General features: G+C 44.5%; 1 protein-coding gene across 11 annotated transcripts; it reads right to left on the reverse strand.

Moving 5' to 3' along the window:
- Positions 1 to 31,221: 31,221 nt before the first annotated feature.
- NUTF2 (nuclear transport factor 2) lies at positions 31,222 to 89,132 on the reverse strand. 11 transcript variants are annotated; one of them, XM_078785380.1, is made up of 8 exons: positions 88,846 to 88,947; positions 86,927 to 87,005; positions 78,607 to 78,665; positions 75,815 to 75,886; positions 75,637 to 75,735; positions 69,028 to 69,093; positions 33,992 to 34,107; positions 31,225 to 32,611 (listed from the first exon to the last, which is right to left on the reverse strand). In XM_078785380.1, exons 3-8 carry the CDS (start codon positions 78,631 to 78,633, stop codon positions 32,467 to 32,469), a joined length of 525 nt encoding a protein of 174 aa, XP_078641506.1. In that variant the 5' UTR covers positions 78,634 to 78,665; positions 86,927 to 87,005; positions 88,846 to 88,947; the 3' UTR covers positions 31,225 to 32,466. The 11 variants fall into 11 exon arrangements, with proteins under 11 accessions (XP_078641509.1, XP_078641512.1, XP_078641506.1 ...); XM_078785383.1 differs by lacking the exon at positions 86,927 to 87,005 and having other exon boundaries at positions 31,222 to 32,611; positions 33,884 to 34,016; positions 78,535 to 78,665; positions 88,846 to 89,132; XM_078785386.1 differs by lacking the exon at positions 86,927 to 87,005 and having other exon boundaries at positions 31,222 to 32,611; positions 33,884 to 34,016; positions 88,846 to 88,963.
- Positions 89,133 to 144,179: the final 55,047 nt, after the last annotated feature.

A 144,179-nucleotide genomic window follows, 5' to 3' on the forward strand; every position in this document is an offset into this window, starting at 1 on the left:
CCTAAGTGTCACATTAATTTAAAAGATAGCCCTTTTGTTTCAGCTCGGTGAACCCTGGAAAAAGGGGGGGGGGGGGTGGGGGTGCAGTGTTGCGGTTTTAGAACCCACACTTGTGTAAATATGACATTATTAAATGGTTAAAGGTAGCACCCCTAGTTAGGCCACAAGCAACACGTAGGCCACCAAAGGACTTCAGTTATTTCATTAGTATGTGTTTTAGATAAGGCCGTGTTTCCAATAGTTGAATCTGCGTTGTGTCAATTTAATAAGGAGTAGGCCCCATTCCGTCCATTTTGCGACCTCCCTCTCCAAGCGACGCCATTACACGCCCTACAGTCGGTGCCTCATGGCTCTCCCAATTTGTTACGCGCCTTTGTTAGCGGCGTTCGCTGCCTTAGTGATTGCCCCAGCCGCCATACGCCACGAGGTTAGGCCCGAGAAAGGAGGCGGAGCGCCAAGAAGAAGGTGTGGCCACGTCATCCAGTCGTCAAAGGCGTGGCCGTTAAGCCCTCACCAGCCAACCAGGGCTGAGGGGACATCGCCGACAGGCGTGGCTTTTTGGCTCGCGGAGTGATCGCTGGTCGCGTTATATAAGCGCGAACGCAAAGCCCTTTCGGAGGGCTGCGTGAGAGAGCTCGCCTACAAAGGACTTGTGGGAGGCGCGCGCGTTGTAACAGGACTCACTCGCTGGCGCTGTTAAGAGAACTACTTGGAGGACTTGTCGGAGGCGCGCTTGTTGGAGAGATACGGCAGCGCTTGTTAAGGACTCGCTGGGAAATGCGCGTTGCATTGGACAATTGGGAGAGCGCACCTTTATCAAAGGGGGACTTTAGATAGAGGGCGTTTAGCACAAGTGTGCACGTATTACGTACGCAGGACACCAGCTTCCCCCCGCTATATAAAACTGTCCGGTCATGCTCAACTACACGTGGAGCTGCCTGCCGGGTTTCACCGCTGGAGCCAACTGGAGCCTGGACAAGCCGGTGACCATCTACAATCCCCATGTGAGTGTGTATGTTTGTCCTGGGGTATTAGAATATGACTGTTTTAAGACTGCCCTGTGTGCTGCTTCTTCCTCTTCCTACCCTGTACATTCTTTCGTTTCCTCTTCTTCTTTCTTGTATATAATTAATAAACCCATCTTTGTTCTTCCTATACTCTGGTTTCCTCTTGTCCGATCGCAGCCGTCCTTTCTTCCATTGGGTAAACTTGGCACGATAGCAACCGCTATAATCGGGTCTTGTCATTCATTGTTAACGGCCAGAGTTGCGGCTCGCTTCGCTCTGCGTATCCACTAACGCTGCGGCTTGGGTGGGAGGTTATCTCCTTGCTTCACGGTCGGTGTTGGTAATTAGGTAACAGGACCAAATTGACCAGCAACCCTACCTAATACCGACCGGAAGGAACGGGGTAACTTCAGGATCACATCGGTCAGTAACAGACAAGGGGATTAACCCCCTCTTGGTAAGGGGAAAAGGCCGACGTTTGAGATCCGTAACAATATTATATATATTGCTATGGTTTTGAGGTTTGTAAAGTGAGCCTAATAAAGGTTAAAGTTTGCCCCCCATAGATAGTCACACAAGCAACATGTAGGCCCATTTGTAGTATAGTTATGTCTTAGTATATGTGAGAATAGGCCATTTCCTCTGTTAGTTCTGCATTGTGTAAAGACAGGAGAATAGGCCCTACTTCTGCAAACCATTCGACCTATGTAGGCGCAATCCATTTTGGACCGACCACACGTTTTTTTATAAAAGGCACCGACCACACAGGCTTTTTCAAACACGCTTTCTGCTTCACTTGAGAATGGACTACTATGCCGAAATGGAATGGGATAACTTTGCTATTCCTTGGAGTCCTACTACCTGTGTAGAACTCAACCTTCAGATTGATGAACTGGACTCGAACCTCTTATCAATGGAGGTAAGTTTGTTTATTTATTTATTTATTTATTTATTTATTTATTTATTTATGTAATTATTTATTTTAATTTTTTTTTTTTTTAGATGAGACTCGTGTAAGAGTTAACAAAGTTTATTTTAATATTCATAGAGCTTGATTTATACAAATAAAAATATTGTATTAAATTAATACATTGTTATTTTCTTTCACAGGAAATTGTATCTGAGATACGAAATGAAAATTCTGCTTTTAACACAACTTGGGATGAAGTTATTTTTTTGTTTGAAGACATTTTGAACAACCAAGACCCCCAGAACGAGTTCTACCTTGATGACCCAGCCAAAGAGTTATACCTTGGAGATCCACAAAATCCTGAAAAAGAGTTTTACCATGATGATACTTGTTGTGAGTTATCAAAACAAAACCCACTGAACAAGTTCTACCTTGATGAGCCAGAATACAAGTCATACATTGGAGACCCACAAATTTCTGAAAATTGGGAAAGGGGAGTTCTCCCTGATGGTTCGCAGTTATACTATGTGAGACACATCATAGAAACCCTAAAAAATTGTGAAATGGGAATTCTCCCTGATGGTCCGCAGTTATACTATGTGAGACACATCATAGAAACCCTAAAAAATTGGGCAAGGAGAGTTCTCCCTGATGGTCCGCAGTTATACTATGTGAGACACATCATAGAAACCCTAAAAAATTGGGCAAGGAGAGTTCTCCCTGATGGTCCGCAGTTATACTATGTGAGACACATCATAGAAACCCTAAAAAATTGGGAAAGGGAAGTTTTCCCTGATGGTCCGCAGTTATACTATGTGAGACTTATCACGGAAACCCCCAATATTTCTGAAAATTGTGGTTCTACCTTGGGGACTTGGAAAGATGGTTATATTTTTGGAGACTCGGAATGGGGGTTTTGTTTTGATGACTCGGAATGTGATACCTATCTTGGAGGCTCAACAGAAATGTGGTTATACCTTGGGAACTTGGAAAGTTGGTTTTATTTTGGAGACTCTACCTGTGGGGTTCCTCTTGGAGACTCTTTGGATTCTAAAGCAATGAACAATGTTCTTTATTTAATGACGCTTGATTTAAGCAATATCAAGAAAGTTCGAGGAAGAAAATGCTGGAAAATTCTTTCTTCCCATTTCTTCTTCAAACTTGAAAGCCTTGAAAGACAGAATTGGAGGAAGAGGAAAAAAAAAAAAAGAAATACGTATTTAAAAAAAGAAGAAAAGAAAGATTATGTTAGGGTTTGGGTGGGATTTTGAATGTGAGGGTTAGGGATGGGGTTGGGTTAGGGTTGGGATTTTGAATGTGAGGGTTAGGGATGGGTTGGGTTAGGGATGGGGTTGGGTTAGGGTTGGGTTAGGGATGGGGTTGGGTTAGGGATGGGATTGGGTTAGGGATGGGGTTGGGTTAGGGATGGGGTTGGGTTAGGGTTGGGATTTTGAATGTGAGGGTTAGGGTTGGGGTTGGGTTAGGGATGGGGTTGGGTTAGGGATGGGGTTGGGTTAGGGATGGGGTTGGGTTAGGGATGGGTTGGGTTAGGGATGGGGTTGGGTTAGGGATGGGTTTGGGTTAGGGATGGGGTTGGGGTTGGGTTAGGGTTTGTATATTATTATGACTCACTCACACAAACACACACACACAAAAGTTAAGCCCCAACTAAAAAGTTGTGGGATTCTGTGTTTGGGGTTCACAGATTTAAAAACGTATCCCCATTATACACACACAAAAGTTAAGCCCCAACTGGAAAGTTGAGGGATTCTGTGTTTGGGGTTCACAGATTTAAAAACGTATCCCCATTATACACACACAAAAGTTAAGCCCCAACTAAAAAGTTGTGGGATTCTGTGTTTGGGGTTCACAGATTTAAAAACGTATCCCCATTATACACACACAAAAGTTAAGCCCCAACTAAAAAGTTGTGGGATTCTGTGTTTGGGGTTCACAGATTTAAAAACGTATCCCCATTACATTTTATTTATTTATTTATTATTTTCAAGGGTATTATCTGCTTACTTGTGTTTTTTGTAATTCTTGCGAGTAAAATGAACCCAAGATTTCTTCTCCATTTAAATCATATAATTTGTAGGTCCAAGGGACTGTATCCATTACATCAATGATTTTAAATAATTCACGAGTCCATTTTTGTGTATAACCTTTCTCAAAATGACTTTTCCATTTGTATATTCTTACAATATCACCAACTTTAAACTTGGGCTTTCTCAAATTAATCTCCTTTTCATATTCTAATTTTGTAAATGTTTCTGATGGTTTTGATTTTGTTGATGAATGAACTGTATTATTGTAATTATCTACAATATCCTGAATTAAATACACCCATTTTTGAGAACCGAGTTGTGTGAATTTTTTATATAATTTCTCTTTTAAAGTACGATTAAAACGCTCAATAACAACTGCCTTTCCTTCATTAAAGGTGCTGTATAATTTAATACCCTTCCCCTTAAGAAATTTCATGAATATTTTGTTATAGAACTCTGTTCCCTCATCAGTCCATAACTTCTTTGGTTTCCTTTTATCCCGATCAAATATTAGCTTAAAGGCTAACATTAAAGTATCACCCCTTTTATTTTTTAAAGGGACAACCCAGGCAAATCTACTCCTCAAATCAATAACGGTTAAAGCATACCTGTATCCCCTGTCATTATTCAATTCAATTAAATCAGCGGACCATATGTGGTCGGTGTATTTAGAATAAACCTTCCTTCTTTTAAACTTTGTGATTATAGGTTTGTGTAATTCTTCAGCCAAAAGCTCCTCAGTCTTGATGACCTCATTAGAGCCTAATAGTTTTTTGAGGAATAACCAAGACCAAGTTTCAATTTAGCATTTATCAAATTTCTCACAATAAACCTATCAACTTTCTCTCTCAACGTTGGATTTTTTATCAAAGACAAATTATACAACATTTCGCTGTCGGCTTTATGTTTTTCAGTCAACGTAGTGGTTTTCCCATAAGCAATATCATGCTTCATACACACTTCGTCAACCCTATTTGTAGGTTCAGACCAAGGTTTAGGATTGTCAGCCTCATCTAATCTTTTATCCAAGTTTGTTCCTGGACCACAGAAAGAATACCCTGGAAGGTGTAATTCCCCTGGAATTCCAGTTGTTGTAAATTTACTTCCTGACAGAAACTTTTGTATGTCTCCTCCTCTTTTAGGAGAGATGAATTGGCACTTTTTAGAGCCACACACTTGACATATTCCTTTTTGATAAACTCTATTATTTTTAGCTTTAACATAAGAGATATTTTTAGATTTAGTTTTCTTTTTACATTTGAGACAATAACTCATATTTATTTATCAGAAAAATTCCGACAGAGTATCAAAACCTTTTTGGTTTTCAACATATACATTTCAATCTTTATTTTTAAAACATAAAGAATCCTAAGGAATGCCTTCACTCTCTCCTCCATTTATTTACAAATAAAAACTAACTAAAGTCAATGACACCAACATCATCAACCACTTAATCTTTTCCTTCTTCTTCTTCTTCTTCACCACTTTCTCGTTTAAATCTCCTCCCTGAAATTGAAGACATTGACGTTGTTATTTTTGAAACCATTATCTTCATAAGAGTTGTTAATTCTTTAATTTCCTCTTCGGTGCGTTGAGATTGATTTATTTGCTCTAATACACTCAATCTTTTACGAATCTCACTGATTTCCATCTTTTTATATTTTTCCTCCCTCTCTCTTTGCTCCCTTTCCTCCCTCTCCTCCTTCTCCTTTTTCTCCCTCTCCTCCTCCTTTTTCTCCCTTTCCTCCTTCTCCTTTTTCTCTCTTTCCTCCTTCTCTTCTTTAACTCCTTCCTCATTTATCTTAGCAATTTTTGATATCAATATTTTCACAGCATTCATTCTTTCTTTATTTTCCTCTTCGGTGAGTTGAGATTGATCTTCTTGCTGTAATACATCCACTCTTTTTTGAATCGCTCTGATTTCCATCTCCCTCTCCTCCTTCTCTCTTTTCTCTCTTTTCTCCTTCTCTTCTTCAACTCCTTCCTCATCCCTTGCTACCCTTGAGTTTAAACCCCAAAGAATATTATACATATACTCATCTGGATTTTGAGATATTCTTTGTTCTATAATTATTTTTCTCATAATAGGATACCAATAAGATTTGTTGACGATTTCTAAAAGAGTTTTATATTTCATAACTTTGAGAAGTTCATTTTTATTTAATACTTTAAACAAGTCTCTATTTGTGGGTTTAACAATATCAGTATAAGGCCAGTTTTTAATGACAAAATTCCCATGTATATGCTCCAAATCATAAGGTATGTAATACCGAGCACCCTTTTCTTGTAGGTATCCTTGAATACAAAAATTATAATTCTCTTGTAGTCTTCTTCCTGCCATTTATGTATCAGAAATATATGTGAGATTAATATTATGACAGGTAATACCACCCCATCTTCCCACTACCAAATCGGTTTGTATTCCTCGGCTTTCTATCCTTATCTCATGACCTTCCTTCTTTGTCATGCTAACCATCGCTATACTATCATATATTTTTCTTTTCTTAAAACCATGTATTTGTTGTTTATTAATTGTACTTCCACATAAATCCATATCCTCACCAAGTGGATAATATTCTTCTTTACGAGACTGATTCAAATCATGTAGGTCTTCTATGTTTATTGAAAAAGACCAATTATACCCTAAATCAGGCATATCATACCCCCATTTATTAATTCGCATATTAACTATATGTCCTTCTTTATAAAATTCAATTGTAAGCAGGTAGTTAAATTCAATGAGGAAAGGTGTATGGGCAGTATAACCAGGTGTTGTGGTTGTAAATTTTACTTGTTTAACAAAACGTGCTGTTTTCTTTAAAAATATATATTGTGATAAATCACTAAATCTAATTAAGTCATTTGCATCTGTAGGGTTTGGATAATTGATTAATTTATAAGTATTCTTCATATTAATATTTTTACTTACACTATATTTTTGTCGTTCAGCCTGTGCCTTTGTATAATAATTTGATAAATCAATATCCTGAGAGGATTTTCCAAAGATAGAACCATCTTTTCCAACATAAGTCATTTATATTAGATTAAAAATGATATCATAAAAATTTTCATTATTGTTGAGTTGAAATAATACATATAAACATAATTGACCACAACATTTAGAATTAATTTCTTGAACTTGAAATGTTTGATAAACACCATTCTGTAAGAATTGTATTACTTCAACAGGTGGTGGCATACCATAACTATCAAAATAATATTTATCCTGACTATTATGAATACAAACCCAATGAGAACCATTCTGTGTGTCTAAATTCATAATAATATTCTTTGTATTCTTATTTATATGTATTAATTCATCTCTCATACAAATAACCACATTATCAATTTTTAGTGTTTTACAATACTTAGTAAGTTCTATATTTGACGTTGTATTCTTTCCAAATTGTTTAAACCATTTATCCATTTATTTATGAGAAAGATACAATCCATTACCCCGTTTAGTTAGTTTAACACCCGCTTGAGCGATAGAGGAAAGCATATCTCTAACCAACAATCTAGCTTTATCAGGTAGACTTTCAAGTTTTTGAGCAAAATCTACAATTACACCACTTCCACTAATTTGTTTCTCCAACTCCTTGTTATGTCTTTCCAATTCTTTTTGAGCTTTTAGTTGTGCCTTCCTTTCGTTAGCAGTTTTTACCGCTGCTGAAATACCACCAGTCAATGCTCCCGCCGCACTTAAACCAGCAAATAAAGGAATTAGAAACGGGAGAAATCCTCCTCTTGACTCGTCTATTGAATATTTCTTTAACATAGGTTTCGTCATTTTAATTTTAAGAGATCCAACATCATTTAGTGTTTTTACTTGTGTGTGTGTGAGTAAAACATCAATTCTTACAGCTCCTTTTCTTTGAATTGTATTAACATTAATAATACAAGGCTTTTGATTTTGAATACAAGATGTTAATTTATTAAGATTGATTTGATTAACATATACCCCAACCATTTATTTATGAGAAAAAACCTATGTGATATTAATCATAACACCATTATCTGTATTAATCTGTAATTCTGTTTCCTCCAAAAGCAAACAATATGCATTAACCTCTTCACTCTCCCCTCTTTCAATGTATAGAGAAGTATCCACTCGATTAGACTTTATAGTTTCCTTTTGAGAACTCAGGTCAATTGCGTAGATTGTATAAAGTTTTTGAAACGCAACCATATCCAAAATAGGATCATTATTACCGTTGCTTTCACACACCTTTTGGTAAGACTTGTAGGCCTCCGCATAATCATTTTTTTCCCAATCAATTTCCAATCTATCTCGCGGATAAAATGTGCCATCAAGAGAAACCCGAAGTTGTTTCACCTTAGCATTATCACTCAGCGCATTATTCTTATTAGTACCGTCCTCTCCATCTGGTTTTTTAATAATGAGCCAGAGGTATCGTGGCTTTCCTTGAAGAACACCCAAATTCCAATTGTAGGTAGTGTGTTCCAGTTTAACGTGTTGACATCTTCTTTTAAGGTATGATACATTTAGCGGTTTCTTTGAGTTAAGTCTTCTATTTAACATCTCTTCCGTTTTAAGATTAGGAGTATATTCACTGATATACCAACACAAATCATTAATAACAAATTTATTGTTGTCTCCAAAAGCATTTTCAACCCCAAAAAGCAACCTATTTACATTATCATTCCTTTGTAGTTGAAATCTAATTTTAAGACCATACAAAACTTTGTCATAATCACAAAATCCAAATATACCTTTCAGAGGTACTGCTACGGTAAAACTATTCTCTGGTTTTGTGTCATCATTATACATTGCCTTCCTTTGACTATAACCAGGGTCTGTGTTTGTACCCGTTGACATATCAGGAATAAAACCTTCAACAGCTCCCTTACCCATTCTATCACCAAACGAATATAGTGTAAATTTCATCATTTCAGATGTAGCAGAGACATAATCAACCGCTTCAACCTCTTGTGTTCCAATATACAGGCGAACACTATCAAACATTTTCCAGAAGAAATCATTTACAAGTGTAGCATTAGTATTATTCGCAGCCTTAGTGAATTTAAATTTACACAGCAAGAAACTATCAGCTATATTCAAGTAAGTTTGTTGATTATTTATTTCAAAACTTTTTGTTCCGTTTGAATTCCAGTCTGTTCCTGTTATAGCATTTACCTTAAAATAGTCTTCCTTTTTCGTGGAGTTTGAAATGATAATTGTATCATCCAAATCATAGATACTATCAATCGCTTCCATACTTGTATTTATATAGTATTAAAATCGTTGAAACCCTGACCCAAGTATTTTAATGATTTTTTGTCGTTCTTGTGAAGATAGTTGAGTTTTACCTTTTTTAATTTCTTTGATTGCTTGTAATTTATGAGACTCCTTTTGAGCATCTTTTATACTCTTTATAGCACCCGCAACGGAGCCCACGGCAGAAGCAGTTGAACCAATTAGGTCTTTATGTTTAAGGATGGTTGAACCAATACCCATTAGAGTATCAATTATCCCATCTCCTTTATTTCGAAATTGATGACCCACACCCCGTTGTCTCTTTGGTTTATAGTATCCTCTACCCACATACCTTGTATAGTATGGTGAAAGGTACATGCCCTCCCCTGTAATTATTTTATATTTTCCCAACTCGTGTTTTCTCACAATAACCATTATTTATTTATTGAAAAACTTCACGTAGGTGAATTCTGATGGATATAATTTCATCATTAAAGGATATCATACGATTATCTTGGTCGGTTATCCTAAAATTTACTCTGTATATGGTTTTTCCTGACACAGGTAAATAGACAAGATTTTTTGGTTCCATATTAAATTTATAACCAATCGGGGTTGAGTATGCACTGAATGAAAATATTGTATTTGTTCTTATTCCATCGTTATAAGCACCATCAATCAAATCACAATGAATTAATACTGAATTTATACCGGAGGATATTTGGATAACATTATCACTGTAAAACGTCCCGTTATTTTCAATCTTTTTTGAAGAGAAACCCAATAGCTCTCTAAACGAATTTTCAATCGTGAAATCAACTTTATAATTATTTTTAAGTTTAATAGTTGATTTTGAAGTGTGTTTTTGAATATCTATTACAATATTTTTTGGTTCATCACCTTTTTCTTTCATAAGGCGAGAGACTTCTGAAGATATTTGAGAAATCTCGTAAGCTCCAGGTGAAACGGTTATAGTTTTATATCCACTTCCTGGATTATAACTAAACTTGTTGTTTTTCTCTGTGATATTAAACAAGGTATTATAAGTTTCCATCGACAATAAAGATGCCTCATATGAGGTAAGGGGGTCAAGTTGTAGTGGGTAAGGGAATGAAGCTGTGTAATCACTCGTTGTGAAATTAAAACTAAGAATTGTGCTTCTCATCTTATTTAATATCTAATAAAATATCTTTGTATTGACATTTATTAATTATTTTCATATTCATCAACTGATCTAAAATGGCTGAGGATTCATTAAAACAATTGTTGTTTCCAGTCTTCTTACTACCTAACAACAATAATAGCCTATTAACTAATTGTGATGGGTCATTTGGAAGAAAACTAACACCTTCTTACTTTTACCAGCAACAGAAACTCCATAATCAAGTGCATTTAGCAACTCAATATATACCCTATCTTCCTCTCTTTCCATATCAAGTGGTTCCTCAAAATATTTTGAACCGCTGAATCCGGGGTTTGTTAGAAGAAACATTAATCTTGGAGTTAATTTAACATTTGGTTGAGTAGAACTCAAGAACATCAATTCATCATTAAATATCGATACCTTTTCTTTCACAAGATGGAACACTGCTGGTTCTTCTGTTGGAATGAGACCTGCTCTGGTTTTTGAATCTGCCAAATATTCATTGTTTTGAAGAGCTTCCACTACATAATTAGGGGGTTGATTTACCTCCTCAAGTTTCTGAAATAATTCTTCATCATTATATTCTAATTTTCCAAGTTCTTGTTTTGTTATCTGACTAAAATCTTTGAGCATTTGAAGTTTTTTCGGAGTAAATTCTACCGTGGGAACTGTAGGGTGTTGAGTTTTTAAAAGCGGTTTAAAAATTTTCTCTTGTTTTCTTTCAAAGGCTTCTTCACCAGTTAGTTTCTGTCTCCGTTTCTTCTTTAGCTCTTCCTGTTGCTTTACAACTTTTGAAACCAACTCTTGATGTTCTTTAAACTTTCTTGCTCTTTCTTCGGTATTCATTTAGTATTGAAAAACATCATTTAATGAATTGTAAAGGTCAATGGGAAAATTTACCTTTTCTTCATCATTATAGTAAATGTGTTGAAATAAATCCTTTTCTTTAAATATTTCATCAAATTCTTTATTGGTATTAATACGAGTTGTTATTTCTTCTTCACTAATACTTGTATCTCTGCTTTTCATACGTTTGCGTTGAGTCTCCTCATCGATATCAAAACCGAATGATAAAATCTTAACTCCATCACCACACAATTGTTTAATAATTTGTCTCATTCCTTCAGGATTAGTTTCTAAAATCCCAAGACCATTAGATTTTACTTTATTTAACTCACTCTTACAATGTGAATATTTTGTAGAACCAAGAGAGACCTCCTCAAATATTTGACCTTCGTTCCTCAATCGCATATGTTCCTCCATTGAAATGTAGTAATAATCTTTCCCTTCTACTTCTCCTGGTCGCTTTGCTCTGGTTGTAGTACTCACAAAACGAATCATAGGGTGTTTTTAAAAAAAACTTACAATCTTTTCATTTTTACTATTCAAGAGTTTAGATTTATGAAAGTTCTTTCCTGAAGCAGATTTACCCACAAGATTAATAATAATAGTTATCATTTATATATGTAATTATGTTTAAAATAAAAATACATCCTTTAATATCTCATCTTGTTTCACAACAATATATTTATATTTTTCAATCGTGTGTTTCATATAATTTTCAAATTCTTTTTTACTACATAACGTAGAGCAATTATCTCTCCAAAAATTATTTACATCTATTGAATTTAACTTAAATAAAATAAAAGTATTGGCATTGTTTCTTATTGAGCGTCGAGGGAGTTGAAAATATGATTGACTAAGTTATATACAATTACAAGAAGAATGTCTCCCTCTTGTATAGTAGCTATCCATTACTGTTTGGTTTCTCTCATTAACACAATCATCAAAGATGACGAGGTTCTTTTTTGATTTATCTAAATCTTGAGGTGAAGGTATATCATCCGTATTTTTACTGAGAATACAAGTTATGGGTTTTGGTTTAGGTTTCTGTGTATCACAAAATAGTTGTATTATATCTTCAATATTATAATCATTTAGTTTGTTTTGAAGTTTAAATAAACCGATAATGTCTTCCTTTTTAAGACCTGCATTAAAACCCTGTGAGAGTAGTTGATACTCGGGTTGAAAACTAGACTTTGTAAAAATTATTAAATTATCATAATCTAAAAAATTAGGACCAAGGAGCATCTTTAAAAGTAAACAGGTTTTTCCACATCCGCTTGAACCAACTATTAGACATCTCAATGAATTTGGAATGTTTTTATGGTTATTAAATTTTATCTTATTTTCCCAAACGGGTAAAAAATCATTCATTTATATATTTGGAAAACAAGTCATCTAACTTTTTTTGAGCTATTTTAGAAACTCTATATTTTATCCTGAGTTCGGGTTTAATTTCAAAATAATTCATTATTTTATTTATATAGTATCTTGTATTAACATTTCCATTAAAATTATTTTGAATAATAAATATCATTAAACCCTTATACATCTATCTATAATTCCAGTAATCTCTGTATGTCTGTGTGTATGTCTGTGTGTCTGTGACCGCTGTTTCTCGACAACCACGGGTCCGATATACTTTAAACTTGCCAGGTATATTGCTGGGGACCTGAGGATGTGCCTTTTCAAGGTTTCATATTAATCGGAGAAGTAGTTACCGAGCTATGTCCAAAAAACGATTCAACCAATCAGAGAGCAGCGAGCTATCACGTGTGCCGAACGTGCCGAACAGACTCTGCCTCGGACGGCACATTTGAGAGCGTATTCATTTATTTCACGTTGGCAAACTATGTTGGCGTTAAACTATGTTTTAAAACTAATTAAAACTAATTTGCGATTCATCGTAACTGCGATATGCGACCTTCCGGACAGTCAAATGAGGACGTCACTTCCGGACTTACGGATAGTCATAGTGACGACGTACTGATGCTGAACGTGGCGAGCAGACGCTGTAAGGTACGATCGATTGTAGTACACGGTTATAATAACTCTGCCGATACAGGCCCGATTAACTGCAGCGCCATCCGAGCTGCGGCGTCGGGACGATACATTCATTGTACGGTCACATCACGCACTTACGGGCACGCCCATGGGCCCATGGGCACGCCCATGCATGCATGGGCGAAGACATTTTTTTTTTTTTTTTTGGCAAGGAACGGGCACCCACGTACGGGCACGTCCTAGTTTCCTCAATACAAATAGTCTCTTCCCTTGAAAGAAATGGTGTATTATCATCACAATACTTAACATTCATCTCTCTTATTAATCTTGTAAAGTAATTCATTTTTGGTTCTAATTTAAAAGAGTTATATATATTTTTATATTTTTTATTATCATTAATTAAAATTAAATCACAGAAAATACATTGTTTATATGAACCCTCATTATTAAGCCCTATTCTATCACAAGCCGGACAATTCTCTAATTTATCATATGGAGAGTCTGGAAATTCTAAATATCCTTCAGAACTTATCATATTTATATGGTAAATTTTTACTTAAACTAAACGCAAGTTTATTCATTAATAAATACAATGTTTCAAAGCACAAAAGACAAATTTCAATCAATCTCTACTTCGGTGAAAGATATAGAAAAATATGTCAAAGATGTTAAATTGAACAAAGATAAATATGGAAATTTTTGGGTAAAACCAGTTATGGAAAATAACATGAGCCCCTCTATTTCATTTAAAGGAAGAGCTCTAACTATACCTGGAAAGACATCCATTAAAGTAAATCTAACAAAAGTTTCTCCTCTACTCCTGGCAATTTATTCAAAGCTTGAAAAAGTGATTGACCACGATACTTTGAAAAAGAATGATAAGACCATCAACAATACTCGTGGAGAAATTTGTATTTACTTTAATAATCCAAAGGGTGTAGATCTAAGTAAAATGAATGATGTTAATATTTCTGGTGAAATGTCATTTCGTTCTATGATAGTTAGAGATTATTTAAAGATAACTTTTGATATTAAAAATGTAGAGATTGAATCCGTTAATGAAAGAAAGTATATAGATATTGATGGGAATATTTTTCCTGCTAATTAAATATGAGTCATTACAGCAGTGAAGATTTTACTATTTTATTGAACTCGGACGATAGTGATGATAGTATTTCATTGAACTCGGACGATGGTGATGATAGTATTTCATTGAACTCAGATGATAGTTATGATACTAATAGTTTGTGCTCAAATGATAGTTATGAGAGTAGCTTTATTGATGACTCTGAGTATGATTCTGAGTATTCATGTGATAGTTATGACTTAGATGATTCTGAGTGAAAAAGTGTTTTAGTTTAAGCACAGCGATATATATAAAACGGAGCTGAAAAGCTCAAAAGTGTTTTATTTTAAGCACAGCGATATATATAAAACGGAGCTGTAAAGCTCAAAAGTGTTTTATTTTAAGCACAGTGATATATATATAAAACACCACGTTTTCTCACGCTATAAATATGGTTTATTGTGATACTTGCGAGAAGGAAGTAAAATATTATAAACAACATATTCTCACCGCAAAACATACATACAACATTCTTAACAAACTTTCCCCTCTTCCACCTAAAACAAAACATTGTAAGGTCTGTAAAACAACCATCCTCAAGAAGGGGTTTAAAGCCCATCTTAAAACTAACAAGCACTTGTCAAAATTGTTTACTATTAAAAATACTGATGGTGCTTTCAAAAGACATATCAGGATTCGAATCTTTAACTTCAAACCTCCCGAACCAAAGTCTATAGTTGATGCTGTAGAAATAGTCAAACCTGCTGTTCAAACATTGATTGAAAAAACACTAAAAGAAATGAAACCACTTAAATTTTATATGGGGGTAAAATTAGAAATGACAAAGGATAAAGGAGTTATAGATACACCATACATGAGAACTGAGCCACACTTTATATCTTCATATCAAGATTTTAAAACATCAGGAGTCTATGATGAACTTATTAAACAAGAGCAAGATGTGGATAATTCAATCGTAGGAAGTGGATTCAATATAGGAAAAATTATTTACATAGACATTCATATTCTTAAATCAGATCCTCTAAAAGCTTCTTCTTACATTGATTTACCCAGTGTTATCAAAAATAGAAAAGCAGTTATCAATATCAAAAATAAAGACAATAAATGTTTTCTCTGGTCTATTTTAGCACACTTACATCCTCCACATTTTCATGATGAAAGAGTATCTCATTATAAAAAATATGAGAATACATTAAATACGAAAGATCTAAAGTTTCCGATGACTTTAAATGATATTCCTAAATTTGAAAAGATGAATAATTTATCAGTTAATGTTTATGGTCTAACAGAAACAAACAACATTCAGGTTTTAAAGCTTTCTGACAATTGTAAACAAACTCATATTAATCTTCTATATTTTAATTCAGAGGAAACTTCACATTATACATACATCAAAGATATTGCTAAATTAATAAAACCACAAGTATGTAAAAGAACAAATAAAATATATATTTGTATGCGTTGTCTTAACTTCTTCCATACACAAGAAAGATTAGATAAACATTCAAATTATTGTGGTGAACATAAATCAACGGTAATCAACATGCCTAAAAAAGACTCAAAGATCACATTCAAAGATGAAAAGAAAACAATAAAACATCCATTTGTTATATATGCTGATTTTGAAAGTATTTTAGAAAAAATTGATACTGCTTCTCCAGATCCAAAAGAATCATACACAAATAAATATCAAAAACATACTCCTTGTGGTTTTTGTTATTATATCAAATCATCCGTTGGTGATAAATATAACAAGTTAGAGATGTATAGAGGCTCAAATACCCCAGAGGAGTTTGTGAAACGACTAGAAAAAGACTGTGTTCGATTAACCAAGATAATGAGAGAAACCAATAAACCAATGTCCTTAACAAGTAAAGAAAAAAGAGAATTTATAAAAAACAATGTCTGTCATATTTGTGAGGAGAAAATTGGTAAAGGTCTAAAGGTTAGAGACCATTGTCATCTCACTGGTAAATATAGAGGTCCGGCTCATCAAAGTTGTAATATTAATTATCAACTCCCCTCTTTCATTCCTGTCTTTCTTCATAACAACGCTCATTATGATACACATCTATTTATCAAGGAACTCTCAAAGACTTCTGGAAGTATCTCAGCAATTCCAAACATGGATCAGAAATACATTTCATTCACAAAAACAATTCACACATCTCCTATTACTCATATCAGATTTCTTGATACATTTAAATTCATGGCAAGTCCATTGGCTAACTTGGTTCAAAATCTAAAAGAGTTTCCATGTCTTTCAGAGTATTTTTTAGATAAAGATTTTCTAACACAAAAGGGAATTTACCCCTATGACTATATGGACTCATTTGAGAGATTCAATGAAACACAACTTCCTTCAAAAGAATATTTCTATAACAAATTAAACAACAGTAAAATATCTGATAAAGATTATGTACATGCACAAAATGTTTGGGAAAAATATAACATCAAGAATCTTGGCGAGTATCACGATTTGTATCTCAAAACTGATGTGCTTTTATTGGCCGATGTATTTGAAGCCTTTAGATCTGTTTGTCGCACTGGATATGGATTGGATCCTGCTCACTACTACACAGCACCTGGATTGGCCTGGAGTGCGATGTTGAAAATGACAAAACAAGCTTTGGATTTGATAACCGATGTTGATATGCTTTTGATGATTGAAAAGGCAAAAAGAGGTGGAATTTCACAAGTCTGCTCGAGTAGATACGCAAAAGCAAATAACAAATATCTTCCAAATTATGATCCAACGAAAGAGAGTTCTTACTTGATGTAATATGACGCGAACAACCTGTATGGCTGGGCAATGTCTCAGGCTCTTCCTTATGGAAAACTTAGATGGGTAAAGGAAAAAGACTACAAAAACGTTTTACAAGATGTATGTATCTCTACACAAAAAGAATTGGATGAAGAAAAAGTTGGTTATTATTTTGAAATTGATTTAAAATATCCAGAGGAACTCCATAACCTACACAAAGATCTCCCATTTGCTTGTGAGAAAGAAAGTCCAAAGAAAGAATGGTTGAGTGATTATCAACGATCGTTTGATATAGGTGAATCAACAGAAAAATTACTTACTAGATTATATAACAAGAAAAATTATGTTCTACACCAAAGAAATTTGCGACAATATTTATCAAAAGGTCTAAGAGTAGAGAAGATCCATAGGGTTCTAAAGTTCAATCAAAGTCATTAGTTAAAGGGGTACATTGATTTTAATACACAAAGAAGAACAGAGTCAAAAACAGATTTTGAGAAAGACTTTTATAAATTGATGAATAATGCGGTCTTTGGTAAGACTATGGAGAATGTGAGGAAAAGACAAAATATCAGACTATCAACATCTTGGGAACAAGCATCAAAATTAATTAATAGACCGAGTTTTACTCGAGCTGAGGTCTTTACTGAGAACTTTTGTGCGATCCATTTGATTAAAGAGAGTATTAAAATGGACAAACCTATTTATATTGGAACATCAATTCTTGATTTATCAAAGTCATTAATGTATGATTACTTTTATAATAACTTGAGGAAGAAATATCAAAATGATGTTCATCTACTTTATATGGATACAGATAGTTTTATTTTGCAAATTAATACTGATGATGTTTATTCAGACATGAAAAAGGACATTAATATCTATGACACTAGTAATTACAGTCCAGAGAGTGAGTTGTTCTCTTCTAAAAATAAAAAGGTGATTGGAAAGTTTAAGGATGAATTAGGAGGAAATGTCATGAGTGAATTTGTGGGATTGAGGTCTAAGGCTTATGCTTATAAATACATTGTGAATAACGTTGAAAAAACTGATAAGAAGTTAAAAGGCATAAAGAAAAATGTCATTAAAGAAACAATAAATTTTAAGGATTATTATAACTGTTTAACAACAAAGAAAGAAGAGTTTAGAAAGATTAATGGAATAAGAAGTTATAAACATAAATTATATTCAGAAGAGGTGAATAAGAAAGCATTGGGGGCTTTTGATGATAAGAGGTTTATTTTAGAAAATGGAATTGATAGTCTCCCTTATGGTTATATAAGTATATAAGTGATAAGTTAAAAAGGGGGGTTAGGGATTTTAACGGGCTACCGCCGCCTTTTTACTATTATATAAATGATAGAACCAAGTACCAACCAGACTAAAGAGTGGAGGTGTAATCAACCTTGGTATATAAATGGTAAACATAACGAATGTGAAAAATATCAAATAGGTATAATTGAAAAGACAACTGGTAAAAAAATTTACAAAACAAATAAGAGAATTAATTTAAATACCGGTGAATTGGGTAAAAAAGATGGAAATATTTTTGAGTGGACGGAAAACTTTGATGGTTGCCAGGAAAATATATACTTTAATTTTAAAATGGTATGTGGCACTGGAGGCGCTCAAACAAGAACATTGAGGGAGGTTTACCATTTTATCTTAGCTCAGTTAAAATATCTTAATAAAGAACCAAACTCAAACATCTTTTTTGTTAATATATTAGATGGTGAAGGGAGTGGCAAGAGAATTAAATTATTTCCCACGCATAAACAAATATTTGTAGGGTCGTTGTTTGAGTGGGCCAAAGATGATTCACCAGATGATATTAAGAGTAAAAGGTTAAAAGGTCCATAAGGTCAGAAGGATCACAGGTTCACACAGAAGGACCATTGTTTAAGTGGTCTAATGAATAAGGATAACATGTCAAAAGGTTAGAAGGTTCGTAAAGAACAGGGTGAGAGAAATAGAGGTGTTTAGGGGCAATGAGGGAGGGGAAAAATTAACATGTAAGTCAATGGGAAAATGAGTGTCCCAGAAGCAACATATATACACTACTCACCTCGTCGCCCATTGTTGAGCTCCTCCTCTGCATCGTTCAGTCGTTGATCTTGGCTCTGAAAACCCTGTGCAAATTATGTATCTAGTGGGACATTCGTTGGTGTCTACACCTGTACCCAGCTCAGCTTGTGGTTATTACAACTTGGGCTGCTGTGATTTTATGTTCCAGCTCAGCCTAGTCAGCCTTTGTTTTAGTTGTCAACTCAGCCTTGATGGCTTTTATACTTCACCCAGGCGAGCAATTATCTTTGCCTGGCCTGTTTGTAATCAGCCTTCAGATCGGCCTTGAGCTCAGCCCAGCTTGTTTCTGTTTTCGGGCTTAGACTTCACTCTGTTTTAACCTGGCATGTGAGAACCTGTGCCAACATACCAAATATTGAACGTTCATCTCTTAATTGCTGGAACATACATTGTCCCACCCTGTTGTGCTGCTTGCGCTATTACTCCCCATTCCGTCTCCCAATTGAGAAAGAGCAACATTATAACAAAGCTAAGGATATGAAACTTCCACTCCAAGGCCTGGCTCATTTACAGTCAAATATAGCTCATCAAACCATGCACCTTGGCCTGAAGACAAAAGTCCACAGAGACGGAATGCATGTTCACACCATAAATGATAGGGCACCACTACACAAAGTTGATTCCATTTTGAGAGCACCTTTATTGCATGAAAAAGGTAAAAAGTGTGTAATACCAAACGTGTGTGCAACAACAGTTTACATAGCATCCATTTCCAACATGCCGACCACTCACATTCGATCATCTCCTGAGTATCAATCAGTCAAAAATTTCACTTTGTGGTGTAAGAAGTTAATGGTCTCTTTACACTGGTTTATATACAGATGATGCAAATTTTGTGCACATCCTGATCTGCACCTGAATTTACCTTGCACATATTCAGATGAATAGCACCAAGGTCTGTATATGGTTTGGATCGTGTGCACAAACCATGGTGGCATGGTAATCATCACGTTATAAGGATAATGGAGTAACTGTAGATAGAATATCAATTCAAAATTTAAAAATGGATTAATTTGTCATTCGTGGAAATTGTGTAATGTTTAATAAGTAAGCACAATATATTTATATCATGTTTCTTTTGATGCTTCCTTCAGTTCCATTATGATTTTGGAATGGCAGTGGCAGCAGAAACAGTAGATAGGTTGAAATTTGCATTAAATAGTTAAAGAGAAGAATTAGGGATAGAAGGGTACACGGATATTGGCAGCAGGTAGGACAGGTAGGTAGGTCGTTTAGGCATAAATTTGAAGAAAAAAAGGTAGGTAGTTGAGGTATGGATGAGTGATTGTGTACCTGTGTTCTGATTGTGATGTCTATTCGATGGTTTAGTCAAATTGTGAATGTACTCGCTGGCTGTATTTGATAATTTGATAAACTGTTACAGTGAATATACTAGCGGGCACTCCGCCCTTACGGCGGGATATATTTTACTGCCCACTTACAGCGACAATGTGCTACGGCACAGTCTTTGAAATGCACTTTATCGTTTTAAAAATACATTTCATTGAACAAAACATATCATACTCGATATAAAAATTTTGATGTGCACTAAGCTAATTTTTTCCTTCCAATAGTATGTCTTTATGCGTTGGGGTGGGAAACACAGGTCCTCCACCCAGGCAGTGCATGCAGGTTCAAAAGCACACCGACCATGTGCATGCTCAAATTTACCTGTCGCGCTGGAGTCCACGTGATGAAGCGACACTCCACCAATCAGGGCCTGAGGAACTTCAGGGGCGCTTGAGGGGGCAAGGTGACGGGCTCCACCAATTGGGAACCCAGACACCCTCGAACAGCAGCCCCACGCCTTGCCAGGGCCCTGACAAAAGGCCTTGCATACGTGTTTTTGCTCTCTCTCTGCCAGGGTGACCTAACATGTGCCTGCATTGTTATCACTCTTGGTTTTTGGACATTGTTCACTTAGCACGTGCCTGCATTATTCTCACTCTCTTTGTTTTTTGACATTGTTGACCGAGCACGTGTCTGCATTATTCTTGCTCTTGGTTTTTGGACATTGTTCACTTAGCACGTGCATGCATGACTCTCTCCCTCTGCACGTGATTGACGCTCTTGGCCGGTCTCTCCCTGCTCCCTCTCGCTGCACGTGGACACAACAAAGAGGCCTTGGACTTTGCTAGTTTTGCACGTGTTCATTGTTCTCTGTTGGCTGCCGAAAGGCACGTGTGCATGACTTGGACTCTTTATGCACGTGCCTGCCTGACCTGCTCGTGTTCGTGCTGATGATCGACCTCACCTGCTCAAGTCCGTGCTGATGATTGGCCTCACCTGCCCAAGTCCGTGCTGACGATCGACCTTCACCTGCCTATCCGTGCTGGGATCGCCATTACCTGCTCGTCTTGGGGACTGCCGTTTGCCAGCCAGTTGCTAGTTGGAGAGGAGAGGGGGTCGAGACAAAGGCCGTCGTGAGGAGAGGCATCTGGAACATCGTGGCCTTTGTGCTAACAGGTTTCCAACATTCGTTTTCCACTGTCCCTCCCCTGTGAATGTGTGCTGGGCCCATGTAGTGTTTATTTGTTGTAATCGTAATAAGGCGTAGGATAAGCTAAGTTCCTGCTTCTCATCCTTTTTCTTTCCTATTGAATAATTACACTGTAAATATTTGTAAATATATCAAATCGTTAAATGTTTCCTTTTCTCTCTGTCCGTGAATATCTCTTCCTCCATTGAACCACCATTCTTCGCCCACTGATTAACGATCAGCCGTAACAGAATCAGCATTGCCCCGGTGGTTGCCAATGGTTTTTCGGTCGTATAAATTTAGTACACGGGAGGGTACGTATGGTACGTTCCCCGATTGAGAACATCACGTGGTACAGGTAAGCTATCACGCGACAGACCAATTGGTGTTCGTAGTTGCTGGTTCGCAACCTGCCGAGGTACGAAGTTATTCGTGCGTGGCAGCCGCAGGTCCGGTAAGTTCGGGAGGGAACGGAGGCTAACCCCCACGTAGTAGACCTAAACCCCGGGCCGTAACAATATATATATATATATATATATATATATATATATATATATATATATATATATACTCGTATATCCCAATGTTACACACACCCTCATCCGCCAGACCAGTTTGATCACTTATTGCCGAGTGGTTAGCGACAGCGTAGACAGAAATGCGCGTTGATAGAAATCCGCACCATAATGGCTCCCAAGCATGTATCACACCCAATGTCAATAGCAGTCTACATATATATATGAATACAAGACCAAATCACGTCTCTCACCTGAAATTAGAGGGAATAACCAATGAACTCTCACCTAGTCATTTACCCCCAGGTGGCTAGGATTATAAATAAATTGACTCATCCTAGGATTATAAATAAATTGATTATAAATAAACTTAACTCTTATAGCCCAAGAAAGCTGTGTAAAGCAACCACAACTGTATATAAATATCCCGATTGTTTGAGAGTTTGTATAGTATCGATACAGATGAAAAGCTACACAAGGTAAGCCTTTTGCTGTTTGTTTCAAACCCTACCCAAGTTCCTCGACAACTGCAAAGCATTTACAAGTTATATAGGTTTTCCCTGTATCGTGAACTCCAACCCCTACCCTCCTTTTTCTTTACAGTTTATAAGGTCTGCAGGAGAGCAATCACGCACGCATACACACACTACCAGGGGTAAAGGTATGTCGAGGGACCTTCCAGAGAGACAGCCTGGACCAAAAAAAAACCTCCATTTAATCCGTTTTAAATTCAGGCTGCAACACAACAAAATTTGAAAAAGTCAAGGAGTGTGAATACTTTCTGAAGGTACTGCAGTCGAGGCTCATATAATAGCTAGCACATTGAACGGATCAGGAGAGAACAGACAAAAACAAGATGCAAAAATTCAAAACACGCATGCTTGGAGAAGGATCGCCTCACTACAAGGAGGAAAAATCGGAAAATTAGGAGGAATTTGGATGGAGGTCAACGAGAGTAGAATTGTACCGATCAGGAAAAAAAACTTACTATGTATATTTCGTTTCGTTCTGGGTAAAGTCATTCGAGTATATAAGGAACACTTCCCATGACATTAAAAAATACTTTATCAAAGCAATAAACCATCTGTTAATGATTTCCGCAAAAAATGCATTTTTGGCTTCTACAAAATGCATGATTCGACAGGATCAGAATTTAATCATAATGATGGTCTGAGTTCCCCAACTATAAATACATTTCCATACTACGTTTGACACGTGGTTCCACTTTCTATGAAAAATGATGATTATGACAAATGACAACAGAACTTGGTAAAGACAAAATCTCACCTAGGGGGAATATTGGGGACATTATACATATTATGTGGGGATGTCAGCCAGAATGGAATGCAAAGACAATTCCACCAATTTCGCTTAAGTCATATGTTGTTGAAACGAACGTGCATTTCGTTGGTAACGCTCAGCATCATTATTTGTACTTTTATACAAGGCATGTATCAGATTTTCCATGAAATACTGCGTTTGCATGAGCACTGTGTAACTGTTTGAAACCAGTTCCATCCAATTCTATACATTTAATTGAAGGATGAGGGCGAGTTATTGAACCAGTTTGGTGTGAGAGCAAGTTATTGAACCAGTTTGGTGTGAGAGCGAGTTATTGAACCAGTTCTGTGTGAGAGCGAGTTATTGAACCGGTTCAGTGTGAGAACAAGTTATTGAACCAGTTTGGTGTGAGAGCAAGTTATTGAACCAGTTTGGTGTGAGCGAGTTATTGAACCAGTTCTGTGTGAGAGCGAGTTATTGAACCGGTTCGGTTTGAGAGCGAGTTATTGAACCGGTTCGGTGTGAGGGCGAGTTATTGGACCAGTTCGGTGTGAGAGCGAGTTATTGAACCGGTTCAGTGTGAGAACAAGTTATTGAACCAGTTTGGTGTGAGCAAGTTATTGAACCGGTTCGGTGTGAGACCGAGTTATTGGACCAGTTCGGTGTGAGAGCGAGTTATTGAACCGGTTCGGTGTGAGAGTGAGTTATTGGACCAGTTCGGTGTGAGAGTGAGTTATTGAACCCGTTCAGTGTGAGAACAAGTTATTGAACCAGTTTGGTGTGAGAGCGAGTTCTTGAACTGGTTCAGTGTGAGAGCAAGTTATTGAACCGGATCAGTGTGAGAGCAAGTTATTGAACCAGTTTGGTGTGAGAGCAGGATATTGAACCAGTTTGATGTGAGAGCAAGTTATTGAACCAGTTTGGTGTGAGAGCAGGAATTTGAACCAGTTTGGTGTGAGAGCAAGTTATTGAACCAGTTTGGTGTGAGAGCAGGTTATTGAACCAGTTTGGTGTGAGAGCAAGTTATTGAACCGGATCAGTGTGAGTGCAAGTTATTGAACCAGTTTGGTGTGAGAGCAGGTTATTGAACCAGTTTGGTGTGAGAGCAAGTTATTGAACCGGATCAGTGTGAGTGCAAGTTATTGAACCAGTTTGGTGTGAGAGCAGGTTATTGAACCGGATCAGTGTGAGAGCAAGTTATTGAACCAGTTTGGTGTGAGAGCAAGTTATTGAACCAGTTTGGTGTGAGAGCGAGTTATTGAACCAGTTTGGTGTGAGAGTGAGTTATTGAACCAGTTTGGTGTGAGAGCAAGTTATTGAACCGGATCAGTGTGAGTGCAAGTTATTGAACCAGTTTGGTGTGAGAGCAAGTTATTGAACCGGATCAGTGTGAGAGCAAGTTATTGAACCAGTTTGGTGTTAGAGCCGGTTATTTAACCAGTTTGGTGTGAGATCGAATTTTTGAACCGGATCAGTGTGAGAGCAAGTTATTGAACCAGTTTGGTGTGAGAGCAGGTTATTGAACCAGTTTGGTGTGAGAGCGAGTTATTGAACCGGATCAGTGTGAGAACAAGTTATTGAACCAGTTTGGTGTGAGAGCAGGTTATTGAACCAGTTTGGTGTGAGAGCGAGTTATTGAACCGGTTCGGTGTGAGAGCAAGTTATTGAACCAGTTTGGTGTGAGAGCAGGTTATTGAACCAGTTTGGTGTGAGAGCGAGTTATTGAACCAGTTCGGTGTGAGAGCAAGTTATTGAACCAGTTCGGTGTGAAAGCGAGTTACTGAACCAGTTCGGTTTGAGAGCGAGTTATTGAACCAGTTTGTTGTGAGAGCAAGTTATTGAACCAGTTTGGTGTGAGAGCAGGTTATTGAACCAGTTTGGTGTGAGAGCGAGTTATTGAACCAGTTCGGTGTGAAAGCGAGTTATTGAACCGGTTCGGTGTGAGAGCAAGTTATTGAACCAGTTTGGTGTGAGAGCGAGTTATTGAACCAGTTTGGTGTGAGAGCGAGTTATTGAACCAGTTCGGTGTGAGAGCGAGTTATTGAACCGGTTTGGTGTGAGAGCAAGTTATTGAACCGGTTTGGTGTGAGAGCAGGTTATTGAACCAGTTTGGTGTGAGAGTGAGTTATTGAACCGGTTCGGTGTGAGAGCAAGTTATTGAACCAGTTTGGTGTGAGAGCGAGTTATTGAACCAGTTCGGTGTGAAAGCGAGTTACTGAACCAGTTCGGTTTGAGAGCGAGTTACTGAACCAGTTCGGTGTGAGAGCAAGTTATTGAACCAGTTCGGTGTGAAAGCGAGTTATTGAACCAGTTTGGTGTGAGAGCAAGTTATTGAACCAGTTTGGTGTGAGAGCGAGTTATTGAACCAGTTCGGTGTGAAAGCGAGTTACTGAACCAGTTCGGTGTGAGAGCAAGTTATTGAACCAGTTCGGTGTGAAAGCGAGTTATTGAACCAGTTTGGTGTGAGAGCGAGTTATTGAACCAGTTTGGTGTGAGAGCGAGTTATTGAACCAGTTTGGTGTGAGAGCGAGTTATTGAACCAGTTTGGTGTGAGAGCGAGTTACTGAACCAGTTCGGTGTGAGAGCAAGTTATTGAACCAGTTCGGTGTGAAAGCGAGTTATTGAACCAGTTTGGTGTGAGAGCGAGTTATTGAACCAGTTCGGTGTGAAAGCGAGTTATTGAACCAGTTTGGTGTGAGAGCGAGTTATTGAACCAGTTCGGTGTGAAAGCGAGTTACTGAACCAGTTCGGTGTGAGAGCAAGTTATTGAACCAGTTTGGTGTGAGAGTGAGTAATTGAACCAGTTCGGTGTGAAAGCGAGTTACTGAACCAGTTTGATGTGAGAGCAAGTTATTGAACCAGTTTGGTGTGAGAGCGAGTAATTGAACCAGTTCGGTGTGAAAGCGAGTTACTGAACCAGTTCGGTTTGAGAGCAAGTTATTGAACCAGTTTGTTGTGAGAGCAAGTTATTGAACCAGTTCGGTGTGAGAGCGAGTTATTGAACCAGTTCGGTGTGAAAGCGAGTTATTGAACCAGTTCGGTGTGAAAGCGAGTTACTGAACCAGTTCGGTGTGAGAGCAAGTTATTGAACCAGTTCGGTGTGAAAGCGAGTTATTGAACCAGTTTGGTGTGAGAGCGAGTTATTGAACCAGTTTGGTGTGAGAGCGAGTTATTGAACCAGTTTGGTGTGAGAGCAAGTTATTGAACCAGTTCGGTGTGAGCGAGTTACTGAACCAGTTCGGTGTGAGAGCAAGTTATTGAACCAGTTTGGTGTGAGAGCGAGTTATTGAACCAGTTCGGTGTGAAAGCGAGTTATTGAACCAGTTTGTTGTGAGAGCGAGTTAGTGAACCAGTTCGGTGTGAGAGCAAGTTATTGAACCAGTTCGGTGTGAAAGCGAGTTACTGAACCAGTTCGGTTTGAGAGCGAGTTATTGAACCAGTTTGTTGTGAGAGCGAGTTATTGAACCAGTTTGTTGTGAGAGTGAGTTATTGAACCAGTTCGGTGTGAAAGCGAGTTATTGAACCAGTTTGTTGTGAGAGCGAGTTAGTGAACCAGTTCGGTGTGAGAGCAAGTTATTGAACCAGTTCGGTGTGAAAGCGAGTTATTGAACCAGTTCGGTGTGAAAGCGAGTTATTGAACCAGTTTGTTGTGAGAGCGAGTTATTGAACCAGTTTGTTGTGAGAGTGAGTTATTGAACCAGTTTGGTGTGAGAGCGAGTTATTGAACCAGTTCGGTGTGAAAGCGAGTTATTGAACCAGTTTGGTGTGAGAGCGAGTTATTGAACCAGTTTGGTGTGAAAGCGAGTTATTGAACCAGTTTGGTGTGAGAGCGAGTTATTGAACCAGTTCGGTTTGAGAGCGAGTTATTGAACCGGTTCGGTGTGAGAGCGAGTTATTGAACCAGTTCGGTGTGAGAGCGAGTTATTGAACCGGTTCGGTGTGAGAGCGAGTTATTGAACCGGTTCGGTGTGAGAGCAGGTTATTGAACCAGTTTGTTGTGAGAGCGAGTTATTGAACCAGTTCAATGTGAGATATATATATATGTTTATGTATTTATTTATTTACTTTTTTTTTTGGGTGGGAGCTTATATCAAACATTTCGACATAATATTCACAAAGGTTTTTTTTTCTTCAAAGTGATAAATTAATCTGTCAGTTGTTCCCACTCAAAAATATAGCGTTTGCGTGTTTGGTTTACAAAATACATGCATGATTCAGTCATCAAAGTTTGACGTATTCCAATGACTTCAGCATGATTTCACCCACGATAAATATATTTCTATCAATTGTAATCGGTGACACGGTATGAAGTTCCACATTTTACAGGAAACAATTACCTTTACTAAAGCAGAGAAAAGAAAACTTTGCTACGTCACAATCTCCCATTTGGGAATATAAGAAGTCATACATATTGTGTCAGCAAGGGAGCCAGGTGGGGATGTAGGAGGGGGAGAGGAATGCCAATTTTGCTTGTGTCAAAAATACACGACTTTTAAAGTTGTACATCATGGAATGTTCAGTTGTATTTATTATTTGTAGCTTTACATTGTCAGATTGCAGATCTTCTATCATATATCCCATTTTATAGGAGCACTAATGTAACAGTTTCAAACCAGTTCCACCCCATTCTGTACTTTTATATTCATTGTGAGAGGAAGCTTGGTATTGGCTTCACGGTTAAGGTAGCTGGCTTGGGATATTTGGGTTCTGAGTTTCAAGCCCCTGTCAAGCCATTGAATAACAGTGCCTTCAGAAAGTGTTCACACACTTTGACTTCTTTCACATTTTGTTGTGTTACAGCCTGAATTTAAAATGGGTTAAAAATGAGATTTTTTTGTCACTGATCGACAGATAATAACCCATTAACCCATAATGTCAAAGTATAAAAAAAAAATCGACATTTTTACAAATTTACTGAAAATGAAATACAAACATTTCGAATTTACATAAGTATTCAACCCCCTGAGTCGACACTTCATAGAAGCGCGTTTGCCAGTGATTACAACTTCGAGTCCTCTTGGGTTTTGGTCTTGGTCCTCTTGGTCTGTATCAGCTTTGTACATCTGGATTTGGGGAGTTTCTCCCATTCTTCCTTGCAGATTTGCTCAAGATCTGTCAAGTTGGATGGGGAGCGTCAGTGAACAGCAATCTTCAAATCTTCCTACAGATCCTCAATGGGATTGAAGTCTGAGCTTTGGCTGGACAACTCAAGGACTTTCACGTTGTTCTGAAACCATTCTGGTGTTGCTTTAGCTGTATGCTTGGGGTCATTATCCTGTTTAAACATTAATGTTCACCGTAGTCTAAGGTCTTTTGCCCTCTGAAGCAGGTTCTCCTAGAGAGGCGCTTTGAGTTGAGTCCAAGAGAAGTCCAGAGTTGAGCTGCAGCTCGAGCCACCGAAACTGCCTCTACAGCAGCTTGAGCCACCGAAACTGCAGCCACAGCAGCTTGGGGCCTGGATGGCAGTTTGGAGCAGGGCCGCAAAGGAACGGCGGCTGCCCAACACCAGCCGATCGTGCTGCAGGACCCGTTGGACCTCCCTCTCCCTCCAGCCATCCACCTCCTGCCATTCCTATCATCATCCCCCGTGTAAGTGTGTTCGTAGTCTGTCTTTTGTCTTGTCCCTGGGAATAAGTTAAGCCTGTTAGATAAGCTAGTATTTTCACTGTGTCCTTAATATCTTCTGTAAATTATTTTCTTATCTTTCCTTCTTCCTTGGTTATTTTGAGCATGTAAATAATAGGAATAAATTTAGTAGTATTGCCAACCTTTTTGTCTGCTTCTTCTTCACATCTGTGTCGCCTTAGTCTTTTCCCTATTGAATATCTGTGGCGCGATCTGGCCAACGCTCGGGAATCGGGTTAGTCGGGGTAACTGTACGACCGCGGGGCCTCCGCTCGGCAAAACGAACATCTGGTTCTGGTTAATCATCTGGTACACCATCGAGTCTGGTTAATGTGATTCCTGGGATTTTAAAATTGTACCCAGGCTAAACGGTGTGCGAGTGTGCGAACCTCGCCATCCATCCTCTCCTACCATGGTATTGATAGTCGGAGGGTTTCAACTATGTGTGTACGTGTATGTGTGCACCTGCAGACGCAAACACCAGTAAATCAATAATTCAAGATTCCCCTTCCAGGGACTCTGCTCTGTCATGGGAAATGAATATTTTATTAACGACTTTCCCCCCTAACCCCCAACAGGTTGGTTTGTTGCGACGTGAAACGCTGGATGGAGGGGTCCGTTGAGGGGAGCTTTGCTCTGTTTATATATTTTTTCGCAGACCCTGAGTTGAAAAACGTTCATGTTCACTGTACATACAACTACACGGATATACCATGATTGGTGTACCTGCACGGACACACAATGGTCGATATACACCTGTGCGGATACACGATGATCGATATACAGCATGTTAAGTATTTAAATTTGTGCAAGTCATGTTATTGGCGAACTCAGATTAATAAGTCATAACGCATGTTGTTGCCGAAGTCTGAATATTACGTCATAACGCGTCATTGTCGAACTCTCAATAATACGTAATAACGCATGTTGTTGCCGAACTCTGAATAATACGTAATAATGCATATCATTGTCGAACTCTGAATAATATGTCATAACGCATGTCGTTGCCAAACTCTGAATAATACGTCATAACGCATGTTGTTGCGCTTTTAAGAATCAGTTTCTGAAAGATCAATATTGATTGCTCGGGATTATGACGTCACACTCGGGGTTTGTTCTGCGTCATAATGACGATGGGTTGTTGACGCTAGTGGAAAAACCGATAAGGAAGGGACACCTCTCCAGAATGAGGGCACTAAACGCCATTCGTACATGTCGGATTGCAAACAAATCGGGTACACTAAATTCGTACATGTCGGATTGCAAACAAATTGTGTACACTCAATTCGTACATGAGTTACGGATCCGTCACTTCTGCCTTTGTTGTTATTATATACTTGTAGGATTTTTAGTTTCAGGTGATATTGTTGGTAACATTTCTGTGGGAAATGGAGATTACTTCAGTAAAAGGTAAAAATAAAGGTTTGTGAAGGAAAAAGGAAAAACGGGGCCAAGAAGGAAGGGAGAAGATGAGAGAGGAGGATACGGCCATGAATCGCATCGAAGCTACGAGGGGACTTTTTTGATATTGGTCACGAATGAGTTGAGGCTTTCCGGGAAAGGGATTGCCCATGACATCGTCCTATATTGCGATTGCAATTAAACCTGCGTCTCAGGTTTTATTACCAAGAGCCTCCATTACAGGCCGATCTGCCATTTTGTCCTCGAAGAGGCCATCCGCTTGGTGCTTCGTGTTTGTCGTTGGGATTCCCATATCGACATCATTGTGTTGATCGCCGTTGGTTTTCATATCGGCTTAATTCCCATATCGACATCATCGTGTGGATTGCCGTTGGTTCCCATATCGGCTCAATTCCCATATCGACCTCTCACCTTGTAACCCCTTGTTCACCTCCGTGCCGATACCTGCCTGTTCTTGTCGTTCTGCATGATTTCAACCTTCACCCCGTGTGGGGATTTGTGCATGGACTTTGGGGAATGTTACATTCCACTCACGTTTGTCGTATCGTGAGTTCCTTTCTTGGAGAGCATTGGGGAATGATGGTACCATCATAGGTATTTTTCATGACATGCAAGTGATATTTTCATGGTACTTTCTTTAAGAGTGTTATTATTGTGTATGTGAGAGTTCTTAATACAATTACTTGTTTTGTTCTACAAGTAATGAACTTACTAGTAATGCCGAGCTAGCTCGACGCAGTAGTAGTGAAAGTAGTAGTAGTAGTAGTGGTAGTAGTAGTTCTACAAGTGCATTGGTGTGGTTTTACCATGGTTTATTAGAACACTCAAAAATACAAATCCTTCTGCCATTTTCCCGCTCCAGACTCTGAGGGGTACCGTAACCGGGGTTTGGGGAGGTAACACGTAATACATGTCGAAAGACATTCGTACATGTTGGATTGAAAATAGATGGCATACACTCAATTCGTACATGTCGAAAGGCATTCGTACATGTCGCATTGCAAACAAATCGGGTACACTCAATTTGGACATGTCAAAAGGCATTCGTGCATGTCAAATTGTAAACAAATCGGGTACACTCAATTCGTACATGTCGAAAGGCATTCGAACATGTCGGCTTGTAAAAATATCGTATACACTCAATTTGGACATGTCAAAAGGCATTCGTACATGTCGCATTGCAAACAAATCGGGTACACTCAATTCGGACATGTCAAAAAGCATTCGTACATGTCGCAATGCAAACAAATCGGGTACACTCAATTCGTACATGTCGAAAGGCATTCGTACATGTCGCATTGCAAACAAATCTTGTACACTCAATTCAGACATGTCAAAAGGCATTCGTAGATGTCACATTGCAAACAAATCGGGTACACTCAATTTGGACATGCCAAAAGGCATTCGTACATGTCGCATTGCAAACAAATCGGGTACACTCAATTCGTACATGTCGAAAGGCATTCGTGCATGTCAAATTGTAAACAAATCAGGTACACTCAATTCGTACATGTCGAAAGGAATTCGTACATGTCGGCTTGTAAAAATATCGTATACACAATTCGGACATGTCAAAAGGCATTCGTACATGTCGCATTGCAAACAAATCGGGTACACTCAATTCGGACATGTCAAAAAGCATTCGTACATGTCGCATTGCAAACAAATCGGGTACACTCAATTCGTACATGTCGAAAGGCATTCGTACATGTCGCATTGCAAACAAATCGGGTACACTCAATTCGGACATGTCAAAGGGCATTCATACATGTCGCGTTGCAAACAAATCTGGTACACTCAATTCGGACATGTCGAAAGGAATTCGAACATGTCAAATTGTAAACAAATCGGGTACACTCAATTCGTACATGTCCAAAAGTATTCGTACATGTTGGATTGCAAATAGATCGCATACACTCTTGTGGAAATTCGCAACCCATTTATATCCAAGAGGCAGCATTTCCACCCCATCAGTTTGCATTGATGAGACGTCATCACGACAGGGTCAGTGGGAATTCCTGGATCAGATTGATCTCAACATTTTGCAATCTTCACGTGTGTGTGCTCTGGTGTCATGGCCTGGTAGTCAAGCGATGCTCGTCCACATCGATCTGTTTCCTTGCAGTGGGACGAGGAAGGCAAGTCGTTGTGTGTCATCGACGCAGCATTTACGCCTGAACTGAAGACACAACCCGAGGTGTTCGGAAGTCTTTAGAACATGCGCTCAATGTCAGAAATGCATCGCATGCTCGACGTGTATGGGTTCTGCAAGATCGCGAGCAGGCAAGCCATTCGTTCATAAATCCATGCATTCGTTCATTGCCATTCATAACATTGACGTATATAACCTCATTGATCAATCATAACCTGGAACGGTACTCGGTAAAGAGCCTCCGACACGTTGAACAGTTTACGTGTTGTATCCACTGATAGGTCAGATGTGGTTCGGACCTGAACCAAAATCTAATCGGCTTGTTCTTGTCACTTACCCAACTCATCCACCATGTTTTGTCATAATCCGTCCATAACGTTTTGCGATATCCTATTCACAGACAAATAGACAGGGGTGAAAACATAACCTCCATCCACCTACGGTAGGTGACAAGGTCAACATAGGCCAAAGGTCAACCACTATTTCTCAGATTTCTAAAATCCTCAATTTTCATCCGATTGACTTGATATTTGAATCGTATTTTCATAACAGTGAACTGAAATCAACCGCCAACTATTTTTGAGGTCAACATAGGCCAAAAGACCAACATAGGCGAAATTTCTAAAATTATCAATTTTCATCCGATTAACTTAATTTGAAGACGATTTGCAAATCAGGTCACATAATTCAACCACCAATTATTTGTGAGGTCAAGAGGATGCTCTACCGAGTGCCTCTTTTGGTCTACCGTGGTCTACCGAGTGCCTCTTTTGGTCTACCGAATGCCTTTTACTTTGTTCTCTTTTGCCAAGTGTCACTCCATGAGCGATTTTTCATCTGTTTGTTTGTGAACAGGATATCTCAAAAAATTGTGGACAGATTCGGACGAAATTTGGTGGACAGGTTGAGTGTGTGACAAGGATGATTCGAAATCGACTTTGGTGATGATTCGGATCCAGATACGAGAATTTAAAATATATTTAAGTGATTCTTCACCATTGAATGGATGGGTGAAAACGATATGCAGCACGATATTTCAAAAGGTTGTGAATGACTAATGACAAAACTTGGTGGATGAGTTGGGTGAGTGACAAGAACAAGCCGATTTGATTTTGGTTTAGGTCCGAATCCAGAGCTGGCCTATTAGTGGGATACAAAATAAACTTCATCCTGGCGGAGGTATGCTCTCTACCTAGTCTCGTTCGAGCTAATTCATGCACTCATGATTCAATAATCCATCAATCACAGTCATGCACTAATTAGATAGTTGATGAGTTAATGAAATAATATTTTTCTTACTAGCACAGTGCTGCGGTGTAACCTATATAAATGTGAACATGTGTGCAGCCATCAAAGCGGGATGCACAAGTACTGCCACGACGACCTCGTTCGTCATCGCGATCCTACCAATGAGGCTGCAGATGCTGGTGTCCTGCGAGAGGGCAGGACCAGGAGCAGGACCTCAGCAAAGCACAACCGTGGTCCAAAAGCAAAACACAGTCCCAGAAAAAGTCTGCAGTCAGCTGGAAATGGAACAAGTGCCGATATAAAACCACCGTGCATTTTTAAGCTGGAAGATGGTGAGGCCCCCTGTGCATGATACGAGCAGTAATTATAAAATAAAGTAATAAAATATTCATGGAGCTTATACTACATGAGTAAAGAGATATGATTTTATACCATATATTGTAGGATCTCATGTAAACATCCGATTATCTTCAGCGAAAGGCTTGTTGTGACATCTAACCGCTAATCCATCAATTTGTTTGTAAACCCTCTGCTGTTCAAAGCGACAAAACCTCAATTTTTCTGCCGTTATGTATTGTATCGGATTTCATGTTATTTCTCATTGAATGCCGTGGTTACAAAGATAAACTAGAACGAGACCGAGGGGGAAAGTTTACTTTCAATGTGTCAAGTTTTTATGGCTTAGCCCATCGGGCAGAGCCGTCTAGAACAGTGTTTGTCCGTCTGTATGTATGTATGTATGTATGTATGTCCCCTCAAACGTATACCAATCAGAGCTGAAGACCTGGTCACATGACAGGGTGATGTGATTATGTCTGACGTCATTACGGCAGTGCAGCGGCTGACTCTCCACACACCGCCATTTTGATTTATATGCCGTTCATGCCGAACATATTGTCGAACCTGTCATATATCACAATCGCCATGCTCTACCTTTACGTTTTCATTCAGTGTCAAACACAAACAAACCGATTGTTTAAATTACCATGAAATATCGAAAGCATAGACGTTACGTCTCTTCAAACAATAGGGTACGTATAGGCCTTAGGCGTTATGACTCACCGTCGGCTTCAGACAAATTAATCCCAGGTTTCCTAATACAGTGGTATCGCTTCAGTAGGATCGTTTTCGTAATAATAATAACAATATCCTTCTTAGTGAGCGCACCTGTTTGTAGAGGATGCTAACACGGCGAAATCACTTCCACCAGGAGGGACTGGAGGTTGATGGAGTTTGAAACCCCCAGCTTGGTGATTGCTATTACTTTTAATTCGGTACAAATGGATCCAGAATACATACTTACACACATCCATTAACAGCAACAGAAATACAGTAACTTGAATTCGTGCTCCATGTGTTTTCATAAGCAGTGTGTGCTTTATTCTGTAAGTTTACGTACTTGATGAATGGAGGAAATGAATGCTGTGCATTTCCGATGAGCGGTAATGCATGTTTACCGCTTGTTATTCATTCCTCCTTGAATGAATAATTATTCATTCCTCCTTGAATGAATAACAAGCGTTACACCTAGGTCCCCCGTCGGGGAAGTGATGTGAGTTGACAAAGTGGAAGACGCAGAAAACTTGCTATGATATGATATTTCGCTCACAAGGTTCAGACATACATGGAGGCGGCCATCTTGGATTTTGACGTGGTGACCCAATTTTCAATAACGTTCTTCCTTATGCGTAGATACACCCACACACCAGATTAGAAGTTAGTAGTTCGTTTATTTTTCAAGATATTTCGCTCACAAGGTTCAGGCATATATATGGTGGCGGCCATCTTGGATTTTGACGTGGCAACCCAATTTTCAATAGGGTCCTTCCTTATGCCTAGATACACCCACACACCAGATTAGAAGTTGGTACTTCGCTTATTTTTCAAGATATTCCGCTCACAAGGTTCAGACATACATGGCATCAGACATACATGGCGGTGGCCATCTTGGATTTTGACGTGGGTTGCACCCACACACCAAATTCGAATGCGGTCCTTCGCTTACGCACGCACGTACGCACGCACGGACAGGAAAACCATAGTCCCCCTTTCGCTCCGCGGTGCGACGGGGGGCAATTATTCATTCCACGTCTATTATTGACACGGTTGCCTTTAGATTGTTTAGTGGGGCAGGTCTTGATGAATGCTGAACACTTGTAATGATGTATGTTCCTATACCAAGGGAGTCACGTGACATGACTGCGTTCATGTTTTTCCATCAACGTAATGAAGGATTTAAAGTTTTTGTGACGTCGACCTTCCTTCCGCACGTGAAAACAAGAAAGAGCAATCGGATATTTGAGGCCCTCGCCAGGACGTGTTTGTTTGGTGTTTATTAGCTGCTGTTTGTTTGGTCTATTTTGACGACAAAGATTTATGTTCAATCCAGTGTGACTGCCGAAACACGTGACCGAAGACGTCATCAATTTAGTTCTCCCATACAATTTTTTGCATAGATCATGCTCAATACATTTCAAACTAATTGGATCAAGCTTTATACTCGTCCAATTAGGATGTCTTAATGAAGGCACTGATTGACAAATGAGCCACGTTTCGATTTTTTTCATGCAGCGGTTTCGGAGATATCGTGGTGCAAAGTTTTTGGGGTTTTCCAAGATGGCGCCCATACCACGTGACGTGTGATGTCATAATTATTTTAAAATTCTACAGGAGGATGTGCTCCAATGGTGAAAACCTCTTGGCAATCAGACCAACAGAGAAAAGCAGTCTCACATGCAGAAACAGACACACGGACAAACAGGCTCCTCTGGCGAGTGTAATAATTCGCTACAACAAATTTCACTGATTGTGAGAGCTTTCCTCATAAGTAGTGTAGACTCAAAATACCCCAAAGATTGTCATGACTTAGCTCAAAAAGCTGAGTTCCCAGTGAAAGACTCATTTTCTAATGCCACTGTAAACAATTTTGACCAAAGGAAGAGGAGTTTCCTGAATTTGCGTTGTCAATAAAAAGTTTTATATGATTGAAAATGAAATTCCCATGAAATTCCCAATCGTAACTTTTTTTAGTACTACCATGGAATTTCTCCTCATTAACCTTAAATACCATGTTAAATCTGTAATAATCGATACGATAAAAAAAAAAATAGGGGCAATACCCCTAGTAAAAGAAAGCAGTATACACTGACTAAAGGTATTTTAAACAGTATCGCAGTATTTGAAACCAATTTCATTGGTTGCTAGAAGACAGGGCAGCATGTAGAATCATACTAACATAATCATAAGACTTTAAACAAACAAAAAATACCTATTTTTGGTATCCTACAAAAAAAAAAAATACAACTCCCCCCCCCCCCCCCCCCCCCCAACCAAAATTCTGGTTTCCCTTCCTCCTTTGTATACCTCCTTGGACCCCGATTTTTGTAATGCCATGTACAAACTTTGGTACATGGGTGGTGAAGATTGTGGTCAAGTTTCATCGAAATCATGTGTGTAGTTTCAGAGAAGAAAGCAAATACCTAATTTGGGGGACATCGGGAAGGGAGGGGGGGGGGGGGAGGCCAAGCCTGGACCCACTTTGACCCCTGGTAGACCCCCTTAGACTCCGATTTTTTTCAATGCTGTGAACAAACTTGAGTTGCAACATACGAAAGTTCATTTGTGCCAAGTTTGGTCACAATCCCATCAGCGGTTTCAGTGAAGAAGTTGCAAGTGTTATGGACTGCATAAGCTCTCCGGAACTACATTCCAGGTGAGCTAAAAATGAATTTATATATTTGTTTGTATATGCTTCAAAAAAAACAAAAAAAAAACTACTCAACCAAACTTTGACATGTTGCCTAAACCTTGAAGATACCTCAAGTGTGGTTTATATCTTTGTGGTATATCTGGGGAAGGGGTTTAGGGTTGGGGGAACACTATAATTCTCTCTATGTAAATGTGTATTGCATAGCGCCACCCGGTGGCATAACAAATAATCTATAATTCTATATATAAAAATAAATAAAACCGAAAAACATGGTCAGTCCATGAAGCCGGCCGTGAAGCAGAGCGACTGTATGTCTATTAATTGCGTACTGTTTGAATGTCAGTTGCATCGTATCTATTAATTACTTACGTCTATTAATTATGTACTGTTGGAATATACCTTTCGACCCTTCAGACTGCTGAAAACCCGAAGACTGTTTACCTCCCACAAGACCCAGGAGACCCAATTGACCCAGAAGACCCAAAATACCCTAAAGAACCTTAAAGACCCCGATGACCCAAAAGATCCCGAAGACCTAAAGAACCTTAAAGACCCCGATGACCCAAAAGATCCCGAAGACCCAAAATACCCAAAAAACCCTTAGACACTAAAGACCCCAAAATATCCCGAAGACCCAAAATATCCTGAAGACCCGTAACACACCAAAGACCCAATAGACCCCGAAGATCCAGAAGACCCAAAAGACACTTAAAGACCCAGGATTTCATTAAAGACCATGAAGAGTTAAGACCCCAAAAATACTTCGATCCTGAAGACCATTAAATACCCAAAGATCCTTAATAGCCCCAAGATCCTTCAGACCAGCTTGGACCCTTGACCATTTCGAGTTTTAGACCATTTGTACCTTTTTAGATTACAAATAAATAATATCACCAATATTACAAATAAATTTGTACAAAAGAAATGTTTGTGTTATGATTGGTGTAAATCATGAAAACACAACAACTCAAGTTCAGTCAGGTCATTATCCTCAGTAAAAACAAGCCCGTGCCTCTGCAGCAATCCACACATCTTTTTATAACAAGAGAAAAATGACCACAGTGTGGTCACCAGCTGCAACATGTAGAATCATGAGGATATCCGTTGCAATATGCGCTACCAAATTCGACCAGTCATTAAATTATACGCATGCACTGGCGTCTTTTTGTCTTTCAGCTAAATTTATTCTGGTTTCTTTAAAACAAATCGCGATTTTAGTCCGCGATGTTCTTACCTCATACCAACGCAAATCCGAGTGTATGCGCATGCGCTATTCAATAATTACACCTAATTTGTGTCAAGTTCTGTGAAACGATATTGATATGAAAACATTCATGTTGTCTTTGTTGCTAAATTTATTCTGGTTTCTTCAAACAAATCGCGATTTTAGTCCGCGATGTTCTTACCTCACACCAACACACGTCCGAGTGTCTGCGCATGCGCTATTCAAAAAGGCACCCCAACAACAAGAACAACAACGCGGTCCTTTCATAGAGCTGCTCGTCGCAGCTAAAAAGAAGGTTCAAATAACTTGATAGTATGCATTATGGTGATGTTGACATCTGAATGAGAATAATTCAAAATTCAAAAAATTTCATTTTCACCCATTTGAAGCAGAGGTTCAAACCAAAGTATCCAACACCGAGCTTCGCAGCGAAGCAGAAGTAATTTTTGCTCACGCCATATATATATATATATATATATATATATATATATATATATATATATATATATATATATATATATATTGTTACAGACGCGGTTTAGATGTTATGATGGGCCGAGCGGATGGTCCAACCGCGACCGAACAGTTACTCCCCGATTAGAACCCGATGTTGACCAGATCGCACCACAGATATTCAATCGGGAAACCTCTAAAGCGACCGAAAGAGAAGGAAAAGAGAAGAAGAAGACAGAGTACGGAGGAAGAACAGATTTATTATACACACACAAGCAATGGATGGAAGAAGCAGTCACACAGTGAATCGTTAACTTACACTATTCAATTTACTTAACCCCAGGACAACGATTAGGACAGACGACGTTCACACTTACACGGGGGAAATTGCAGGCAGGGATGGCGGAGGTGGGTTGCTGGAGAGGGAGGCAGGGTCAGGTCCCTGCAACCGGCAGGGCTGGAGGTAGCAGCTCTGAATCCTTCGCGTTTTTGGCGGGAAAACCCTCGGTCGCGTCGACGCTGCTGATACTGTAGACGTCACGCGCTGGCTCGGTCACACCTGCTCCTCTCCTTCTGGTGGAGCCGTCTCCCTCCTCTCATCGCGTCTCTCCAAAGCTGGTTTCCTCTCCGAGTACCTCTCCTCTTTGGCTTGGAGCGTCTCGCATCTCACCGCTCACAGCTCACAGCTCCTCTCGTATGTCACCTCTTCGCTCATCTCCCATCTGTCTTGAAGCAGTCCCTTCCAGTCGCTTTTATCACTCGGGGCGGAATCAAGCCGCCGGCTGCGAGGGCACGCCTACCGGGTCGCTAACCGCGGTGCTGGTTGGCTGTTAGGGCTGTCCGATTCCTCCTTTGCTCATGGCGACGTGCCACGCCTGTGAGTTGGCGGCTCCTACCCCCCTCTTCTCCGAGATGAGCACATGGGCAATGGCGGCTTGCGGGATTGAACACCACTCGCACCCCTTTTGAAAGGACTTTTGGAGAGCGGAGATGTTTGGGGAAATTGAAAGGGCCTACGCTTATTTTGTTTGATACAATGCAAAGTCAATCTAGTGGGAAACACATATTTAACCTAAATGGAATAAGGAAATACACTATTTAAAAAGATATATCGTGGCCTGTGTGTAAGTTTCATGGAATTAACTAGGAGGACGGCTGCGACCATTATTTACATTACGAGGGTGTTACACACAACAAAACCATACTTTTCACATTCGTTACACTTCCTCCAAAATTGTTACACTTCTCAAAAACCGTTACACTTCTCAAATTCGTTACACTTCTCAAAACCGTTACACTGCACCCTCCTTTCTTCAGGCCCGTTCTCGGGTTACAAAACTTTAACTTAGTGTGACACGTAGGTGTAATTCCCTCTACAATTAACCTGACCCTGAGTGTGACAATCTTAAAACACAAATAAGTATGTCCCCCTATTGCATTGCACCCTGTCTAACAGACTCAAGCCCACAGCTAACCGAATTACGGAATTATTCTCAAACTATACATTTACGGTGGGGAGCATTATTTACAGTAACGTTATTTCTTATTTACAACGCAACCCAGGACCTGTGTTTTTTTTTTTCTTTTTAGGGAACAAGAAAAAGAAATTCCTGTTGGGAGGGAGGAGACAGCACGCATTGCATCGATGCACCAGTACCAATACCACCAAAGCACCCAAAAGCACCAAAAGCACCACTCGGTGCACAGTCACCACGGTTCATAATAAACACAACAAAACAACTGGTGGTGGTCTTCTCTTTCTCTGCTGGGCCGATGTTCTTCCCGACGTCTTCTGGCTTCATGCGGCCTAGTTGGAAATAATAAAAAGCACAACTTGTGTTCGTTTTTATTTAGGGCCTCAGGGGCCAACTAAGGGTGGTCCACCTGTTTGGTATAGGTGCCACCTTACCGAGGTCCGCAAGCAAAATTCCCTGGCCACTATGGCCGGTCTCCAACAGAGGTGCCCTGCCCCAGAACCTGGGGTCCATCAAGTGGTACTTGGCCGCAGAACAGCGGTCCATAAAGTGGTACATCAACGCAATGCATGCTGGTTCTGGGAATCTCGTGCGCACAATGGCCACGCACGCTCCCCTCGGCCCCCAATGGCGCACAGGTCATGTGGGAGACAAAAGAGACAATTGAGCGAGGGGTAAGGTCACAAGGGTACACATCAATAAGGCAATGCAAGGCGAAATGCGTACGGAGGGCGAAGTGAGAAAGCTCGTCCCTACCGTACGTCACCCCCCTGTCACCTACACTACCCTTGCCCTTACCCCATATGTACAAAAATCTACCCATTTACAAATTCGTCACTACTGTCACGTCTTCCCCATATTTCTCCTATACCAAATTCGTCTCCACAATCCCTCTAACCAAAATTTGCCATCACCCAATTCATCATCAATCCTCATAAGGAGGAAGAGATGGAACAACAAAGCACAATGTCACACCCACGTCATGATGCGTCTCACAATCCAAACATTTGCATCATAAAAAAATAATCAAACCATGGCATGGTGTGGAGTACCTGTCACCTCAGGTGAGTGGATGCGGATGGTGCGAGGAGACTTCATCCTAACTACTTTCTAAATGACATTAACACACTTTACACTACCCGGGGTCTTTCCCTGCCAATCCATTGGCCACTTCCACTATAGGTTCTAACAACCAATTCCCATTGACCAAACTGTGGTGCTTCTCAATTTGGGGTCTCACTCCCCCGATTCAGCTCCCGGTGCCCTTGCACAATTTCTGGGCTGTGACGTGTAGCTCTCCCAGCAGGTCTACCCACCTGCACACCTCCACCACTGCAGTTGCCACCCGAGCTTACCTAGCTCCTCACCCTAACCTAACTAACTGGGGACAGCCCCTCCTGGCTCTGTCACCCCACTCGGTGCCCTCTGGCACTGGGCTACCCGGGTCCGTCCTCCGGATCCTCGGGCCCCATTCACAACAACTACTACCGGCTCCCAGAGCCCACCTGCGGCCTCACCTGGCCGACATCCTCACAGTGGTGGAGCGCCCAACCAACTACACACACTAACAGGCTACACGCCCAGCCATTTCCACAACACTAATGCACCCATCCAAAGACCATTCTTTCACCCGCACCACAGATGCCAATATCCAACCACAATTTACCTATACCCTCTACCTAACACTTACACTACCTGCCCCGGGTATCCGTGATGGTGGTCCACTCTTCCCCCATTCACACCTTCGCACCATCCACTCCACTCCACAATTTCCACCATACTCACTCCACGACCATCCATTCCAATACTCCAGATATTCCACACTACCATTTATTCCACATAGCCACATACACCTGTTGTTGCACACCTGTGCCCTCACACCTGGTGCCACCTGCACCCTCCTTTCTTCCTGGACCATTTGGTCATGACAATACACAATCACCACTACTATCACTCAAACACTGCTCCACACACCTGTTCAGTTGCACACCTGTGCAATCACACCTGTTCAATTCTCAAACACACGGCATCATCTCAGCTAACTACTCCCCTCTGAAACTTGCGCTTCCCAGTCGTCCCTTTAAACTATTGCGCTCCCTCGTCATTATCATCCACACTAATCTACCTGCGTCCCCACTACAGGTATCCTTGTCACTAACTAACCTTAACGTTACCTAATGTCATCTTCGCTAGATCCCTACACATGATATATCCTAACCCACCCGGGCTAGTTTTCACTGCCATCAACCCCATAAGCTATAGCGCATTTGCCCCACCCTTCGTGGTGAGGGATGGTGGATTTGCCATCCCACCACATTGGGGAGGTCCTACTATCAATTTGGCCCACCAAATTTCAGCCAATCAAAAATTTTGCCAATCTGCCAATCACCGTACCAATCATCAAATTTTGCTTTTTTCTAATTTTGGGTCCAAAACACTAACCTCATCACTCGTCTACTTATTACATCCTCTCGGTGCGCCAATTCACGTCTACAGCCCGGCTTCGTACAGCCGAGCAATGAACGCGGGTTGTTTTGTGCCAGCGGCTGGATACGTCCCGCATTCGGTGCAGGGACGGGGGCTTACCCGTGCCGAGATCCCACGCACCACCTCGGCGCGGAGCCATCCAATTGCCCGATCTCGACCTGCCGGAACGTCTCAATAGAAAGTGGTCGCCATGACGACCCTTCCTATCGGGCTGCCCGCTCCGCCTAGTGGAGCCCGGACGCGGCCGTTCCAAGCGAGGCCCAGCGTGGATCGCGTACGGCGGTCTTTTCGAACCCGCCGTGGCTCGGATCCCCGCTGGTTCTCGCGGCACGCGAAGCCCGGCACGCACCGAGGGCCCGATTCGGCTATAAGTCGTTCTAACCTCTAACCCGGTTACCGTCGATGCCTCACCTGCATGCTTACATGCATACGCTACCCCTTTCTTGCTCATACCTCCAGCCGTTCCCATGCTCCTCGTACCTTTCCTTACACACCTCGGTACACTCATTCCGCTCACCGACTTGGTCACACACCTGACCACCGAACACCTTGGCACACATTCGTCGCTCGCACACCTCACCAACACACCTCTTCGCGCCCCTTCCTCGGTCACCTCCTCTGTGACCATCACAGGTGTGCTTTCACTCGCACACCCAACCACGTGCCTCACGACCAACTCAAGTGTGCATTCCCACACACGCTCTACCATTCCAGATGTGCATCCTTCCATTCCAGGTGTACATCCTCGCTCACCTGTCATAACCAACTCACGCTCCGTGTCACTCTCACTACTCTCACCTCCACTCTTGACAGCGCACTCTTTCCTCATGCACCTGTCCGTTACACACCTTTCTCGCGCACACTCTCCCGTTACATCCTCTGTAACACTCACCACAGGCGTGCATTCTCCCTTACTCTTGACAGCATGCGCTTTCCCCATGCACCCGTCCGTTACACACCTTTCTCGCGCATCCTCTTGCGCACACTCTTTCGTTACTTCCTCCGTAACACTTACCACACCGCGCTTCCATGTACCCCCTCGCACACGCGCTTCGACCAACTCACTCTTGACGGCACACTCACTCCTCGGCGTGCACTTTTTCCTCACACACCCCATGGTCGGACATTCTCGCACACCTCTTTTTTCGCACACCTGACCTGTCACACACTTCACCAACGGCCTCTCACGAACACCCGGATCCAAACCAATCCCCAAGCCGACTGAAGCTTTCCTCACATCATGTACATTTCCGATTATATCGCCACTCACCTTTGCACCTCGTCTCCGCACCTCCTTTGCCACCTGCAAACTTTTTATTTGGTTAGTGAGCACCTCATCATGATTTGAACACAGACCTTGTACATATTCCATGACTTCCTCCTTTATCTCCCTCTTAGTTTCCCTCCGTCTCTTCTTAATTTCACTCACCCCCTCTTCCACCTCCTCTAATTTTTCCTTTACCTCCTTCATCTCCCGGTGCGCCCCCTCTATCTCTTCCTCTAACGCCACCTTAATCGTTTCTATGTGCATCCTCACCTGCCGGTCCTTTGTCTCCATTATCTCTGTCACCTCGTCCACCCTCATTGTCAGTTCCTCACGTACCATCTGACATTGCCTCTGTGTCGCTATTAATTCGTTTTTAATTTCTTTTTGTGTCGCCTTTAACCCTCCGAGTACTGCAGTGTTCTTTTGAACCTGCTCCACTAGTTCTTTTTGTCCCTCCGTCAGCTGTTCCACCTCCTTCGTCAGACCCTCTATTCCCCCCTGTAACCTAGCCGTATTATTCCTCACCTCTTTCTCCATACGCTTCTCACCTCGCTTTACCTCCTCGCGTAGCCCCGAGACCTCCTCACTCACACCTCGTCGTATCTCCTCCTTCATCTCCTCCATCTCCTTTGTAGATGCCACCCTCATCTGTCCCAATTCATCCCTCTGAGCATCCAATTTGGTTTCTACCCCGATTTTTACCTCCTCTATCTGCTCTCCCATTTGTTTAATTTCTCGGGCGGATTGCTCCCCTATCTCCCGCAATTTGCCTTCCATCCTGTTTTCTAACCCCTCTAACCCCTTTTTCATCCCTTCCATTTGATTCTCTTGAGCGGCCATTCTGTTTTCTACCCCGGTTAACCCATTCTTTACCTCTTTTATCCCATTGTCTAACCCCTCACCGGTACCCCTCGCTTCGTCCCTCATTACCCCCATTTGGTTTCCCATTACCCCCATTTGGCCCTCCAATCGCTCACCCTGAGCATCCATCCGGTTCCCCATTACCCCCATTATTCTGCTTTCCATTTGTTCCATACTGTCGTTTTTTTTCTGCATTTCCACCATGAATTGGGCCATGAAGGCTTGTATTTGGGCCGCGCTCATTGGTTCCGCGACCGTGGCCCCCTCAACCACGTGCGCGAGAGCGCCATTTTGTGCGTCTGAAACCTCCGCAACCACATTGCTATTTTTCTCCTCCTCCCTTTCCTCCACATACATTTCCCTGAGGTCCTGGGTCGATTCCACCCTGTCTATCTCTCCCACCGACATCCGATCGCCTTGATTGTCCATGGCGCGATCTCAAAATTCGGGTTTTGCTTTAAAACAAAACAAATTTCGTCAGCTCGTAATTTTGACCAAAAAATTTTTTCTACACGTTTTAAAAATTTGGTTCGGGCCTCGAATCCCACTCCCAGACACCAATTGTTACGGGTGCGGTTTAGATGTTATGATGGGCCGAGCGGATGGTCCAACCGCGACCGAACAGTTACTCCCCGATTAGAACCAGATTCCACCCGACGTTGACCAGATCGCACCACAGATATTCAATCGGGAAACCTCTAAAGCGACCGAAAGAGAAGGAAAAGAGAAGAAGAAGACAGAGTACGGAGGAAGAACAGATTTATTATACACACACAAGCAATGGATGAAAGAAGCAGTCACACAGTGAATCGTTAACTTACACTATTCAATTTACTTAACCCCAGGACAACGATTAGGACAGACGACGTTCACACTTACACGGGGGAAATTGCAGGCAGGGATGGCGGAGGTGGGTTGCTGGAGAGGGAGGCAGGGTCAGGTCCCTGCAACCGGCAGGGCTGGAGGTAGCAGCTCTCAATCCTTCGCGTTTTTGGCGGGAAAACCCTCGGTCGCGTCGACGCTGCTGATACTGTAGACGTCACGCGCTGGCTCGGTCACACCTGCTCCTCTCCTTCTGGTGGAGCCGTCTCCCTCCTCTCATCGCGTCTCTCCAAAGCTGGTTTCCTCTCCGAGTACCTCTCCTCTTTGGCTTGGAGCGTCTCGCATCTCACCGCTCACAGCTCCTCTCGTATGTCACCTCTTCGCTCATCTCCCATCTGTCTTGAAGCAGTCCCTTCCAGTCGCTTTTATCACTCGGGGCGGAATCAAGCCGCCGGCTGCGAGGGCACGCCTACCGGGTCGCTAACCGCGGTGCTGGTTGGCTGTTAGGGCTGTCCGATTCCTCCTTTGCTCATGGCGACGTGCCACGCCTGTGAGTTGGCGGCTCCTACCCCCCTCTTCTCCGAGATGAGCACATGGGCAATGGCGGCTTGCGGGATTGAACACCACTCGCACCCCTTTTGAAAGGACTTTTGGAGAGCGGAGATGTTTGGGGAAATTGAAAGGGCCTACGCTTATTTTGTTTGATACAATGCAAAGTCAATCTAGTGGGAAACACATATTTAACCTACATGGAATAAGGAAATACACTATTTAAAAAGATATATCGTGGCCTGTGTGTAAGTTTCATGGAATTAACTAGGAGGACGGCTGCGACCATTATTTACATTACGAGGGTGTTACACACAACAAAACCATACTTTTCACATTCGTTACACTTCCTCCAAAATTGTTACACTTCTCAAAAACCGTTACACTTCTCAAATTCGTTACACTTCTCAAAACCGTTACAATATATATATATATATATATATATATATATATAGTTATGGTTCTCTACGCCGCCCTTCTTCCCCTTACCAAGGGGGGATTAATCCCCTTGTCTTTGATGGGCTTGGTGGAACCGAGGCTTGCGACGTCCCTTCCGGACAAACGCGGAGTAGGGTCTCGGGACCACTTCTCGCTCGTACCTAATTCCCCGCGCTGCCCTGGAAGCGAGGAAACAAGCCTCGCACGAGCCACGTGTGGTTTGAGTACACCGAGCGGATTGAGTACCACGTGGTCCATGCAGTCTTAATTAGTGGAACCCGATTTGAGCGATCCTATCCGTGCCACGCTTAGCCAATCGAAGAAACCACAGAAACGATCGAATGGAAGAAAGGAAGAACACTGGTTTCATTATTCCCACATGTATGTACAATGATCAGGGACGCAGAGACACAAAGCAGCCTAAGACAATCTTAACATATCCAGACAACGGCCCGTCTCACACTCGCACAGGGAATTGCAGATGGGTAGATGTTCCCCAACGCGTCAACGTGGTCGTCCAGAGAGGTCCCCGTCCAGCTCTCCACGGCCCCGGCACGTCCCACGAAGATGGTGGCAGGCGATGGCAGGAACTCGTAGCGCGTCTCCCAAACAAGGCAGATGACAATGTGGAACGGCAAAGGGCGGGACTTTTAGCGCAGCTGGCGATTACTCAGCCGTTCTCACTCGCGCGTCTCAAATGCACTGTATATCGGTTCATGCGCGTCTGGCTGCGCCCGCGTGTCTTTACAGTTCTCACACGCTGCCAACTCCTCTTCCTCGATCCTCTAAGCTGGTTAGTGCGCGTGAGTTCATTGACGCTCTCCACTTGCGAGTCCTCTGTTCAACAGCGTTTCCGCGTGAGTCCTTCACCGAGCAGCTTCAGGACTCACGTCGGTCAGTCACAAACAAGGGGATTAATCCCCCCTTCTTAAGGGGAAAAGGGGCCGACGTTGAGATCCGCAACAATTGGTGTTAGGAGCGAGATTCGGACCTGAAGTGCGCTTAGCGCACTCAAAATTACGAGTGGCCCAAAATTTTATTTTATAACTCCACTAAATTTTAAAATCGTGCCATGGATAGTCAAGGCGATCGGATGCTGGTGGGTGAGTTAGAGGGGTTAGAATCAACCCAGGACCCCAGGGAGGAGGTGGGAGTAATAATGGAGGAGGAGAGCAATGAAGATGTGGTTGCGGGGGTATCAGGTACACAAAATGGCGCCCTCGCGCACGTGGTTGCAGCGGCACCAAATGTCGCCGCGCCCGTGACCGTTGCAGCGCCGCCGATGGACTGGGGCCTATTTATGGAACAAATAAAGGCCTTTATGGTTAAGTCTGGTGAAGAAATGGAAGACAGAAGGAGGGCTGATAGTGAGAAAATGGAAAGCAGAATGATCAGAGAAATTAGGGACGAAGCAAGGGGTACCAGTGAACGGTTAGACAATAAATTTGAAGGGTTAGACAACAGGTTGGAAGGGCTAGAAGGTAAATTAGGGGGACAACTGGAGGACATGGGTAATCAAATGGGGGAAATGAAGGAGGGGTTAACGGGGTTGGAAAATAGAATGGCTGCCCAGGAGAACCAGATGGAAGGGGTGAAGAATGGGTTAGGGGGGTTAGAAAACACTATGGAAGGCAAATTGAGGGAAATAGGGGAGCAATCTGCCCGGGAAATTAAACAGATGGGAGATCAGATAGAGGAGGTGAAAATCGGGTTGGAAACTAAATTGGATGCCCAGAGGAATGATTTGGAACAGATGAGGGCAGCATCTACCAAAGAGATGGGAGAAATGGGGGAGGAGATCAGACGAGGTGTGGGCGAGGAGGTCGCGGGGGTACGCGAGGTGAGGAGCGTATGGAGAGAGGTGAGAAATAGTACGGCTAGGTTACAGGGGGGCATAGAAGATCTGACGAGGGGAGTAGAGCAGCTGACGGTGGGACAAAAGGAATTAGGGGAGCAAGTGGAGAAGAACACGGTGGTAATCGGGGGGTTAAAGGCGACACAGAAAGAAATAAAAAAGGAACTGATAGTGACAAAGAGGGAATGTCAGATGGTACATGAGGGGTTGACAAAGAGGTTGGACGAGGTAACAGAAGCAATGGAGACGAAAGAACGGGAGGTGAGGACGCACATAGAAACGATCAAGGTGGCCTTAGAGGACGAAATTGAGGGGTGCACCGGGTAATGAAAGAGGTGAAGCAATAATTAGAGGATGTGGAAGAGGGGGTAAGTGAAATTAAGAGACGGAGGGAAACTAAGAGAGAGATAAAGGAGGAGGTGATGGAATTGGTACAAGGTCTGTGCTCAAATCGTGATGTGCTAACTGACCAAATAAAGAGTTTGCAGGTGGCGGAGGAGGAGCGAAGACGAGGTGCCGAGGTGAGTGGCGATATACTCGGAAATGTATATGGTGTGAGGGGAGATTCAGTCGGCTTGGGTGTTGGTTTAGACCCGGGTGTTCGTGAGAGGCCGCTGGTAAAATGTGCGACAGGTACAGAGTGTGAAGGAGGAGGTGTGCGAGGATGTCCGACTATGGGGTGTGTGAGGAAAAAGTGCGCGCCGAGGAGCGAGTGTGCTGTCGAGAGTGAGTTGGTCGTGGCGCGTGTGCGGGGGGGGGCACATGGAAGCGCGTGATGGGGTGTGTCACAGGGGATGTAACGGAAGAATGCACACCTGTGGTGAGTGTTACGGAGGGCGTAACGGGAGAGTGTGCGCAAGAGGATGCACGAGAAAGGTGTGTAATGGACGGGTGCATGATAACAGAATGCGCTGTCGAGAGTAAGGGTGAATGCGCGACCGAGTGTGGTGGTGAGAGTAGTGAGAGTGACACGGAGCATGAGTTGGTTGTAGCAGGTGAGAGAGGATGCACACCTGGAATGGAAGGATGCACACCTGGAATGGACGAGCGCATGTGGGAATGCAGACTTGAGTTGGTAGTGAGGCACGTGATTGGGTGTGCAGGTGAGTGCACACCCGTGGTTGTCACAGAGGATGTGACCGAGGAGTGGGCACGAGGAGGTTTTGATGAGGTGTGCGAACGACGAGTGTGTGCCAAGGTGTGCGGTGGTCAGGTGTGTGACGAGGTCTGTGGGCGTAATGAGTGTACCCGGGGGGTGTGTAAGAGAAGGTGCAATGACGGAGAGTATGGAGACACCTGGATGTGTGAAAGAGGAACGGAACGCGTGGTGTGAGCATGCAAGTGAAGCATCGACGTTAAACGGAGCAGTGGTTCGATCGACTTTTAGCCGAAAGCGAGCCCACGGTTCGTGCCGGGCTTTGTGTGCAGCGGGAATCGTAACCACGGCGGTTTCAAAAGAACCGCCGTGCGGGATCCACGCCGGGCCTCGCTCTAAACGGTCGCGTCCGTGCTCCGCTAAGCGGAGCGGGCGGCCCGGTAGGAAGGGTCGGCACGGCGACCCCTTGTGGTTGAGGCGTTCCGGCAGGGCGAGATCGGGCCATCGGACGGCTCCGTGCCGAGATGGTGCGTGGAATCTCGGCCCGAGTAAGCCCCCTTCCATGCACCGAATGCCGGACGAATCCAACCGCCGGCAACAAACCACCCGCATTCATTGCTCGGCTCCGCGAAGCCGGGCTTTGAAAATGTAAAGACGCACCGAGGCTCAAGTTAAAGGACATTTGGTAGGGATAGGGAATTTGTGATTGGCAAAAATTTGATTGGCAGATTGATGATTGGTAGAATGATTGGCAGTGATTGGCAAATTTTGATTGGTTGGAATTTGATGGCGAAACTGGTAGTGAGAGATGTCCGATGTGGAGGGATGGCAAATCTGCCATCCCTCACACAGGGGGGCACATGAGCAATAGTTTTATGGGGTTTGGCAGTGAAAACTAGCCCGGGAGGGTTAGGATAATGGATTAGGGACCGAGAGATTGACCACAGGTAACTGGAGATTTAAGTAGCGACATTCCACCTGTAGTGGGGACGTAGGTAGATTAGTTTGGGTTATAATGACAAGGGAGCGCAATAATATAAGGGCTGACTGGGAAGCGCGAGTTTCAGAGGGGAGTAGGTAGATCAGATGATGCCGTGTGTGTGTGTGAGAGTCTTGATATCGAGCAAATGAGGAATTGCTAGGCAATGCTCGTGAATGGTGCCGTGTGTTTGTATCGAAAGTGTATGGAGCAGTGTATGAGTGAGTAATGGTGATTGAGTGTTGTGTTGAGCAAATGGTCCTGGAGGAAGGAGGGTGCAGGAAGCACCAGGTGTAGGAGTGATGGCACAGGTGTGCAAATACAGGTGTATGGAGAATGGTTGTGTGGAATACATGGAGTATGGAATATATGGAGTATGGAATGGATGGTGTGGAGTGAGTATGGTGAAAACTGTGGAGTGGAGTGGATGGTGCGAAGGTGTGTATGGGGAGGATGGACCCCATCACGAATACCCGGGGAGGGTAGTTTAAGAGTTAGGTAGAGGGTATAGGTAAATTGTGGTTGGATATTGGCATCTGTGGTGCATGTGGAAGAATGGTGTTTGGATGGGTGCATTAGTGTCGTGGAAATGGCTGGGCGTGTGGCCTGTTAGTGTGTGTAGTTAAATGGGCACTCCGCCACTGTTAGGATGTCGGCCAGGTGCAGCCGCAGGTGGGCTCTGGGAGCCGGTAGAGTTGTGGATGTGGCCCGAGGATCCGGAGGACGGACCCGGGTAGCCCAGTGCCAGAGAGGGCACCGAGTGGGGAGAGCACCAGAGGGCCTTCCCCAGGTAGATACGTTAGGGCAAGGAGCAGGTAAGCTCGGAGGCAACTGCAGTGGTGGAGGTGTGCATGTGGGTAGACCTGCTGGGAGAGCCACACGACCCAGTCCTGAAATTGTGCAAAGGCACAGGGAGTTGAATCGGGGGAGTGAGACCCCAAATTGATGAAGCACCACAGTTTGGTCAATGGGAATTGGTTCTTAAAACCACGTAGAGTGTAAGATTGCCAATGGGTTGGCAGGGAAATACCCCGGGTAGTGTAAAGTATGTTAATGTCATTTAGAAGGTAGATAGGATGGAAATCTCCTTGCACCATCTACATCCACTCACCTGAGGTAACGACGGTGCTCCACACCGTGCCATGGTTTGTTGGTTTTGATTTTTCTGTGCAAATGTTTGGATTGTGAGACGCATCATGACGTGGGTGTGACATTGTGTTGTTGTTCCATCTCTCCCTCCTTATGAGGATTGATGATGAATTGGTGATGGCAAATTTTGGATTAGAGGGATTGTGGTGACGAATTTGGTATTAGGGGAAATATGGGGAAGACGAGACAGTAGTGACGAATTGGTAAGGGTGTAGATTTTTGTACATACGGGGGTAAGGGGCAAGGGTAGAACAGGTAACAGGGGGGGGTGACGTACGGTAGTGACGAGCTCTTCTCCGCTCAGTCTCCAGACGCACCTCACCTTGCATTGCCTTTATTGATGTGTACCCTTGTGACCTTACCCCTCGCTAACCTGCCCTCTCTGTCTTCCTTCCCCGACCCATGGATCGTGCTCTCTGGGCACCGAGGGAAGCGTGCGGGAGTCCGCCATTGTGTGCCCGAACCCCCGCAACCAGCTGCTTGCATCGATGCATCACTTATGGACCACATGTCTGTGGCTGAGCACCACTCATGGACCCCACAGGTTGGGGCATGGCCCCTCTGCTGGAACCGGCCAGGTTGGCCAGAGGAAGATCTTGCTTGCGGACCTCGGGAACGTGGCACCTATGCCACACAGATGAACCACCCATAGTCGGCCCCTGTGGGCCATAAATAAAAAGTGGACACGTTTTGTGCTTTTTATTATGTCTAAATAGGCCGCCAGCCAGAAGATGAAGTTGACAACATCAGGAAGAACAATGGCCAGCAGAGGGAGCCGAAGAGCAAGACCACCAGCAGGGTTTGTTTTGTTTGTATTTGAATTGTGGTGACTGTGCACTCTGGTGCGTTTTGGTGCTTTTTGGTGCTTTGTTGGTGCTGGTGCGTCGATGCAGCGCAGGCTGTTTCCTCCCCCCCCCCAAAAGAACAATCGCAGGTCCTGGGTTGCGTTTTGTAAATACAATTCACGTCACTTGTAAATAATGCTCCCCACCGTACATGTTTAGTTTGAAAACCATTCCGCAATTCGGTTAGCTGTGGGCGTAAATCTGTTAGGTAGGGTGCAATGCAGCAGAGGGAAATACTTATTTGTGTTTTAAAACTGTCGCACTCAGGGTCAGGTTAATTTTAGAGGGAATTACACCTACGTGCCACACTAAGTAAAGTTTTATAGGCCCGGGACGTGTCTAGAGGATGAGGGTGCAGTGTTGCGGATTTGAGAATCCTGTGTTTTTTTTTTGTTGGAAATATCACCCTCTGTAAAGTGTAATGATTCCTTGTAAATACCTCCGTCGTGTAAAGGTCAAAGGTCGTCCTCTTAGTTAGTCCATATGCATGCACGTAGGCCACCATATACCCTTCTAAATAGTTATTTCCTTATTATGTGTATTAGTTTAAGGCTGTGTTTCCCATTAGTTGACTCTGCATTGCACCGAATTGAAATAAGATAGATCCCCTTTCAATTCCCTCAAAGCCTCTATTGCCAACTGCATCGCCGCCATTGCCATGTGCTCTAACTCGGGGAAGAAGGGCATGGCCGCCCATCGTCATCAGGAGGAGGAGTCAGCCAGCCCCGATCAACCAACCCAATAATGAGTGCGTTTGGCTTGAGAGGGTGGAGGGAGAACGATCAAGAGGTGCGCGAAGATTCGAGGGTGTGGCCTATATAACCCGTCACGCGACGCCCCCACCAGAGATGCGTCAGGGAGTTGGAGTCGAGTTCAGTGGAGGAGGAGCAGTCCACCGGGTTGGAAGTTGAGTTCAGTGGAGGAGGAGCAGCAGAGTTCAGTTCAGTGGAGGAGTCAGAAACGTCAAACGCACCGTTCGCGCACCAAACGCGCCTTGCCGTCGGTCACTCCGGGACAGCTCGCCCGGCGTGGCCCTCTGGTGGTCACGGCACGTATGCAGGGAAATGCAGGCAGGAGGAGATCATGCGTCTGTGGCCCGGAACGGGTCGTCTTCACAAGCGCGATTAATACAGCCGCAGAGCGCAGGGCACGGGGAATGTCCGTGTACAACAAGACTATTGCAAGCAGTTCAAGCAGTTACAAGCACTCCGACTCATTCAGGAGCTGGGCGATTCTGACGCGTTCTTGTCTGTTGTGGTTCTCTCTCCGACATCTCTGATACCCCGACTCAACTCTCGTCTTCGTGCATTCTCACGCAGGGGGCTAGTGGCAGGGTTTTATGGCCCCGCCCTAGAGTCTTACTCGAATGTTCCAAGCCCCACCTCTCCTCGCCGTGGTGAGCCACTCCCCTCGAGCTCCGATTGGCGGCTCGCGGCTTACCGGCCACTCCCCCCTGCAGCTCCTCCCTTCGGCCTTGCCAGACTTGTTCAGGCCGAGCACATGGCATGCTAGCCCAATTGAGGCCTACTCACTGGCCTGCTCAACGCAAAACGAACACAGGAAAGGAGACTACGCTTACATTTACTAAGATAACTATACGACAGCGAGGCTACATGTTATGGTGCGTCTACCTACGAGGGGGGTCATCCTTTATTTTCAAAACCGCAACACTACACCCCTCTCTCACCAGACTCGTCCCGAGTCGACCCCAACAGTGGAACGACCGGTAGAGCCTGGCATGCAAAATTACCATTACTTTTAAATGTGACACATAGGTGTAATTCCCTCTAGCATTTACTCTGACCCATGTGTGCGACATTTTTAGCACTAGATATGCCCTCCTATTGCGTTGAGCAGCGATCTAACAGTTTCACACCCACAACTACCTGAGTATTTTTGGAATTTCAAACTAAACTCATAGCCGGTGGGCACATTCTTATATTTGCATGCACGTATATTTACAATTCTATGACCCAGGACCTGTACTTTTGGAAGAGAAGATTGGAGGGGAGAAAAACAACAACACACTCAAAGTGGCACTTGCTGCTTGCATCTTGCATCTTCTGTGTGCGGCGAACAAAACCGCTCGCCTCACAAAGCGTCGTTACTGAGGAACGGGCTTATTTTAGCTGAGGCTAATGACTGTACCTGAGTTGCTGTGTTGTCATGATTTACACCAATCATAATATAAACAAGTACAGATACATTCAAAGTACACCGCCCCCATGCCAAATAATTAAATATCCTACAGCGCGGCATTGCCGGTGCGCCTCCGGCGCCCGGTAATACCGCAGTGCAGCTCATAGAGGCTGCATTGGGAGAGAAAGGTGCACACTAATTGATTGATTAATTGTGTAATTAAAATCAATTAAAAGATTATCACAAAATATTTTCTTAATCAATTGGCTAATAGCATAACTAAACCACTAGTGCTTCATCCGAAGATGTATCTTTTAGAAATTTAATTAAATAAGTCATTAATAAAAAATTAAATAATTAATTGATTAATCAATAAATAATTAATCAATTAATCAATAAATAATTAATCGATTAAAAGATTAATCAAAAAATCAAAAATACCCTTGATAGCCACATCACTTGATAGCCACATCAATGAGAAAGAAAATAAATAAATGATTAATAATGAAAATAAATAAATAATAATGATTAAAAATTTTAATCAATTCGGTCACAGAACACATAAACCACCACCATTTCATCAGAATCTGTAACTGAATTTTATTTTATTTTTTAGTAATTAATCGAATAATTAAATAATTAATCGATCAATTGATTAATCAATAAATCAAAAATATCCTTGATAGCCACATCACTTGGTCACTCATGTCCAAATATTAGCTTCCGAGCTCAAAAGGTGCCTGAGATATTGGCCAAATGAGAAAGAAAATAAATAAATGATTAATAATGAAAATAAATAAATAATAATCATTAAAAAGTTAAATTATATATTAATCAATTCGGTCATAGACCACATAAACCACCACCATTTCATCAGAATCTGTAAGTTAAAAAAAAAATTGTGGTCATTAATCGAATAATTGATTAATTCATAAATCAAAAATAGCCCTTGCAGCCAAATCACCTGGTCATTGGCATGTCCAAATATCAGCTTCCTAACTCAAAAGGTGCCTGAGTTAATGGTCAGAAGAGAAAGGAAATTTGATTAATTAAATAAGTACTTAATTAATCGCTAATAATTAAATAACTCCTCAATTAATTGATTAATAAAAAAACAAAGAATACCGTTTTTGACAAAGGACTTGCTCACTATTGTGCCGAAATTTCAGCTTCCTAGCTCAAAGGATGGCTGAGATATCACCCGGACAAACAAGAAAACAAGAAAGCAAGAAAACAACCAGAGTGTAAACTGAGTTCTCTCTTTCAGCATGCGTCACTGCCGAGCCCCCTTCGGTGCCCGGCAATGACGATTTGCAATGCCTGGAGATGGCATAGGAAAGGTGCGGTGTACAACAATTACTTTGCACAAATGTATTTGTTGTGTTTGTGATATTACATTTTTATAGGCAATTTAGGTTGAAGATCGAGGTTGAATGTTTTTGTTTTTTTCAAGAAAGAACCCCTCAGCACACACATAGGGGAGGGGTTGGTGCAGACTGGAAGTTTGGGACGATTACACCTCACCACCACGTAATTCAAAACACCTCACCACCAAGTAATTCAAAACACCTCACCATTTATAGGCAATTTAGGTTGAAGATCGAGGTTGAATGTTTTTGTTTTTTTCAAGAAAGAACCCCTCAGCACACACATAGGGGAGGGGTTGGTGCAGACTGGAAGTTTGGGACGATTACACCTCACCACCACGTAATTCAAAACACCTCACCACCAAGTAATTCAAAACACCTCACCACCACGTAATTCAAAACACCTCACCACCACGAAATTGAAAACACCTCACAGCCATCAAACACGTAATAAAAACACCTCACAGCCATAAACACATCATAAAAATACCTCACCACCACAAAATAAAAAACACCTCACAGCCATTAAAAAAAAAAAAAAAAAAAACTCACAGCCATAAAACACGCAATAAAAACACCTCACAGCCATGAAACACGTAATAAAAACACACCACCACAAAATTAAAAACACCTCACAGCCATAAAACACATAGTAAAAACACCTCACCACCACAAAATTAAAAACACCTCAGCCATAAAACACGTAATATAAACACCTCACCACCCACGAAATTAAAAACACCTCACAGCCATAAAACACGTAATAAAAACACCTCACAGCCACGAAATTAAAAACACCTCACCACCACGTCATTTAAAAACACCTCACCACCACATAATTAAAAACAACTCACCACCACGTAATTATAAATACCTCACCACCACGTAATTCAAAACACCTCACCACCATGTGATTTAAAAACACCTCACCACCATGTGATTTAAAAACACCTCACCACCACGTCATTTAAAAACACCTCACCACCACATAATTCAAAATACCTCACAACCACGTGATTCAAAACCACCACAACGTTATTAAAAACACTTCACAACCATGGAAACAAAAGTTTGAGGGAGTCGTTAAGTGACAACACAGACACTGCCCAGATGTGTAGATATAAAGATAAATGACTGTCCCCGAGTTGCCGTTTTGTCATGGTTTAAACCAATCATAATTCAAACAATTATTTTGCACAAATGTATTTGTAATATACGTGATATCACATTTTATAAACAATTGAAGTTGAAAACTTAAGTTGAAAAAAAAGAAATTCCCTAAAAAAAAATTTTTTAAATGGGAAATTTTTTCAAAACAAATACCCTTAGGACATACCGACGGGAGAGATATGTGCATACCAGAAGTTTGGTACGATTTCACAAAAGTTTGAGAAAGTAGTTCAGTGACAAGACAACACAACACAAGACGTCTTCCCATTCACTGCACCATAAAAGAGTTGTGGTGAATACACTCGTAAAAAGGGCAAGGAATATGCCATCCACCTTGAAGGGCAAAAGGAGAGAGATCAAGCATCTCAAATGGGTATTGAAAGCCAATGGCTACCCAGACCACCTCTGCCCGAAAAATGAAATGGTACTGGCAGCTCCAAGAATCCAGGACGTGCCACAGGAACCACCTAAGGGCTTCTGCGTGCTACCATTTGTGCCACGGGTATCTCAAAGGATTGGCAGGATTTTGAGACCGGTCGGGTTGAGGGTTAACTACCAACCTATATACACCTTGCGACGTGCACTGACCAAGGTCAAAGACAAAAGACTAAAGAATGATTGCACAGGTGTGGTATACACCATTCCATGTGACTGTGGTGGAGAATACATAGGCGAGACTGGAAGAACCTTAGGCCAGCGCATTAATGAACACCACAAGGCCTTGGAGTGTAATCACCCAAAAAGATCTGCTATCGCCAAGCATGGAATAAGGGCGGGCCATATTCCTCTAAGGGACAATGTGAACGTGCTGGCGGCATCCCCGAACCGGGCCAGGAGGCGAATACTGGAGGCCTGGCACACTGGCCAAACGAGGGCACCATTGACAGAGGAGACTGTGGCGTTACCACAGGCATACGGACCTCTCATGCATAAATACACCAGAGAGACACCGATCTTACCGACCATATGCTGGGAGGAGGACAAAGACAAAGTGGGACATAGCCGACACAGGCAACACGGACAACAAAACACAATACACCGCTCAAACACACACAAAACACTTGCAACATAAGCCGAGCATGGGTCTATGGTCACGAGGTCTCGCAACACAGCTTTGTGATTGGTTGATTGAATAGGCCCACCCCTCCCCCCAGGTATATCTGGGAGGAGGTGAACAAGGGAACTTCTCTTGATGAAGGCTAGTGGAGGCTCAGCGCACGCTGGGTTGCTGGCTGAAACGTTGAGTTTTTTTAAAGACAAAGCTATAGGTTGGAGAACGGAAAAATGGATATCGTGGATATATATATATATATATATATATATATATATATATATATATATAAGTGTATACTGTATATATATATATATTGTCGCGGATCCAGGGTACGGCACTCCCGTTACCAAGGGGGGGTTAGTCCCCTTGTCCTTTAAGCTGGCCGTCTCCGATCCTGGAAACTATGACGTCACTTCCGGTCGGTAGTAGCCAGGGTCATTGGTCAATGAAGTCCCAAATACCTGCTTACTAGTACCGACCGTAAGCGAGGAGATAATTTCCACCCAAGCCGCAGCGTTAATGGATACGCCGAGCGAAGCGAGCTGCAACTCGGGCTGTTAACAAAAAGACTAACCCGATTCTGAGCGGTTCTAATCATGCCACAGGTACTCAATGGATAAAACACGAAGACGGCTGAGAGGCTCGGCTGAGATCGGCTGAGAGGAAACCAAAAGGTAAGGAAGAACAAATATAATTTATTAACTACGTACAAAAACCCGAAGAGGAAACGAAAGGAGGGCATGTACAAGACGAGCAAAAGGACACTGGGGCAAGCTTATACAGTCTTACTTATCACGCCCAGGACAACACAAACGGACTTACACGAAAGGGTAGTGGTAGGAAGGAAGAGAAGGTCCAGGCAGATGGCAGGCGTCGAGGTCCGGCTCCAGGTTCACTCGAGTCCGGCTCTGGGTGTTGACTCGTACCGCGGCAAAGAACGGCCGGCAGCTTCGCGTGGCGTTGGCGCACGCCCGGACCTTTTAGATATAGCAGGGGACTGGGATGCTGCGTACGTAATGTGCGCCTGCTGCCTCTCTCTCTCAATGTTCATACGCGCCTTCAGCCATCCCCTCGCGCAGTCCTTTCACATGAGCGCTGTTGCGTAAGTCCTTTCAATAGTCGAGCTCCCTCGCGGTCCTTCAGAGGGCTTTTCGTCCGCGTTTATATGGGCAACCCAGCGAACCCCCTGGAAGCTCCAGCCACGCCCTTACCAGGCCATTAGGGCGGGTCATACTCAGGTGCCAAAATGAATCTGAAGGAAATCCTAACATGAGGGGTGTCTATATTATGTTTTTTTATGGGGAATTCAAATATGAGTTTATTTTTTGGATAGGATAACTCTAACCTACATCAATTTGTATTTCTAAATTGCCAATTTTACCCTTTCGAACCCCTTTATAAGATATTAAAAGATATAAGGGAAATAATTCATATTGACACTGACACAGCCAAATCAAATGTACATATTTATTAACAGGTGAACTGCATGTATATCACTGGATACAATTACAAAGATCAATCTCCTTACTTCTTGAACTTTACCAGGTTGCACAAGTCCTGCTTTGACTCATTCTTGGACATCAGCCTCCTGCTGGTCTCCTGAGCCCTGATGCCTCCATCCCTCTTTTCCTGTGAGAAATACTTAGCAGTCACCCCAGTCACCATTTTAACAACCCTCTCAATGCTTTGTGTGTGGCAAGGCCAGTTGAGCACCTCCATGGGGGTGTTGATGAAGTTCTTCACCTCCGAGGTGCTTAGGGAGCAGGTGAGAGGTGGCTCTGACACACCTTCTGACCAGCTGATCAAGTTACCAATGCTGGAAGCATCACAGTTGATGTCAGGTGTCTTTATGGTCCTGACAGAGGAGTCCCCCAGCTGAGTGTCTGGGTCCCCCTCTCCCCTGATGGCCAGGATTCTCTCCACCCCCTCAGTCCTCTCCTTCTGATCCTCAGAGCACAGCAGTGTTTGGAGGATGGCTTCACTGTGGGCATACCAAGCAGATCTTCTCACAGTCGGCATCACAAGGTCCAACACCTCCTTCCTCTGGGACTTGAGGCAGTCCAGCTGAAAAAAGATGTGCCTAGGCCCTTCGATCCTGGAGTGCTTGACTTTCACGTTGAACCAACATGGATAATACACTCCAATGATGAATTCCACAATTAATTGCAGATTCTTCCGGTTCTTTCCTTTCAGTCCATGCTTTGACACCCAGAGCCTGAGAAGTCTGTTCGCTGTGGTGAGCCAGCGGCTGTGGTTTACTGGTCCAATCTCCACTAGAGCCAGCCTTGCAGGAAGCACTCCATCACTGATTGCACAGACAATTTTATAGCCATAGTGTTGATCAGTTGAGAGATCTTCAATGGCCTTGTCAGACAGCTTTATCAGTGGAGGGCCAACAAAGATCCGGGTGAAGTTTGGATTGATATCCAAGTCTGTAGCAGAAGCAAGGAGCTTTCCTATTGGCCCGGGAAAATGTGTTGTCTGACAGAGTAGGGCCATCAAGGTGAACAATGAGATGGTGCAGGGGAAGTTCACCAGTGTGCAGGTTGCACACCAACCAGACCAGCTTTCTCCCCAGGTGCAGCTCCAGCTTCCGCATTACTCCAGCTTTCACACCAGTGTTGACATTTGTTGAGTCTCCTCCAATGGCCCACAAGGTCTTATCAAAACCCCTCTCTTTCAGCCAGGCAAACAGGACCTTAGCAATCTGCTCCGCATGTGACTCCTCTTTAGTTGCTTTCTCTGGGGTAAAGTGGAACAGATAGTAGCTACCAGGCTCACTAACAACACTATAGTGTTCTTCCTTGATCTTTGCAGGAAAAGATTGGTCACTGCCCTCAGCTTCCATCATCACATTGGTCAGGTCAATTCGCCCATCAAAGAGGATGCAGGAGATCCCCCCCTCCTCCCTGCACTTCTCATCAAACTCTTCCCCCAGCTCTGTCATCAACTTCTCCTGTGCTCTATTGACCTTGTTCTTATCAATCACTTTACTTGTATTGTCTTGTGATGATTCCTGCATCAATCAGAGCTGCAGTTGCTATCGCTGCAGTTGGCCTCAGCCCTATGCCATACCTTACACTAGCAAGGGCAATGCTTGGAATCTCATCATAGTTTTTCTGGACCTTTGCTGAAGCTGCAGGCTCAGTGTCAGTTTCAGGGAAGAGCTCAACTTCAGTGACAAACTCATCTTCAGCACCACTTCTCTCCAATTCCAGATCCTCATCACCATCTGACAAAAATCTCTCAACATCCTTCCTGGCTGCCTTCTCTGCTGCTCCAGCATTTTCCTCCTTGCTCCTTTTCTCTGCATTCTTTTTCTTTTCCTGCCTTTCCAATGTCCTCACCTGTCTCTTGTGCTCTGGCAGATCAGGGCTCCCCATTTGGTGGGGTCCTTTACTTCCAACCTTCTCTTTCTGTCCCTTGATGTAGGCAAGATCTTTCACAGGAATCATTTTCTCTCTGCTGCAGGAACAGTTAATGTGGGCTTGGATCACACAACCCTCACCGGCCTCACAGCCTCCCCCCTCACAACTGGTAATCTGACACTTGCAAGTCAAAATATCAAATAACTTGTCTAACTTGACAATGAACCTCTCTTTGGCATCAAGTTTGCCCTTCCCAAGAGAAAACTTCACTGCCTGATTCCAGACCTCCTTGAGCTTGGACATGATGGTCACCTTTTCATTGATAACAGGAGGCTTGAAAAGAGCATTAGCTTTGCTCCACTGACAAATCAGACCAGGGTAGATGTCAGACACGAGATGGTCCACTGGGTAGTTCCTCCTGTCATCTTCACTTTGCTCCCTCAAGTAAATGCCATACCTCAGGATATCCCTCACAGTTGGCAGTTCAGACACCAACAGCTCCTGCCCAGTGCCAACAAGATTACTTAAATGAGAACTTGCTTTCATCCTTGTTCTGACTTGAGCCATTTTTAGTAGTTCACACTGAAATAAAAACAATAATACACAGGTAAGTATCCACTACAGACAGATATTAAGGTATTACACAGGTATTACAGAAAACCATCAAAATATTCACTTCACAGGTCACTATTTTCCTTCACATGTAACTCAGGCTAGCAATAGGTAAGTACACAAATCAATTAACAAATATAATATAAAACAAGGTAATTTACATCTAAAATTATTATCTATTTGTTCCTCAGGTTCCTAATCAAAAACGTACTTACTGGCAATGCCATAAGAAAAGAGAAGACGGATGGATAAGGATTGCCAACCTCCTCAACATCGAGCTTTCAGCAACAAGATGGCTACAACTGCCGTCCCAACAGGAAGTTACCAAAATAAAAGCCCCAACTTCAAAATAAAAAACGTCTCTTTTTTCCAGAAGAATAGCAAAATAATCAAAAATGTAATAATAATCAACTGCAAATTGATGTAGGTTAGGGTTATCAGAATTTTTAAAAACCTCAGATTTGTGTTCGACACACCAAAATACGTAATATGAACACCCCTCTCGATTGATTTCCAAAAAAAAAAGAAGTATGGCCCGCCCTACCAGGCCATCCCACCTCACCCCTGATAGGTTTGCGAGGGCTCACCGGTCCCGCCCTCGATGGCTCGTGGACGAGGCCACACCTCTTCTCGTGGCTCTGCCCCATCTTTCCTCGAGCCGACCGCGTGTTCAATGGCGGCGCTTGGGCGGAAGCTCAGCGAGGCAGCGAACGCTGCTAACAAAAGGCGCGTAATAGAATTGGGAGGGACAAGCCCCGACTGTAGGGGCGCATACTGGCGTAGCTTGGAGAGAGCGGCTGGCAAAGAGGCGAATAGGGCCTATCTTATTAAATTAATGCAACGCATAGTCACACTATTGGAAACAGATCCTTACCTGAAACACATACTAATGAGATAACTGAAGAAGGTTCTATGGTGTCCTACGTGTTGCAAAATGGACGAGCTAGGGTGCGACCTTTGACCTTTGGAAGATGGGGATATTTACAGGGAATTATTTACAAGGCTTATTATTTTACAAGTGAAGGTTCTAAAAATCGTAACAATATATATATATATATATATATTTGTGAAGTACAACATGTCTTTTGATTAAATCGGTCAGCAAAGCGACAGGTAAAAATACTGAGTAATCATTGAAGTAAAAAGACATTACCTCTCCTCCCTCATCAAGGTACTGAAGCTTCCTGATCCAAGCCCCTCTACCAGTACATCAATTACAATTCTGAGCAGAATCTGTGCCCTCGTAAGGTAAGAATGATGTCAGGATACCTTTGTTCAAGTTTATTTGAACTGCTAAACTAAATGCAAGTGTCGTTTTGATGCTGGTCCTACCCAATTTATTAGCCTTGGTGCTGCAAACTTTCCGAAGATGCCTCGATCATCCTATTCGTCATCAACACGCTGCTGAAAGTAGGGATAGCTCACTCTCCTTTGGGCTTCATGGTCTGGGTTTCATTCCCATTTTAAACATAAAAACGATAATCATGGCCATGCTTCGCACGTAGCACGTTGGGTCCGAGTACACCGTCCTTCAGAGGGGACATCAATCTGGCCGTCTCATGTACTAGTGTTTCCTGGTGGACCCTGAAGACCTTTTTTAAAGGCTGGGACCCCAGCCCAATTCTAAATTCCTGCTCTAATCTACAGTGGGCACACATCTGTGGCATAGCCATATCCCATAAATGAGGCAGACAAGCAACTAGGTAGTGCATACATACTGACGGATGAACCAACCCTGCTAGATGTCCTCTGTAGCTTTACACATAGGCAAGTGTTTACCCCTTAATTTATTTGAAATCATTCAAAGCGCCACTGAATAATCACCTGAGAGAAAAGAGCTCGACTACATTTCAATTTACAACTTATTACCTCTGCCACCCAAGGTTGATGGAGGTTATGCCTAAGTCACACATAGGCGGATTTGTCGGCGACTACTGGCGACTGGAAAAATCGCCACCACCCGCCGACAATCGTAATGAAACCGTAATGGACGGTCGCCTGTAGTCGTGGTTATCCTCCCCAGGTCGGCTGCAGTCGGCAAGAGCCGCAAAGGGGCCAAATATATTTTTAAATGTTTTAAAATGGCGCGCTCAGTCGCATTCGAAAAAAATCCGCCATTCTGTCATGATGGAACCGCCATGCTGTCGTCGGTATCCGTAATAAGAGCGTAAAGCGGCCGCAACCCAGTCGCTCATAGTCTTCCGCAATCGCCCCACCAGCTAGCACGGCAGAGATGCGAATGCCATACGGCCTTCCTGCGGCATCTTCCCGACTACGGGCCGACACTGTTGCGGCTGCATATCGACTACAGAAGAACTACCACGTCTCCCCTGCGGCTATGGGAGACTGACGACGACAGCAGTAGGACTAGTGGCGGCCGAGTTACGGCCATTAGCGACAAAGATACGACTGCCTGGCGACTGCATTACGACATACCACGATTTTCAGGCCAGGTATAAATAGGGGTGGACATTTCAGCTCACTGCAGTATGGTCAAGGTCTACCAAGGGTCTCTCTACCAACATCTATCATGGATGATGAACATAGGATGAAGCTGGTTCTTCTGAATGACTTGGCAGCACTGGACCAAGATATTGCTGCGAATGACCTACTGCTGGCTCACGCTGAGGAGCAGCATCAAGAAAGAGGACAACGGGGGGAGCGAAGACATTGGGTGAGGCCGTGGCTCCTGCGACGACCAGCTCTAGGGCAGTATGAGCAGCTCATGGTAGAGCTCAGGGGCGAAGACGTGCAGGGCTACAAGAACTTCACCAGGATGGAGCCAGCCCTGTTTGATGAGCTGCTAGAGCGTCTCGGTCCTCGAATCGCCAAGCAGCTCACATTTTGGCGTGAACCAATAGAACCAGGTCTGAGACTGGCAATCACCCTGAGGTACTTTGCGACAGGGGATAGCTACATGTCCCTGCAGTACAACTTCCGAGTGGCCCACAACACCATCGGCCTCATTGTACGGGATGTCTGCCAGGCCATCGTCGATGAATACCTGGAGGAGGTCGTCAACACTCCCTCTACACCAGAAGAGTGGAAAACAGTAGCTGAGCAATTTGGACTGAGGTGGCAGATGCACCATGCCCTAGGAGCACTCGATGGCAAACACATCCGCATCAAAGCACCAAAGCACCAAAGAAGTCTGGGTCCGTTTTTTTCAACTACAAGAAGTTCTACTCCATAATCCTGATGGGGCTGGTTGATGCCAACTACCAGTTCATCTGGGTGAACATGGGAGTGAACGGATCATCATCAGATGCCCAGATCTGGAATCAGTGCGATCTGAAGTTGGCTGTTGAAGATCACGCCATCGGCTTGCCAGAACCAGACCCTCTGCCTCATGATGCCCGAGACATGCCGTACTTCATAATCAGCGATGCGGCCTTTGCGCTGAAGACCTGGATGATGACGCCATATGGCAGGAGGAACTTGGACCACCAGGAAAGGATCTTCAACTACCGCTTGTCTAGAGCAAGGCGCATCGTGGAAAACGCTTTTGGGATCCTATCCAACCGGTTCCGCTGTATACTCACAAGCATGGCCCAGACACCAGAGACAATCGATACTATCATCCTGGCCACCGTTTGTCTCCACAACCTTATGCGCCTGCATTATCCAGCTCAGCAGAACGAGGTGATGGACCATGAAGACAATGATCACAACGTCATCCCAGGCTCCTGGAGGGAAGGTACGCAGCTGGCCGACATTGAAGAAGGGGGGGTTAGAGGGAACGTGCACACCCGTGTAGCCAAGGACCAGAGGAACTACCTCAAGACCTACTACAACTCCCCTGCCGGCTCCATTCCATGACAAGACAGTATGGTGTGAGGGTCCCCGTGGAGTGAGGTCATGTGGTGCCGACAAGGATATGGCTTTATTGTTTGGACTTGGGACCAGTGGAAATAATGTGTTGGACTTTCTTTTCATTCTCTCTCCCTGCAGAAAAGTTTGATTATTACATTACAATGATACATCTTTGTTATTTGTTATTGCACATCAAACATCTTTATGCTTCATGTCATACATCATTGAAATGAATAAAGTGAAATGTAAAATAGAGAAATAAAGATTTAAAAAGTTGTGTGAATCGTCTCCAATCGCCGGCGGTCTTATTGCAGTCTTGCGGACGTCGGAGTAAACCGCCACCCGGCCCCAATGCAGTCGCCGTGATCCGCCATCGGTCGTAATCTAGCCGCCAGACTGTCGCCACGCTGCCGCCGTGCATCCGCAATGCAGTCGTCGTCGATCTTCAACAGTCGCCATCCCACTCGGGGCGTCGTCGCAATGCAGTCGCAATGTGGCCGCCTGCAGTCGCCATACTGCCGCCTGACCATATTTGACCGCCCGAAATCGCCAGTCGTCGCCGAAAAATCTTGATCGCCGGCAGTCGCCAGTAGTCGCCAAAATATCCGCCTATGTGTGACTTAGGCATTATGTTTTCACCCCTGTCTGTCTGTGAACAGGATATCTCAAAAAGTTGGAGATGGATTCGGATGAAGTTCAGTGGGCAGGTTGTGTGTGCGCGACAAGGATGAAATGATTAGATTTTGGTGAAGATCCGAATCCATTAATTTTTAAAGTGATTCTTCACCATTGAGAGAGATAGGGCAAAAAAAAAAGATATTTTGCACAATATCTCAAATATTTATGGACGGATTTGGACGCAAACTTGGTGGACAGGTTGTGTACGTGACAAGGAAGAATTGATTCAATTTGGTGAAGATTGGAATTTGGATCCGGACATGAGACTTTTTGAAATTTTAAAGTGATTCTTCACCATTGAGTAATAGGGCTAAAAATAAAATATAGCATGATATTTCAAAAAGTTGTGAACGACTTGTGACAAAACTTGGTGGATGAGTTGGGTAAGTGACACAAACAAGCCGATTATCTTTTGGTTCAGGTCAAGATCCAATTCTGACCTATCAGTGGGATATAAACAAACTGTTCAGTCTGGCGGAGGTATACTCTCTACCAAACACCGTTCTAGTTTACTTCACATGTTCCCACTCACTTTGCAATGGTTTTTGAGAGGAATTAAGTTTCTTTTTAAACCCCAAAACGGGCGAAGAGTCTCAAATGACTCCGATTATGCAAGATGGAAAGTGGTTTGAAGAATAGCGTGCTGAAGGCTCTCCGATTCACTGACTCTGAAAACAAAAGGTTATCTTGACCACAAAGCACGAAAGCACAAACAAGCCAACAAGCAATCACAAGCAGACCCCGGTCTATTTTGAGCAACAAACAAAATAACTCAAGAGTGAGAATAAAGCCTGTATTGAATATCCCACTGCAAGCGATTTCATCATCATCTAAACACAAAGCCTGCACGTCAATTGGTTTCCTGGCTCCATTGCTTAAAATGAGCGCACATTTTGTAAACACTCCATCTCCTCCCAGCAGAATATTGAGGCGAGTGGAAAAGTGTGGTTAAACTGGCCACAACAATCCTGGAGCTCAGCAGTAAATCCAAAACACCAACGACAGAGGTTTATGGTCATATGTCGAGACGAAATCCAACAAGAAAGTAAAATGGAAAATGGTCTCCAAAAGCAAAAAAAAAAAATGAAACAAAACTATTAACCGAACATGTCCTCAATGTGTGTCGATTACGCCTTCATGGTTCAATTAACTGGATCAAAACGCAGGCCCAAGTGTCTTCTAGTTACAGAGGGATAACCACAAACTGTATTCCAAACCACCCTCTGGACATGCACAGCCTACAAACAAGCAAAGTGGTGCTAGAGGAAACTGCATCAGCCAAGCCTTCCACAAAATAGCATGCAAGGTCGAGTTCCCGAACACTGCGTTTCAAAGCATCTTCATACACCCATCGCCAATATGTTAAACAGTTTTATCTGGCAAAAAAATCTGGCAAAAATACTGAATCTTGTATACCTTGCACTTGTTTTTCCATTTTTAAACTGCCACAAACAATTTATTGTCTTTCATGTGTACTGTAGGAGTGAATAACTGGTCTAGACAAAGATTATTTGGGGTGAAAGAAGATGGCAACCTGAGCGAGGAGGAGGAGGTGGAGGAAGTATGAGGGACGATACAGCACAAAAATGAAGGTGAAAATGTGAACCTTAATGTACCGCTGCAGTTAGAGAGGGATGTTGAAGTGTTAAAGCGAGTGTCATTTTCCTCGGTAATGGGTATGAGTAGCACGAGGAGAGGCGAGACGGGAACACCATGGTAGTTGGCACTGCAACACTTCAACTGAAGTTATAAAGAGCCAGCCTGAAGATATCGTTTGTACAAACCCAGGATTCATCGATGCTTTTAAGAATAAATGTCTGGTGAAATCCAATAATTTGATCGTCGTCGGCCTTGAAAGGGTAGGGGGGAGTGGAAGGAATAAAGTAAAGAGTCAGATGAGCTTCAATTCACTGACGTGCTTAACATAAAGCAGCATCATGATGTGATGTTATTTCAGTGGTAAACTGTTCAATAGAAAAGCCACTCTCGATGTGCTCCTCACCTTTACAAGCACAACAGCATTAAAAACAAGCTGATGAAAACATTACAGTTTTAAATCAATTGTTCTCTTGTCATTATGAACCTCAATCTCAAGCTTTCCCGTCATTCTACACCAAAGCAAATCAGAGTTTGGCACAAAGGCAGACACACGATAGGCGGATAATTATGTACATTTTGCAACAACACGACAAAAAGCCCACAGTGCAAGGTGCTACCCATCAATGATAAGTGTTGTAAGCGAAGGGTCACATGGCTCTGTCGGTGTCCCCGAGGGATCCCCAATCGTTGGGTAATGCAGAAATCATTAACAATTTGATAAGCCTGTCCACGTGGGAAACAGAGTTGTGTGTGTCACAGTGTGTATGTATGTATGTATGTATGTATGTATGTATGTATGTATGTGTGTGTATGTGTGTATGTATGCATGCATGCATGTGGTAAACGGGATTGTGTGTGCCACAGTGTGTATGTATGTATGCATGCATGGATGTGGTAAACGGGGTTGTGTGTGTCACAGTGTGTATGTATGTATGTATTGTTATGTTTGTGGGGGGTAGGGATACCTTTGTTCAGGTAGTGTATAGATTAGTGTGTATAGATTAGTGAGCTCCGACTGTCGTGAAGAAGAAGAACCCTCGATGTATCATAAGTAGGAAGGTTGTGTAGACCGGATGTCAGGTAAGCTTGTATCTTCGTCCCCATCAGAGGGGGGGGGGGCTTGTTAATTAGCGAGGGATTATGGGTAATTAATCCCCTGTATGTAATTGCCTCTGTAATATTTTCCTATGTTCCTTACGACTGCACTACAGACACCTAGTAAGAAATCACCCATTAAACACACTAATTAAAAACCAACCGGAAACCAGGCATGAAGCATTACTGTGGATAACACTGACTTGGTGAGCGCAGAGACACAAAAGCTCCATGAAGCCACGCCTCAAAGAGCAGTGATAGTGATTGGACCGGGATTTGATTGGCACAGAGGACTGCGGAGTATCGTTGAGAGAGAGGAAGACAAATGATGAATTGCGAAAGATGATGGGAATAGAGCCTGTGATTGATGCTGTGAAGAGGAACAGGTTGAGATGGTTTGGTCATGTGTTGAGGAAGGATGAAAGTGACTGGGTGAGAAGAGTGATGGAAATGAATGCGCGGAAGACCGAGAAAGACTTGGCTAAAGATGGTGGAAGAAGAAATGCGGGCAAGGGGGTTAACAAGGAGAGATGCAGAAAATAGGGGAAAATGGAGAAGATCGTCATGGGGACCGCAAGGCTAACCCCCGCTCTAGCAGGGAAAATGGTCTCAAAATGCATGTTGTTGTCATTGTTGTTGTTGTTGTAGAGGACTGGTAAGAGGGACTATGGGATTGGTGAAGTAGGCACGGATGACGTCAGAGCCGCGCGTACAAAAGAGTTGAAGCGGTGGACATCTTCTCTTCTCGTTTCTTCTGATTCTGGATCCCATAGCGAATGGTTGCATTTTATCTCTCTCAGTATCGACGTCCTCTCGCCCTTCTCGTTTTGGAACTGGTGGTGAATGGTCGTGTGCCGACATTTTCTCTTATCTCTTGGGTAAGGACCTTGTTGGTGAACGGTCGCATTTTGCACTCTTGCGCAAAGAGGATTCATCGCGAATGGCCGTGTTCCGAGATCTTGCTCGTGGTCGTGAGGAGGACATCTTGCGAGTGGTCGTGAGGAGGGGAACTACGGATGGAGAGCTGCGGTTCCCATGCAGAGATTGTGTGGACAAGCACGGCTGGAAGAGCGAGTTGAACGCCAAGCTCTTTCGCTTCGCGCAGGAGGCCTCATTCGCACAAACGAGAGTGTTTCGTGCGCAAGGACACCAAGGCCTCAGACGATCCTGACGAGACACCCCAGCCGATTTGAGGTAAGTGCCACACAAAGAACATATATTTATTTTCCAATTATCTTATCCTTGGTCTGTATTTGGGTCTGTGGGGTAGCGCTCCATTTAGGAATATAGTTTATTGATCGTGCATTTTCTTTGTGACCGGCAATTTCTTAATAAAGCCAGCATTTTCTTGTACATTTTAAATCTGTGTCGGTTGAATTAATTATTGCAGGTTTGAGGACTGCCGGTGGGATCCGTGAAAGTAATCGATTTTACGTGTCATGCTACGAGTCAGCGTCCACGAATCATACCCATACAGTAAGATTGATTCAACTGTAGCTTTACATAGCCGGATTTTGGTGCTTCGTTGCAGCCAAACTTTTGCGCCAAACGTTGGTTGTAGTTTCGTAGTAGTGTAGTTTTGTTGCAGCCAAACAACAAAACTTCGCACCAAACTTTCTCAAGCTTGTTTGCTGCTGCCCACGCCTGTCCAATGCGGCAGCTGACGTCATAGGCAGTGTTAGTATATGAGCCAAGGTATTTGAAGTATGTGCGTACGTGCGTGCGTGCGTGTGTGTTTTACCATTTGAGCTTTTATCGGCAAATTTTGAACAAAAAATGTTTTGAACAAATTATGAGAATATGGAGAAGGCTAATTAATTATTAGGTCAAAATGTGAAAGGGAAAAGTCACAGTAAATACAAGTAGGCCTTATTAGGCCGTCCGTCCGCTGCACAGTGTAAGATGGCTGGGTTTTGTAATCATTTCCGTGTTTATTTATTTACCATTTGAGCTTCAGTGTGTCTGTTCAGGCCATAACTTTCTTTTAACAATTTGAGCTTTTATCATCAAATTTTCAACAAGCTATTATTTTGAGAATACGGAGAACACCAATAATACTAAAACAACCTTTTTTTTTTTTAGGTGTTTTTGTCAAGTTTAGTTTGAGTAAAAAACGGACATGGCCAGGGTTTGCATTCTGAGATGATTTCGCGTGGCACATTTGATTTTTTTTTTTCTTCGGTGGCATGCTTACATTGTATTAAAGGCATGAATCACCAAACAATGCATCTCAACTATTAGTTCATAAACATCAGTGCCACAACCTTATATTTCAATAAAATGGTTTTACTTTTCCATCTTAAAAATCAATTGGATAACCAAACTTTACCGATTACTGCCCAAAATATGACCACGCCCAGTTAAAATGATCTAAACAATTAGTATATAAATGATGTATCAGTAAAGATTGGAAAGCACTGACTTTATACAAGAGTATTCTTTTTTAGAATACTATAGTTTACATGCTTGGCAACAAATGTAAAGTACCGATTTAAAACGCTGACATAACTTCATCAATGATACACACATTGTGTAGGAATGTACAGGAAAATGGACACCTGAAGCTGATCCGGCATAATTGGCGGCGTTGGCCAGGTATAATCATTGCGATCACAAACACAGTTACTAATTGGTCTAGCGTCAAGGTATGCCTTCAGCTGCTGTTGCTTTCTGAAATTGTCAAATTAGTAGGAAAATAAGTGAGAAAAAGAATGAATTCCAAAATGGATGACTTGGCAGAAAATGATTGAGAGGTTGGAAACATTTTCAACAATGGGTTAAAAGAAAAAAAACGCAAATGGAAGTTACTAAAGAACCAATTAAGATTCTCGCAAATGCAATATTGATGAGCTAGTGTTAATGCGAAGAAAACTCTTCGATCAATGACTTCCATTCATGCAAAAGTCCAAAAGGTCCATTGTTGAGCACAATCTTGCATTGTGAGCCAAAACGCAAGGGATGCATGGAAAGCAGAAAGAGGTAACACAAGTCTTACATGGCAGGTGAAGGAAGTAAAAGAGATGAGAAGAGAGAAGCAGTCCCCCTATGTGAAGTTGTGCAGTGCTAGTCTGAAAACGTCATTGGTGCACACCCAAACATCACTGAGGTTCTTCAGCAGGAAGGTTTGGTGGAACCCTAAGATCTGGTCTTCGTCTGCCTACAGCAGGAGGAAACAAAATGACCGTGCGACGGGGAAAGGCACGGGGAAACGAGAGCTTGCAACTAGAACAGCGGAGAAACGAAGGGAAAATGGTAGTATGTCAAGCACGCTATGTGTTTATACGGGCTCTGAGGATGCACAAGCAGTGAAAATCAAATGTGTGTATGATGGTGGCCTCGTGGCAAGGCCTAAGTGGTGAGGACACGCAACCAACGTCCTAAAGAGAGATTGGTTCAAATGCTGTTCAGGGCAGGGGTATCGTTGATTAAAACTCTACGTTTATGGAACCCAAGCGAGTCTCAGAAGTACGATGTTGCTTTCCGAATGTTGGTAAAAACCCAACTGGCTCATTAATGATCTTCACAGAGTAATTTGCCTACCCAATCTAATATGGATGTGGTGCCAGTCCTCACTATGCTGTTCGCTCTCAATAACCATAGGCCAATTTGGGATTGGCACTAAAGTACTAACCATGAAAAGGCAGTCGTGCCTAAAATTCCATGACAAAATAGAAAAAGAAAAAGGAGAACTATGCAATCTGAGAGTAGTTTCTATTTTTACAGCAAAACTGTATTGAGCGAAAGGCAATTACACAACTTAACAGGTTATCTGAAGGCAAGTGAGATTTTCATTGTTATTTTTGTTTATGCATATTTTTGGTCTGAATTGTGTTAATGTATTCGGGCTGGTTGGATAACATAGAGGTATGCATACGCGAAAATGACCTGTCTAGCCTGGGTTGAATCCCAACGGAGTTATAAACTCGTGGTGTTTCGCATGTGTGCCTTCCCTCGCATCGGCATCGATGTTAAAATGGGCGACCCGTCTGCCAGCAATGCTCGCAGGTGGACTTAATAAAAATAAAATCCTTCGGTGTCATTTGCAAAGAGTAGGTGGGTCATCACCAGCACCCTGGACCAATTCCAAATTCCTGCCCTGACTGACGGCTAGAAAGGCAAAAAGTCAAGAGCAAACTCCCCATCATAACCCTCACCAAAAGACTGCTTTAGCAGTGCCGACTCTCTGTAAAGGGTATATTGATGACTATTGTTGTATACCGACCTCTCCATGAAGAACTGCTAAAATTGAGCAATCATTTTAGACAGCACCAATTCTGAGTTCTCTAAAAAAGAAGATTAGTATAAAAATTCTACCAGTTGTGAAAATAAAGTACTGTTACGCTGAAGGGGGATCAATAGCTAGATTATTGTAAGAATAGTATGGTCCATGTGATTCACAAGCATAGATTTACTCCTGTGAACAGGGAAAATGTCAGAGTAAGTCGTCTTGTTAAACGTCATGATGAGGAGGAATCATATGTAATTTATGGACAGGATAGCTAGAAAAAAGAATGAATGTGTAAAAACCTATTTTTGGGCGAGGCCAGGTGAGAACTTGGGTACAAAGCCATACAGAAAGCGCGTTGCACATTAAAAGGAGGCAGCATGAACTGTTTGGCCAGTGGACTGCAAACCATGGCAGCGAGATCGGCTGCAGAGACCCGAAGAGAGTCGCAAGACCTTTTTATTGGGAGCGCCTTGTGCGACTGGATGGTCCAATAGCCGGCATGCTCACAGATGCGAACAGCCAATGAGCGGGGATGCACCACCCAAAAAGGCGGAGGGAACTGAAAACAACTGCCTGAATTTGGCAATTGGTTTCAGTTCTTTTGTCGTGCAATTGAGTTAAATTTTCAGTCGAGTGAGTCCTAGTTCTGCTATGTTGCAGTTCATTTGGTTGTTGTTCTTTCGGAATATCACTCCAGTATTAAGTGAACACAATATTCTAAACGCCGTTTCGGGATCCGCGAATGGTCATGGATTTCAAGCGCATAGCGGTCTGTGCCAATAGACCATCTGTCGCGACAGTACTATTTTAACACAATAAGATGGGCTGGCAGGATGGCCGAGGCCCTAGACTCCTAGAGGTATGCACACTCACCTCTAAGCTGTCTTCCCTGGGTTTGAATCCCAACCACCAGCTATACACTGTCATCCTGGTGTTTTGCAGGGAAGTCGATTCATTAGTGTGTGCCTTCCCTCAGATGAACGTTAAACTGGGCATCCCGTTTGTCGGCATTAGATGGGGGATGTTAACTATCCCATGGTGTCCTTCACAAAGAGTAGGCAAGCTATCGCCAACACCCTGAATAAATTACAAATTCCTGCCCTAACCTACAGGGGGCACTGTATCAGCGGCATAGCTGCAGTCACACCAATGATACAAACCAGCAGCCACAGACTGCACACAAAATGAATGAATGAAATACAAAAACTAAGGCCCAAATCCCAAAGGGCAAGTGACATGGTCAGTGAAGTGTTGAGATTTAAAGACAAACCCTGGATATTTTCAGGGATCCTGGGCTAAGTCCTTGTAGCTGTCATGACAGGAAGTGAATGTATACTTGTTTTAATTGTCAAATGCTGTATAAAAGCAATAGCTCCAACTTTAAAAACAAATAAGTATATTAAATAAATCAGACAAACAAACCCCATCAGAGCACACTCAGTCCCATCCTATTCCCATGTTGAAACATTACCTTCAATTGACCAACAACCACACTCAAAATGCAGCCATCGGGAGTGGGCTGGTGATCTTGCGCTGTGATGCTGTGAGCAATCTTCCGAAACGGTAGTTTCTGAGCAGAAAGAAAAATGAACTCACCATCTGATCAAGTTCAACAAGCTATTGTCCGTCAGCATTCATCCAAAACTCACCAACAGTTTTTCAACGATAGCCACTTTTCCTCGACACTGTTCACCTTCCCAGGATAAGCATGAAGAGTCAAGCTGCGAACAAATAATAAACATGTCAACAATGGAAAGCAACACTTTCCTACCATATTTGCTCTATTTTTTTTTAAAGTTGAATTATTTTTAGCAGCCACTATATGAGAGAAATTTGGGTATCCTGCCGCAAGACTAGAAATACGAATGTTTTCTTTCCTAAATTAATCAAATCCATGCGGCACAACCTCTTCGACATGTTCACATCTACCGAACTAAAACGGCACTTGGAAGAGAGCATACCCTCACCAGGCTGAACAGTTTACGTTTTGTAGACGTAAACCCTGGTGTTGGGCTAGCGGCTAGGGTGCCGGCTTAGGATCCTAGGATCCTGGGTTCGAATCCCGGTCGATCGCTGAATTAACGCCAGGGGGGTTGACTCAGCCTGTCATCCTTCCGAGGTCGGCTAATTGAGTACCAGTTCACTAGTAATTCCCTGTTTGTCGTTAAAGGCGGCAAAAAGGGTTGGCGTCAGGAAGGGCATCCGGCCGTAAAACATTGCTTCAAAAAGGGGACCAAAAAACAACAACAACCACGGTTGCCGAAAAAGGCCAATCCCCGCTTTGCGGGGAAAAATGGCCTCTAAAGGTGGTTATTTATATATATTTATCACACTGATAGGTCAGATCTGGATCCAACATCAACCCAAATCTAATCGGCTTGCTATTGTCACTTACTCAACTCACCCGCCATGTTTTATCATAAGTAGTCCACAACCTTTTGAAATATCATACTACATATCGTTTTGGGCCCCATTACTCAATGATGAATCATTTTGCTTCAAAAAGGGGACCGAAAAACAACAACTACCACGGTTCCCGAAAAAGGCCAACCCCCGCTTGCGGGGAAAAATGGCCTCTAAAGGTGGTTTTTACTCAATGATGAATCATGTAAAAAATTAAATAATTCTCGTATCTGGATCCATATTCCGATCTTCACCAAAATCGAATAGATTTGTTCTTGTCGCACACCCAACCTGTCCACCAAATTTCATCTGAAGCCATCCACAACTTTTTGAGATAATGTGCTTTGTATCGATTTTAGCCATATCACTCAATGGTGTGAAGAATCACTAAAAAAAAAATCTGATCCGGATTTGAATCTTCAGCAAAATTGAATCAATTATTCTTTGTCGCATACCCAAACTGTCCACCAAGTTTCGTCCGAATGCATCCACAACTTTTTGAGACATCGTGTTTTTGAGATGTCAACAATTTTGATTGGTTTTGAACCTTTCTCTGAATGGTGAAGAATCACTGTAAAAATGATCGGATCCGGATGTTTCCCAAAATCTTATCATTTCGTCTGTGTCACTTACCAAACATCTCCACCAAATTTCGTCTGAATCCATCCACAACTTTTTGAGATATTTTGCTGACAGACAGACAAACAAACAGACACGGGTGAAAACATAACCTCCATCCACCTTAACTGAGATGATTGCCGCCTTATACAAAGCACCATATTTGTGCGACACCGGTATTCCTTGGGTGTTTCAGACTAAGGTACACCAGCTTTCACATGAAAGACAGTTATTGCTTTTCTTTAATTACCCAAGACTTTGTGGTATGCTGCTTTATCTTTTCAACACATTTTAAAGAACCTGCTCTCTCAGCCATCGTACCCCTCGAGCTCATCCAGGATACACACATTCTTCCATTAAGCCCCTCCTGGTTAAACTCCCAAAACGCAGGCCTAATGCATACCTACGCTTTATTAGTAATCTTTTCTGCCATTTGTGGAACGGCCTTTGGAGACTGGCTTCAGGCAAGGCAATGCACCACCATATCAAGTCATCCCCCATCCCTAACCATGATCCTTTCCACACCCATTAGCCCTTCTTCCTAACCGACCCTACCCTCCTATTTAAAGATTACTGTTTCCATCCCTCCTCTCTTTACCTGTTCTTTCATGCTCTTGCTTGCCAAGTCCAACTGTGACATTGCAACTGCGACAGTCAGTATATTGCAAAACCCTTCCACCCCCACCCACAAACATCAGTCACCTCACTCTTCCACAATCCTTGATCTTGCATTCAAATAGAAATTATCTCCAAAAAGTATCCGCTTGTCTTAACGAGTCTCGTTTCAGATAAGTACGCAATTGTAAAGTTGGTTTTAAGATTTCCTATCTTCATATCAAATGAAGTGAATGCTGCCCTCCAATTGGCTGAAGCTGCTGCCCACCTGTGGATCAGCAGCTCCTAAACACTTGGCACCTGCGTAGATTCATTATTTAGCTCATTTGATACTTCTTGTGTGCTGTGCTTGAGTGCGAGTGAACTCGGGTCGGGTGGGGGCAGGGGGGTGGGGCAGAGGGGGGGCAAGGGGGGTCGGTGGGGCGGGGGGTGGGGCGGGGGGTGGGCAGTCGGGGCAGGGGTGGGGCGGGGGGGTGGGGCAGGGGGTGGGGCGGGGGGTGGGGCAGGGGGGTGGGGCGGGGGTGGGGCGGGGGGGGGGGTGGGGCAGGGGGGGTGGGGCAGGGGGGTGGGGCAGGGGGGGAGGGGGGAGGTGTAGTACTCACTTTAAGGGTCAAATACTGTGTTTGTTTGTTTAGAGAAAACTGTTTGTACCATTTAAAAGGAGATAACGCAGCAGACAAGTTTAATCGATGCCAAATATGCCCTCAGTTATGGGACCCCATGTCATACTTACATACAGGGCACCAAGCAGTGAGCGGTCGCTGTCGAACTGATGATAATAGTGTTGTACAAAGCTTATTCCCACCTGCTCCCAAAAGGGTTTGGCAGTCATGGTTTGTACTTCAGGTTGGAGTTGAAGGCAACCTGTAACCAGAAATTGATCTGTTTGAAAGGGACAGCTACAAAATGGGCAAAATTCATGGCAATTATCCTGCACGTATAGCCATACTTATCAAACTCCAAACAGTACTTGTAAAGAGGTATAAAATGTCAAACGACAATGACAGCAATCTGGACATAAATTAACAAAACGGATAGTCTCCCGATTCAAAATTTCATCGTCGATTGATCACTTTTTATCTACAACCAATGAATCGATCATAAACATTCCGGGATGATCAAAATACTTCTTTAACAGAAATCGGTCGTAAAGTTTCGCTTCCGTCTGAGGCGAGTCGTATTCAAGCCGGATTTGACTGTCAAGTCGGACATTTTCCTGTCACATGAAATGAAGTAACTGCAGTATTTTGCGAGTGTGTGCGGTAAAAATGTGCGAGTGTGTGCGGTAAAAATGTGCGAGCGTGTGCGGTAAAAATGTGCGAGCGTGTGCGGTAAAAATGTGCGAGCGTGTGCGGTAAAAATGTGCGAGCGTGTGCGGTAAAAATGTGCGAGCGTGTGCGGTAAAAATGTGCGAGCGTGTGCGGTGAAAATGTGCGAGTGTGTGCGGTAAAAATGTGCGAGTGTGTGCGGTAAAAATGTGCGAGTGTGTGCGGTAAAAATGTGCGAGTGTGTGCGGTAAAAATGTGCGAGTGTGTGCGGTAAAAATGTGCGAGCGTGTGCGGTAAAAATGTGCGAGTGTGTGCGGTAAAAATGTGCGAGCGTGTGCGGTAAAAATGCGCGAGTGTGTGCGGTAAAAATGTGCGAGCGTGTGCGGTAAAAATGTGCGAGCGTGTGCGGTAAAAAATGTGCGAGCGTGTGCGGTAAAAATGTGCGAGCGTGTGCGGTAAAAAATGTGCGAGCGTGTGCGGTAAAAATGTGCGTTACTATATGAATCGAATGTGCTACAGAATCAGAATGGTCATGCAGTTTCTATGTTAGTTGCAAAGCAAAAGGTTAACTGTAATTGGGCACTGAAACCGTTACCTGTCGAGCTCCGAGTTAGCGGTGCTCAGGGATCTCATGGCGCAGTAAGATGTAGGTTAACTTTGATCGGCTGTTGTTACCCCGCGCACGTGAAGGGAGAAGCGGGGTTAAGCAATTACTTCCTGCCTGTCTGTCCGTCCATCTTAACAGTTTATAATCATCAGTTTATGATCGAGTAACAACTTGTGTAAATCAAATGTTATATTTTGAACACAAATCGAAACATGAATAGGAAGACGGGTTGGCTCTTTTCCCGTTTCGTCCATCGCACATGCGCAGAGAAGAGTGAGATAATATTTTTTACTCTGCCTGCCTGTCTGGCAGTCAAACAAAATTGAAAATCATTCCAAACAGGAAACAATATCTTAAGGACGTCATAAACGACACAAACAGCAGGCATGAATAACGAATGTAATGTGTTAGATTGGGTGATGTAATAGCCGCTGGAGAAAACGGAGGTAAAACCTGAAATTAATTAATTTATGCATCTTTAAGCCTTTTTAAATATAAATTGAATTTATATACTTGAAGACCGTTCAACGCAAATCGCCTTCATAATATTTCCAAACACCATGCAAATATATCAATAGATAGCATGACAGGGCATGGCTTGTGGGAGTGTGCATAATCAAGTGAAGAAGAACCCGCCAATATGGCTATGTACGATGCTGATGCCGATGCAATGTTAATGGGGATTTATTCACGTACTAGCTGAAACCCATGGAACATTCACGGAAAGGAGGATGTGGTGTATGGATAGAGTGTACCATTATGGATGGCATAGGGGATTTGCTTGTCCGAGTAAGAGTTAGGAAGAAAGATGAGAATGAAGAGTGCGTATATGAAAAACGATCGCCAACACCGGCACAAATGCATGCTCTGGATTGTCCACTCAGTGGACGGCTTGCTTTCGCCTTCGCCTGTCCAATCAGCGGACGGCTTGCTTCACCTTCACCCAGCAGACGCCAATACGATGGCGTCGTAAGATGGCGTCGTATCGGCAGTTAATCGGATACTTTTGGGCCCCAACGTCGGCTAATTCAGATTTTTCGAGTATGGCTGTACGTGATAAACAAAGAGCGCGGTTCGTAGATCGTAAATCCATTAGTGCCATGGGCATCGGGTCACTGGGTGCGGCGTAAAAGGGATAACAAAGTCGAGTCCTTACACTATTATTATATAGACTAGCCGAAACCCGTGGAACATCCACGGAAGGGAGGATGTGGTGTATGGATAGAGTGTACCATAATGGATGGCATAGGGGAGCGCTCATGGGATCTTCTTCTTCCGTTACGCTCCAATTTTTTCTCTTTAAGTTAAGTCCAATCAGTCCTCTCTGCTCGAAGTGCTCAGGCCATGCCTTCCCGCTCTCATACTTATATTTCCGTTCGGTGTAGAAAGAGATTGACATATCGTTCCTCTGTTTTCAGCTTATCTTTAAGCTTCGTTACGTCTCGCCACCTGCTACACCTCTCTGAGTTACGAGGATTTATGCAACGCATCCCGAGTATCGCAACGTCACTCCATTTAACTTTATTAAAGTGACGATAAAGACGTTTCCTTATATATCCTAATTTAAAATGTTCAAGGGAATAAAAAGACCATTTGGTTCACACCACCCATGTTCACACCACTCGACTGTCCAATCAGCGGACGGCTCGCTTCGCCTTCACCCAGCAGACGCCAATACGATGGCGTCGTAAGATGGCGTCGTATCGGCAGTTAATCGGATACTTTTGGGCCCCAACGTCGGCTAATTCAGATTTTTCGAGTATGTCTGTATGTGATAAACAAAGAGCGCGGTTTGTAGATCGTAAATCCATTAGTGCCGTGGGCATCGGGTCACTGTGTGCGGCGTAAAAGGGATAACAAAGTCAAGTCCTTACGCTATTATTATATAGATAATTCATTAACATGGACCGTTGACACAATAACCCTCTCAAAACCTCCAATCATAATCACCATCAACTCCAACTCATCTTTAACATAGCCATCATTAGCATCGCATTATTGGATCAAGTTTATCGTCATTATTATTAAAGGTAAGTTTCACGATCTTAACTCAAGAAAATGGACTTTATTTTTTATGTTCTTCAAACAGGAAAATGAGCCTGGTGGTGGCTTAACTGTTAAGGTGGCTGCCTTAATAACTTATGGTCTTGAATTTGAGCCCCTGTCATGCTGTTAAATAACAACAGGTGGGTTAACTCAACCTGTCATCCATCGAGGTGGGCAAAATGAGTTCCAGCTTACTGGAAACGGGGCACTGCATCAGCAGCTCGGCCGTGCTCCCAGCAATGATGCAAGCAGCAACCATAGGCCGCATATGAAATAATAATAATTTACTTCATGTTCTTAATAATTTTTTTTTTCATCAAAACAAACAGCACAAACATGTTAATTAAAGGTATAGTTTGGAAAAAAAATTAAAGTTGAGAAGTCCTAACCATATTTTCCCCATTAGCCCCTAAGTTTGCGGATGTGTAGTTCACGGGGATTTTCAAAAAACTTGAACACTGCACGGGGTATCGTGTTGTTGTTTGTGCGCTCCTTCCATGTATTATTATATACTGGCAGGTTGCCCGTGCCCGCACCTGATTCTAAACAGGTCTATGGGTGGAGACGACAAAAATGCAAATTGCATTATCTGTCATCGAGCCAGCAAGTTGAGAGCAACGATTCATATTTATTGCTGCATCTGATGCAATTTAAATGCTCTAATGGTGGTGAGGTGCCCCATTTGAAACTGTTTGTTTGATAAATGTAGCTTTTTGATGCCATGGGGTCCATAATAAAAAGTTGTATACGTGTCAAAGCCAGTAACCAATTGCAAATTAATAGTATGGTTCTTCTATTGCTTCGACAAAATATTACTACTCTATATATAAGTTTGTGTGCTCTTTCCGTGTCCTTCGAAAGGGTTCTGTATTCCTGCTTTAGTAGTACAATAAATGTTTCTGTTCGAACCACAGCATGAGGAAACCATTACCACATCACCATCTTCAAAATCGGAAAGAGGATTTCAAAGCAGGCAAGCTTGTGATTCCATGAAAAAATGTTTGTTCCAAGTAAATCAATTATTACGTTTCCAACGGTACCATCTTTATTATTCTACAAAATCAGATTTATTATTCAATGACAGCAGAAACCCTTTAGAATAAAGTGTGATGGAGAACCACAGCTCCTTTTACCAATACACCTCGACCCCGACATTCGCGTTCCCAACATTCATGAACCCCGCCGTATTCGCGATTGATAAATTGAAAACCTGCTTCGACATTCGCTGCCATGTGTCCCGCAAATTCACAGTTTTCCACAGGAGCCAAAACGGGAGCGCGAGTTACTGCACAGAATGCAAACACTCGACTGTATATATTTGTGCAATTAGATGTCTCCCTTTTTCCCCACTGAAATAATACCCCGACATTCACAAATTTTCCTCAACTTCCATGAATTTGCCTCGACATTTGTGGGATTTTCCTCAACATTCGCGGATTTCGAAATGCCCAGAACCTATCCCTCCTTTTCACATTGAACCAATGTCCCCACGGTTCCGACCTTCGCGGCATTTTCTAGTAACGATTATCCCCTGTGAATGTTGGGGTCGAGGTGTATATGTAGATATATACATCTCTACCATATAAAACACAATGTCAGTTTGTGTGTTTGTCCAGATGTCTCTCCCCTTCACAAGGGTAGGTTTCAACCTTCCAGTCAACATTTCAACCCTTAAAGACCAATCTTTTAACATGAATGTGTGTTCACTATGGTCTATTTTTGAGGATAAAACAAACTCAAAAAAAAATTCCATAAAAAGGTAATCGTGACTTCTATTGGAGTCGTAGATGGTGGCTTTCAAACTGAGCCTTAAGTGTGGTGTACAGAAGCATATGAATGAATGAATGATCGTTTTTAAGGCCATTTTTCCCTGCTAGAGCGGGGGGGTTAGCCTTGCGGGCCCATGGCAATGCCCCATGGCAATCATGGTTCCCTGTTTGAGGCAACGTTTTTTTTTATGGCCGGACGCCCTTCCTGACGCCAACCCTTAGTCGCCTCTTACGATGCGCAGGGATACGGTGCACCTATTTTAAATAGGGGTACACACCGGGATCATTCATCCCAGTAAGCGGGTACTCAAATTGCCGACCTCGGAAGGATGACAGGCTGAGTCAACCCCCTGGCGTTAATTCAACGATCGACCGGGATTCGAACTCAGGATCCTGGGATCCCAAGCCTGCGCCCAAACCGCTAAGCCAAACACCAGGCTATTTAAACATATTTTATTACAGAAGCATATTTTATATAAATACAAGGTGCATGGAGGTGAAATTCGCTGCACGTGATGTGCAACGCACGCAGAGTAAAACGAGTGTTCATTTACATCTGTATGATGTCTCATAAATAAAGAAGATATAAGCACACCTGACACTAGGCCGAGGCTTCAGAGTTTGGCACGCTCACGAGGCTGCACCATCCAATAAACTGTTCCAACCCGTCATATTTGACAGGCTTTTTACATATATATATATATATATATATATATATATATATATATATATATATATACATATATATATATATATACATATATATATATATATATATATATATATAGACTCTCCTCGTGCTACGACGTTGGTGACTTACGACTCGCACTTACAACCGTCGCAAAAATCTTCGTTGCTCCTTGTGCCTCGCGTTGACAACATCCCTTACACTCCATCGCGTGTGTGTGTGTGTGTGTGTGTGTGTGTGTGTGTGTGTGTGTGTGTGTGTGTGTGTGTGTGTGTGTGTGTGTGTGTGTGTGTGAATAAAAGAGAGAGATAGACTTGTGAGGAACAGAAATGAAAAAACGAGGTGTGTGTGAATAAAAGAGAGAGATAGACTTGTGAGGAACAGAAATGAAAAAACGAGGTGTGTGTGATTGACATTTCTTTTGGTGAGGCTTCTCCCACTGATTTGTCATTATCTTTTGGTGGAAAATCCACTATACTGTTTCTCATATATTTATATGTTTATTCTTTGTTGATGTGATTTTAATGTGTTTGTTAAACTACATTTATATGATATTTTATGTTTGTTCAACTACATTTCAAAGCATGAAAACCACAAACAATATAATTAATTGTACAGTAACGGCTAGATGTTACAAGTTAAAAGAACCTAAAGAATTAATTACATGTAAAACCTCAAATATAGTTTACCTATTGACCTGTAGCAAATGTGCGATGCAATATGTTGGTGCATTGATGGGTTGACTGACTGCCTGGACACAACTGAGGTTGTGGATCTACTGATGTACCATCTATTGATGTGGATCCATGATCGAGGTTGTGGATCCACCGTTTGGAGAGGTCCTGGGCTGAAAGGATCGAAACCTCGAGGAAGAACGGTGCCCAGCTGATGATCCATGCAGTCGGGAAACTAGTCAATTGCTTACGGGTTAACGTTCTTGCTTTAGGTGGAGAAACTATGTTTGAGATTTGCAATTTAAATAAAGTTGAATATGGGATGTTGTGAAATTAACATCATTTACAACAATCCTTTCAATTATTTATATTTAAGTTTTGGAACAACCGATACTGTACAATTAATTAAGTGTGTGTGTGTATGTGAATAAAAGAGAGAGATAGAATTTTTAGGAACAGAAATGAAAAAACGAGGTGTGTGTGTGTGTGTGTGTGTGTGTGTGTGTGTGTGTGTACCGAACTGCCATCATCATGTCTAGCAAGAGGAAGAGTGCATCCACTGATGGATCGGAGAAAAAGAAGAGGAAGGCGATCGACCTAATTGTGCAGCTCGAGAATGCCAGTGCAGACGTCGGCGCAGCCGAGAAGTGAGTCGACAACTTGATTATCAACAAGGGATACTTGACAGAACAAATCTTTAATGTGGACGAAACTGGCCTCTTCTGGAAGAGGATGCCTGAGCGAACGTACATCCATCAAGAAGCCAAGACAATGCCCGGATTCAAGGCCTTCAAAGATCGACTGACGTTGCTGTTGGGTGGTAATGTGGCCGGGTTCAAGCCATCTTGTTCAAAGGACTGATTTGTGTTTATATGTGTTTATGTTATCGGGTACTTCATCACGTCTTATTACAGTGCCACATTATTTGTATACCTCATTATGTACCTGTATTTTTGTAAGCTTTTTTTTGTACAGTAAAACGCATTGTAATGTCATAAAGTCTTTTATTTCAACCCTTTTATTTATTTTACTTAATGTACAGTGTATGGATTGGATTGGATTATGCGATTTAGGCTGTATGACTTTTAACAAATGATGCTATGGTGAAATACGGACTTGGAAATATGTAATATATAATAAGTCCATGAGGGGTGATTCGACTTACGACTACTTCGACTTACGACCTGCTTGTCGGAACGTAACCCCGTCCTAACTCGAGGAGAGTCTGTATGTAACCATCAACAAGAAAACACAAACTGCAGGTGGCACCAAAGGTTTCAGCCCCAACCCTTGTGCAGTAAAAATATGCTAGATAACTGCTGAATACCAAAGTTAATTCTTGAAACAACTCTACAAAATGACTGAAGTGGGCAGTGCAGGACTCAGTCATGTCGATCTCCCAGTTTCTCGCATTCGCAAAGACGAGAAAGCAGTCCAGTCTCGAGTTTATCTGATGGAAACCAAGTGGACAAATCCATTTTGTATTGATCCTTCTGAACTCATTAGCATTTCTACAGAGGCCACTGTACCATCAGAAGTTGCCAATGATCTTCTCACAACACAAATGTGACAAAGCGTACATGGCATTCCAAGAAAGCAGGCTAGAGAAAGGTGAACATGGTTTCTTCAAACGATTACCAAGAATTCAACTGAAGAGATTTGACAGCATCAATAAACTTATCACCAAGAAGTCGTCAAACAAGGAAATGGTCCTCAAAACTGATCACAAACTATATGGACACATGGTACGGTACTTATCACCTCCAGTAGAAAGCTGAGCATGAGTAATGTTCTCCAGCATCCACTGGGGCCAAGTTCTGGTCCAGCAATCCCAATGCTAACTTGCAAAGTGGGGTGGCACAATGAAAAGGCTAAAGCAGCAGCATTAGCCAGAAAATTAGAGAGAAATGTATCCCCTGCAGAAGATATTGCGCAACTGTCCGCTTGCGTCATTGATGGGATGAATCTCGTTCAGAAGATCCCATTTTCAATGAACTATCTGATCAATTATTCATGACAGTGTTAAGAGTGTCTGATGGCTGTGAACGTGCTGACATAATCTTTTATATATACCAAGCTAAGAGAACCATGATGGGGTCAGCCAAGGGAACCCGGTTCACCAACAGATTCAGCGGTGGATGTGTCTTCTTTCCTGTGGGGCCAGCAAAAAAGCTCAAAGTCAATTGCAGAACAGCAGCAATAAACCCTCAAGAGACAGCTACTCGGTGACAAAGTGATGTACATGACCTGTGGAGATATGTGCATCAGAATTACATGCGATGAGGTAGCTGTTGCAAATGACCTCAGAACCTCACAAGAAGAAGCTCATACCTGCATTCTGCATTCTGCATTCTGCTTTATGCCAAGCCTGCCTCAGCTGACACAGCCTCAGTTATTATTATTATTGCTGAAGACAGACGTCATCATACTAAGTTTGACTTTCCAGAATAATATGGGTTGCAACATGTTTGTCAAATGTGGGTCAAAAACTCACACCTGGTTTATTGATATCAGCAAAGTCGCCAGAGCAGGTGGGCATGGTGTATGTGATGTACTGCTAGGAATGCAGGCCTGTACTGGCTGCGATACCGTTAATGCTTTTGGTGGTCATGGAAGACTCAGCACTCTGAAGCTTCTCCTCAGCAATGTCGAATTCCAGAAAGCATTTTCCCAGTGGAATGATCTGAGGTTGCCTTCGGTTGAATTTGCCTTCCAGGAAGAGAATGCAAGTTGCTTTCCTCACCACAGGATTCAGTGTACAATGAGTGGTCGGATGGGTAAGATAACTGAAGACGACACGGGATGAATCTGTGCATAAGGGTGAGCAGGTTTCTGTGGAAGAATTCCCAGGCTGAATTGATATCGGGGGCGGTAGATATATAGGTGACCAGTCCTGAAGTGCGATGGCTACTTGCAGTCCCTACCAGTTTGCCTCGGTGAACCGCCCGACTCGCCGACGCCAACGCTGTTCTCCGAGAATGGCCGGAGAGATGTTAACCTTCACAAGCACATGACTAGACGAACCAATTGGGGCAGAGGAGGAGCAAGAGCAGAAGTCAGTTTGGGGTTATTTAAACTGAACGTCCCTCCGCCGGCATCAGTTGGTGGACGTTAAAGATCTCACTGCGTTCTTCGTGAAGAGTAGGCAAGCCATCACCGGCACCTTGAACAAATTACAAATTGCTGCCTTGACTTCCTGTGTCTGGAGTGGCGACCCGACCACAGGACTGTAACCCTAGTAACCGCTTCACCAGAACCAACTGTTCTGCATAGGGAGTTGTACATGATGATGGTCAAAACATCAGCATAATCATCATACGAAACAAACTGGCAAAGTCCATTTGGGATTATTTTGGCAAGTTATGGGGGCACCTAAACACACTGTACCTGGAAGCACGTACAGTAGTTGGACATGTTGCCGAAGGTCAATCAGGAACCATTTAGCTACGATCACTTCGGTGGAATGCACTTTGTGTTTTGAATCACACGAGTTACTGTCAGTAAAAGAAATAAATCAACCGCACACACGTGACCCGTGTCCACAACACGGCAATGAGCACCTGGTCACCAAATTACGGTTCGTCGTCATTAGTACGTCATTGCTAATTATAATTATTACTTTTAACATTGTTACTCCTTACAACTACGGTAAATGCACATCGCTGAGAGTGAGCATGTCGCGGCCTAGCTCGATTAGTTTGAGGCCTACACGAAAAGCAACCGCTCATCAGCGTTTCGGACAAGCCAAGAGGAGATCGTTGCATTTGTACTGAGAAATCTTTGTTAAATCTAAAGGATGCGCAAAAGAAATGGTAAACCTCATTTTTTGGCGTGCAGCGTGTGCTCCTAATGACGTTCCTCAGGTGATAATATAGGTGGAACAAAAGGGAATTAATTCCTAGCAGCGGCGTGCATAGGCCTGTGTGATAGAGAAACAACTGCGACGGGTTATAATATTAACCGCGATGGCGAACGCGCCGTAAGGTTCTTACCTATTCGCCCGGTGTGCGCGAAAGAAACGAGCGCTAACGTGTTCCCTCCTCACGACCGCGATCGTGTTTGCAAAAAAACCCCTCCAATCCTGATTGGTTGATTCCATAGAGTTCGTCGACATTACCAAGCGTTTAAAATTGAAAATGAGATTTAAAACGTGAAGGATTTTTTCTTTTATAACTCAAAAGGAGAAGATTAATAATATGGAGAAACAGAACGTCGGTTGGTGAAGTAAAAAGAAACTTGTTTTCCAAAGTCCGTTGTGTTCATACACCGCCCACATGTCACGTTATGGATGAAGGATCTTCTTCTTTTATTATTGGGTTTAATGGCGTTTTCAGAGCCTGCAGGCTCTATATATGCCACGCAACAAGCCCTGAATATGATACCCAAGGAACCATTAGGTTTCCCTAGAATTTAATTGGAATTTCCCGCTCTCTTTTAAGAATCTCAACACAGCTTTACAGAGTCAGGGTTGCTTCTGGTTCAACAAACTTATAATTTCCGGCAGATCTGACACTTTAATCCCCTAATAATAATATTCTAATAATAATCTCTCTAATAATAATATTCTGAAAATGGCGCCTTCAGGATCACTCATTTCGTGGGCAATTTATACATAGGTGGGTCAGGTCTTCGCGATCCCTGCAATGTTCATAGTACTCCGTAGGGTGACAATTAGGCGTAGTTTGACTTCTCTATTTGGGGGCGCAAAGGGCTTAATATCAATAATGGGTAGCTAGGTCTGACTTCCAAAATTACCGTTTGTTAGTGTGGTTACAGTGTACCTGAAATCAAAAATACAGTTTACGTTCATTATTGTTACTCACGTTTAATACGGGATGTTTATATCTTAGTTGTAAACGACTGAAAACAAGACCAGAAGTCTAACAGTAACAGCGGCGTGTGATATTATAAACCGGGCTTGTAAAATATGTAAAATATTACAAGCCGGGCTTGCAAAATATTATAAACCACAAACACATATGTTTAGCTTTTCAAACAGTCGCTTATGCTGTTTATAACATTAAACAAATAAATTTGGAGGAATACCGACATCCATGAGGTAAGTTTTACTTAGAGAACTGAGCGAAGATCTACTGTAATCTATATACCCCACAAGGGTTGGAGGTGTGCTCATTTACCAAGCAGCTAGCTAGCACTTGCCAAGCCAGCCGTTCCTTAACGGTTTTGAATGGAGTGCTTGCTCGAACGCTTAAACTGCTTGGCGATCTCGCCACAAGCAACTTGTTGAATGAACACACACCCAATGTTCTTGAGACCCGACCATAGATCGACTGTAAATCTATGTAATGAAATTGTGTCGAAGTTGAACCCAGGAGTTATGCGGTCTCTGTCCGCTGCGTGGCAGTTATAAGAACTCGGTCAGACAGCGCCACGCCACGATTCATTCCTGTGACATTTATCCTGTGTAATGTTGTGCATACTTAGATGGTGCGTATTATTCCTTTGTTCCAGGCTTGCTTGTGCTAGTTGCAAATCCATTACTGATTCCTATGAATGCTGAATATTGATATTGAAGGAGCTGCGCTCCAACGCGAGTCGAAAGAATTGACGCGACCAAAGACGGAATTCGTCCAAGTTGCTTTATTGAAACAAAACAGCTCAGGTATTCTGACAAAAGCCCGTTTATCGGGCAGCAATATATATACACATTTATGTCGGGAAGTTTGCCCGGCAAAAGCTATACCGGGCATGCCCGGGTGTCAAGGGCGAGCCTTGGAAAGGCGAGTCTGGACCTGCCCGGGCGTGTTTGGCTGCGGCCTGGCAAGTCGAGGATGGGCGTGCCCGGGCGCTCTGGACGAGCACTAGAAAGGCGAGAGCGGGCATGCCCGGACGCTCTGGGCGAGCCCTGGAAAGGCGATAGCGGGCATGCCCGGACGCTCTGGGCGAGCCCTGGAAAGGCGATAGCGGGCATGCCCGGACGCTCTGGGCGAGCCCTGGAAAGGCGATAGCGGGCATGCCCGGACGCTCTGGGCGAGCCCTGGAAAGGCGAGAGCGGGCATGCCCGGGAAAGACGAGACCGGGCGTGCCCGGGAGGTTCGGGCGTGCCCGGGAACAGTGAGTCCGGGCATGCCCGGGAGAGGCGCGTCTGGCCGTGTTCTGGCCGGTGCAAGGCGATTGTGTGCATCCAGCGGTAACCACTACACACGCCCCTCCAGAATCGACCTGCACCGGCAGGGTCAATTTAAGGGGGGTCCGGATGACCCGGCCGAAGCGACCCCTGGAGGGTCGTGGGGAGGGGTCCGACGTGGTGGTGGGTGGTCGAGCGGGGGGAACTGTGGACGGGGGGCGGCCTCGCCGCGGAGGAAGGGCCAACCGTGGTGGTCGGTCGACGTCCATGTGCGCCGGTTTGAGGCGGTCCACAGAGATCCGGTCCGACCGGCCGCCAACGTCGACGACAAAGGACTTGTTGCCCCGTCGCAGGACCCGGAAGGGCCTGTCGTACGGCGGCCGGAGTGGCCCCCGGTGCGCTTCATGACGCACAAAGACGTACTCTGCTGTGCGAAGCGCCGGGGGGACGTAGGACTGGGGTCCACCGTGGCGGGACGTTGGCACGGGGGCAAATCGGCGGGCGGCCTCCTGGAGGTCCGAGCGCTGGTGTGCGGTGGACCAGGGACTGGTAGCGTCGGGCACGAACTCGCCCGGGACGCGGAGCGGCTGGCCGTAGACGAGCTCGGCGGCGGACGCCCGGAGGTCCTCCTTGGGGGCCGTGCGGAGGCCCAAAAGGACCCACGGCAGCCGGTCGGTCCAACCGTCATCCTGAAGGCCGGCCATGAGTGCGGCCTTCATGGAGCGGTGAAACCGCTCGCACAACCCATTGGCTTGGGGGTGGTAGGCCGTGGTGCGGTGCAGCGTGACCCCCAACGAGCGGGCGACCGCGCCCCAAAGTTCGGACGTGAACTGTGGGCCGCGGTCGGACGAGATGTCCGCCGGTGCGCCGAAGCGCGCGACCCAGGTGGCGATGAATGCCTGTGCCACGTCGGCGGTGGTGGTGGAGGTGAGGGGCACGGCCTCCGGCCACCTGGTGGTCCTGTCCACCATGGTGAGCAGGTGGGTGAACCCCCGCGATGGGGGCAGGGGACCCACCATGTCCACGTGGACGTGGTCGAAATGCCGTGCAGGCACGGTGAAAGGTGCCAGCGGGGCCTGGGTGTGGCGGTGGACCTTGGCCCGCTGGCAGGCCGTGCAAGCGTTGGCCCAGTCGCGGACGTTCCGTCGAAGGCCGTGCCAGACGAAACGCGCCGACACCAGCTTCTGAGAAGCTTTCCGGCCCGGGTGAGAAAGGCCGTGGATGGAGGCGAAGATGCGGCGCTGCCAGGAAACGGGCACGATGGGGCGAGGCTGGCCCTGGGAGACGTCGCAGAGCAGGACGGTGCCCGCGAAGGGGATGTCGGCCAGGCGGAGGCCCGTGTCCACCGCCCGGAGGGCCTGCACCGAGGTGTCGGTGGTCTGGTCGGCCGCCATGAGCGCGAAGTCCACGCCGAGGTGGACTGCGTTCGCGCTGGCCCGAGAAAGACAGTCGGCCACAGCGTTGTCTTTGCCGGCGACGTGCCGGATGTCCGTGGTGAATTCCGACACGGCGGAGAGGTGGCGCTGCTGGCGGGCCGACCACGGCTCCGTGACTTTGGCCATTGCATAGACCAACGGCTTGTGGTCGACGAAAGACGTGAACGGGCGGCCCTCCAGGAGGTGCCGGAAATGGCGAACGGCCAGGAATAGACCGAGCAGCTCACGGTCGAACGTGCTGTATTTTAACTCGTTCGGCCGGAGCTGCCGGCTGAAAAAAGCGAGTGGCTGCCAAACCCCGTCCACCCATTGTTCATGGACGGCGCCCACCGCGTAGTTGGAGGCGTCCGTAGTGAGGGCGATGGGCGCGTTGAGCACCGGGTGAGCCAGCAGCGTTGCGTCGGCGAGGGCCCGTTTTGCGCTCGCGAAGGCCGCTTCCATGGCCGCGGACCAAACGATGTCATGCTTGGCCGGCTTGCCCTGGAGGGCCTCGTAAAGGGGCCGCATGAGCTGAGCAGCGCGGGGCACGAATCGGTGATAAAAATACACCATGCCGAGGAACTCTTGTAGGGCCTTGATGGAACGGGGACGCGGGAACGTGGTGATGGCCTTGACCTTGGTCGGCAGCGGCACGGCCCCGGTCTTGGTGATGCGGTGGCCCAAAAAGTCAACGGTCGTCATGCCGAAGTGGCATTTGGCCGGGTTGACAATTAAGCCGTGCTTGCTGAGGCGACCGAACAGTGTTCGGAGGTGGAGGAGGTGCTCGGCGCGGGACGTGCTGGCGACGAGGATGTCGTCCAGATAGACGAAAAGAAATGGCAGGTCGCGCAGCACGCCGTCCATTAAGCGCTGGAATGCCTGGGCCGCATTCTTGAGGCCAAACGGCATCCTCAAAAATTCGAACAGGCCGAACGGCGTGATGACAGCCGTCTTCGGGACGTCGGCCGCCCTGACAGGTACCTGGTGGTATCCCCGTATCAGGTCAATTTTGGAAAATATGACCCGTCCCACCAAACGGGCGGAAAAGTCCTGGATGTGCGGGATTGGGTACCTGTCGGGGGTGGTAGCGTCGTTGAGGCGGCGGTAGTCGCTACACGGGCGCCATCCGCCCCCCGGCTTTGGCACGATGTGCAGTGGTGAGGCCCACGCGCTATTGGAGCGCCGCACGATGCCGAGGTGCTCCAACGCGTCGAACTCGGCCTTTGCCACGGCGAGCTTGGACGGGTCGAGGCGGCGGGCCCTGGCGTAGACCGGCGGGCCCGTAGTGGGTATGTGGTGCTCGATCCCATGCCGCACTGCGACGGCCAAAAACGTCGGCCGTGTGAGGGCCGGAAATTCCGCGAGCAGGCGAGCGAACTCGTTCGCCGTCGGGAGGGCGCACGCCAGTTCGGTTGGCGCGGAGCTGCTCATCGTGCACGCCAGGGAGCTGAAGGTCTCGGCGTTGACAAGGCGACGACGTTTGATGTCGACCAGCAGCCCGTGCGCGCAGAGGAAGTCGGCGCCCAGCAAAGCCAAGGGGACGCAGGCGGTCACAAAGGTCCACTGAAAGTGCTGGCTGCCGAAGCAGAGGGTGACGTTGCGCGGGCCGAAAGTGTGTATGGCTGAGCCATTAGCAGCGACCAAAGAGGGGCCGCAAACGGCGTCCCGCCTGTCCTGCTCGAAGGCGGGTATGACGCTCAGTTGGGCGCCGGTGTCACAAAGGAAACGCCGCCCGGACGCTTTGTCCCGAATAAAAAGCAAGTTGCCCGAGTGGCCGGCGCTCATGGCTGGGAATGAACGCCGGCCCGGCCGTTTCCCAACTTGCCGAAAGTGCACGGGGGTCGGCAGGTCCGAGCCTTGTGTCCGAACCTGGCGTGGTAATAACACCACGCCTGGTCAGGTGGAGGCCCCGGCCGTCGTGTCGGAAGCGGTCGGTGCGGCGTGGCGGCCGCCAGTTTCACCGGCAGTTCGGCCTCCAACCGCGCAGGGCGCTCGGGCGTCGTGGGCGTCGCCTCGGACGGCGGCAGGCTCCAGGTAGCCACGCCGATGTGTTGGCCCGCCGAGGAGATCTTATCGGCTTCCCTGGCGAGGGCACGGGGATCGGTGATCGACGTGCCAGCCAGGGTGAGGCGTACCGGGTGAGGCAGCTGGCGAAGGAACAACTCGCGGAACAGAAAATCCGGAGAGTGCTCACCGAGCAACGAGAACATATAGTCCATGCGCTCGGACGGGCGCGTGTCGCCGAGCTCGGGCAGGTCGAGCAGGCGCCGTGCGCGTGCCGCCGGTAAGAGGGCGAAAGCGTCGAGGAGGAGCATCTTCAGCGCGTCATACTTGTCGGCAGCCGGCGGGTGCTCGAGGAGGCTCAGGGCGCGGGCCGCGGTGGCGGAACCGAGCGCTGCCACGACGTGGTGGAAGCGGGTGTCGTCCGCGGTGATGCCTCGCAGGGCGAACTGGGAGTCTGCCTGGGCGAACCAAACAGCCGCGTGAGCCTCCCAGAAGGTAGGCAGTTTAAGAGTCACTGCCGTGTCCATGTCGGTAGGTCACCAGTGAAGGAGCTGCGCTCCAACGCGAGTCGAAAGAATTGACGCGACCAAAGACGGAATTCGTCCGAGTTGCTTTATTGAAACAAAACAGCTCAGGTATTCTGACAAAAGCCTGTTTATCGGGCAGCAATATATATACACATTTATGTCGGGAAGTTTGCCCGGCAAAAGCTATACCGGGCATGCCCGGGTGTCAAGGGCGAGCCTTGGAAAGGCGAGTCTGGACCTGCCCGGGCGTGTTTGGCTGCGGCCTGGCAAGTCGAGGCTGGGCGTGCCCGGGCGCTCTGGACGAGCACTGGAAAGGCGAGAGCGGGCATGCCCGGACGCTCTGGGCGAGCCCTGGAAAGGCGATAGCGGGCATGCCCGGACGCTCTGGGCGAGCCCTGGAAAGGCGATAGCGGGCATGCCCGGATGCTCTGGGCGAGCCCTGGAAAGGCGAGAGCGGGCATGCCCGGGAAAGACGAGACCGGGCGTGCCCGGGAGGTTCGGGCGTGCCCAGGAACAGTGAGTCCGGGCATGCCCGGGAGAGGCGCATCTGGCCGTGTTCTGGCCGGTGCAAGGCGATTGTGTGCATCCAGCGGTAACCGCTACAATATGTTGCTTGTTGGTTTTCTTACAGGTATTGCTAGAGATCGAATCATAATTAAACTCACTATCTATCTATAATTCCAGTAATCTCTGTGTGTTTGTTTGTTTGTACGTTTGTTTGTTTGTACGTTTGTTTGTTTGTACGTTTGTTTGTCTGTGACCGCTGTTTCTCGACAACCACGGGTCCGATATACTTTAAACTTGCCAGGTATATTGCTGGGGACCCGAGGATGTGCCTTTTCAAGGTTTCATATTAATCGGACAATTACTTACCGAGCTATGTCCAAAAAACGATTCAACCAATCAGAGAGCAGCGAGCTATCGCGTGTGCCGAACGTGGCGAACACACTCTGCCTCGGATGGCACATTTGAGAGCGTATTCATTTATTTCCCGTCGGCAAACTATGTTGGCGCTATGTTGGCGTTAAACGATGTTTTAAAACTAATTAAAACCCCGGGGGGATTGTCACTGTACTCGCAAGCCGTTCGCCGTTCGCTTTGGCGTTGCGAATGGACCAAAACATTTCATGAACCAAACCATTTCATGTAAAGCGTTCGCCGTTCGCTTTGGCGTTGCGAATGAACCAAAACATTTCATGAACCAAACCATTTCATGTAAATAGAGGGGGGGATATAATTTTAGATATAGATATAGTACGGGCATGCCCTAGTTGGGACAATGTTGTAACTCTGGTTTTTACAGCAAGCTATATACCCCAAAGATGAATGACCTTACCTACCGCTGTCGAAGTGAGCCTGTGTTTACACCGTAATGACATCATATACGTAATGACGTCGAATGACGGCTGGACACAAAACCTCCGCTTCTTTAATACATATAAGATATATATTTAACCTACAGTAACGTTGCAGTCACTACAAAGGGATTAGTGTTACAATTAGATTTCCTATAATAATAACGTTACATTATTACGAAAATTATATTATTTTTAAACCCAGGTGAATTCCTTACTTTTTTTTCCTTTTTTTTGTATACAGAGTCGAGCCTCGTGAAAGAGCTAACATTTATCAAACAAACAAGTCAAACAAACAAGCAAACAAAGTATATAAAAAGGGGAGCGGTCGACAAGATGGGGAGAAGGGGAAGAAGCACACAAACACAACATTTGAGAGCAGGGACCTCGGGAGATGTGTGGGAGGGAGAGGGCCTGGGGGGAGGCAGGACAGGTATAAAACGCAAGGACACCAAGGACTTCCAGGAAAGAAGACAAAAGTCACCTCAAAAAAGTGGATTTGGGGTGAAATTAGCGGGGGTAGAAAAGATCAAGGTTTTGGATTGGGGAAGATAAGAGATAGTGGTGAACAGCCGTTTTAAAGACCTGGAGGGAGGAGTGGGATTGAAGAGAGTGAGGGAGTTTGTTCCAGAGGCGGGAGAAAAGAGGAATGAAGGAGTGAAGGTGAGCAGAGAGTCTTGATTTTGGCAGTTTAACCATAAGAGGGTTGCAGGCAGATCTTGTGCGACCTGTATGAATATTTGGGGGACAGAGCCCAGAGAGAGCTGGGGGAGCAAGGCCGGAGAGGAGTCGGTAGAAGACGGAAAGACTACCAACCTGCCTGCGGTGAGTAAGTGAAAGGCCCTCGGAGATAGCGTCATCGTGGGAGATTCCAATGATTCTGAACGCTTTGGTTTCAACAGCGTGAAGACGAGCTAGGTGTGAGGCAGGAGCACCAGCCCAGAGGGGAGAGCAGTATTCCATTGAGCTGCGGATGAAAGCCTTGTATGTGGTGAGGAGCTCAGGTGTGCCAAGGAAGGGCTTCGCACGACGGATGATGCCCAGTCGGCGACTGGCTTTGGAGGCCAGCTTGGAAATGTGGTTTTCCCAGGAAAGATCATTGCAGATAGTGAGACCCAAAAGCTTGAGTGACAGAACTTCTTGGAGAGGATTATTCAGAAAGTATATGGGAGGGTTGTACAGTCGGTCTTTTCGGAGAGACATCGTAAGAGTGTGAGATTTGTCAGGATTGAAAGACATGTTCCACTTGTTTGCCCAGTCTGTGGTTTTGTCCAGGTCTGCAGAGAGTGAGGAGGCTGCAGACTGCCGATCTGGGGGATGAGGAATGGAGCGGCAGAGAGTGGAGTCATCAGCAAAGAGATAGAGAGGATTTTCAAGAGAGTCAGAGAGATCATTGATGAAGACCAGAAAAAGCACAGGGCCCAGAACACTGCCTTGGGGAACTCCAGCCTGAACAGGAAGAGGAGATGAGAGAAACCCATTCAGGGCCACACGTTGACTACGAGGAGAGAGGAAGTCCGCCAGCCATGCGTGGAGATTTCCATGGATACCAAAGGAGGAGAGTTTGGTGAGCAGAGCGGGGTGCCAGACCGTATCGAAGGCACGTGATATGTCGAGGGAGACAGCTCTAATTTCCTGTTTGGCATTGAGGACCTCCATCCATTGTTGAGACAGCAGAAGCAGCATGTCCAGAGTAGAGTGACCTGGTCTGAAACCAAAAACTTCAGCGGTTACGCCGCTTCAATCCATCAACCTTCCATTCACGACATTGGGATTAAAGTGTTATGGTTATATTTACAATAATATTATTATTACTACAAAAACGATACTACTGAATCGATACCACTGTATTAAGAAACCTGGGTTTAATTTGTCCAAAGCGGACGGAGATTCATAACTCCTAAGGCCTATACATACCGTATTGGTGGAAGAGACGTAACGCCGATGCTTTCGATATTTCATGGTCATTTTAACAATCGGGTTGTTTGTGCTTCACACTAAATGAAAAACATAAAGGTAGACCATGGCGATTGTGATATATGACAGGTTCAACTTAAGGTTTATTGTTCGGCATGAACGGCATTTTAATCAAAATGGCGTGCATGGCGAGTCAGCTGCAGCACTGCCGTAATGACGTCAGACGTAATCACATCACCCTGTCATGTGACCAGGTCTTCAGCTCTGATTGGTATACGTTTGAGGGGACATACATACATACATACATACATACAGACGGACAAACACTGTTCTAGACGGCTCTGCCCGATGGGCTACGCCGTAAAAATTAAGGTGGGGGCACTACCCACCTATTCTACAAAGGTAGGCATTTAGGCGACAGTGTCTGAGTCTCAATCTATAATATCTATAGAGAGATACCTGGTCAAGCCTGGGAAGCTTAACTGGAGTCTGGAGGTTGGAATGGCGAACAAGCCGTAAGGTTCAACTGGAGGTTGAAGAACTCCAAGAGGTTGAAGAACTCCAAGAACCAGGTCATATCTGCCACCATCCTGTAGGAGTTCCAACGCCTTTAACGCAGCAAGTTAGCCGGAGAGGATGACCGCAATGAGAGGGTTAAACTCAATGAACCATTCAAGAGCCATAACTATGACAAATAGTTCGGTGGAGAAAACCGAGAGATGGTTAGTAAGCCAAACTGATCGAACCACCCTGAAGTACGGGACGCATACTGGGGCAACTGTTCTCCCAATAGCCAAATGGCTACTTCATGGAAGGGGTTTACAGGAAGAGAATTTTAAATTTTTCAAGACATTCTTCACCATTGAGTGGTGGGGCCAAAAAGGATATATAGCATGATATTTCAAAAAGTTGTGGACAAATCATGACAAAACTTGGTGGATGAGTTGGTAAAGTGACAAGAACAAGCCGATTAGATTTTGGTTCAGGTCCGAATCCAGATCTGTCCTATCAGTGGGATACAAAATGCAAACTGTTCGTCCTGGCGGAGGTATGCGCTCTACCGAGTTCCATTACAGTTATCATTTGCCGCAATACGCTGATAATTTATCACTGACAAATTGAAATGAATGACAATTCACAAACATTTACAAATACAACTGGAACTGCAAGCAGTGGTGATAGGCTTCCAGGAAAAATGGCCGCCATACCACGTGACTGATGACGTCATCATTTTCAAAAAGAATTCATCATGGGTATTCGATCGTACCTGTAAATTTTGATTTTGATCGGGTAAGTGGTTCTGGAGATATAGATTTTCAATTTTTTCCCTTAAATCCAGGTTTGCCACCATACAATGTGACTGATGATGTTATAGTTTGCAAAAAAATCCTCAAGTGTATTCAATGATACTTATGAAGTTTCGTATTGATCCGTTGAGTGGTTCTGGAGATATGGATTTTCAAATATTTTTTCCTTAAATACTGATGACTTAAACTGACTGATGTCAGTACTTTCCTACTTTCCTTTCCTTAAACTGCTTTCCTTAAACTTTCCTGAAACTGACTGATGATTTCATAGTTCAGAATCATTTTTCCCTATGGGTAGTTAATCACACATACAAAGTATCGGATCGATCTATTGAGCGGTTATGGAGAAAATATATATATATATTTTTGCTTAATTCAAGATAGCCGCCATACCACGTGACTGATGGCATCATCATTTAAAATAAATTTTCCTTGTGAGTATTCGATCATATCTGTAAATTTTAGTTTGGATTGGTTGATCGGTTCTGGAGATATAAATTTTCATTTTTTTTTTCTTCAATCAAAGATGGCGGCCATATCATGTGACTGTTGATGTCATAATTTGCAAAAAAACATCCACATGTGTAGTCAATCACACATATGAAGTATCGGATTGATCTGTTGAGCTGTTATGGAAAAAAGATTGTTACACTTTTTCCCTTTAATTCAAGATGGCGACCATACCATGTGACTGATGATGTCATAGCTCAGAATCATTTTTTCCCAATGGGTAGGTAGGTAATCACACATACAAAGTATCGAATTGATCTGTTAGCGGTTCTGGAGAATTTATTTGTTTAATTCAAGATGGCCGCCATACCACATGACATATGGCCTCATCATTTAAAAATAAATTCCTCATGAGTAGTCGATCTGTCTGTAAATTTTGGTTTGGATTGGTTGAGTGGTTCTAGAGATATAGATTTTCAATTTTTTTCCCATAAATCCAAGATGGCGGCCATATCATGTGACTGTTGGTCATAATTTGCAAAGGAAAAAAAAAATCCACACGTGTAGTCAATCGGATTGAAGTTTCGGATTGATCCGTCGAGTGGTTCTGGAGATATGGATTTTAATTTTTTTTCCCCTTAAATCCAAGATGGCCGCCATTACACGTAGCTTATGATGTCATAGTTCAGAAGCATTTTTCATCATGGGGAGTTGATCATATCTTACTATAATTCACCAAATGTCCGTCTATCTGTCCGTTCCCAGGTACCGCAAAAACGGCTGAACCGATCGCAACGATAGTTTGGGTGGGTAATCCTGGGACCACCTGGAGTAAAATAGGCTATATTGTTTTTCAATTTTTCAATTTTTCCAATTTTCCAGTTTTTCCAAACACGATGGAATAATATTTACCGATATGAACAGTGATGTGGCTTTTATTGAAATTCTACAAATACTGTTTAGATTTTGATGAGAATTATGAACCTGCTGCGAATGCGGAAGTGGACAGATTACGGCAATGAGCTGGTTTGATAATATCCCAATACAACCGTCATTTAAAACAGTATTTTGTTAAAGTATCAATTGATGATTGGAATTGAGTGAATACAATTACGATTTTGAATTCGTAATTGTGTTCACCCAACCGTACGGAACTTCACATCAGGATTTAAATATTTGTTTATGTCATGAATGTTGTTAAAAGTTTATTTTTTTATATTAATGCTATTTAATTTGTGATTGGAGTTATGCTGCTTGGAATGAAAAAAGAGATATCTTGATCAAGTGAATGATGAAATGCCGTGATGGTTTCTACTTTCTAAACGTGAAATTTGCGGATCGCCATATGCAGATTCGCCATTGACTGGGTATGGAACAAACGTACCTGTTTGTTTGCGAACGGGTGCGTTTTTCATGGAAGTCCTTCACGAACTTGCTGTCCATGTCTGACGTGTGACTGAAGGTTCTACAGGAATGTGGAATTTATTGGTTTCATGCTTTAGCATCCACCGTTTCTGCATTGTCTGTTTGCTTCTGGCCTCCCACCCGTGCTTAGCACGCTTAGCACGGGTACCTCACTAGTATTTGAAATTTCATTTTAATCCATTTAGCAGTTCGAGAGAAAAAGATGTTGATAGGTTTTCCTTCAATCCAAGATGGCCGCCATATCATGTGACTGATGACATCATCATTTTAAAGAAATTTTCCTCATGGGTAGTCGATCATATCTGTAAATTTTGGTTTGGATTGGTTAAGCGGTTCTGGAGATATAGATTTTCAATTTTTTCCCTTAAATCCAAGATGGCCACCAAACCATGTGACCGATGATGTGTTTTTTTTTTGGCAAATTTCTATCCCCATGGCTGGGCGATCATATTTGTAAAATTTCACGTTGAACTGTTCAGTGGTTTGAAGTCGGAGAAGAAGATGTTTAAAGATAATGATGTCATAGGCAATGGCAGCCAATGTTAGTCAAAATTGCAAAAACAAAATTATTGATGCACTAAGTTGCATTGGTATCTATAAAGAGTTAAAGTTTTGTAGAGCTAGCTCTAACGATTTTCTTGGAATTGTCTCCTCATAATGTTTGAGAAAAATAATAATAATCCTTACAAGAACAACAGGCTTCCAGTGGGAACCTCACTGGAAGCCTAATAAGATAACATAGAAACAAAATACAAATTTTACATATAAATATTGTGTCAGCCCGAACGGTTAACACCGCTGGGTGACGAATGGCCGTAATGAGTTTAATTCCGAGGCGCGTAGCCGAAATTATGGCGGTTGGTCCATCGTGCATGGGTGAAGGAACGAGGTGCTTATCTGAACAAAACACACGGGGTTTAATCCGAAACACACTGAACACAGAAACATGACACACAATTGAAAATGCAACACAAATTAATTTAATGAAATAAAGCAAAGAATAAAACAAATGCGTTCCACAAAGGCTCCGAAAGCTCTCTTCACAAGCGCATGCGAGAGACAAGCAGCCGAGCCACCCGAGAGACAAAACCAAAAGAGCGACCACCCGATACGAAAGCCAGGACGAGAGAGGGAGAGAGAGAGAGAGAGAGAAGAGAGAGAGAGAGAGAGAGAGAGAGAGAGAGAGAGAGAGAGAGAGAGAGAGAGAGAGAGAGAGAGAGAGAGAGTCGCGCTTCTTCTACTTCCCTCGAACCTTCCCGTCCCGATGTCACGCCGTCCAACCGCCCGAGCTCTATTGGATTACCCCATCTCCATGACCAATGACAAAGCTCAGAAGATCAGCGCGTGGCCTATTGGTTACGATCCCTTGCAAGCGGAGTTTAGCCGTCGTTCGGGAATGTTCGGCTTCTGCCGGTAATTATGTCAGTTGCTTTGGTTTAATGGAGCACGTGTTGTTATTGTTGTTGTTGTTGTAATTGTAAAAAAAACATAGGGAAAAATCACAGAAGGCAATCACATACTGGGAGAACTAGCCTTAGACCCTACCGAGTTAACATAACACCATCCCCGTGTGGTGACACGTAAACGATCTTAAGCTCACAGTTTTTCTACTTAACCCTCTGGAGTCTACTATTAAACAAGCCGATAAATTCGGCTTGTAGACATTTTGACGCATGCAAGAAGCCGATAGAATCGGCTTGTAGACTCCAGAGGGTTAAATACATCGAGATTGGCTTCCTACTCGCACACGGTCCATGCTACCCCACACAGTTCTATCTCCACTATGGTATTTCATCACCTACCCCCACAAACGTAACAATGTCAACAATAATTAAATTGACATAGAACATACAAATATAATAAAACATCTACTAATATGGCATTATGTAGAACTAGTTGAAGTACCCGGCATTGCCTGGGGAAATCCAATGAAATATGTATTTAAATATTTCCTGCATGACAAATTGAGGAATGTTGGCCTCATGGTTCATATGAATTACCGATCTTCACAAAACATATTCCTCAATCACTCCCAGGAAACCCCCAGGCAGTGTGTACGCAACATACCTGTTCCACCTTTTGTTCCTGTGTTTTGTACATTTTTGAGTGGAGCCCTCTGCTGGCATATTCTGCCCCTTGTACACATATTTTGTGCACCTTTGTGTGTTGGGGCCCCCAGCTGGCCATTTGTGTTAATTTTCTCCTGTAGAAAGCCCTTATCCGCCCTCATCTGGACTATGGTAGCCAGGCTTTTTCAGACATGTCAAAAACCAACCGCAGAACACTTGAAGCCAAGGTCATCTGCCATCAGCTTGGAAATCAGCCAACATTACCGCTTTACACAAAAAAGGTACAAAAACAGATCCTTGCAACTACACACCAATCAGCCTGCTCCCAATTATCAGCAAAGTCATGGAATCCATCATTGCTTCGGATATAAAATCCTTCCTCTTCTCCATGGCTTGATCTCTGATCATCAATTTGGATTCAGACCAGGTCACTCTACTCTGGACATGCTGCTTCTGCTGTCTCAACAATGGATGGAGGTCCTCAATGTCAAAGAGGATATCAGAGCTGTCTCCCTTGACATATCACGTGCCTTCGATACGGTCTGGCACCCCTCTCTGCTCACCAAATTCTCCTCCTATGGTGTCATTGGAAATCTCCACGCATGGCTTGCGGACTTCCTCTCTTGTAGTAGTCAACGTGTGGCCCTGAATGGATTTCTCTCATCTCCCTTCCTATTCAGGCTGGAGTTCCCCAAGGCAGTGTTCTGGGCCCTGTGCTTTTTCTGGTCTTCATCAATGATCTCTCCAACTCTCTGGAAAATCCTCTCTATCTCTTTGCTGATGACTCCACTCTCTGCCGCTCCATACCTCATCCCTCAGATAGGCAGTCTGCAGCCTCCTCACTCTCTGCAGACCTGAACAAAATCACAGACTGGTCAAACAAGTGGAACATGTCTTTCAATCCTGACAAATCTCACACTCTTACTATGTCTCTCCGAAAAGACCATCTGGACAACCCTCCCATCTACTTTCTCAACAATCCTCTCCAAGAAGTTCTGACACTCAGGCTCTTGGGTCTCACAATGTGCCATGATATTTCCTGGGAAAACCCCATTTCCAAGCTGGCCTCCAATGACAGTCGCCAACTGGGCAATGGGCATCCTCCGTCGTGCGAAGTCCTTCCTTGGCACACCTGAGCTCCTCACTACATACAAGGCTTTCATCCGCAGCTCAATGGAATACTGCTCTCCCCTCTGGGTTGGTGCTCCTGCCTCACACCTTGCTCAGGTTCACGCTGTTGAAACCAAAGCTTTCAGTATCATTGGACTCTCCCACGATGAAGCTAATTCTGAGGGCCTTTCACTCACTCACCGCAGGCAGGTTGGTGGTCTTTCTGTCTTCTGCCGACTCCTCTCCGGCCTTGCTCCCCCAGCTCTCTCTGTGCTCTGTTCCCCAAATATTCCTACAGGTCGCACAAGATCTGCCAGCAACGCTCTTATGTTGAAATTGCCAAAATGAAGACTCTCTATTCACCTTCACTCCTTCATTCCTCTTTTCTCCCGCCTCTGGAACAAACTCCCTCACTCTCTTCAATCCCACTCCTCCCTCCAGGTCTTTAAAACAGCTGTTCGCCACCATCTCTTATCTTCCCCCATCCAAAACCTTGATCCTTTCTACCCCCGTTAATTCATCCCAAATCCACTTTTCTGAAATACCGACCTCTTTCCTGGAAGTCCTATCAGTATCCATATGTTTTATACCTCTCCAATCCCCCCCCCCCCCCGCCCCATTCCCATGCCTTCTTCCTCCAAGCCCTCTCCCTCCCACAGATCTCCCGATGTCCCTGCTCTCAAATGTTGTACTTGTGTGCTTCCCTCTCTCCTCATCTTGTCTCCCACTCACTTTATGATGTCTTATGTGTCCGTTTGTTTTTGTTTGTCATTAATGTTCGCTCTTACACGAGCCTCGAGCTTGTAAACAAAAAAAACAAACAAACAAAAAAACATACAAACAAACAGACAGGGGTGAAAACATACCCTCCATCCACCTTCGGTGGCGAAGGTAACAAACAAGAAATAAAGAAACCAGAGTGAAAACGGAGTGCTTCATTCTTTCAGCGTGCGTCATTGCCGGGCCCCCTTCGGTGCCCCCAGTGATGATGTCATGCAGCGCCTGGAGATGGAATAGGAAAGGAGCGGTGTAAAATAAACCTCAATTGCTATCAAGCAGCAGGTCGGTGATGCTTACCTATAATGATAAAGCTTCTATTTATTATGTACCTATGTACGAAGCACGGTTTGTTACTGCTTACACAGTGTGTAAGCACACACCACGAGTATATACGAGTATAAAAATCTTTCTAACCACTGACTGACTGGTTTTAATGTTCCATACCTTCCTTCCAGGTGTCGTAGAAAGCTGAAATTTGGCGTGCCAATGGACATCGAAGCCGGTACACCATGAAAAATCCCAGAACGGTCGTAAAGCGTCCGTAAATGAAAATTTACGTTTAAAAAAATCGGTAAACGCAAATGTAAAAACAAAAAAACCCTCATTATCTAGCATTTGAAAAATGATTTTTTTATAACTGTAAATGTGAAATAAAATATCTCAATGAAACTTTACCTTAAAACAGTAAACATGTCCGTAAAATAAATAAATAAACCTAAATTGATATCTTGCAGCAGGTTGGTGATGCTTGCCGATAATCATATAGCTTCTGTTTATTGTGTACCGATGTACGAAGCACGGTTTGTTATTGCTTACACTGTGTGTAAAGAGGGAAGCACTATGTGTAAGCATACCACACACACACACACACACACACACACACACACACACACACACACACACACACACACACACACACACGTGAGCTCCTAAAATCTCAAGAATCCCAAAAATCGGAGTTGTAAAATGTTTAGAATCCTCATAAACCTAGAATCCCTAGAATCGTGAAAATTCCCACACAGGCAGGTCGATTTTCTAAAACCCTGAAAATTTCTCGAACCCCCAAGAGTCCCTAGAATCTCTGAAATTCCTCGAACTCCAAAAATCTCCATTAGCCCCAACAACCCCCAGGAGTCCCTAGAATCTTTGGAATATGTAGAACTCCTAAAATCCCCAGTAGCCCCTAGGCCTAGAACCTCTAGAACCCCCAATAGTCATTACAATCTCTGGAATACCTAGAACTCCTAAACTCACGACTAGCTCTTAGGCCTAGTACCTCTAGAAACCCCCAAGAGTTCCTAGAATCCCTGGAATACCTAGATCTCCTAAAATCCACACTTGCCCCTAGATCCTCAGGGAACTCCCATGTACTCACTCATATGATCTTTAGAATCCCTAAAGTCCCCACAAACTCCTAGAATCAAACTTGTAAAACTTTAGAATCCCCTCATACATCTATAATTTCTACAATCCCTATAATTCCCACACACCCCTAGCTTTTCTGAAACGCCATAGATACTCTAGAAACCACTGAAACCCTAGAATCTCTAAATCTTGAGTATCACGAGAATCTCTGGAATCCCTAGAGTCCCCATGTGTCCCTAAAATCTCTGGAATCCTTAAAACCCCTAAAATCCCTACGAGATGCTAGAATTCCTAAAATTCCCATGAGCTCATATTATCTTTAGAATCCCTAAAGTCCCACAAAAAATTCCCACGAGCCCCTGCAATTGCCGTATTCGTTTGATGCACACAATAGGGAATGGCAAGTAAAGAATGTGCTCCTAAATGGGCAGCATTAGCGCAAAAAGAAGCTACAATTAATTTGCTTTCCTGGGCTCGAGGATTAACGACTGGACCCTTTAAGACAATGGTCGCCATGGTAACGGCCAGGGTTATTTGAACGTCCAGCTGGTGGTTTTGTTTTCGGGGATTAACCACAAAAGAGAGACTGTTATCACTTATCAGGATGGGAATGAGTCAAAGCTCAATAATGCAGGGACAGTAGTATATAAAGGAGTGTTGATCACGAAATCATATAATTAACTGAAAGAGGGAATCCTTCCTTCCTCCCACAAGATAATGCAGCAATCTCAGTTCTTAGAGAGATTAATGGGGGTTAGTTAATCAGTGAGTTGGTGATGTGCTGTAAAAAGTCTATTACTGCAATTGATGAACCCACTTTGTTTCTGCATACTGTACTTTATAGTGTTTTTTTACAGGAGCAACAGGATTGTCTCGACTCGAGATGTGTGCACACTCCCCTCTGAGCTGTCTAGCAGGGAATGGAATCACGACCTTGGTGTAAACTGTCATCCAGGTGTTTCGCATGCAGGGCAAGGCATCAATGTGCATGCCCGTCGGGTGGACATGGAGGTTAAGCCGGATGTCCAGTCTGTCAGAATTGGTTGGTGGAGTTTAAATATCTTGCGGTGTCTTTTACGAAGAGTCAGTGAGTTATCGTCGGCACCCTGAACAAATTACAAACGCATGCTCTGACTGAGTGCTGGGAAGGCAATGGTAAACCACCCAGCATAGCCAAACTGCCAAGCATAACTCTGGAATCTCTAGAACTGCTAAAACCCCAACTAGCCCCTAGGCCTAGAGGCTGTAGAACCCCCCAATAGTCCCAAACTACCCAGCTTACCCAAACCTCAAGCCTGTCCTGAAGAGCTATAGCAGCTTCTGCAAGATCCTGAGAAATTCAGTCGAAAACAACATCCCACGTGGTTTTCGCAAATGCTAAAACACCTTGTTGGTTGCCAGAAACTGACCAACTCCCCCAACAGTATGAATCTTCTGGGGATCCAGATGTTGCATCTGAACTCTTGGAATCTCTGGACCTGGCCAGACAACAAAGATGGCAGCAGAATGTTGAGGAGTTGATGTCATTGATTCAAATAGAAAGGCATCTTGGAGCTGTCTCACCTGCTCAACATCAACCTCCGAATGCATCAGCTAATGCTGTTACTTCCAGACTGCTCCTCAACTATAAATTGTTGCCCCAACTAAGGAGCCTCACCATGAGGTCCGTAAGGAACTCTACAAGACCACTTCATCATCTCTCAGTAGATCCCTGATTTCTTCCCCCTACACCAGGGCTGACCTCGACACTGGCCTTTTCTCCACCAAAGCAAGCAAAACATCAGGAATTAATGGCATCTATCCTGAATTGTTGAAGAACTTGGGACCTCACGGACATGATTGGTTGGCTTCTCTTTTCACAAACATCCATGCAACTCGAGTCATACTATCAACTTGGAGAAAGGCTAATTCCATTGCCATCATTAAGCCAGGGAAACCTGCTGTTACCCATCTAGATATCGGCCGATATCTTTGCTATGTATTACATCCAAGTTGTTGGAGCGTGTCCACTGGTAGAGCCCAACCTCCCCAAGGAACAAGCTGACTTCAGACCTGGTAGAAGCTGTGTTGATCAGGTACTTGCAATTATCACCCACATTGAGGCTGTCTACCAATGTGCGCTCAAGACAGGTGTTGCACTAATTGACCTTTCATCAGCGTATGATATGGCATGGCAACATGATCCTCTTCTTTTGCTTTTTCTTTTTTGTATACTAGGTCGAGGCTCGTATAAGAGAAAAAACATATAACATATAATAAAGGGAGTGGGTGACAAGAGGGGGAGAGGGAGGGAAGCAAAATAACAGTAGAGAACAGGGACATCGGGAGATCTGTGGAAGGGAGAGGGCTGTGGTGGGCACATGGGATAAACAAAATGGACACCACGAGGAATTTCAGGAAAGAAAACGGAATTTGAAAAATATGGATTTGGGTGTATCTTCTGCTGAAAGCTGTCAGTCTTTTCCAGTGCCAAGCCACAATGAGTGTCCTTTCTTATATGCTTAGCAATCGAAAATATAGGGTTTCATTCATAGAGCAAATAAGCTCCATAAGGACTCTGAATGATGGTCTTCCCAAAGGGTCTGTCTTAGCTCCAATATTCTTCAACATATATGAGCGACATGCCTTTTTACATCTCCAGAAAGTTTGCCTATGCAGATGATCTTGCCCTATTACTACTCAAGCAATCAACCTTGACGAACTCAGCAGTGCCCTGTCCCAGGACTTAAAGGTAATGGAGCAATACAGTACTTCATCTACTGATGCCTCCACCCAAACCCAACTAAGACCACAGTTACCGCTTTCCATCTCAGCAACTGACTGGCTAACAGCAAGCTCCAAGTTTCCGTTTGCAGCAAACCATTCAAGAATGAACCACTCCCCAAGGACCGTGGAGTCACCCTTGATCGCAGCCTCACGTTCAGCGAATACTTAAAACGGGTCTCAGAAAAGATGAAAACCAGGGTAAACATCATCCGGAAACTAGCGGGCACCAGCTGGGGATCAAGTGTGTGCACTCTCTTCGCTCGTCTTGCTATTGTGCACTCTTCAGCTGAATACTGTTCTCCTACTTGGGCAGAGATAGCAGCCACGCAAAACACTTGGACACTGTCCTGAAGACACTGATGCGGATAAATCAGAGGTACACTGAAATCGACACCAGTGTAGTGGCTCCAATTCCTGTCTAACATCCCACCCCCTGATGTGAGCCTGAAGGCAAGAATGCTGAGAGTTTGATCGTATCAAAGCCAAATCAGAGCTTCCAATTTATGAAGACCTGCAGAATCTACCAAAAATACGACTCAAGTCACGCAAACCTTTCTGGGGGTCTGCAAATGTTTTGAGTGATGTGTGGTTTAACACAAAGGACAAGTGGCACAATTTCTGGACAGAAAACAACATTGCTAACAAAGAAATTGTGAGTAATCCGACTGAAGAGCCACCAGGTTTTGACTTCCCCTGCACTCAACAGGATCCATAGTCTCCATGCAAGGACATCACAACAACTCCACAAATGGAATTTCTAAGACAGCCCAGCATGTGACTGTGCTCACCCAGATCAGACTATTCATCACATTGTGAATGAGTGTCACCTACGGAAATTTGATAAAGGATTTAGGGTAATCCACATAACAAAAGACAGTGCTGTAACTTGGCTGTCCAACTTAGACTTAAATCTGCGAGCTGTAATTTGTCATATGCAAGATTAGACCCAAACCACCCAACATAACCAAACTACCCAACCTAACAAGCCACACAGCATAATCATGCTACCCAGCCTAACCAACCACCACCAGCATAACCTTTGTCCATGAATTGCTTTGGTATTATGGACTCTCGGACTCTGTTAATGGTCCGGTACATTGATTCTACGGTCTTCTCTTTTCAAAAGGGCACATAACGGTCTCCTCTTTTCAAAAGGGCACATAACGGTCTTCTCTTTTCAAAAGGGCACATAACGGTCTTCTCCTCCTCAAAAGGACATATAACGGTCTTCTCTTTTCAAAAGGGTGTATAACGGTCTTCTCTTTTCAAAAGGGCACATAACGGTCTTCTCTTTTCAAAAGGGCACATAACGGTCTTCTCTTTTCGAAAGGGCACATAACGGTCTTCTCTTTTCCAAATGGTGTAAAACCGTCTTAACTTTTCAAAAGAGTGTATAACGGTCTTCTCTTTTCAAAAGGGTGTATAATGGTCTTCTCTTTTCAAAAGGGTACAGTCTTCTCTTTTCAAATGGGTGTATAACGGTCTTCTCTTTTCAAAAGAACATGTAACGATAATGGTCTTCTTTTTTCAAATGCGGTCTTCACGATGCAAAGTTGAATGTTGTACCGACAATGGAAGTTGTACCGAACGTTTCCGTTAGTTCGTGGATTCATTGATCAATGTTATCAAGTTCATCAGGGCAGTATGAAATGCTCAACCAATCGTAACGTTTAAACAGTGAATATTGTAAAACGGGAAAGCTTGTATTGGGGAAATTTGTGGATTGATAACCCAAGGGAATGATAACCGGACCGGCGGCCACAATTCGTTATGAAACAGAAATTCGCATTTTCGTGTCACCTTCAGCCCTGTAAATCAAGTCGTTTAACGTCCATTCGTCCCATACTTCGTTATCAACAGAACGTTCCTCCCGAATTGAAGACAAAAAATGATCAAAGTGGGGAGCAATTCATTCCTCACGTGTGAACGAAAGAGCGAAGGAGGAAATGCGCAGAAAGGCTGTAAAACGCATTTCTCCCTCGGACATTTTCATAGTTTGAATTTTCACCAAAAGCCGCGACTTTTCGCTTCGTTCTGCTGTAATTAGCACCCGAGCAGGCGAAGCTCGCAGCTGTCGCCATGAATCGACCATAAGGCTGAGTGTTAGATCGTAAAAGCATAAAGGAAGCGCCCAAGAGCGTCACGACCGATCGGTGCCCGAATATGGACAACATGCGTTTCAAATCTAACGACTCAAAGCTTTTGTACTCATTTGTCCGACGGCATGATGGAGTTCTTGTGCAGGCGACAAAATTAACAATCGATAACGACTATTCTGTGATTTCTCAGGAAGGGTCAATATTTCTCAGGCTGAAGATCTGTGGCCGAATGCAAGGAATCCCAGCAGAAAAGATAGCCAGCTTAACGTACTTTTCGTACAGTACGGTGTGCTCACTGATGTAAAACGCGATCTGCCCGTGAAACACCAGGATAACAGTTTGTAGCTGGGTCGGGATTCCAACCCAGGCTAAACGGCTCAGAGACGAGTGTACACAGTGATGATAGAGCCATGTACACAGGTGTGTACACATGTCCTGGCAGTGTGGTTATCACTATTCTCGACCAGTGCTGGGAATTTGGCAGGTACCTCTCATGAAAGCGGTAATGGAGGAATGTTACCATGCGTCCGAAAAGATACCATGGAATTCTTATTGGCAGCTACATTGCAGACACGGCAACCGATCTACTAACGACCTGTCTGAATTAGACGCTATTCGGTCCAGCACCTGGACGCTATTCGGTGGAGCGCATACCTCCGCCAGGTCGAACAGTTGACATTTTGTATCCAATGATAAGCCCGGTCTGCATCTGGACTATTCGTCCTTGTCGCACACCAAAATCGAATCAATTCATCCTCGCACACCCAACCTGTCCACCAAGTTTCATCTGAATCCGTCCATAACTTTTTGAGATATCCTGCTCACAAACATACAAACAAACAAACAAACAAACAAAGTCGTGGTGCAGAGCACGATACTTGCGAAATCCCGAAAACAAATTCGACCTTAAAAATAATTGGTGGTTGCCTTGAGTGACCTGATTTGCAAATTCTGTTCAAATTTCAAGTCAATCAGATAAAAATTGAAGATTTTAGAAATTCCAGCTAAGTTGTTGATCTTTGGCCCATGTTGACCTTTTGGGCGATGTTGACCTCTCTTCAAAATTTAAGCCAACCGGAAGAAAATTGACAATTTTAGAAATTTGGCCAATGTTGACATTTTGACTGATGTTGACCTCAAAAAAAATTGGTGGTTGAAATGAGTTACCTGATATGCAAATGCTCTTCAAATTTGAAGTCAATAGGATGAAAATGGAGGATTTTAGAAATTTGACCTAAGTTGTTGACCTTTTGACCTCAAAATCAATAGGCTTCTTGCTTTTGACCAACTTTACCATTTGGTGAAGTCTAGTGAAGATCGGTTGAAAATTGTGACCTGTAGGGGATTGACATGCAGAAAAACAAACAGACAGACAAACATACAGACAGACAGACAAAATAACACCGGAGTCCAACCAATCTTCGATTTTGGCAAGAACAGGGTTGAAAACATATCAGCCCACCTTCGCTGGCAGAGGTAATGAATCGATTATTTAACAAGAAAATAACATGTTTTACCACTGTTGCTGTAAAGTGGTAACGAAGACATCAGGCGCATGCGTTGTTCCTTCCTTTGAAAGGATATGCATTCCATTTTGCTGATATTTACCAACAGATGAGAACGATCTTATATCGATCAAGTGCATGCAGATAATTTGCAGGTTGTATCAAAATATTACTTTATTGGGGGTATTTTATATTTTATTACTGTATATGGCTACAGACGACCAATGTAGTGCCCCCATAGCAATGAACACAATACATTCCCTGGACACTTGGACATTGATACCTTTGACACCAAAGAAGCACTAGCTTATGTTTTCACCCCTGTTTGTTACTTGCGGAAATCGAAGATTTGTCAAGTATATTGGTTGGTCTTGTGCGTTATTCTGTCTGTCTGTTTGTATATTTGTATTTCAATCGCCTACAGGTCACGATACTTACGACACTTCACCAAATGCTAGAGTTGGTCATAAGGAAGAAGCCTATTGATTTTGAAGTCAAAAGGTCAATAGGTCAACATAGGCCAAAGGTCACCAACTTTTTCAAATTTCTAAAATCCTCAATTTTCATCTGATTGACTTGAAATTTGAAGAGGATTTGCATATCTGGTCACTGAATTCAACCACCAATTATTTTGGAGGTCAACATAGGCCAAAGGTCAACAACCTATTTTAGAGATTTTACAAAGATTGTGCGATGCATGACATATATCTTTTTTGTTTGTCTATGAGCAGGATATCTCAAAAAGTTGTGGACGGATTTGGAGGCAACTTGGGTGGACATGTTGGGCATGTGACACGGACAAATTGATTCGATTTTGGCTCAGGTCCAGATGTATCATGTTAAATACCACACTCCCACGGTATGCAGGGTAAAATGAACTGTGTATTGTATTAAATACCATGCTCACAGTATGCAGGGTACAATGGACTGTGTATCGTGTTAAATACCACGCTCACAGTCATGACTCGGGAATAGCCCGAAGCAAACACGGAGCATGCCTGGAATGCGCAAAGAACAAACTTCGGGTTCGACCCCATATGTTTGGCATTAAATTGCAACACTTTGTGCTGCTCGTCCCTCCCTCTATTAAAGCCCTCGGCTCACCCAGGCCCTGCTCACACATTGTTTGCAACTTCCGCCGATTGTTAGGGATATACTGGTTCCCCTTTGGATAATTCTCACCTTGATGCAACCTTCCCCAAAACCCGACATATGATTCCCTAATCGCACTGATTCTTTCATGAACACAAACACACTCTTCAATAGAAAGTTCGCAACGTTGGGGGATAATTCATTATTTGGATTCAAGGAGGTAAAAGTCTTTTGGAAGTATTATGCGCAGCACCTCCACCTCCCTCGCTGCCCCTCCCCGCTGTTTGCAGCCCATGAATGAAGGATCCATCCTGCTGAGACTAATTAACCGTTTGTTATCCCCCTCGAGGCCCGAATTCGCTCAATGCGTCGCAGCTGTTTCGTTCCCCTGAAGCGGGTCACCACCACACTTGACCGTCTGTGGTCTTTGTCGAGGTCCTCTTTTTCCGCAAGTTAATGAGCTTCTTTATAGCGTTGGACGGAGGGGCTATCTGTGTGTGTATGTGTGTGTGTATGTGTGTGTGTGTGTGTATGGTTGTGTATGTATTTGTGTGTGTGTGTGTGTTTCTACGTGTGTGTGTGTGTGTGTGTTTGTACGTGTGTATGTGTGTGTGTGTGTTTCTACGTGTGTGTGTGTGTGTGTGTGTGTGTGTGTGTGTGTATGTGTGTGTGTGTATGTGCTTGTACGTGTGTATGTGTGTGTGTATGTGTGTGTGTATGGGTATGTGTATGTATTTGTGTGTGTGTGTTTGTACGTGTGTGTATGTGTTGTGTGTGTGTGTGTGTGTGTGTGTGTGTGTGTGTATGTATTTGTGTGCGTGTGTGTGTGTGTGTGTGTTTGTACGTGTGTATGTGTGTGCGTGTGTGTCTACATGTGTGTGTGTGTGTGTGTGTGTGTGTATGTGTTGTGTGTGTGTGTGTGTGTGTTTGTACGTGTGTATGTGTGTGTTTGTACGTGTGTATGTGTGGTTGGGTGTTTGTACGTGTGTGTGTTTGTTTGTACGTGTATGTATGTGAGTGTGTGTTTGTACGTGTATGTATGTGTATGTGTTAGTGTGTGTGTTTGTACGTGTATGTGTGTGTGTTTGTACGTGTGTGTGTGTGTGTGTGTGGGTTTGTGTGTGTTTGTGTTTGTATGTGTGTCAGCTCCACTACGAGCCTGTACAAAAAATACCTCTTTTACACCGACGAATGGTTACGTCAGCTTCTGTTTACTTCCAAAGTCGGTTAGCATACCTATAACATAGTATTCATTACAACATGATATTTATAACATGATAATATTGATAAAACAATATTCATGATAACATAATATTTACAACAACATAATATTAATGATAGTGTTCATTATAACATAGTATTCATTACAACATGATATTTATAACATGATAATATTGATAAAATAATATTCATGATAACATAATATTTACAATAACATAATATTCATAATAGTGTTCATTATAACATAGTATTCATTACAACATTATATTTATAACATGATAATATTGATAAAATAATATTCATGATAACATAATATTTACAATAACATAATATTCATAATAGTGTTCATTATAACATAGTATTCATTACAACATGATATTTATAACATGATCATATTGATAAAATAATGTTCATGATTACATAATATTTACAATAACATAATATACATGATAACATAATATTTAAAATAACATAATATTCATGATAGTGTTCATTATGATATAGTATTCATTATAACATGATATTTATAACATGATAATATTGATAAAATAATATTTATGGCAGTATGAATATTATTGATAACATGAATATTATTGATAACATAATGTTCATGACACTATAATATTGATGATTAAACATTGATATTAATGATAACATTGATATATTCAGGGTTTTTGCTCATAATACCATTGTTTAAATATTTGTGACTTGTGGGCAGAAAAGCTGGTAAAACGATGTTTGACTCATTACAAATATGACTTTTGAAGGAATGCATCAATCCTAATGAAGACCGTTACAGCCTTGTGTCCTTCTCTGAGAAAGTGTCCTCCACCTCTCCCCACTCCCTCCGAGCTGTGGTGCTGACATGGCAAAGGCCTCTAATAGCCAATTTAATTCAGCAGATATCCTTCCGCGAGCAGATCCAGTGTGTGCTGTTCACCCATTGGATGGCGCACACAAGTCAGTGCAATAAAATCATTTGTAAGACCATTTCTGGCTGCAAGTGAAACCTTTGGCTGTTTGAGTTCACCTGTCGCTGGTGTATCTTGTAGGCGACCTGTAATCGTTAAAATTCGCCCAGACATTGCTTTGACAGGACACCGATTTGAGTCACCACAACAGCAAAAAGGTGATTTTGAATATATACAACACTCTTCACTCTTCACTCTTCACATCCGTAGCTCTGGGGTGGGAATTTTTCCCCACCTCCCCCCCAGGTAAAATTTGCCCCCCTCTAGAATCTGACAACCATCAAAAGTTAACATGAGAAAAATTACTTACTGAGCATTTCGCATGGACCGAGGCTGGATCGTGGTCTCAGGTATAAAACCTAAACTTCATTCATCTGAGAGTCATTGAACATGATATATAAGCGATGTAAACTGGAAAAAGCTACTTTGTAACAACAACAAAGGTGTAAACTCTCTTCCCTCCCCCTTCTCTTGTCCCCTCCCCCCAAGCCCTCTCCCTCCCACAGATCTCCCGATGTCCCTGTTCTCTGCTGTTGTACTTTTGTGCTTCCCTCTCTCGCCCCATCTTGTCTCCCGCTCACTTTATTATATGTTTTGTATGTCCGTTTTTTTTTTTTTTTTGTGATTGATGTTAGCGCTTACACGAGCCTCGATCCTGAATACAAAAAAAAAAAAAAAAGACAGCAAGGGTGGTGTATTTTTTTTTGAGGATTTAGACTTTATCACTGGAGGCCACATATCTTAAATACATCAACTCCGGTATAAGGAGTTAGAATTTTATTTGACCGGCTCCTTTCTCGAATGTTCTCGCAGAAGCACCATCGTCTCCAGTTGTTTTGGTGCGATTTTTAAAGAAACGCCCCCGCTTGATTTTAATTTGCCCCCCTTGGATACTCCAGCTGGCCACAGTCCTGCTCCCTTTACCCTTGAAAATGACGAACTGAAAAACTTGATAGAGTTTACATCATACCTATAGCCAGCAGCTTACAAACTAATAGGCACTGTTTTCCAGACATTCAAATGAGAACTGGAAAAGTGAGCGGTGTCTTTCAAAAGTTGAACACTGTGAAAATCTCAGGTCATCAGGGAGAATACAAAACTGGAATTATTTAACAGCAATGTTATATGCAAGTGCTGCTGTATGGGTTGGTGGTTCTTATGCAGTCTATGGCTGCTGTCTGCATCATTTTCTGGGAGAGCACCTGTGCCGTTCTAATGCCATGCCCCCCATTACCCGTGAGCTGGTACTCATTTCACTGACCAAGGAAGGATAACAGGTTGTGTCAACCCACCTGGTGTTAATTCAATGGCGGAAGAAGAAAAAGACCACTCCTTTTTGCATCTCCAGATGCAGTTTCTTGGCTCGTGGACACAATCCTGGACAGTTCACAACTCCAACGCAGCATACTCGAATGGCGCATTCATCCCAGTAAGCTGGTACTCATTTTGCTGACCTCGGAAGGATGACAGACTGAGTCAACCCACCTGGTGTTAATTCAACGAATTGACATCTCAAGCATCTCAAGCCAGCCACCTTATAACCATTAAGCAGACAACCAGGCTTGTGTGGGGTGGACTCATGGTATTCATGATAAGATACATACCAAACCTTTAAATAAACCATCACGTTTCCACCAGAAATGCAAGCTGAAAGCAAATTGAGACAGATTGTTTATTTGAAAATATCATGCCTATGAATATAATGTCACGTGATTTTCACAGCCAATGAGAGACAGGCAAGACAGCTGCCTATACTGGGAAATGTAATGAAGTTGCACTTTGTTACTTGGAAACTGGGACTTTGTTTGCTTGCACTTGAAAGCAACTTGCACTTGCACTTTGTTGCACTTTGTTTGTTGGAAATGTAATGAAGTTACTGCTTGACAATGTCGTTTTTCATACAATATAATAAAGTGCAAAATTTGATAATGAGCAGGTGTAGTAATGTTTCGTGTTTGAAATTTGAGTTTACTTTTCATTGAAAGTACGAAGAGTTATTTGGATATTGGCGTGTTTCAAAGTTTGTATATTAAATCAAAACGTGCTATGAGAGGTTTTGTATATATATCACCATGATTGATCGTATGTATGTTGCATCCAGTTATTACAGGCGCACACGAGGCGAAAAGCGGGGTTAAGCAATTGGTTCATGTCCGTCCGTCCGTCTCATCAGTTTATGATCGAGGAACAAATTTACTTAAATTGAATGAATATATTTACTCCTGCCAGGGAGTAATACATTCGCTCGTGTCCGTCCGTGTGTGTGTGTGTGTGTGTGTGTGTGTGTGTGTGTGTGTGTGTGTGTGTGTGTGTGTGTGTGTGTGTGTGTGTGTGTGTGTGCGTATATGTGTGCGTGTGTTTGTGAACAAGATATCTGGAAAAGTTCTGAACGGATTTGGATGAAAGTTGGTGGGATGATTTCCCTTGGGATAAGGAAGAATTGATTAGTTTTTGGTGAAGCTCAGGATATTATTCCGGATCCAGGAATTTTGTTGGGAATTTTTTTCTGTTTTTCTGCATTAAAGCTTTTATTCTTATTCTTAAATGATGTTTTTCTCCTCTAATTCCGAGATATATCAAAATAAATTCTCTGACAGTTAGGGCCTACTTTCTTTTTCATTTATTGTTTTGGGGAGAGGGGATGTCAAACAAAACGTATTATTCCAACTTGACCCACGGCGGGAGTATGCGCTCTACTGAGTGGCGTTCTAGTTTGAACACGAATCACAAGACAAGTTTCTCATTTTACTGTACTTTGGCTTTGGTTCTCATTTTACCATACTTTTACCGTACATTTTACCGTATTAATCTCGATCGCACATGCACAAAAGAGAAGTAATATAATATTTTTACTTTGCCTGTCTGGCAGTCAAACAAAATGGAAAATCATTCCAAACGGGAAACGTACTGTTTTTAAGGATGTTATAGAGGACACCAACAACAGGCAAACATAACTAATATAATGTTTGATAGGGAGATGTAATAGCCACTGGGGAAAACGGCGGTAAAAACTGGAATTTATTTATTTATATGCCTTTAAACCTCTTTAAACCTTTATTACCTCTGCCACTAAAGGTGGATGGAGGTTATGTTTTCATATAACGCATTTTCAAATTATCACCCCTCAACAAGACAGGTGGCGATCACAGGAAGGCTGAAAACAAGAATGTTGTAAGGTGAGGTTTTGTCTTTCAGAGAAGGTAATTCTCTCAACCAGTAATATTTTTGTAATCATCAATATCACGTTTCCTTGATTAACTTGTTTATTCTAAAAGTTGGATCAAGGTTGCAATTTTATCACATTCTTGGAGACACAGGAATTCGACTAATCTCATTTGGTTTGACATGGTCAACTCTTTTCACTTTGTCATGTTGAGTGGATTATTCAGTGCCTGGATCTTCAGGGAAGCTTGAATCCCTCACAATGATAAACTGCATTCCCATGCTGGAAGTGGAATTTCCTTGGCCCGACTTAAACAGACAATCGCAGCTTCATTTGCTTACCTTTCCCAGGTATATCTCATGTGATGTAAACACCTCTTCCCACCTCCCCCACGCCTCCACCCAAAGCTACATTTTTTTGTTGTTGTTGTTACACTCCAACAATTAAATATATATATTTTTTGTATACAAGATCGAGGCTCGTGTAAGAGCTAACATTAAAGACAAAAAAAAACAAGCGGACACATAAGACAAAATAAAGGGAGCGGGAGACAATATGGGGAGGGAGGGGGAAGCACACAAGTACAACATTTGAGAGCAGGGACATCGGGAGATCTGTGGGAGGGAGAGGGCTTGGGGGGATGGGGCATGGGAAGGGGAGGGGAGGGGGAGAGGTAAAAACACATGGACACAGCTAGGACTTCCAGGAAATAAGTTGGTATTTCAGAAAAGTGGATATGGGGTGAATTAATGGGGGTAGAAAAGATCAAGGTTTTGGATGGGGGAAGATAAGAGATTGTGGTGGACAGCTGTTTTAAAGACCTGGAGGGAGGAGTGGGATTGAAGGGAGTGAGGGAGTTTGTTCCAGAGGCGGGAGTAAAGAGGAATGAAAGAGTGAAGGTGAGCAGAGAGTCTTGATTTTGGCATTTTCACCAGAAGAGGGTTGCTGGCAGATCTTGTGCGACCTGTAGGAGTATTTGGGGGACAAAGCACAGACAGGGCTGGGGGTGGGGGGGCTAGGCCAGAGAGGAGTCGGTAGAGACAGAAAGACCACCAACCTGCCTGCGGTGAGTGAGTAAAAGTCCCTCAGATTCAGCTTCATCGCGGGAGATTCCTATGATTCTGAAAGCTTTGGTTTCAACAGCGTGAAGCCGAGCTAGGTGTGAGGCAGGAGCACCAGCCCAGAGGGGAGAGCAGTATTCCATTGAGCTGCGGATGAAAGCCTTGTATGTGGTGAGGAGCTCAGGTGTGCCAAGGAAGGACTTCGCACGACGGAGGATGCCCAGTCGGCGACTGGCTTTGGAGGCCAGATTTGAAATGTGGTTTTCCCAGGAAAGATCATGGCAGATAGTGAGACCCAAAAGCTTGAGTGACAGAACTTCTTGGAGAGGATTGTTCAGAAAGTAGTTGGGAGGGTTGTCCACACGGTCTTTTCGGAGAGACATAGTAAGAGTGTGAGATTTGTCCTGATTGAAAGAGACGCATCCTTCCTCAACACATCCGTCATGTTCAACATCATGTTCCTCAACACATCCTCAACACATCCGTCATGTTCAACATCATGTTCCTCAACACATCCAAACAAGTAACGGTTTCAGTATATTAACTACTACAACACTCGGTCGTGCGCATACCTCCGCCAGGCTGAACAGTCTATGTTTTGTGTCCCACTGATAGGCCGGATCTGGATTCAGGCCTGAACCAAAATCGAATCGGCTTGTTTTTGTCACCTAACCAACTCATCCAGCAGGTTTTGTCATAATCCGTCCATAACTTTCAAATATCATGTTATATATCGTTTTTGGCCCTATATCACTCAATGGTGAAGAATCACTTTAAAAATTCTCTGATCTGGATCTTTATCAAAATTGAAGCAATTCTTCCTTGTCACATACCCAATCTCCACATCAAATTTCGTCCGAATCCGTCCACAACTTTTTTAATCTAGCAACGGTACCCGCCCTATGGGCGGAGCTCCAATTGGGAGGCCCAAATGAAAAGGCAAAATATCAGAAATTGAAGGTTTTTTATTTATTTTAAACGATTCATATAAACATCCGTTGAATCATATCACACGCAAATCATCAAAATCTAAACAGTATCTTTAGAATTTCAATAAAAGCCACATCACTGTTCATATCGGTAAATATTATTCGATCGTGTTTCAAATCGTGATCGATACACTATGATCCTGATGATCGTGATCGTGAATCGTGATCGATAATCGTGTTCACAATCGCTATGTCGTATGTACTCCCGATACGTGTACCAAATTCCCGATACGTGTAACTGTACCAAATCAACAGTTAAAAGGATTTTGATCTGACAGCTGTTACGGCCTTGGCAAGATCGATGGAGACAGCGATCTGTTAGCGATCGATGGAGACATGTTGCTTTCCCGGGTGCCGCACAAACGGCTGCACCGATCGCGCGGCACCCGGGAAAACAACGTCGTCACAATGAGAACAATGAACGTTATGCGAACGCGAATGTTATGCGGGAGGCCAAACCTGAGAATGCTGGAGACGAAAGCTGAAATTGGGAAAACTAAATAGCGTATTTTGCTCCTGGAGATCCCAGGATTATCCACCCAAAATATCTTTGCGATCGGTTCAGCAGTTTTTACGGTACCTTCGAACAGACGGACAGACAGACGGACGGACATTTGGTGAATTATAGTAAGATATCCTGCTATATATCGTTTTTGGCCCTATCTGCCAATGGTGAAGAATCACTTTTAAAATTTCTGATCTGGATCTTTACCAAAATCGAATCAATTCTTCCTCGTCACATACCCAAACTCCTCACCGAACTTCGTCCGAATTCGTCCACAACTTTTTGAGATATCCCGTCCACAGACAGACAGAGAGACAGACAAACAGGGATGAAAACACAACCTCGGTCCACCTTCGGTGGTGGAGGCAACAAAACATTTATAAGGAATACATTAAAAATATGAAATACACTTGGACACACAAGGTGGCGCTAAAGTAAAAGATGATCTTCATTTGTTGGACTCGAATGCTGTTTAATGTAATTTGATGGAGAATCTACATCACCGGCCTTTGAGTCCACGAGGCTGGGTTGGAATCCCGATCCCACGAGAAACTGTCTGATTAATGCGCATCACAAACCACGTGCCTCTGTTGGACATTAAGCCAGGTGTCCTGTAATGTAGCACTAGTCGGTGGATGTTAACTATAATCATTCAGGGCCTTCTGCGAAGAGTAGGCGAGTTATCGCCGGCACCCTGAACAAATTACAAATTGTCGTCCTGACTGCGGTTAGGAAGGCAAAGGCAAACCACCCATTGTAATCGTTTCCGTGATGCTGCTTTGTCTGCTTTGAAAGGATAATCTCTAAAATCAAGTGATTGGGCTTCTTCGTCATACTGTATGCAGCACATGGCTGCAAGTTGCATCAAATGTCAGTATACGGGACGCCCGAGCACACACACACTGACGCCTCACCCGGTCCGCTCATCATCGTCTCCATCGTCGTGTAATGGAATCAGTTCATATCGTCTGAGTTGTCGATGGTTTGAACCCCGACCGAGTCGTAAGAAAGACATTGAAAAATCCGTGCTGCCTCCTTGATTGACCATCAGCATTTATAGGACAGAGCACGGACAAACACGGACACGTTGGTAATAATGGTGCAGCCTTTAATGGGCAGAGTAGTAATGGCTTCCTCCTGCGTCGATGTTCCTTGTAAGGAAACTCGTGTTAATTTTAATCGACCATATTGGCCTCTCTTCATCGGGCGTCGGTGCCGCTGAAACATCTTTTATACAAAGGTTATGCCCATTCGGTTTGGTTATGCCGGGTAGTTTGGTTATGCCGGGTAGTTTGGTTATGCCGGGTAGTTTGGTTATGCCGGGTAGTTTGGTTATGATGGGTGGTTTTGTTATGGTGGGTGGTTTGGTTATGGTGGGTATGGTTTTGTTATGGTGGGTGGTTTGGTTATGCTGGGTATGGTTTTGTTATGGTGGGTGGTTTGGTTATGCTGGGTATGGTTTTGTTATAGTGGGTGGTTTGGTTATGCTGGGTATGGTTTTGTTATGGTGGGTGGTTTGGTTATGCTGGGTATGGTTTTGTTATGGTGGGTGGTTTGGTTATGCTGGGTATGGTTTTGTTATAGTGGGTGGTTTGGTTATGGTGGGTATGGTTTTGTTATGGTGGGTGGTTTGGTTATGGTGGGTATGGTTTTGTTATGGTGGGTGGTTTGGTTATGGTGGGTATGGTTTTGTTATGGTGGGTGGTTTGGTTATGCTGGGTATGGTTTTGTTATGGTGGGTGGTTTGGTTATGGTGGGTATGGTTTTGTTATGGTGGGTGGTTTGGTTATGGTGGGTATGGTTTTGTTATGGTGGGTGGTTTGGTTATGCTGGGTATGGTTTTGTTATAGTGGGTGGTTTGGTTATGGTGGGTATGGTTTTGTTATGGTGGGTGGTTTGGTTATGGTGGGTATGGTTTTGTTATGGTGGGTGGTTTGGTTATGGTGGGTATGGTTTTGTTATGGTGGGTGGTTTGGTTATGCTGGGTATGGTTTTGTTATGGTGGGTGGTTTGGTTATGGTGGGTATGGTTTTGTTATGGTGGGTGGTTTGGTTACGGTGGGTGGTTTGGTTATGGTGGGTGGTTTTGTTATGGTGGGTATGGTTTGGTTATGGTGGGTATGGTTTTGTTACGGGGGGGGGGTGGTTTTGCTATGGTGGGTATGGTTTTGTTATGGTGGGTGGTTTGGTTATGTTGGGTATGGTTTTGTTAAGGTGGGTGGATTGTTTATGGTGGGTGGTTTGGTTATGGTGGGTATGGTTTTGTTATTGTGGGTATGGTTTTGTTATGATGGGTATGGTTTTGTTATGGTGGGTGGTTTGGTTATGGTGGGTGGTTTGGTTATGGTGGGTATGGTTTTGTTATTGTGGGTATGGTTTTGTTATTGTGGGTATGGTTTTGTTATGATGGGTGGTTTGTTTATGGTGGGAATGGTTTTGTTATGGTGGGTATGGTTTTGTTATGGTGGGTATGGTTTGGTTATGGTGGGTGGTTTGGTTATTGTGGGTATGGTTTTGTTATGGTGGGTATGGTTTTGTTATGGTGGGTGGTTTGGTTATGGTGGGTGGTTTGGTTATGGTGGGTGGTTTGGTTATTGTGGGTATGGTTTGGTTATGGTGGGTATGGTTTTGTTATGGTGGGTATGGTTTTGTTATGGTGGGTATGGTTTGGTTATTGTAGGTATGGTTTGGTTATGGTGGGTATGGTTTTGTTATGGTGGGTATGGTTTGGTTATGGTGGGTATGGTTTTGTTATGGTGGGTGGTTTGGTTATGGTGGGTGGTTTGGTTATTGTGGGTATGGTTTGGTTATGGTGGGTATGGTTTTGTTATGGTGGGTATGGTTTGGTTATGGTGGGTATGGTTTTGTTATGGTGGGTGGTTTGGTTATGGTGGGTATGGTTTGGTTATTGTGGGTATGGTTTTGTTATGGTGGGTGGTTTGGTTATTGTGGGTATGGTTTGGTTATTGTGGGTGGTTTGGTTATGGTGGGTATGGTTTTGTTATGGTGGGTATGGTTTTGTTATGGTGGGTGGTTTGGTTATGATGGGTGGTTTGGTTATGGTGGGAATGGTTTTTTTATGGTGGGTATGGTTTTGTTATGGTGGGCGGTTTTGGTATGGTGGGTGGTTTGTTTATGGTGGGAATGGTTTTGTTATGGTGGGTATGGTTTTGTTATGGTGGGTCGTTTGGTTATGATGCGTGGTTTGTTTATGGTGGGAATGGTTTGGTTATGGTGGGTATGGTTTTGTTATGGTGGGCGGTTTTGTTATGGTGGGTGGTTTGGTTATGATGGGTGATTTGTTTATGGTGGGTATGGTTTTGTTATGGTGGGTATGGTTTTGTTATGGTGGGTATGGTTTTGTTATGGTGGGTGGTTTGGTTATGGTGGGTATGGTTTTGTTATGGTGGGTATGGTTTTGTTATGGTGGGTATGGTTTTGTTATGGTGGGTATGGTTTTGTTATGGTGGGTATGGTTTTGTTATGATGGGTATGGTTTTGTTATGGTGGGTGGTTTGGTTATGGTGGGTGGTTTGGTTATGGTGGGTATGGTTTTGTTATTGTGGGTATGGTTTTGTTATTGTGGGTATGGTTTTGTTATGATGGGTGGTTTGTTTATGGTGGGTATGGTTTTGTTATGGTGGGTATGGTTTGGTTATGGTGGGTATGGTTTTGTTATGGTGGGTATGGTTTTGTTATGGTGGGTATGGTTTTGTTATGGTGGGTATGGTTTTGTTATGGTGGGTGGTTTGGTTATGGTGGGTGGTTTTGTTATTGTGGGTATGGTTTTGTTATGATGGGTATGGTTTTGTTATGATGGGTATGGTTTTGTTATGGTGGGTGGTTTGGTTATGATGGGTGATTTGTTTATGGTGGGTATGGTTTTGTTATGGTGGGTATGGTTTTGTTATGGTGGGTATGGTTTTGTTATGGTGGGTGGTTTGGTTATGGTGGGTATGGTTTTGTTATGGTGGGTATGGTTTTGTTATGGTGGGTGGTTTGGTTATGGTGGGTATGGTTTTGTTATGGTGGGTGGTTTGGTTATGATGGGTGGTTTGGTTATGGTGGGTGGTTTGGTTATTGTGGGTATGGTTTTGTTATGGTGGGTGGTTTGTTTATGGTGGGAATGGTTTGGTTATGGTGGGTATGGTTTGGTTATGGTGGGCGGTTTTGTTATGGTGGGCGGTTTTGTTATGGTGGGTGGTTTGTTTATGGTGGGAATGGTTTGGTTATGGTGGGTATGGTTTTGTTGTGGTGGGCGGTTTTGTTATGGTGGGTATGGTTTTGTTATGGTGGGTATGGTTTTGTTATGGTGGGTGGTTTGTTTATGGTGGGAATGGTTTGGTTATGGTGGGTATGGTTTTGTTGTGGTGGGCGGTTTGGTTATGGTGGGTATGGTTTTGTTGTGGTGGGCGGTTTGGTTATGGTGGGTATGGTTTTGTTGTGGTGGGCGGTTTTGTTATGGTGGGTATGGTTTTGTTATGGTGGGTATGGTTTTGTTATGGTGGGTGGTTTGTTTATGGTGGGAATGGTTTGGTTATGGTGGGTATGGTTTTGTTGTGGTGGGCGGTTTGGTTATGGTGGGTATGGTTTTGTTATGGTGGGTATGGTTTTGTTATGGTGGGTGATTTGATGATGGTAGTTGGTTTATAGGTTAGGGAGGGATTTTTGTTTGGGGTGTCGGTTCTAACTCACGTCCTCTTGTACTCTTCATGTAAGAGACCATTATATATTTATTAAAGTCGATCTACAAATACCAGCAGACGGGATGTCCAGTTTAACACACATTTGCTGCTCCTGCATGCGAAATACCAATATGGTAGTTTATAGCTGCAGTCACAATTCAAACCCACGGTAGACATCCCAGAGAGGAGTGAGTGTGCACACCGCTGGGCTATCCTGTCGGCCCAATTTCCAAATACCTGATGCATTCCACAAATATGTCCAACAGGACATTCCCTCCTGGATATGCAAAAGGGTGTAAAATGTGCATCGATAATCACTGGAAATCTAATACAAACCATGAACGTCCATTTTTGGTCACGAAAATAGTCATTTTGATGAAGCCTCATGCCTTGGTGGAATTCTTGAGGATTGTCAAAGGAAAAACATTTTATCCGGATGGGACACACAATAGCTTCCTGTGTTTTGACCTTGGGGTGAACAATTGTTATTTTTGGGTCAGAGGTCAGCTTCCTCTCGCGATCTTTCTGCACCTTAACAACTGTAATTATTTTTTTCTTCCACTGCTAAGATGGTTGAAAATGGGTGAAAGAAGCTTGTGAGTGTCCAAGAACGATTTCAACTCTGAAAACTCAAAAAAGAGTCTTTGAACGTTCCTTCATTTTAGACGTTTAGACGTTTTCGTCGTGCACGTGCAATATTAGCCTACGTCATTAGACATGCATTCCAGTGGGTTTCTAATTCTGTACTCTAACTCCACTAGAAGTGCTTGTTCTCCGTCTACTAAACATCTGTCAACTACTGCTTTTAACAAACGGAGGCAAGGAATCAGGAAGGAATAAGGAAACAGATGTTTATGTCCACGTCTCCTTCCTTCATGGCGGCCTAAGTCACACTATTGTGTCCATTGTCTTTATGTGATTTCTCATCTGGAATTTGTACCAATTGTTGTCTTTATCCCTCCATTTCATTTTGACAGACAGAGCTATATGACAGATCGACACAAAGCTTTCTGACATGTGAGATCGGGGGTGATCTGAACCCGTCGACTGGTGTCGTTGTGACACAAGATATTCTATTTAGACCTCAACCTGAGCAGATACCTTTTCAGGTGTCCATGGGTAACAGCACCCATGACCTGTATCATGTTTAAGTTGTAAAGCCCATTTCTTAAACGGAATGCCCCTTCTGAAGTGCGTAAGTTTAAGAATATTTTTTGTGTAATGTAAATTTTATTTTCCAGAACTTTGGAAGTTTTGATGGGATGATCCATGTCATTGTTAGAAACAATGTCATGTGACATACACTACCGGTCAAAAGTTTTAGAACACCTCAATTTTTCCAGTTTTTATTGAAATTTATGCAGTTTAATGTCCCAATGTACTCTGAAATTAAGCAAAGAACAAATAAACAATTGGAGATAAAAAAAGAAATCATAGAATCATTTTGTTTAACAAAATTTAATTTATATTTTTGACTCGGCAAAGTAGCCACCTTTTGCAGATATAACCGCCGAACACACTCGTGGCATTCTTTCTGCAATGGAAATCAAATATTGTTCGGGAAGTTCTTCCCAACACTTGCAGAAGTTCCCACAAAGGTGTTGCACTTGTAGGTTGCTTTGCTTTCACCCTTCTGTCCAGTTCATCCCAAACCAGCTCGATGGGGTTTAAGTCTTGAGACTGTGCTGGCCATTCCATGATTTGAAGCCCACCGTCTTGTTCTTTTCCTCGAAGGTAGTTTTGACATAGCCTGGAGTTGTGTTTAGGGTCATTATCTTGCTGTGGGATGAACCCCTGACCAACGAGGCGTATACCAGAAGGTATTGCATGGCGCTGCAAAATGCTGTGGTCGCCCTTTTGGTTCAGGGTGCCAGTCACTCTGTTCAAGTCTCCGACTCTGGATCCAGCAAAAGAGCTCCAGGCCATCACGCTTCCTCCTCCATGTTTGACAGTTGGTGTCATACACTGAGGAACCATCCTTTCGGCTACTCGACGGCGTACAAAAACCCTGCGTGATGAACCAAAGATTTCAAATTTTGATTCATAGGTCCATAAGACTTTTTTCCAGTCTTCAGTCGTCCACTGGCGGTGCTTCATGGCCCAGGCAAGCCTCTTTTTCTTCTTTTGCCATCTTAGCAATGGCTTTCTTACTACAACTGGACCTGTCAAACCTGCAACTCGAAGTCTTCTCTTCACAGTTGAAACTGAGACTTGCTTACTTCGACCAGTGTTAAGCTGTGCTTGAAGCTGTTCTGTGAGCCGCCTATCACGCAATCTGTTGACTCTCAAAAACTTGTCTTCTCATTCTGTTGTGGCTTTGGGTCTGCCAGACCTCTTCCTGTCAGAGTTTCCTCCAGTTTCCAATATACTACTTCCTGCAGTGCAATATTGTCCAAATAATGCTTCAGAGGGTGAAATAACAGTCTGTTCCAATATTTGACAACTTTCACGTTTCTTTCAACGTCACGTTTCTTTCGATACTGCTTTTATACAGACCGGGGGTTTGTAATCAAGTAATCAGCAGAGTTTGGGACACCTGTAGGAATTGTTTGCATCAACCTTCAAGGCTTAATTTACTTACATTGCTGCAGAACAGCTGTAAGTTGTTAACCCATTACTTGTTCCCTGAAGAAGGCCTTTTTTTACAATATAACTGTGCAATTTACAGTATTTTCCCGTTTTTGCAAACCTAAACTTTTTGTTAACCTCGAGCAGTTTACTGCTTACCTTTGTACCATTTCAGGTTATTCACTGGACATTAAACTGCGTAAATTTCAATAAAAACTGGAAAAATTGAGTTGTTCTAAAACTTTTGACTGGTAGTGTAAGGTAAAGATTGCTCATGGGGCATCTGTAAAGTTAAGCTAAACTCTACAAGGGGATCACTACAAAAACACACATTGGCATCATGTCCCAAGCAGAGACCAGATTTAACAGCTTGAACAAGGAGAACATACAAACCATCTTTATTATAATATCAGGGCTGGCAGGATGGCCTAGAGGTACACACACTCACCTGTAAGCTGTCCACTGTGGGTTTGAATCTTGACCCAGATATAAACTGGCATCCTGGTGTTTCACAGGCAGGGTGGCTCATCAATGTGTGTGCCATCCCTAGGATGGACATTAAACTGGCGGCTTGTTTGTCAGCATTAGTTGGAGGTTAAAGATCCCACGGTGTCCTTCGCGAAGAGTCGGTGAGCTATCGCCAGGCAGCATGAACAAATCCTCAACCTCTGCCCTAACTATTACTTTCAAGGCAATGGCAAACCAACCAGTATTCAACATCACTGGAATCCCTTGTGATGAAGCCGAGTGTGTGGGCCTATCACTTCCGCAATTGCCGACAGGTTGGTGGTCTCTGTCTTCTTCCGCCTCATTTCTGGTCTTGCACCTCTTCCCTCTCCGTGCTCTGCCCCATCCCCCTCCCAAGTATCTGCTGGACACACGCGGTCCATCAGCTACCCCTCCTCGTAAAACTGCCTAAATCCAGAACTACTGCTCACCTCCACTCATTTATTTCTCAGAACTGCCTTCCACATTATCGTCGATCTCATTCCTCCCATTGGGTCTTCAAGACAGCTGTTCACCACCATCTCAGGTCATCCCCCATTCAAAGCCATGATCTTTTCTACACCTGGTAAACCACCCCATCCATCTCAAAATTTTGCTTATGCATGTCTCTTGCCCACCTCTTGCAATCTCCCATAACAATCATCTTTACCTGTATCCCTTATTTGTCTGTCTCCATCTACCTCCTCCCTCCACCCTGCTTTTGGCACTTCCCATTTTTCTCCTGCTGTTCCCTTTGCTATGTTATGTCCTGATCTGTTCTGTGTCCTAGCTCCTTCACAAGCCAAGACCATGTATTAAAAAAACAAGACCAAAAGTATAACAGTGGCGTAGCCGGTCTTGTTTGTTTAAATTATTTTTAAGTACTCTAAGTCTCTAAGTTGTCTGTCACATTGGAAGTGAAGAGATTGCATTGAGACACTGGTTTATTCTATATGTTGATCAGGTAGTCAACACTATCAAAGTGACCTCAGCACCATCCCGACACACACCATTGTGTGTGTTATGGAATGAGGTGTTTTACGGTGACTGGAGTTGCAAATCCTGCCACCAACCTCCTTGAGAGAGGACCCAGTGAGTTGGTACTCATTTTGCCGACCTCGGAAGGATGACAGGCTGAGTCGACCCCACCTGGTGTTAATTCAACAGCTGACCGGGATTCAAACTCAGGACCCTAGGATCCCAAGCCTTTCACCCTAACTGTTAATCCAACACAAGGCTCCGGGTGGTTGGAGGCAGTCATAAGAAATGCTTCAATGTTTGAAGAGCCATTAATCAAAGTTTTGATTATATATATGATCTGGGGGGCATGCACCCTCCCCCACTCCCCACCCCCCAGCCCCCCCCCCTCATCATATATCATCACCCTGTTGTCATAATTTCAGTTCTCCCCAATCATCAAGTGTGATAATCTGCCCCAACCAGATATATGACGTTGAAGCGCGGTGTTACGCGCGCTGCTTGTAAGCAAGGAGGAAGCGGACAACACGGTAAGTTGTAAGAGTCTTTATTCAAGAGCTCCACTGTAACACTGGAGCGTTCCAGGCTGCGCACCCGGTGTATATCCCACGGCCACGCCTACCCCTCGGGCGTGGCTGCCGCCCACTTGGTGCGCGGAATGATGCCCTCGCGCCAGTGAGCTTTCGTGTCCGCCACACGCGCCCCCCCCCCAGAATTCCCGCGCACCTGGAGGGCCAGTTTGCGGGGCAAACGGATGACCAGGCCGAAGCGCCCTCTGGCGACTGGCGGCGTCCGGGGTGCAGGGATGCCAGCTGGGATGCCTCCGGCTGCACCCGGGATGAGTGCAGGCTCGGGGGGCGGCGTGCCGTTGGGGTCGGGCGGTGCTGGGGGTCCGCCCGCCGGGGGGCGGCCCCCATGCAGGGGCCGAGCCACCGGCGGTGGGTGGTCCACGTCGCGGTGGGCCGGCTTGAGGCGGTCTATGGAGACCCGGTCAGGAGTGCCGCCGATGTCCAAGGTGAAATGTTTCACCCCGGTCTCCAGCACGTGGAAAGGCCCGTCGTACGGGGGCCGCAGTGGTGTCCGGTGGGCGTCGTGCCGGACGAAGACGTACTCCGCGGTGCGAAGCTCCGGGGTGACGTGCGTAGCTGGGTGCCGGTGGTGCGCCGTGGGCACTGGGGCGAACCTCTGTGCGGTCTCCTGCAGCGCGGAGCGCCTTCTGTGCTTCTGTGCTTGACAAGCCTTCTGTGCTTGACGTCGACCAACAGGACCATGGTGCCGTGGAGTCGGGGAGGAACTCGCCCGGCACCCGCAGCGGTTGCCCGAAGACCAACTCTGCCGGGGATGCGCGCAGGTCGTCCTTGGGCGCCGTCCGGAGGCCCAGCAGCACCCAGGGGAGCCTGTCGACCCAGCCGCCATCGCGGAGGGTCGCCCGCAGCGCGGCCTTCAACGAGCGGTGGAACCGCTCGCACAGGCCGTTAGCCTGCGGGTGGTAGGCCGTGGTGCGGTGCAGCTGGACCCCGAGCCCCCGCGCGACCGCCCCCCAGAGCTCCGAGGTGAACTGGGGGCCGCAGTCGGACGAGATGTCCGAGGGGGCGCCGAACCGGGCGACCCAGGTGGCGATGAACGCCTGTGCGACGTCCGCTGACGTCGTTGACGCCAAAGGCACGGCCTCCAGCCACCGGGTGGTGCGGTCCATCATGGTCAGGACGTGGGTGAAACCCCGCGGGGGGGGGGGGCAGAGGTCCCACCAGGTCCACGTGAACGTGGTCAAACCGACGTTCCGGCACCGCAAACGGGGCCAATGGGGCCTGGGTGTGTCGGGTGCACCTTCGCGCGCTGGCACGCGAGGCACGTCCTGGCCCAGCCGCGGACGGCCTTCCGGAGGCCATGCCAGACAAACTTGTCGGCGATCAACCTCTGGGAGGCCCTCGTGCCCGGGTGGGACAGGCCGTGGATGGAGTCGAAAATCCGGCGCTGCCAGCCCGCGGGCATGATGGGGCGAGGCCGCCTGAGGGAGACGTCGCACCAGAGGGCCGTGCCCGCGCCGTTGAACGGCACCTCGGTGACGCGGAGGCCCGTAACGGCGGTCCGCAAGGCCTGGACATCGGGGTCGGCGGCCTGGTCTGCCACCATCCGGGCATAGTCGATGCCGAGGTGGACCGCATGGGCATAGGACCGGGAAAGGCAATCCGCCACCGGGTTGTCCTTCCCCGCGACGTGCCGGATGTCCGTCATATATTCGGACACGGCCGAGAGGTGACGCTGCTGCCGGGCCGACCACGGCTCGGCGACCTTGCCCATCGCGAACACCAGTGGCTTGTGGTCGACGAAGGCCGTGAACGCATGGCCCTCGAGCAGATGGCGGAAGTGCCTGACCGCCAGGTGGAGCCCGAGCAACTCGCGGTCGAAGGTACTTTAGCGGCGTTCGGGCGGGCGAAGCTGCTGGCTGAAGAACGCCAGCGGTTGCCAAGCTCCACGCACCCATTGCTCGTGCACCGCGCCCACCACGTAGTCCGAGGCGTCGGTGGTGAGGGCGATCGGTGCATCGGGCGCCGGGTGCGCGAGCATGGTGGCGTTAGCCAAGGCGAGATTCGCGCCCACGAACGCCGCGTCCATCTGCTCGGTCCAGGTGACGTCACCTTTGCCCGGCTTCCCTCGGAGGGCCTCGTGCAAGGGGCGCAGGAGCTGGGCGATGCGGGGCAGGAAAGGGTGGTAAAAGTTTACCATGCCCAGGAACTCCTGGAGCCCCCTGATCGTGCGGGGGCGCGGAAACCCCTTCACCGCCTCCACCTTGGCCGGTAGGGGGACGGCCCCGTGCCTGGTGACGCGGTGCCCCAAAAAGTCGATTTCGGCGACACCGAACCGGCACTTGGCGGCGTTCACGATCAGGCCGTGCTGGCCCAGACGTTCGAAGAGCGTGCGGAGATGGTGTAGGTGCTCTTCGCGGGACGCGCTTGCGACAAGGATGTCATCCAGATAGACGTAGACGAAATCCAAGTCGCGCAAGACGCTGTCCATTAGTCGCTGGAACGCCTGAGCCGCATTCTTCAAACCGAAGGGCATCCAAAGAAATTCGAAAAGACCGAACGGCGTGATGACAGCTGTCTTCGGGATGTCCTCCGGCCTGACAGGGACCTGGTGGTAACCGCGTATGAGGTCCACCTTTGAGAAGAAGGACATATTCGCCAAGCGGGCGGAAAAGTCCTGAATATGGGGGATGGGGTAGCTGTCGGGGGTGGTAGCGTCGTTGAGACGGCGGTAGTCCCCGCACGGTCGCCACCCCCCGCCGGGCTTGGGCACGATGTGGAGCGGCGACGCCCAAGCGCTCTCGGAGCGCCGCACGATGCCGAGCCGCTCCAGCATAGCAAACTCCGCTTTAGCTACCGCGAGCTTCGTCGGCTCGAGGCGGCGTGCCCGGGCGTAGACCGGTGGCCTGGCGGTGGGGATGTGATGTTCCACCCCGTGCTTGACAGTCCTCGCCGAGAAGGTGGGCCTCGTGAGGGCCGGGAAACCCGCGAGGAGGCGGGTGAATTCGTCCGCTGCCGGAAGCGTGCAGATTAACCTGGCCAGAACCGAACCGCTCAGCAAGCCGCTCGGCGAGCGGCTCGATGAGCCGCTCCGTGAGCTGCTCAATGAGGCGGGCAGCGCGCAAGCGAGCGAGCTGAACGTCTCAGCCTGGACAAGCCTTCTGTGCTTGATGTCAACCAACAGGCCATTGGCACAGAGGAAGTCCGCGCCGAGCAGTGCCATAGGCACGTCGGCAGTCACGAACGACCATCGGAAAACCTGCCCTCCAAACCACAGAGAAAGGCAGCGTTTTCCGTACGTGCGAATGGGCGTACCGTTGGCAGCAAGCAGCGCGGGGCCCTGGCCCACGGACTGCTTGTCGGACGTACCAGCGGGAACGACACTCACCTGTGCTCCCGTGTCGCACAGGTAACGGCGCCCGGATAAGGCGTCCGTTATGTACAGGAGGCTGTTTAATCGGCCGGTGCTCAGTGCCACTACCGAGGGCCGGTCCGGGCGTTTCCCGACCTGCCGAATGAGCACGGCGGGCGACATTGCCGAGCCTCGTGGCCGAACATAGCGTGGAAATGGCACCAGGTTTGCGGCGAAGCCGGAGGCCGCGGTTTCCGCGGTGGTGGTGGGCGGGGCGTGGCGGCCGCCACGAGGCGCCCCTCGGAGCAGGGGTGGGCACCCGCAGGAGGTTCAACGGCTACGCGGTGCGTCGCGTAGTAGGGGTGGGCACCCGCAGCAGTTTTGGGCTCGGGAGCCGCTACGGCCTCACCGAAACTCGCCTGCATGGCCAAAGCTGCGTAGAACTTGTCGGCCTCGGCCGCGAGCGCACGGGGTTCCGTTGTCACGGAACCAGCCAAGGCGAGGCGTACTCGTGCCGGCAGCTGGCGTCGAAATAACGCCCGGAATAGAGCGTTCGGGGTTTCGTCGCCCATGAGCGACAGCATATGGTCCATTCGGACCGACGGTCGCGTGTCACCGAGCTCGGGGAGGTCCAAGAGGCGATCGGCCCGTGCGTCCACTGTGAGGCCGAACGTGGCGAGGAGGAGACGCTTGATCGCCTCGTACCTGTCGTCGCCGGTGGGTTCCTCAGGACCGACACGACGCGGGCGGCCGCGCCGGCCCCGAGGGAGGTGACCACGTGGCAGTAGCGTGTCTCATCCGCCGTGATGCGTCGAAGCCTGAACTGGGCTTCGGCCTGCAGGAACCAGATCTCCGCCTGAGCTTCCCAGAACTCAGGGAGCTTTATCGCTACCGCGTTGGTTGCCATGGCTGTGGCGGGTTCGGGTGGTCAGTGACGGCTGACCAGAATGTCGGAGGTCACCAATGAAGCGCGCTGCTGCTGTCGGAGGTCACGCGCACTGCTTGTAAGCAAGGAGGAAGCGGACAACGCGGTAAGTTGTAAGAGTCTTTATTCAAGAGCTCCACTGTAACACTGGAGCGTTCCGGGCTGCGCGCCCGGTGTATATCCCGCGGCCACGCCTACCCCTCGGGCGTGGCCGCCGCCCACTTGGTGCGCGGAATGATGCCCTCGCGCCAGTGAACTTTCATGTCCGCCACAACGTATGATATATACACTTTCCCTAAAGGGTGTTGAAAGAAACATAACTGGCAAAGCCAAATGGTATTACATTCTAACTTTCAGAAGTGTAATTGTCGCCTATAAAACTCACCCAATATGTAGGATAAAAATGTGAGGGACATACATACATACATACGGAGAGACAAACTCTGTAAACAAAGGAACCAAACATCGACACCGTAAAAAATCGTTTGTTTAATCACGAATTTGCCAGTTGCAAAAGCCTCTTTGCGAGTTTGAAGAAGAGGAAGAAGTGCCATTTTATGGTTTATTCACACAGCAGTTTGAACGGAAACATTTGTTATTCTACAACAGTTATTTCCTTTAGAAGGACATGGAACGAGCATACAAAATTACATATACAGTAGTGATATTTTGCGAAGCAATAGAAAAAATATAAAACTAGGCCTACACAAAATTTACCCACAAACAACAACAACCACAGGCACGATAACAATCGAGTGTTATAAAAGATCCTTATTTTCAGTGTTTTACTTCATGTGTTTCACGTGTTTGTTTGTGTTTCACACTGAATGAAAAATGTGAAGGTAGAGCATGCAGATTGTGATACATGACGACAGGTTCAACGACATGTCCGGCCTGAACTGAACAGCATATAAATCAAAATAGTGGTGTGTGGAGTCAGTCGCCGTACCACCGTAATGCCATCACATCATCCCTGTCATGTGACCAGCCAGATCCTCAGCTCTGATTGGTGTACGTTTGAGGGGACATACATACATACACAATACATACATACATACTGTTACGTTTGTGGGGGTAGAGGACGCTTTCCCCTCAGTGCCCAGAGAGCACGGTCCATAGGTGGGGAAGGAAGACAAAGCAGAGTTAGCGGGGTGCAAGGGCGCAAGGGTACACATCATCACAAGGTAATGCAGAGGTGAGGTGTGCAGGAGAGCGAGCGGAGAAAGCTCGTCCCTACCGTACGTCCCCCCACCCCCCGTCACCTAATCCACCCTTGCCCTTACCCCGTATTTACACAATTTTGCAAATTCGTCGCTACGTCTTGTCTTCCCCATATCTCCCCTAATACCAAATTCGTCGATAATCCCTCTAACCAAATTTGCCATAAAGCCCAATTTCTCATCAGTTCCTCCTAAGGAGGAAGAGATGGAACAACAAGCACAATGTCACCCCCACGTCATGATGCGTCTCACCATTCCAAACATTTGCACAAACCGGTGGTTTGGAGTCTTGTCACCTTGGTGAGTGGATGCAGATGGTGCGAAGAGATTCCAATCCTAACTATCTATCTATAATTCCAGTAATCTCTGTACGTCTGTACGTTTGTACGTCTGTTTGTCTGTGACCGCTGTTTCTCGACAACCACGGGTCCGATATACTTTTAACTTGCCAGGTATATTGCTGGGGACCCGAGGATGTGCCTTTTCAAGGTTTCATATTAATCGGACAATTACTTACCGAGCTATGTCCAAAAAACGATTCAACCAATCAGAGAGCAGCGAACGATCGCGTGTGCCGAACGTGGAGGACACACTCTGCCTCGGATGGCACATTTGAGAGCGTATTCATTTATTTCACGTTTGCAAACTATGTTGGCGTTAAACTATGTTTTAAAACTAATAAAACCGAATTTGCGATTCATTCGCTTTCCTGCGCGTTTGTGCACGCGATGGCGATTTCTTTACCAAACTCCGGAAGCCGTTCGCTTTGGACCAAACCATTGCATGTAAATAGAGGGGGGGGATTGTCACCGTACTCGCAAGCCGTTCGCTTTGGACCAAACCATTTCATGTAAATAGAGGGGGGGGATATAATTTTAGATATAGATATAGTACGGGCAATGCCCTAGTACTCTAAATGACTTTAACACACTTACTCTACCCGGGGTCTTTCCCTGCCAAACCATTGGCCAGCTTACACTATGTGGTTCTAAGAACCGAACTCCCATTGACCAAACTGTGGTGCTCACCAATTTGGGGTCTCACTCCCCCGATTCTACTCCCTGTGCCCTCGCACAATTTCCGGGCTGGGTCGTGTGGCGCTCCCAGCAGGTCCGCTCACCTGCACACCTCCGCCACTGCAGTTGTCTCCGAGCTTACCTGCTCCTTATCCTAACCTACCTGGGGAAGGCCCTCTGGCGCTCTCACCCCACTACCGCCCTCTTTGGCGTCGGGCTACCCGGGTCCGTCCTCCGGATCCTCAGGCCCCATTGAACAACTCTACTGGCTTCCAGAGCCCACCTGCGGCCTCACCTGGCCGACATACTAACAGTGGCGGAGTGCTCAACCAATCACACTCACTAACAGGCCACACGCCCAGCCAATTGACTCCACTAATGCACCCAACACAACACTACCGTACAACTACCCGCACCACAGATGCCAATATCCAACCACAATTTACCTACTCCCTCTACCTACTTTTAAACTACCCTCCCCGGGTATTCGTGAGGGGGTCCATCTTCCCCATCCACTCCTTTCGCACCAACCACTCCACTCCACATATTCCACACTACTCACTCCACACCATCCATTCCATACTCCATTTACTCCAGACCATTCATTTCATACAACCATTCTTCATTCACCTGTACTTTCACTTGCACACCTTGTACACTCACCTGGTGCTCACACACACCTGGTGGCACTTGCACCTTCCTTCCCTCCAGGACCATTCTCTCAATACAATGCACAATCACACTTTTCACAATACCCTGCTCAACCACTTCCTGCACACACACTGCATCATCTAAGCTGACTACTCCCTTCTGAAACTCGTGCTTCCCAGTCACCCCTTACACTATGCACATCCCACGTCGTTATCATCCAACTAATCTGCTACGTCCCCGCTACAGGTACAATGTGACTACTTAAATCTTGTCCCTATGGTCACTCTAGATCCCTATAAATTACAACCTAACCCTCCCGGGCTAGTTTACACAGCCAATCCCCATAAACTATAGCTCCTTTACCCCCATGTGTGAGGGATGGTGGATTTACCACCCCCCGACACTGGGTATCAATTTTCAACCATCACTATTCCCAATTTCGAATCAGTAGTTATTTCAAGCCAATTCCCTACCAATTCCAAACAAGTACACTATCACTATTGCCACCACAGTCCATTAAACTTGAACCTCTCGGTACGTCCATGCATTTTCAAAGCTCGGCTTCGCAAAGCCGGGCAATGCATACGGGTGGTTTGGTCTACTGCAGGTTGAGTCCGTCCGGCATTCGATTCAGGGGAGGAGGTTTCATTGGGCCAAGGTTCAAAGCACCATCCCTACGCAGGGCCTTTCGCTCCCATGCACGGTGGGCTTGCCTTGCCTGGGTGGAACGCCGCCACCACAAGGGGGCGCCGTTCCGACCCCTCCGACCTTCCCTCGAACCGGGCCGCCCGCTTTGCCTGGCAAAGCGCGGACGCGACCGTGCAGGGCGGGGCCCGGCCCGAATCGTGCATGACACTCCGAACAGGAGCGACGCGACACCGATCCCCGCCGGCTCCCGCAGCCCACACCGCCCGGCACGGACCGGGAGCTCGCGTCGGTTATACATCAGCCTAACTGCTGCCCCGGTCAACGTCGATGCTCCCCGTACATGCTCACACCACTCGTTCCGTTCTTTGCTCATACATCCCATACTCTTTGTCACAGCACTCGCTCGTGCATACCTCTTTCTTACGCACTCTGTTACGCACCACTCCTCTCGCGCACCTTCTCGCGCACCCATTCTCCTCGCACACTCTATTATCACACACTCCTTTTCACACCTCTCCTCCATTACGTACTCCGTAACACTCACCATGGGTGTGCACTCCTGCACATACCCACTCACGCACTCCGATGTGCCATCCCGCACGCGTACCACAACCAACTCAGGTGTGCCTCCTCGCACCCGCTCCTCATCCATCTCACTCTCCATATCACTCTCATCACACATACACTCCGACATGCATTCTCGCTCGCACTCGGTTTTACTTCCATACTTTGTAACACACTCACTCTTCGACGCACCCTTTTTCCTCACACGCGTGCCATTTTCTCTGACACAGCGCACCACGGACCTCCCACAAACGCCCGCGGTACGCTGGGATCCCAAGCGTGCGAAAATTATTTTTGCGCCAAACATTCTCCCGCAAAATCTTTTTGCACCATATACCACCTTACTCACCTTTGGGATCCTCCTCTCCACACGCACCTGCAAATCTTTATAAGGATTAGCAAGTACGGCATCAGGATGTGAATTCAGACTTTGTATGCATTCCATCTCAATCTCCGATTTAATTCCTACCTCTGCCGTCTCTCCAATCCCAATTTCCACTATTTCTTTGCTTTTAATTGCTTTTTCCTCGACGGCCGCCTGTTCTAATAAAATAAAATTCTCTACTTCGGCGGTCGCCGGCTTCCCCATACCCCGGGTCGCGATCTCTATACCCGTCCAGTTACCTGCGCCTTGCTCCAACTCGCTTCTCCCGCGCTCCTCGAGTCGCGCTACCCCGTCATGTACAAATGCGCTCCTCCCGCCCGACCTGCGGTTAACCTCCCTTTCCAATTCTTTTGCCTCATACGTGGCTTTGTCCCTCGCCAACCCCTCATTAATTGCTTTGGCTTGGCCATTCACGTCCTCCAATTCGCCCCCTAATTTGCCTTCTAGCCCCCCAATTTGGCTTTCTAATCGCTCCCCCATTCTATCTTCCAAATTACTCAACCCGTCTCTCAATCCCCCAATTCGGTTTTCTAATCCCCCAAATTTGCTGTCTAACTACCCAATTTGGCTTCCCACTTGCTCACCCTGAGCCTTCATTTGTTCTTTCTGGGCACCCATTGTCCCATTCATCTTTTCCATTTCTTCCCCCGTCTTGACCATAAACGCCATCATTTGCATCATGAAGAGGTTCATATCCACCCGTGCTGCGGGCTCGGCTGCCGCGACCATGTGCGAGGTGCCATTTTGTGCTCCTCTAACCTCATGCGAGGCGCCGCCATCTTGTGCACCCGCAACCCCCTCTACCGCACCTTCTTTGCTTTCCTCCCGCATTACTCCAACCTCTTCCCTGGGGTCCTGGGTCGACTCTACCCCCTCTTCTATCTCCCCCACCGGCATCCGACCGCCTTGACCGTCCATGGCACGATTATAATTTGGATATTAAATAATAAATTTCGGCCACTCGTAATTTCGACCAAATTTTTTCCGATGGTTTAAAATTTGGTTCTGGCTCCAAATCCCACTCCTGACACCAATTGTTACGGATCTCGGAGTACGGCATTCCCCTTACCGAGGGGGGGTTAATCCCCTCGTCTTGTTAAGCAGGCCATCTCCGGTCCTGGAACTATCCCGCTCCTTTGCGGGATGAGATTGGCCAGGGTGATTGGTCAAGGATTTCCCAAATACCTTCACCAATCTCTCCGCAAAGCAGGGAAATGAGTCCCTGCTCGAACCGCGGATGTGATGGTAATTGCCGAGCGGTTTAGCAATCCACAATCCGAGCCATTAGCAAATAGACTAACCCGATTATAGCGGTTGGCCAAATCGTGCCACAGGTACTCAATGGGGGAAAAGACTAAGACGATCGGACGAGAGGAAGCAAAGAATACGAAGGGTAAAGGAAGAACAAATATGGTTTATTACTATCTACAAGAGGAAACGAAAGAAGGGAATATACAAGGAGAGGAAATAAAAGGACGTAGGGCAACCTCAGACACTCTTATATTAACACTCCCAGGACAATACAGACAGACTTAAACGAATAGGGAATGGCAGGAAGGAATGGCTGGATGGGGGAGAAGGTCCAAGCAGATGGCAGGGCAGGAAGGTCCGGGCAGATGGCACAGCGTCGAGGTCCGCTGCAGGTCGCGCTCCGGTCCACGCTCCGGGCTTGAGGCGAAACCCGGCGGCAGCTGCACGTATCGGTTTCACGTGGTCGGACAATGCGAATATATTGCGGTATTGTCGCCGTCAACGGACCCACTCTCCTGCCTTATGACTCATCATGTTCATCTGCTGCCTCTCTCGTTAAGGGGCTTTGCGCTCTCCTTTTATTGCAAGGCTTGCGTATTAAGCCGCGTCCGCTTTGCTCCGCCTACCCGTGAACACGCCTCAGCCCGGATTGGTCACAAGGGTTCATTCGTACCTCCCCTCGTGACGCGTCGATGGGGCCACGCCTGTGTTCCTGACCGCTCCTCCCTTTTTCTCCCACTCTGACCATGTGCGTAATGGCGGCTTGGGGCCAGCAAACAAACCAAAAGGGCAGCGAACGCTGCAATACGGCTACTGGCACTTTGGAGAGAGAGATGATTGGGGATAATTGAAGGGGCCTATCTTATTTGATTAATACAATGCAGAGTCAAACTATTGGAAACAGATCCTTACCTGAAACATGAAATAACTAAAGAAGAATCTACGGTGTCCTACGTGTTGCAATATGACCTAACTAGGGTGTGACCTTTACAAAGGGGGATATTTACAAGAATTATTATTTTACAAAGTGAAGGTTCTAAAAACCGTCCCAATATATATATATATATATATATATATATATATATATATATATATATATATATATATATATATATATATATATATATATATATTGATTTTAATCACCAGGTGAAAATAATTTATCGGTCGCGCCAGACCAAAGCAAGATCACGTGAGCAAGATGGTGGATCATGGAAGGGACAAGATGGCGGATCATGGAAGGGACAAGATGGCAGATCATGGAAGGGACATTTCAAATGATAACATGAAATTTTGTTCCCAAGGGAATGGGGAAAAATTTGAAAAATTTTTTTTTGTGAAATTTGAAATTTCTTTTTTGTGTAATTTGAAATGAAAATGAAATTTTGAATGGATTTACATAAACATGCAATTGGCATAGAGGTTCGCTTACGAAGCTGTCTAACAACATGAGCCCCCCTGCCGCTTCCATAGTGATCTGGTGTACAAGTTAGTGAAATACACAATCAACCGTATTGAGGACATGTTTAACTACCAATCACTATCATCATGGTAACAGTTTAGGAGCACTTGGTTAGACGGTTACTGGGGTCCTCTGGGTCTTTTGGTCCTTGGGATATTTTGGGTCCTCTGGGTCGTTTGGGTCCTTGGGGTTCTCAGGGTCCTCAGGGTCTTATGGGTCTTTTGGGTCCTTGAGGTATTTTGGGTCTTTTTCGTCCTCGTGGTCTTTTGGGTTCTCCAGGTCTTTTGAGTCCTCAGGGTATTTTCCTTCCTCTGGGACTGTTGGGTCATTGGGGTCTTATGGGTCCTCGGGTCTTTTGACCACAGTGAACACACAGTCATGTCAAGATTGGCCTATGAAACTCGACTCAAATCGCCCTTATGAAGGGGGACAGACTTCAGACATCTGTACAAAATAATGTACAAATGTACAAGCAAACCCTGTTTCATATGGTAGACTAAGCTGAAGTACCCAGTGTTGCGGGGGGGGGGGGGGGGGGGCTACCCTATGTTACGAGAAAAACTACTACCCCCATTTTCATTACTAGGCCTACCACCCCATAAAAAAAACTCAAAATAATGTTGAGATTAATGGCCGGCGAAGCCGGTGTTGTGAATGAACGCGTATTATGTTGAAAAGCCAGATTTTGCTGGATCCTTTGAGAATTTCGAAGTTTGACGCACCAAATCGCTCCATGGAGGCCGCCATCTTGCGGATGCGGAAGTATGCATAAACAATTGCGAAAAAGTTCAATAAGAGTTTGATTTCACCCGTCTTTTTTTGTTGTGAATGTTGTGCATTTTTGATTAATATTCCAGGTATGGATCGATTTCTCTCAAAATAGTGAATATTGAGGCACGATGTTGTTGAGTTTATTATCAATGTTGCAAGTAAATTCGCATAGTGCATTATTGGGTTGTTATTAGTTAAGGCCTACAAACTCAGGGAACAATGGAAGCATTTAGTTTAACCATCTCTGTCAATCCATCATCGCAAATGTGTTCTGGGGACAATGATGGTACAGTGATACCGTGATTGATTACGTTGTTTGGTTAGCGATGTTATTTGTTGGGATATTAGGATTAATGCAAGCATTCTGTGCATGATTAATTGAACAGTGAACACCACTGTTCTGACAGCACATCCGGTTGCCGCGAATATTGTATTTGAATGCGCCAGGCTGGCATCTCATGTTGTGCATCCTTGATTATTATTCCAGTAAAAGAATTTGGAATTGGAATGGCGACTCTGCTCTGATCCATCTACCTCATCACCCTGCACCATCACACCGAATACTGTTATAGTGCAACATTTTGGCGAGCCAGGTCGGAGTTTTTCATCAAGCACAAGAGCCTGAACCAACTCCTCTAGTGAATCGAACCTTTA

Source organism: Myxine glutinosa, chromosome 10 (assembly GCF_964187855.1).
Source record: "Myxine glutinosa chromosome 10, kmMyxGlut1.1, whole genome shotgun sequence".
NCBI classification, from domain to species: Eukaryota; Metazoa; Chordata; class Myxini; order Myxiniformes; family Myxinidae; genus Myxine; species Myxine glutinosa.

What these genes read in the sequence shown, in the direction of transcription:
- NUTF2 (XM_078785379.1), bottom strand. Translation starts at nt 78,633, where the DNA reads ATGACTGCCAAACCCTTTTGGGAGCAGGTGGGAATAAGCTTTGTACAA. An exon ending in CACTGCTTGGTGCCCTGTAT is followed by an intron (nt 75,887 to 78,534) that starts GTAAGTATGACA and finishes ATTTGTTCGCAG; the next exon opens with CTTGACTCTTCATGCTTATC. An exon ending in CAGCATCTGCAGCCTCATTG is followed by an intron (nt 32,612 to 33,991) that starts GTAGGATCGCGA and finishes TTGTGTCTTCAG; the next exon opens with TTCAGGCGTAAATGCTGCGT.